The sequence below is a fragment of the Peromyscus leucopus genome, chromosome 19 (genome assembly GCF_004664715.2).
Source record: "Peromyscus leucopus breed LL Stock chromosome 19, UCI_PerLeu_2.1, whole genome shotgun sequence".
NCBI lineage: Eukaryota > Metazoa > Chordata > Mammalia > Rodentia > Cricetidae > Peromyscus > Peromyscus leucopus.
Genome location: NC_051079.1, coordinates 14088900 through 14233078, shown reverse-complemented (window position 1 = coordinate 14233078; position 144179 = coordinate 14088900). Strand labels below are relative to the sequence as shown.

General features: G+C 43.6%; 1 protein-coding gene and 2 pseudogenes across 2 annotated transcripts; all 3 read right to left on the bottom strand.

Annotated features, from left to right (window-relative positions):
- Positions 1 to 26019: 26019 nt before the first annotated feature.
- LOC114687875 lies at positions 26020 to 33270 on the bottom strand (annotated as a pseudogene).
- A 21210-nt stretch (positions 33271 to 54480) lies between these two features.
- On the bottom strand, positions 54481 to 135674 carry Galnt1 (polypeptide N-acetylgalactosaminyltransferase 1). Of its 2 annotated transcripts, none has more exons than XM_028862515.2 (13): positions 135502 to 135674; positions 106254 to 106308; positions 98740 to 98987; positions 96178 to 96352; positions 84336 to 84502; positions 79116 to 79323; positions 75952 to 76122; positions 74102 to 74219; positions 71810 to 71990; positions 70191 to 70330; positions 61228 to 61326; positions 60406 to 60540; positions 54481 to 56642 (listed from the first exon to the last, which is right to left on the bottom strand). In XM_028862515.2, the coding sequence occupies exons 3-13, from the start codon at positions 98876 to 98878 to the stop codon at positions 56496 to 56498; spliced, it is 1680 nt and encodes a 559-aa protein (XP_028718348.1). In that variant the 5' UTR covers positions 98879 to 98987; positions 106254 to 106308; positions 135502 to 135674; the 3' UTR covers positions 54481 to 56495. The 2 variants fall into 2 exon arrangements, with proteins under 2 accessions (XP_028718348.1, XP_028718347.1); XM_028862514.1 differs by lacking the exon at positions 135502 to 135674 and adding an exon at positions 134906 to 134987.
- Positions 114936 to 117229, bottom strand: LOC114687877 (annotated as a pseudogene).
- Positions 135675 to 144179: the final 8505 nt, after the last annotated feature.

Genomic DNA, 144179 nt, shown 5'->3' with positions numbered 1-144179 from the left:
CCTGTAAGAGGAAAGGAGGAAACGGTGGAGGGGTTGGGACTGGGGGACAGCGCAGCAAAGAAAGGAAAGTTCTGAAGTCGGGGGGTGGGGGAGGGGGGGGACTGGAAACAACTCAACCATTGTGCTTGCCACTCTAACACAGAGGCCTGTTGGACCCCCAACACCCTGGTAAAAGCCGGGGTGTGGTGTTAAACTTTGTAATCCCAGAGCTGGGGAGGAGACTGGGGGATTTGTGGGGCTCACTGGACGAAGCAACTCCTGAGGTTAACCTCTGGCCTTCACAAGCACGTGCAACGTATGCACTTCTCATGTGCACCCGCCCTCTCATGAACACCCACCACACACACACACACACACACACACACACACACACACCCCGTATCTCTCAGGGGTCACCAACCAAACCTTCAAAGTAGACACAGCTCTAGCTGAGGGCTGCCAAGGAGGAGAGCTGATGGGCCAGCCCTGGGAGCTGACAGCTTGAGGGGCTCCATGCCAGACTGTGAGCTGAAGTACAAGTGCTATTAGGGTCTGACAGGAAATTTTAGCCTGGAGCTAAGAGCTGGCTGGACACCCACAGTGATCCTCAGCAGTCTCCCGAGGACCAATAATTTCACAGACTCCCTACGTCAGACAAGGCCACTCTGCACCCATGGCAGATGAAGATAAAAATAGGTCCATGGCCGAGGGCCGGCACACACAAGAACACTGTTCAAACCTGAAGTGTAGCCTCGTTCCTGTTACTCAAGTGGCCTGGCTCTTCACAGCGTGCAGATTCTGCCTCGCTTCCGTCTTCACGTCCTCACCGCCGTGTGAGCCCCCATTTCCCAGGCCCCTCTCGGAGAACTCAAGAGCAGTTCTCAACCTTGCCTGGAGAATTCAAGGAAAGTTCTCAGTCTTGCCTGGAGAATTCAAGGACAGTTCTTAACCTTGCCTGACACTCGCTCAGCCACCCACATGTCCCCAGGATGTTGGCCTTCCTCAGTGTCCCCGGTGGCTCTTGACTAACCAACATCAACGGTGTCCATAACAACGCCCCCCCCCACACACACACCACTGCCCCAGTTCAGGTAACCAGAGGTGGGAGGTGTAGCCATGGTTTACATATAGCTCCTCAAAGTTCACATGTGGACAACAAACACAACCCCTAAATTTACATATTGACTGCATTTGGAGTTGGGATTTTGGAGGAGGTAATTAGGGTTAAATAAAGTCATGAGGATGGGCCACATAATGGGGTTACTAATTTTATAAGAGGGTGATAAAAAGCAGCAGGGTTGTAGTTTAGGGGTAGAAGACCTGCCTAGCATGTGAAGGGCCCTGAGTTCAATCCCCAGCACAGAGGGAGAAAAATGAAAATGAATGATCCCACTTTCTTCCTGTGACTCCCACCCACTTCCTCCCCAGTGTCTGTTAATCCCAAAGATTCAAGGAGAAAGACCACCCCACCGACCCAAATCATATGGCCAAACTAATTAAAGCAAGCCATTGATTAAAGCTTTTTTATTCATGTAGTTGGGCTACCTCCTATTAAGGCAGAACTCAAGAGGTCAGCCTTGGATGTGAGAAAGACTAGGTTTTTATAGCTCAGAGGCAGGAGGTTTCCAAACGGGGGATCTGGAGAGCAAAATAGGTGGCGTTACAGAAGCAGGACCTAAGCATAACAAGTTAGTCACAAAGACCTCCTGAAACAGAGACATGATCGCAAGGAAGACATGACATAGGTAGACACAGCAACAGGTGCTCATAACAACCTTTTCAAACAAGGGTCGGGTTGCAAGATGGTGATAAACAACTTTTTGAAACAAAGACATTGTTGACATTTCCTGGAACAGGCAGCACAGACCCATTTGTAGTTAAGGTTACAGGTGGGGCACAGACCAATCCTTAAGAAACAGAGATTTAACCATAAACAGGAATGAACCATTTGTCTTTACTATAAGATGGCTTTTAAGCCTAAGATGAAGGCAGGCTGGTTCATCAGGTCCCACTTCCTCCCCAGGGTCTCACTTCCTCCCCAGGGTCCCACTTCCTCCCCAGGGTCTCACTTCCTCCCTAGGGTCTCACTTCCTTCCCAGGGTCCCACTTCCTCTCCAGCGTCCTACTTTTTCCCCATGGTCTCAGTCCTCCCAGGGCCCTACTTCCTCACTGTAGATTTACTTCTTCCCCAGGTTCTCCCTCCAAACCCCTGAAAGGTCCTGCTTCCTCACTGTGGATCCCACTTCCTCACTGTGGATCCCACTTCCTCACTGTGGATCCCACTTTCTCACTGTGGATCCCACTTCCTCACTGTGGATCCCACTTCCTCACTGTGGATCCCACCTCCTCACTGTGGATCCCATTTCCTCACTGTGGATCCCATTTCCTCACTGTGGATCCCATTTCCTCACTGTGGATCCCATTTCCTCACTGTGGATCCCACTTCCTCACTGTGGATCCCACCTCCTCACTGTGGATCCCACTTCCTCACTGTGGACCCCACCTCCTCACTGTGGATCCCACTTCCTCACTGTGGATCCCACTTCCTCACTGTGGATCCCATGTCCTCACTGTGCACCCCACTTCCTCACTGTGGATCCCACCTCCTCACTGTGGACCCCACTTCCTCACTGTGGATCCCATGTCCTCACTGTGGATATCACTTCCTCACTGCAGCTGCTCTCTGACACAAACAGCATCCACTCTCCAGGTGGAGTGCTCTGGCTTAGGATGTCTCAGTCTCTAGAACTGTGAGAAATAAATTCTCCTCTGTGTGCATGATCCTGTCTTGGGAATTCTTTCAGGACAGTGGTTAACAGACTGAGATAATGTCCCTGACACAGGAGCTGAATGTCCTGAGAAAGAGGTCTGGGGAGCAGAAGCCCTTCTAAGGCAGGGATGCCTTCTCTAAAACAAGGAGATTAAATGGATGAGGACATGACAGGAAGCTCCCAGATCCTTTGGCACTTGGCTTGGAGAAAACACAGAAGCCAGAGATATTTATCATATATCTCTGCAGCACAATTAGCTTCCCAGAAGGATGCTCTGACCTCACACCTTCCTCCCTACAGCACTCCCATGCTCTCCCTCCTCCCCTCCTGTCCTCACCCCCTCTTCCAAGCATCCTCCCTGCCTGACCAGCTGTAGGAAATCCCACCAACCCCAACCTCCCCTACAAAATGCTCATCTCCAAAATGCTCATCTCCAAAATGCTTCTTCGCTGTCATCGAGAGGCAGCCAAGCCGCAGCTGACATTTGAGAGGGCAGAGGCAAAGCCGGATAAAGACAGGATTAACAGAAAAGGCAGAGTCAGTGGCAGAGACAGGAAAGGTCTAAAGTGGAACAATGTTCTCCAACAAGGAAAACGCGGAGTCTGGAAGTGTTCGTATACAGAGCTTGAAGCAATGATGAAGTTGCTCTTCCTGGAGCCTCATTAAACGTGCCATAACGTGTGGCCACGGGCCACAGCCAGGGAAAGGAGGCTACTGAATGCGTACTTGAGCACTCGAGGGAACTGTCAGAACATTTTAGACACACTCACTGCTCCATGGCTGTGTTTGCATGAAAGATCTCCGATGCTTCAGAAACATACAGGTTGTTTACAGATGAAACACTCTAAACTCCAGAATTTGCTTCAAAACAATCTTCTGCAGGGCAGTAGAGATGAGCTGTATTAGCACAGTGTAGCCGTCAAAGCCAGGTGGGGCACAGAGCTTTCTCCTTCTAACTCTTGTAAAAACAACCAAACCAAACCAAGCAAACAAAAACCATTTAAGCAGCATGTGTAAGGCCTGCACAGGTCCAAGCCAGACAGAGCCCCAGCAGAGGAACTGAACACGGGCTCCCACCCCAACCAAGAAGCTGCCTCCAATGGGCATCTGCTTGCAAAGGAAGACTTAGTTTTCTCTAATGGAGCCTCACTGTATAGGGTCTCCCTCTCTCCATCCTGTATTTTGCATTAGGGTGAATAAAAAGGGCAGGACAGACAGACAGTCCACAGAAGAAATAGCTCCACAAAGCAAGCCCTGGAAGGGGCCTTTAAGGGCAGTGGGCTCTCCAGGTATGTGTGTGGGGTGGTGGGGGAGGGTGATGAGTATTTGTCTTTCTGAAAAATTACTAGGAGAAGCCTGGGCCAGCTGAGGAGCAGGCCAGCAAGTATCACTGGCCAGTAAGGGGTGCAGATGTAGAGCTGGGGCTGGCCTTTGACTCAAAGGAAGGAATAGAAACGATGGCAGTAACTGGGGTGCAGGGTTGCTGACTTGAAACGGGGCGGGGGTGGGGAGGATTTCACTCCAAAAGCAAGGGCTGGAGCTCTGAGCAGGTCCCCAGGGATCCAGCTTATAGACGGTGGCTTCTGAAACTTCCTCTGCCATGGTAATTGGGGGGGCAGAAGCCCTTCATCTCAGACTGAGCTGTGAGACCCAGAGGCAGCCTGAAGCAGAGAGCTCTTTTCCTCAAACAGAAAATTTCCAAGCCCACCCCTCCCTTTTGGAGCAGACCCCCCTGCATTTCATGTTTTTATAAAGCTTGCTGCTTTCAGCCTCTTTGAAGTATGGGGGGGGGGATATTTTTCTGTCTCCATCTTAGGAAGCTTATAAACAAGGATCTTCACTGAGCACACAGCCCTAGCGACTCGCTTAGAGACGGCTAGATGGAAGCTTGTGGCTAATGAAGAGCTACCTTCTAAAAACAGACAATTACCAACATTTGCTTCACCGGTTAATGGCTCCATTGGAACAGTACTCAAGGGGGGAAAAGGAGCCATGTCTCCTGATCTCTGTAAAGCAACGACCCCTTCGAGAATCTAGTGAGGAGGGCAGGGAGCCATGCTGGAGAGACAATGGTTCAGCAGTTAGGAATATGTACCTTGCAGGATGGTGGAGGCCTTTAATCCAGCACTTGGGAGGATCCTCTGGGCAGATGGATCTCTGTGAGTTCCAGGCCAGCCTGGTCTACAGAGTGCGTTCCAGGCTAGCCTGGTCTACAGAGTGAGTTCCAGGACAGCCTGGTCTACAGAGCGAGATCCAGGACAGCCAGGGTTACACAGAGAAACCCTGTCTCAGAAGAAAAAGAAAAGGAGAAGAATATGTACCTGAGTTCAGAGCCAAGCACCCACATGGAGCAGCTCAGGGGATCTTTTGCCCTCTCTCTTCTGAGCTCCTCAGGCAACTACAAATCCATGGCGCGCGCGCGCGCGCGCACACACACACACAAGATAACATCTTAAGAAAGTAAGGAATATAATAGGTGTGGGTGAGATGGCTCGCTTCCCATCAAGACTGACGATCCCGAGTTTGATCCCAGAAACTGACCAGAGAGAAAGTTGTCTTCTGATCTCCATGAGAACATGTTTCCACACCCTTCCTCCTTCCCTGGATCCCTCCCTCCCTCCCTCCCTCCCTCCCTCCTCCCTCCCTCTGTCTCTCTGTCTCTGTCTCTGTCTCTGTCTCTGTCTCTCTCTCTGTGTGTGTCTGTCTGTCTGTCTCTCTGTGTGTCTGTCTGTCTGACTGTCTGTCTCTCTCTGTGTGTATGTATTATCTGTCTGTTTCTCTCTCTCTCTCTCTCTCTCTCTCTCTCTCTCTCTCTCTCTCTCTCTCGCTCGCTCGCTATCTCCCTCCCCCTTTGGTCATCATTACATTGCTGAGGGTTCTTTTTATCCCCCTTTCTTTGGCTTCCATCTTCATTCATTTGCTGGAGCCTCAGAGAACTCTCCTGGGTGCTGGAGACGCCATAGGAGCCACACAGACCCACAAGTCCCCCACAGTCAGGATCCAGAATTACCTCTGCTCTGCAACCTGCAGCCTGGCACAGGGAAGGTACAACAAATATTTGTTTAAAAATTTTGTTGTTTTGTGGAGAGCTATGTACAGGGAATGTATTTGAATTGATTAAAACAGTGTCTAGGCTGTAAGGGCTCACAGAAATAGAATTTTGCAAATCAAATAAACACAGCAGAATTCAACAGAAGGCATTTTGGACCCCACAGCAAATCCTACTTAGAGCAGAGAATCCTTTTGTAATGGAAATGATCTGTCACTTCCCCTGCTTGCTGCCCTGAGTTCACAAACCCCTGAAAGTATATGCAGAATGTGTGTAAACCGATTTTCTGTACTTTTTAGAGCATTCATACCATCCATTAGATTCTCTTTTCTTAAACACTGATTTGTATGTATGCATGTATGGATGTGAGCATGTGCTTGCATGTGTGTGGAGGTCAGAGGGTCCAGCTCACGTCATCAGGTTTGGCATGTGCCTTTACCCACTGAACTACTTCATCCTTCCCCACTGGATTCTTTATAAAATAGTTATTTTATTTTTATTTATGTATGTCTGTGAGGGTGTGTGTGTGTGTGTGTGTGTGTGTGTGTGTGTGTGTGTGTGCCATGCATGTATGAATGACATTTAATTTTTAAGCAGTCAAAAAAAAAAAAAAAAACTGGAGGAAAAGACAGCCTTCGTGGGAGTCCTAACAAAAGCAGGCTTTGGAAAAGGTCAGCGTCAAAGTGTCACCACCCGTCAGAGATGGAGATGTTCTAGAGATGCTAGGGTCCTCTTCTCTGGCTATCAGTCTACTCAAGCAATGGACGCCAGGAAACTGGGGTTTTCCCAGGAACCTCATGCCAGAAGGGAAAGCATGAAGCCTGGACCAGTCAGAGGGGAATTTCTCTCCTGGGAAGAGATTGGCTTATCAGTCCACCTTAACGGGAGACGATGATGGGCCAGGGGTGGGCACCACACCTTGTCCTGGACCGCTTAGCTATGCCTGGCCCTGGCACTCTACTAAATCTTAACCTCATGTCAGGACCCTATAGATGAACACAGGAGGCTGTGCTGGATGGTTTTTAGTCAACTGGATGCAAGCTGGAGTCACCTGAGAGAAGGGAGCCTCAATTGAGAAAATGCCTCCAAACACTGAGCTGTAAGCAAGTCTGGAGGACATTTTCTTAATTAGTGATTGATGGCGGAGGACTCAGCCCATTGTGGGTGGTTTCAGCCCCGGACTGGTGGTCCTGGGGGGTTCTATAAGAAAGCAGGCTGAGTACACCATGACGAGCAAGCCAGCACGCAGCGATCCTCCATGGCCTCTGCATCAGCTCCTGCTTCCAGGTTCCTGCCCTGTTCGAGTTCCTGTCTTCCCTTGATGATGAACTGTGATATGGAAGCATAAGCCAAATAAACCCTTTCCTCCCCAACTTTCTTTGGTCATGGCTTTTCATCTACAACAACAGTAACTCTAACTAGGACAGGGTGTCACTGGATCTCTTTGTCTCTCTTCTGAATGAAGCCGCATTGAGTAAATTTTTTTTCCCTGCTGCTTTTCACTGTATTTTGGCTGTTTTGGTTGGTTTATTGAGGACATGCGGCCAAATCTGGCTTGTCACACACAGCCTGGGACCCTAAGTCCAGCTACAACAGCAGGACAAGTAGGGTCCATGAGACACAAGAAAAATGGGAGACCACGGAGTGGAGCAGCTGTGGTACTCGGCATCTGGGCCATTTTGATGACTGTGTTTTGGACAGAAAGGGTGTTCTACCTTTGCAGACTCAGGGTGGGCTCATCTTCCTCCCTCCCTCCCTCCCGCGCCCCCTTCCCTTTCTTTTTTTATAACTAGCTAACATGAGCAAAGATGTTCTCCCCTCTCTATCTAGGAAGCTCATTCTGAGAAGTAAATGACCTGTCAGGTTTAGTGATGGGGCCCTGAGAGCCAGAGGAGGAGTTGACAATCACTGTGGCAGACAGGAGGGACATGGCAAGGCTTCAGAGGGATGGAGAAATGTCACAAGAGCTTTGTGAGGTGAGGATTGGGGGGGGGGGAATAGAGGCAGGGATCAGAGAGAGACTCCCCTGATTTCCTAGAAGCAAAGTAAGAACCTCAGGATGTCCTCAGGATGGAAGGCTCTGCTGAGCGTGAGGTCACCAAGCTCTCTCAGGGGAGGTGGGTAAAGGGCTGGAAGAGAGTATGGGGTAGAGACACTGTTAGTCAGCTTTTGGTCACTATAATGAAATCAACCTATGCGGGGAGGGGGCGGTTGTTTTTGGCTTATGGGTTTGAAACCTCTTGTGGTGATATTTTATTTATGCTGAAATGTGGTGATATTTTATTTGTATGTTAATAAATAAAGTTTGCCTGGAGTTCAGAGAAAATAGCAAGCCATTAACACAAAATTGGTAGCACATGCTCTTAATCCAATCACTTGGCAGGCAGGGACTCTGTGTTCAAGGTCACACTAGGGAACAGTGGAGACAAGGTGGTGACACACGCCTTTAATCCCAGTACCAACCATAGAGACCTGGAGGTCTGTATAGACAGACAATGACAGGGAAGTGAGGTAGCTGGGCTAAGAGCCAATGAGAAGGCAGAAAAGCAAGGCAATAAAGGCGCAGGTTAGACAGGAAGTAGCTCACATTTTGGAAACTACAGAGCTGGTGGGGTAAGTGGTTGGTGGCTCTCACTATTTCCCTGATCTCTAAGGCTTTCACCGCCATTTTTTGGCTCCATGTTCTTTATTTAATAAGACTGCTTAGAAATTCGGCTACAACCTCTAGTCCAAAATCAAGGAGACCCTCTGATGAGGGTGGCTCGTCACCGTGGGAGCACACTGAGAAGCAGACCATTTATGTCATCGTCAGGATGTCCCCACTCCCCTTTAAGGCCACCTCCAACGACCTGAAAACACCCCATGAGATTCCACTTTCTTAAAACCCCTCCACTCCCCAATAGCACCACCCTGGGGATTGAACCTTTAACGCCCAGGTCTTCAGGAAACTTTTGACAACTAAACTATAGCAAGGCCCCTGGAGGAGCTTTCTCAGAGCCAGCGAGAGAGAAGATGCAAAGCAGTAGTGGACCCTCTTAGGGGATTCTTCATCCAGCTGTTCTTGCTTGGCCCTTTGGAGGGACGCTGATAGAAGCTTTGTGAAGTCCTTTGGGACTAGTAACCCATGAGAGTGGAGCAGTCTCCTTGGAGGAGGAGCTTATCCCATACTATCAGAAGGGGTTGAAACATGTCATCTCCAAATATATATGTCACTTTAGCATATCGATTATTTTGAAGTAGAATAAATTTAAAACTAGCCAGTGCAGGAAAGGCTCTTTATTCTCTCCTTAACCTCCTATAGTGAAATAAGAAAATCCCTTTTGGTAAAGAAAATTTCCATTAAAGAAAAAAAAACCCAAAAATTAGAATGCTTCTATAGGACAATTTTTATAACCTGAGAGATTGTTATCTGCATAGTAAGACAATATTGGTTATACGGATCTTCCCATAATTTGTCTGCCTTGTCCTCTAGAAGCCCAGAAGCTCTGTTCTTCTCTATAGCAAAGGATGTTTTATAAGCTTCACTCATCATTCCTTTTCTGAATTTTATAAACACACACACACACACACACACACACACACACACACACACACACGAGAGAGAGAGAGAGAGAGAGAGAGAGAGAGAGAGAGAGAGAGAGAGAGAGAGAGAGAGAGAGAGGTACTACATTTACTTATTTAGTGTGGAGAGTTTGTGTGTATATACCTATGCCCCCACGTGAAATCTCACAATGTAGAGATGCTAGTGCCATGACCTTAGACCTACAGAACTGTGAGTTAAGTAACCCTCTTTTCTTTATAGGCAAACAGACTCAAGTATTTTGATGTAACAACAGAAAACAGACCAGCCAGGGAACCTAGAAAGGTAGACGAAACAGCCTTTGTCCCTTATTCTATCCCATCTGGAGCTGACAGATATTCTACACATGGGACTGTTGGGGGACAGAGAAAGGGGGTACAGAAAGCTGTGGGACAAATGAAGATGTGCTAGGCTTCTTTGTGAAGAAGGACTAGTAGTCACTGTTTTGGCTGTTATTAATGCTGTGTATATGGTGGTAAACAGTGAATAACCAGCTTTTTTAATTAAAAAAAGAGGCTACTATCTATTGGGAATCTCCAGCTTAGGGTCCCATTCAAATCCCTCCCTCAGCGCACCCACCAAGCGGCAGCTCCAGGGAGCTGCCCTCTCCAGACCCCGCCCAAAGAAAGCCCACCAAGCAGGGGCTCCACCCCTGGAGGGCATTTAAGGCCTGGCCCACAGACTTCCCCTCTTCTCCGCTTCTCTTGGGACCACCCGGGAATGTTTTGCTCAGATAGATTCTGGTGTGTTGGCCAGGGTGAGTCAAGTCTTCCTGAGACCATGCTGTGTGGCTGTGGGAAGCCACACTCAACTCCCCTTTCCCCCTCTCCATCACCTCATCTGGTATACCCGACCAGTTTTCTCAGTAAGCCACCCATTTCCAAACCAAAATGCCTATAAGGGATCCAGGATCTCTTCCGAGCCTCTGACCCTCTGGGTCAGAGACTTCCAGAGTGCATCTGCCAAGGTCGTTGGGATGCCAGGTAGCTCCGTCCCATTCTGGAGCAGGGACAGTCCCTACTCCTTGGAATTCTCCTGTCTGGAAGATGTTCCACCCAGGAGACAATTCCACACACCTTTCCTGGCTGCAGGCTTATAGAATCAGACGTGGTTTTTGTAGCCTCAAGCCTCAAGTATAAGACTTGTGAATGTATGCTTCCGGGTCTTAAGTCCGGTAAGAAATGTATCCAAATTAGCTCCCTCATGCAGGTTTATGAGCACTAGATTCCGCCCCCTACCCTGTTCGCTGTTTCTCTGCGTCTCTGCCCCTGCTCCCTGCTCCTGCCTGCTGGCAATCAAATGCTCTCTCTGTTTCTCTGTGTCTCCATCCGCCTTCACCAACTGCTCCCATCGGTCTGCCGTTGTCCTTCAATAAACTCAGCTACACCTTCCTCTCTCCTAAAAAGTCTTTTTTTCCAAATCCTCCTCTTGCTGTCCCAGCTCTCTCCGATCTCAGGCAGTCTGCTGCTACTCTGTTTTTCGGTTTCCCTCCGCAGGGCCTTTTTACCTACGGGCTCCAGTTTCCCGGGAAAGGTTTTGTTTATGTCTCTGTTAAAAAGTCCCGTCTATTCCGTGAGTATGGATGGGAATGAGGCCAGTATGCTTGTTTCTGATTGGTCTTGGATACCTGGGGGTGCATGTACCATGTGTCTTTGGTAACAACTTAGTTGCTTTGCTCAGGATTTGCCCCTGGGCTTTGCAGAATCTGATGTGAAAACAGAAAAAGTTATTTTATGCTGTTCTACCTTACTAAAGAAAAACAGCTAAGAAATTGGGTGTGGTTAAAAATCTGTAACAAAAGTTAACTTAAAACTGGTGACTCCAAATTGGAACTGCTGGAAACACATGGGCAGTCTCCATATTGACTAAGAATAGAGAAGGGGGAGGTCATAGGACTCCACCGCCATCTTAAATCAAGGTGACCACATGGAAATGGGCCCACCAGGGCACATCAGGTCTCTAAATTATTTTGGATTAGGATAGATTTCTGTATGATAATCCCTGTCCTGTCCTAAAAACAAGGTTTATGAAGATAAGGTTTAAAACAGTACTGGTTTGCTGAGGTATTAAATCTGTACCTCCATATATTCATGCACAGGGATGTATCTTGCTGACAGCCAGATTTTATAGTGTAAGAGTATTTCCTTATTATTGATTTTAAAAACACTAAATTTTTTCAGTGCTATGATTATGTCTTAGGATATTCTTTCTAGTCTTCTTGCTTTTACTAACATTGGTAAGCTGTAACTGATCGAGTAAACTGTATGTCCAGATTTAACTTATATATGCTCTCAAAGTTAAGTCTAAATAATATTTGTCTAAGTCAAATATACCTAACAGATAATTATACCCTGATTCTCAAATGCTTCAGAGACCTGAGAATATGGCATTTAATAAAAAAGCTTCTCATGACAGAGACATGCCAGCTCCTGGCAGCATCCTGTACCTCCTCCAAGGTCACAGAAGAACTTCCACCTGGAAGCTTGCTTTAAATGCGCAAAGCCAGCCATATAGCAAGAAACTGCTTTCCTCTTTAAACCACTGCCAAGACCCTACCCAGACTGTGACAACAGGACCCTGGGGAATCCATTGCCCCACTTTGCCAAGATAAGGTAGGTCACTCTCCCCAATTCCTACCCCACAGGAAAGTCTGTCAGATCTTCTGGGTTTGGCAGCCCAAGACTGATACTGCTTTTGGGACTTCTGTCCCCAACAACCGTGAGAGACCTGGGATAGCTGCCCTAGGTAGCTGGAAAGCTGTCTCGCTTCTGTTTATTTATCTTTCTCGGGTCTGATGGCATTTGATGACGAGGGTACTGGTAGTCTTACCAATTTAACAGCTCTTCCCCCAGACTACAGTTTTCAGAAGTTCTTAAATTTCTGTGGATTTTATTCCTCCCAGCTTTTAGGACTGCACAGAGGCTTTTTGCTATGACACCAAGACGTAAATCTGTTCCAGTTGTTTTACAGACACCTGCATGTTCCTGGGGGAAAGAGTTCTGCTAGTGTATCAAGGAATCTGGCCTGGTAGAGGCTAATACCAGACTCTAGAAACTCTCTTTGACCTCACCCATCTTCAAGTCCGTATTTTGCAGGTCCACCCCTCTCCTCATCCAAGGTTAACCTGAAGGGGGGCCCTCCAGATACACCAGCCCCTGAACCAGCTCCAAGGACACCAACTGGGCAGGACAGGTTGACTTCACCCACATGCTCACTCATAAAAGACTCTGTTATCTCTTAACTCTTATTGACACCTGTAAAGTGTAGTCTCTGGGATCTCCAACTCAGGGTCCCAATCCAAACCCTGCTCTCAGTGTGCCAAGCAGCAGCTCCCTGGAGCTGCCCTCTCCAGACCCCGCCCAAAGAAAGCCCGCCAAGCAGGGGCTTCACCCCTGGAGGGTATTTAAGATCGGGCCCACAGACTTCCCCTCATGGTTTTTCCTCTTCCCTTGGGACCACCCGGGGATGTTTTGCTCAGATTAAACCTGGATTTATTAATTTGTCCCCATCTGACTTATTGCATCGGCAGTTACTCACTACCTGGGGGCCGGGGGGGGGGTTACTTACCACTATTATGTAAATTCTACCACTGTGACTTGTTTGAAACCAGCAGCATAAGCTCCCTGAATACCATCGTATAGTCTTTACATCAGAGACGCATTAGTGTGAGTGGGTGTGTATGGTAAAAATAACGACAATAATGAACCTTCATCTGAATGCTTACTCACGGACTCACATCATTTACTCTTGAGGAAGTAGCTGGAAAATGTAATACCCAGCTCTTGAGGGGAGGATGAACCAACTCCGGTGACCCCTGGCTAGGTCCAGGACAGACTCTGACCTGCTGGCAGCCCTGACCCAGAGAGCAATCCCACAAGACAGAGGCCTGTTCCCATGGAGAGATGCTCAGAGGTAGGACAGGACGGGCAGCAGGCCCAGAAGCTGCAGGAGTCTTAACCAGAAAGAACAAAAAAGCTAATTTAAGCCTTGCATTTGCAAATGTCACCTGAACTAGGATGGCCAGACGAAGATAGCGGATCAGCGCCCCAGCCAAAGTAAGAACTGAGCAGTGCCACCCAGCTAGTCAGCACTTCGAAGGCAGTGCTATTGTGAAGTTCAGAAAAAGAGATCAAGAGGCTATTTAAATGCAAATGTGTCATAGAACCCACTGAAAGCGATGCATCTCCAAAATGCTACCCGCCCGCCTCCCGGCAGCCTCTGCTCATAACAATGTTGTTATTTTTTCAGTCTCTGAAAAGCCCTGTGTTACTGGAGTGCAGCTGGAGTGATTTACCTGGGGTAGGAACCGATCTGAGGGAGGTTTCAGGCTCCTGTAGGGCAGAGCTGGCATGAGGGCCCTGTGCTTGCAATTAGCACCCACCAGGCAGTATTTGGGCTGAGGAGCTCCTGGAGGCTTCTCTGCCTCGGGATGTTACTTGCCTGGCCAGGCAGCCGAGGAACACAAACTTCCTCAGGCACTCTCACCAGCAGGAGACTCAGGTTCCCTGACCTCACTGAGCGGGCCATCCACAGCCTCCGAGGCTGACCTGCAGAGTCTTTCATCCACTAAGAACTAAGCCTGCTCCTGGAGGGGATGGGAAACACCCAAGTCCATGCCCTGGATTAAGGAAGCACTGCATTTCAAAGTCCTGAGAACCCACAGAACTCTCAAAGAATCACTAGACTGGTTCAAAGGAGACCAGGTCAGTGGATGAGCAAAGCCACTGAGCACAGGTCACCCACACAGATGGAGTCAAGGGCCCGACAAGCATGGTGGGTTGAGACTTTAGAATTTGTTCCATGGGTGCTCTAGTTTGGATTAAAATGTTCCTCAAAGGACTGCGTGTTAAAGCCTTGGTCCCAGCTTGGCATTGTTGGCTGGGGATGGGGTCATTGTTAGGACAAGAGGCTTATGGGAGATTCAGACCTTTGGGAGCATGTGTCCTTGGAGGGATGGCAGAGACCCCAATTCTGTTCTCTTCCATTTTGTTTTTGCTCCTGGAGTGGGGTGAGCAACTTGCTCCATCATGCGCTCCTTGTGGTGTGTATCGCCTCACCACAGAACCAAGAGCAAAGGGCCAGTGGAGCATGCGTGAGCCATCCTTCAAAGCTGTGAGCCATCCTCCACCTTTTCTCTTTGTGAGCTAGTGATCTCAGAGATTTGTTGCAGCAACAGAGATGTAACAAAGCAGTATGTGATCATACTGTAGCGTTTCCCAAATATTAGAAACTTTAATATCCAATTAGCATTGACATGGTTTCTTTAAAACATTGTATTTATTTGTATTGGGGGGGGGTGTGGTGGTCAGAGGACAACTTACAGACGCTGGCTCTCCCCCTTTACCGAGAATGTTCTGCCATCTTGCTTGCTCTGTGTGGCGCTTTTTTTTTTTAAACCTCTGTTTGGAGTTGTTCAGAGTTAGGTATAAAAATTATTGTACCCATGGTTCCTGGCAGAGATCCTGACTTGGAAGGAAGAGACAAAGAATGATAAAACCTTCAGGGTCCATTCATCTTTTTGTGTTTTAGGGCATGCTATGGAGGGTGGATGCAGCCCAGGCCCGGAATTGCTTTCTGTCTGGAGGGAGGGGCTGGATTAGGACCCAGGGATTGGCTTAGGTTGGTACTCAGGGAAGACCATGAACGGATGGAGATGAGAGCAGCCTCCACTAAGCTCATCTCTTGAAGGCCCAGCTAGTCGTGATGGCAGAGGGCTGACTGCTGAGGACAGACCCTTCTGGAGGACGAGAAGAGGCAGCACCTAGCAAGGATGCCTGCAGCAAGTCGTTGCTAGAGATTCACCACATTAAAACACATGTACTGCCTGAAGACCATTCCGCAAATCTGTGGGCAGCTGACATGACTAGGAATGTAGAAAACACTCATTGGTCTGGAAAGATGATTCTGTGAACAAAGATTCTGCCACACAAGCATGAGGACCTGAATTTTGATTCCTGGCACCCATGTGGTGGTTCCAATAAGAATGCCCCCCCCCATAAGCTCATATATTTGAATGCTTAGTCACTAGGGAGCAGAACTGTTTAAAAGGATTAGAAGGATTAGGAGGTGTGGCCTTGTTGGAGGAGGTATGTCACTGAAGGTGGCCTCTGACATTTTTCAAAAACCCATGCCACACCCAGACTCTGCCTCTCTGCCTGGGATCAGGATGCAAAGCTCTCAGCTACAGCACCTGCCTACATCTGCCATGCTCCCCACCATGATGACAATGGACTAAACCTCTGAAACTGTGAGAGCCTCAATTAAAAACTTTTGTTAATAAGAGTTGCCTTGGCCATAGTGTCTCTTCACAGCAATAGAACAGTGACCAAGATAACCCACAGAGAAGCCAGACATGATGGTGTTCATCTTGAACCTCAGTGATGGGGTGGTGGAGAAAGCTAGTCCCCCAGAGCTCATAGGCTGGCCAGGCTAGACAAATTTGTGAGCTCTGGGTTTAGTTAAAGACCCTGTCTCACAAAATAATAAGGTAGAGCATAGTGAAGGAACACACCCAATGCTGACTTCTGGCTTTTATATGCACACATGTATATAGATGCACACATTCACATAAATATGCCCATATGCACATGTGTGCAAAAAAAAAAAAAAAACAAGAACTCTGGTGATATGATCAAATTATGTTATATTTTTGTGTGAAAATGTCATAATGAAACCCATACAATTAACCTATGCTAATAAAAGTAGAGCAAATGAGAAAAGACTCACTGAACATTATGAAAACTTAAAGTGAGTGCCACAAGGTTATGATACAAGATCAATATGTAAAAATCAACATATGTGTGCCCCTATAGGCCAGCAATCAACAATTCAAACGTAAAAGTAAGAAAACAATCACAATTCTATTGTAAGAGGGAGAAAGCTCTTTGGAAGCTCAATGGTTGATTCTATGAAGTTGTAGTGCCAGGGACTGTGGTACAGACAGACCTGACCATGCTGCTTATTGGAAGAACGCAGACTTTGGGACTTTGGATTAGGAAAGTGGTTGAATGCTGTGAGCGGAGATTAATCCTGGTAGGGGCCATCCTAATAGGTGCATAGAAGACTGTAGTGCTAAGAGCAATGTGGACAATGGATGCCCAGCTCAACAGGTTTCCGAGGGGAATAATATTAGCAACTGGCCTACAGAACATTCTGGTTTATATTTTGGCAAAGAATGTGGCTGTTTATTGCCTTTGTCCTAAGAATCTGCTGGAGGCTAAATTGAAGTGTTTTGGACTGACTTCATTGGCAGAGGAGATTTCAAGAAAGCCAAGTATTGACTGTGTCTCATGGTTATTATAACTCTTGTGCAGGTCTACAGTTTAAAAAGCAAAGGAGGAAAAAAAAATATAAAAAGAGCACCATGAAATTTAATGTTGGAGTGTTGGTTTGTGCTGAAGGAGACAAGGAAAAATGGAAGGAATGGGGTCCCTGGGGTGACACCCACCCTGTTATTCCTACAACTGTCAAGAGCAGGCCTGGGGAATTGCCTATCCCGAAAGAGTAACAACAAAGGAACACTTATGCAAATACAATTCAAGGATGGGGCCAGTTTCCATCCCAAGCAGGCAGAGCTTGGCACTTTGGCCATGTGGCTCCGGAGTTAGAGTCCAGAAGGATGTAGAAATAAAGGGATTGTGGGATTTTCCTCTGCCATTGAGGAGAAAATGTACAAATTAATTATCTGCAAGAGGGACCATGTGAGAGACAAATTAGTTTCCCCAAAGTCCACTGAGACCAAGAAGTCACATAGGCTCTTTATGTGGGAGAATGCGGCAGGATGTAGGTGCCATGGGGGTAGCTTACACAGAGGAAGGCTCATGGCTGTCGGAAGGACAGGTGGTAGTAGAGTGTGGTAAAGTCTGCGTAGATGCGGCTCAAACTACATCCACTGTGCAGTTCATCTTTCCGAGAGATGAGATTCCGAGGAGGAGACTTGTGCCAGCTGTGTTCACTTTGGGAGGCTCTATCTTCAGGCATATGAGGAAACGACAGAGGAAGCGCCTCTCTGCGCTTAGGGGAAATAGAAGGAAGAGGCAGGAAGGTGGGGGACGTCGGGAAGAGCTTGCTGCTGAAGCACAGTACTCACTGTGGCAAAGCGCCAGATATTGGGGCGCTGTTTTCTTAGCTCCCCAACAGCAAGACATGGGAATAAGTTTAACTAAAGAAATACAAGACTTAAGTACTAAAAATCACAAACCTTGTTTGTGGATATCAATGACTAGAAAAGCGAACGGAGCCTGTGATTATGGGATGGAAGACCACACTCTCTCAGGGAGGGGAAAGCCACTATAGACCGATTTTGGATGGCTCTGTCCTACACAGCAGGGAAGGTGGCGGAGTCCTCTCCCAGGCTGACAGATCCACAGCAGACAGTAATCAGAACTAGGGGCTGGGCTAATACCCTTGAAGAGCTGTCTCAGTGACCTACTTCTGATAGCCTGGCCCCAACTCCTGCGGGTTCCACAGCCTCCTAAAATCACCACCTGCTGGGGAATATGTGTTGGCACCAGGAGCCTCTGAGATTCCAGACAGCATTGCCAGACACCAAAGGCTCATGACGGTCTCATAATGCAAAGTGCTTTAGTTCAACTTAAGATTCCTCAGACTTTCAACAGTTCCAACGCTGCTCAGAATCTCCACTCTCCTCTGAGACTGAAGGTCAATTCTTAACTGTGAGCCCCTGTACAATACTAAGGCAAGTCACACATTTCCAACACACAGAGACACCATGGCAAGGAAAGACTGGACCGGAGCACGACCAAAGCCCAGCAGGGAAACATCGTATTATAGCTCCAGATCTGGCATCCAGGGTGTAGGGTGGCATCATTTGAGCCGCAGTGGGCTTGGCGAGGCCCCTCTGCATGTGGCACTCATGGACTCTGTCTTGGGCTGGCTCTACTCAACGCCTGCAGCTTTCCTGTCTTCCATCTTCCAACATCCTGTGGTCTCCACTGCATAGGCTTCACCTTAGCTTTGCAGACAGTTCACTCAGCTGCAGGGAATCTCAGAAGTTTGTCCTGGCTTGACTCTCCCAGTCAAGTCTCTTTGTAGACTTTCTTCTTTCTTTTTTTTCTCTCAAAGACTTGTTTATTTTATTTTATATGTATGAGTGTTTCGCCTGCTTGCACGTATGTGCACTGCATGTGTACCTGATGCCTTCGGAGGTCAGAAGAGGCCATTCAATCTCTTGGACTTGGAGTTATAGGTGGTTGGTTGTATGCCACCATATGGATGCTGGGAATTGAACTCAGGTTCTCTGTACAAGCAGCCAGTGTTCCTAACCACTGAGCCATCTCTGCAACGTGCACCCCCCCCATAGGCCTCTTTAACTCCCCAGTCCCAAGCTGTTGTCTATTCTTATTGTTTTCCCTTTTCTAGAATCACAGAATATTAACTTGGTAATATTTTAATATTAAAGATATTACCAGAACTTCAACATATGATGTGGATGTACAACAGAATGCTGTTTGACAGTAGAAGGAGATAAAGCACATCCTGACACACACGACAACACAGAGGAACATTGCACATGCCATGATTAGTGAAGAAAGGATACAAACTCCACACACATTGTGATTCCATTCATGTTGTGGTTGTTTGAAAGAAAACGGCCCCCATAAGCTCACAGGGAGTCGCACTATTAGGAAGTGTGGCTCTTGTTGGAGTGGGTGTGGTCTTGTTGGAGGAAGTGTGTCACTGTGGAGGTGGGCTTTGAGGTCTCATATATGCTCAAGATGTTGCCCAGTGTCTCAGACCACTTCCTGTTGCCTGCAAGATGTAGGACACTCAGCTACTTCTCCAGCACCATGTCTGCCTGCACATCACCACGCTCCCCACCATGATGAAAATGTACTACTCTGAAACTGTAAACCACCAGTTCAGCTAAGTGTTTTCCTTTATACGAGTTGCCATGGTCATGGTGTCTCTTCACAGCAATAGAAACCCTAACCCATGTGAAATGCCTTAAATAATCAAGTCCAAAGATAAAGAATGTGTTGGCCACATAGGATGGAATTTGAAGAGAAATGGGAAAGTACCAATACTGGATACCAAGTATCTTTTTGGGAATAATGAAACATTCTAAAATTCATCATAAAGACAGTCGTACAACTCTAAATACATGAAAAACTATGAAGCATGTTCACTGGAGAGCTGTGAGTAGCATAGTGTATGAGCTATCCCACAATAACCTTGTTAGACTGCAACACGGTGAATGTATCAGGGTTTGAGGATTTCTAAAATGTGGGTTTAGATCACAAATCCAATGCTTAAAATAATCATAGGACTATCTGAGCCATGACTTTATTAGAGGTGAGCTTTGCTGGTTTGTAGCTTTTGAGGATCTAGTCACATTTATTTACATGGGGATTTTATTACTGTCTTACCGTCTGTGTGGTCTGTTGTTGAATTCCTTTTTTTGGTCCCTCATTTGGCAATTTGTCCCTTTAAAATATGTATCAGTCTACCCAGAGGTACATCAATTTTTATTAATCTGGTGTTTCTACTAACTTTAAACATTTTTCTGTTTTTAATTTCATTGGAGTAACAGCTCTGCTCTTTTTAAAAATCTCTAACTTTGTGTGTGTTTGTGTATGTATGAGGTGCTGTGGGATGGTCTGTGTGTCAAATTGCCGATTGGTCAATAAATAAAACACTGATTGGCCAGTGGCCAGGCAGGAAGTAGGTGGGACAAGGAGAGAGGAGAATTCTGGGAAGCGGAAGGCTGAGGAGACTCTGCAGCCACCGCCAGGACAAGCAGCATGTGAAGATGCTGGTAAGCCACCAGCCACGTGGCAAGGTATAGATTTATAAAAATGGGTTAATTTAAGATATAAGAACAGTTAGCAAGAAGCCTGCCACGGCCATACAGTTTGTATGCAATATAAGTCTCTGTGTTTACTTGGTTGGGTCTGAGCGGCTGTGGGACTGGCGGGTGACAAAGATTTGTCCTGACTGTGGGCAAGGCAGGAAAACTCTAGCTACAATGAGGCAGGAAGTTGACGCCAGCTCTTCCTCAACCACCCTCCACCTTATTTTTTTAGACAGTGTCTTTCGCTGAACCTGGAAATGCCTGATTTGGCTGCGCTGGCCACTGAGCCCATGGGGTCTGCTTGTCTCCACCTCCCCAAGTTGCCAACTTCTACCACCATGGCAATTTCTACCTGGGTGCTGGGGATCGAACCCAGGTCCTCATGCCTGTGCCGCAAGCATTTCCCCTCCGGAGCCACCTTCCCAGAACCCCTTCGAAATCTCTAAGGCAGTATTCTGTTATGTAGTCCCAGCCTGCTTCAAACGTGTGGTCCTCTAGCCTCTGCCTCCCAAGTTCTGCGGTTATAGCTATTAGCCGCTCAGCACACTCAACTTCTAATGTGATTGTTAGTGTGGGTGTGTACATGTATGTATGTGGGTGCACACATCTGTGTAGAGGCCAGAGGGCAATGCCAACTGTCTTCCTCAATCACTATTCATTTTTTTTTTACTGAGACAAGACCTCTTATCGAACCTGAAGTTTATCAATCTGGTTAGGCTGGCTGGCCAATGAGCTGCAGGATCTGCCTGTCTCCTCACCCCAGCCCTGTGGTTATAGGTTCATGCTGCCATGCCTGGCTTTTTTATGTAGGTTTGGGGATCTGAACTTGGGGTCCTCATGCTTATGGGGAGGGCACTTTGCCAACTGAGCCATTTCTCCAGACCTCTTATACACCTTTTAAAAGAAATCATTTATTTTATGTATGTATGCTGTGGGATGTCTTTCTCTGTGCTGTGAATATGTGTTGCTCTGGTTGGCTAATAAATAAGATACTTTGTTCTATGGCAAGGCAGCTCAGAGGCAGGTGGGAAACCCAAGCAGAGATACAGGAAAGAGAAAAGTGGGATGGGAGCCACCACCCTGCTGCTCAAGGAGCAACAAGGTGCCAGCAGACCGATAATGCCACGGCCACATGGCAACATATAGATTAATAGAAATGGGTTAAGTTACAAGAGCTACCTAGCAAGAAGCCTCACAGGCCATACAGTTTTTAATTAATATAAGCCTCTGTGTGTTTACTTGGGACCAAGCGGCTGCAGAACATGGGTGGGAGAGATTGTCCCAACCACCGGGCCAGGCAGGGCCAGATAAAGCTCCAGCTACATATATAGGGTTTTTTGTTTGTTTGTTTGTTTGTTTGTTTGTTTGTTTGTGTTTGTGTGTGTTTATTCTTTATTGATAATAAATAATTTATTTATTCTTTATTTTTATTCAGCTCTCAGTCCCTTCATATCTTTCCCTCATCCCTGCAGCATCTCCCCCCAAAATTAATTAAAAACAACACACACACACAAACACACACACACACACAAACCCTACCCCATTCCTTCATCTTTCCAACACCTCTTTATTTCCTAGTGGCTTTGGGAGCTTTGGTGTGTCACACAATGTACTCCTTTGTCCAATCAGCCTTACACACAAAATGTTCATTATAATGAATCATTGGGTTCTAGGCCTCTGGCACACCATCATCACTGGAACTTCACCAAAAATCCTCTCTGATATCCTGCTGTTGCCCCAAGTCATGGAGATCCTGAGGTTATCATTCCCCAGGACCAGACCCTTCACGAACTCCAGCAAGTCATAGATGTGGTAGATGTTAGGGTGGGCCAATTGAAGGCTCAGGATATGGGCTGGTAGCTGAGTTGGTCAGTCTGGGCCACTGGAATCATGCCCCTCAGGTGAGGGGTGGAGCCTGTTCTCCTAGGCCCATTTCATAGGGGCCAGCTCTTCCGTGCCCTTTGTATGGGGTGGGGACATCTCTCCTGAGTGTGGGAGCCAGCTCTCCCATGGAGGATGAGGCCAGCTCTCCTGCTGCAATGGCCAACAAAGGTCAGGATCAGCCATCCCAGGGACAGTGAGGGGTGAGGCTGGCTTAGCATGGCCCTCAGATTTCAACATGCATGGTTCCTATGATCCCTGTGACAACATGAGCCATGGACATCATCACAGACCCCAGCTGCAGCAAGACCTTGAACCCAGAAATGGCCCTCAGCAGCAACTCAGGCCCAGATGTCACCATGGCCATCGGTGGCAGAGCAGGCCACTCAAGTCGACATCACCCCAGCTGCAGGGTGGCCCTTAGGCCACAACATGGCCCAATGTGGAGGTCCAGATCCCAGCATCCATAAGATCCTGATGGTGACAGGTACCATGGATGTCAACAAAGGCTCTGGTACAGCCATAGACCCACACATGGCCCCTGGCTGCAAATCAAGCCCAGCCAACGCCATGGCCCTGGGCTACAGCCCAGGCCATTAAGAAAGGGAGAATCCCTGCTGTGGTGTAGCCCTTGGGCCCCTACTTGGCCACACCTGGCAGCCCTGACACCAGGACTCCTCACAACTCTTGGTGGTAACAGGGGCCAAAGACATCTACACAACTACCCATGTGGTAGGTCACACCCAGACATGGTCCTTGGCAGCAGCCTAGGACCTGATGACAGCATGTTGCCAGGTGACAAGCAGGCCTCCCAAATCAGTCTGTTCTCCACGGCCTTCAGCTCTTCAGAGGCATCTATTCCCATAGGACTAGAACCTCCCACCATACATTAGCCAGCCAGACCACCCGGCACCGCAAGAGCAAACTGCTCAGAGTGGGCATGTGGGTGTCCATCTCTGGGCCCTCGGTTTTAATCATGTATATAGGTGTTTTGCCTGCATGCATGTCTGTACCCAAGGAGGCCAAAAGAGGGCATTAGGTCCCTTGGGACTGGAATTAGCGATGGCTGTTGTTCAGTTGGGAGCTCCACCTCTGTCCCACTCCCACCTCCGTCCCAGACCTCCCCATTCCAAACCCCGCCCCTCTCAGACAGACTGACAAAAGTCCAGGCTCCTTCCCCAGAGCTCAAGACCATGCCTACAGGGTGTTTAAGCCTGGGTCCCTAGCCCTGCCTTGCGATTTCTCCTCCTCCCCTCCCCTGCCTCACCTCTGGGGGCGCTGGAAAGGTCACCCGAGAGTCCTTGGTTCATTAAACCTGGTCTTTTTAATTTGGCTTGATCTGGCTTGCTGTATCAGTGGAGAAACCTATCATGGAGTACAGAAACTTTATCAGTTGAGTATTGCCATAGGGGTGCTGGGAATCAAACCTGGGTCCTCTGCAAGAGCAGCCATCGATCTTAACTACTGAGCCATCTCTGCAGCCTCTAATATATGCTAACATTTTCTCCTGGTACAGCTGTTAATGCTCTAGGATTGCAGTGTTTGTTCCTGACTTTTTAATGGCCTTTTATTTTCATTAACATTTTAAGTTAGCATGGTGGCTATTCTTGGTTGTCAACTTGACTACATCTGGAATTAACTAAAACCCAAATGACTGGGCAGACCTGTGAGGGATTTTTTTCTTAATTAAATCATTTGAAATGGGAAGACCCAGTTCTAATCCAGAACTTTCAGGTGGGAAGAGAAATGTTTAATCCATATCTTAGGAGGTGAGAAGCTCTACTTTCAATCTGGACCACACCGTCTGCTGGCAGCCTATACAAAGGACATGGGAGAGGGAAGCTGTCTGTCTGTCTGTTGCTCTCACAATTGCTGAAAAGTCCATCCCTGGCATTAGAGCCTACTTCACTGGGATTCTGATTCCTGCATATACTGAAGACCAGCTGAGATATCCAACCTCACTGACTGAACAGCTACAGGATTCTTGGACTTTTAGAGCATAGGCAGCCACTGTTGGATTAGCTGGACCACAGCCTATAAACTACTCTAATAAATCTTCTCCCCACCTATCTATCTATCTATCTATCTATCTATCTATCTATCTATCTATCTATCTATCTATCATCTATCTATCTAAACACACACACACACACACACACACACACACACACACACACACACACATATTGTAGCTAAAATTTTTTTGGTTTTGTTTAGCTCCTGTGGCCCTGTGGCCGGCCACTTGGACCCAAGTAAACACACAGAGACTTATATTACTTATAAACTGTATGGCCGTGGCAGGCTTTTTGTTACCTGCTTTTATATCTTAAATTAACCCATTTTTATTAGTCTATAAGTTGCCACATGGCTTGTGGCTTACCGGCACTTTTACATTTTGTTTCTTCTGTGTCTGGCTGGCCACTCCTGACTCAGCCTTCCTGTTCCCAGAATTTTCTTTTTTGTTTGTCCCGCGTATGCTTTTTGCCTGGCTACTGGCCAATCGGCATTTTATTTATCAATCAAACCAACACATTCACAACATACAAAACATGGCATGGGGAGAGGTTCATTCTATAAGCTCTGTTCCTCTAGAACCCTTAGTTAGCATACCTAATGGGCTTCATCACGGCATCTCTCATTCATTTCCATCACCGCCCTCCTCTGTCACCCCCATGCTCCCCGCCCTCCTCTGTCACCCCCATGCTCCCCGCCCTCCTCTGTCACCCCGTGCTCCCCGCCCTCCTCTGTCACCCCGTGCTCCCCGCCCTCCTCTGTGCTCCCCGCCCTCCTCTGTCACCCCCTGTGCTCCCCTCCCTCCTCTGTCACCCCCGTGCTCCCCACCCTCCTCTGTCACCCCTGTGCTCCCCGCCCTCCTCTGTGCTCCCCGCCCTCCTCTGTCACCCCCTGTGCTCCCCTCCCTCCGTCACCCCTGTGCTCCCCTCCCTCCTCTGTCACCCCCATGCTCCCCGCCCTCCTGTCACCCCCGTGCTCCCCGCCCTCCTCTGTGCTCCCCGCCCTCCTCTGTCACCCCCGCCCTCCTCTGTCACCCTTGTGCTCCCTGCCCTCCTCTGTCACCCCTGTGCTCCCCGCCCTCCTCTCCCGCCCTCCTCCATCACCCCCGTGCTCCCCGCCCTCCTCTGTCACCCCGTGCTCCCCGCCCTCCTCTGTCACCCCCGTGCTCCCCGCCCTCCTCTGTCACCCCCGTGCTCCCCACCCTCCTCTGTCACCCCCGTGCTCCCCGCCCTCCTCTGTCACCCCCGTGCTCCCCGCCCTCCTCTGTCACCCCCGTGCTCCCTCCCTCCTCTGTCACCCCGTGCTCCCCGCCCTCCTCTCCCGCCCTCCTCTGTCATCCCCGTGCTCCCCGCCCTCCTCTGTCACCCCTGTGCTCCCTGCCCTCCTCTGGTTGGTCCTCTTCCTCCTTCTGCTTGTTTTTATTGCTGTTTGTTTGTTTTGTTTGAGAATTTTTCCCTGTGCAGCCCTGCCTGGCCTGGAACTCACTATGTAGACCAGGCTGGCCTCAAACTCATGTAGATCCAGAGATCTACCTTCCTCAGCCTCCAAGGGCTAGGATTAACGGTGTGTGCCCCTTTCTCATCACTTACATTAGAAATTCTCCTGAATGGTGTCATTATTTTTGCCTACAACAGCTATCCATGAAGAAGGAGCAGTCCTACCTACACAGACATTTGCTGTTTCCTAGCATTCCACATTTCCACACCTCTCCAAGCTCCCTGAATAATCCCAAAGGGTCTAGAAGAGACAATATGGAGCCACAGTAAAAGAAAGTCACTTCTAAAGACCTAATGGCTGCTGCGCTTCTCAGAGGCTGTTTCCCGGTGCACTCACGCCACCTGCTGGAAAAAGTTACCAAACACTTTAAAATGTTCAGTTTTAAAGGGAAGGATTCTGTTAACTACCATTTTTTTTCATTGCTGAGAAAACGTTATTATGGCCTTTTGGATAAAATGTATTTGCCAGGCAGGACAATCCCAGCATACTTCAGTGCATGGCCTCCTCTTTGCTGATCCTGCATTTGGCCCCAGGGAAGCTTGTGCTGTGCTTCTTGTCTGTGATGCTGAAACCTTGCCTACCCAATACCTCACAGAAGTCCAGGCTGTAGGTTCCAATTTTGGGGGTCACAGTTTGATGGCCAGATCAATGTGTTCTTGAGTCCCAAAACCAGTTTCCAATATCCGAGAAGTCATTTTACCGTAGCTCATACTCCCCCACCTACGCTCCCGCACCTTCAGGCCTTTCTCCAGATTTCGTCTGCCTTGGCTCCGTGGACTGTGTGGCAAACAACAATCTGTCCATTTCTCCTGATGCCAAAGGACCTGAAAGTGTATCTAGCTTTGGGAAACACAGGTGTCTGGGCTGTGAGCTGTTCCAACATCTTGGCTGCCTGGGTCAGTCTGTCTCCACTCTCCCTCACACAGATACTGAGGCAGAGCTGTCTCCTCAGAGGGCAAAGCATGCCATGGTCTTAACGCCCTGGAGAGCTGTTCTCCCTCAACGAGGTTCCTATTATAGTTAGTGTTCATTAACTCTTTTTTTTTTGAGATTTTCATTTATTTTTATTTTCTATGTGTGGGTGTTTTGCTTTCGTGCATGTCTGTGTACCACACACATGTCTGTGAACCACATGCATGTTTGTGTATCACATGCATGTCTGTGTACCACATGCGTGCAGTGCCCAAGAAAGCCAGAAAAGAGCATTGGATCCCCTGGAACTAGAGTTACGGACAGTTGTGAACAGCCATGGAGGTGCTGGGAACCAAACTCAGGTCCTCTGGGAGAGCAGCCAGTGATGTTGGTCCCTGAGTCATCTCTCCAGCCGCAGGACTTGCTACCTCTTGGCTGTCGCCAGGCCTGGCCATCTACTCACTACCCAGAGGATTATGGACAGTCTCTATGAGACTGACTGATGGCATGTTTACCGTCTCAAAGAAGGCATTCGCCCTGCATACACATGCAAGTTTGGGGTGCATTATGGTTTGAAATGTTCCCAAGAAGATGGTATATTTGGTCCCCAGTGGGTGGCACTGTTCAGAGAAGCTGTGGAACCAGATTGGTCATTTTTTTCCATTGCTGTGATAAGACACTATGACCAAAGCAACTTATGGGAAGAAAAGTTTATTTGGGCCTACAGTTCCAGAGCACTGGAATCCACAAAGGCAGGGACCGTACCACAGCCAGCAGCTGGAGCAGGAGGCTGAAAATTAAGAGCTCACATCCTTTACAATAAGCATGAAGCAGAGAGGAAACTTGTAGTAGGCGAGTCTTTTTATTCCCAAGACCCACCCCTTTCTCCAGGAGGACTGTACCACCTGAACCTCTCCAAATAGCACCTCTAACTGAGGACCAACTATGGGGGACATTTCTCATTCAAAATACCACAGGAGCCTTCAGGAAGAGAGGCCTGGACTGTGGTTCCTACCTCTGGGTTCCTGCCTTGAGTTCCTGCCCCAACTTCCCTCAGATGAACCCTTTCCTCTGAGGTTGCCTTTAGCCACAGTGTTTTTTTAGTGCGGTAACCAAAAAGAAACTGTTAGTGACTAGGGCAGGCCTTTGGTTCTGGCCAGAGATGCCTTTCCAGGCGGTCACCATGGCACATGCTCCTGCCTCCACAGCTCCATCACTGCACTGGAGCACTCAGCACAGCCTGAAAACCTCCCCTCCCTGAAGTCATTTCTGCCAGGCACTTGTCACAGCGACGAGAAAAATGACTGAATCTTGGTGCCTTGAGCCCAAGCAGGAAAATCCCACGAAACAAAAATGGCAAAGTCAGGACTGGGAGATGGCTTTGTACAAGGGCGCTGATGCCCAGCCCGCATGGAAAGCCGGACACAGTAGCGCACGCCTCTGTAGTCTCAGTGTCGCTAGGTCAAGATGGCAAGCGGACACAGGAGAACTCTCCGGCTTGCCACCCAGCTAGCCTGGTGTGCGCAGTGGAGAAGAACAAGGGTCTCACACGAGATGGAGAGTGAAGACTGAGACAGGTCGTCATCTGACCTGCACACACACACACACACACACACACACACACACACACACACACACTCTGTCTCATACACATCATAAACACGCACATAGGAAAACCAAGAGAGCTGGTGAACTATTTACAGTCTTCTTTCCTGATATTCCTGCTGCTCTCTGAGTCCTCGGGGCTTCCCCACCTTGCTGCGCGGGGTCTGACAAGATAGCGGGTGTTTACTCCATGTCACCGGAACAGGAGCTGGAAGAACAGACAGGGCCCGTTGGGAAACGGAGCTGAGAATGGAAACTCCACTCTTCAGCTCCACCCCCTCTTCTGATTTCTGTCTTCTCAGCTTCCCACCACCCAGGAATTTCAGCACAATTAACCAGAGCACTTGTAGTGGAACTGCTCTAAGAAACATCACAAACAGGATTACTAAAATGGCTCATGAGCTGTGGCTCCAGTCCCCCCCCCCCCCCCCCCCCGGCACCCTCTCCCCACCACCTTTTAGATGAATGTTTTCTCCCCATTGACGCTCCCTTCTCCATCTGCATAACACACCTAAAAAGTCTTCCTTTCGAGGGCCAGTGAAATGGTTCAACAGGAAAGGGGCCTTGCTGGCACAAGCCAGACAACCTAGATTCAGTCCCCAGAAACTATGGTGGAAAGATAAAACCTCTCTTGAAAGGTGTCCTCTGACCTCCAATGTGCTCCATAGCACATACATGTGCACCTCCGTTCACACAAATACACATGCAATGAAAAAAAATTTAAAGTTGTCATGGACCAGCAAGATGCCTCAGGCTGCACAAGCCTGTCACCCTGAATCTGATCTCCAGAAGTCGCATCAAGATAGAAGGAGAGCTCCAGTTCCATAAAGTTGTCCTCTGACCTCTACACATGTGCCATGGCATGCATTTTGGCCACCACATATCATGTGCATGCACATATACACACAATATGATGATGATGATGATGATGATGATGATGATGATAAAGGAAATCTAAAAGAGAAAGGTCTACCCTTCAAGGACTGAACTCTATGACCAAGAAAAATAAGTCTACCAGTACATACTTTCCTTGATGCCTAGAGTTGCCCGTGGATTAAGCAGCTTCAAGCTCCGGCATCACATATATAGCTCCTGATGAGGCACTTTGATGAGTCTTCTTTGTCCTTGCTAGTTTTTTTATTGGCAACTCGACATAGACTAGAGTTACCTGGGAAGAAGGAAACTCAATTAAAGAATTGCCTCCATCAGACTGGCCTGTGACCAAGTCTGTAAGAGATTGTCTTGATTGATGATTGACATGGGAAGGCCCAACCCATTATAGATGGTACCATCTCTGGGCTGTGTAAGAAAACTTTCTGGGCTGCAAAAGATAATGCAGTGGTTAAGGGCACTGGCTGCTTTTCTGGAGAGCTAGAGTTCAATTTCCAGCATCTACATGCAGGCTCACAACTGTCTGTAACTCCAGTCTCGGGAGACCTGTTGGCCTTTTCTAGCCTTGCAGGCAGATAGCTCACAGACACACATGGAGGCAAAGCATCCACCCACATAAAATAAAAGTAAACTTAAATTTAAAAAAGGAAAGCTACCTGAACAAGCCGGAGTGTGAGCCAGTAAATAGTGTTCCTCCATGGTTCCCACCTGGAGTTCCTACCTCGACTTCCCTCAGATGAACGCATTCCTCCCAAGTTGCCTTCAGCCGCGGGTTTTATATCACAGTAACCAAAAAGAAATGAGAATACTCCAAACTTGTCCTGGACTCTCTTCAAGCCTATCTTGTCCTGTTCAATCAATAAACTCACTAACTTCACTTTCGCTCATCCTGGAGTTCTTTTCTAGGGCCTGTCTGCCCTGAGTAGCACCCCCTTCTCTATGGAGGCCAAGGGGGTTACCTCAGGAGTTACTTCCTGCTCCCAGTGACAGAAGAATTTCAGGAAACGGACAGGAGAGGTAAAGTCCTGTGCCAGCTACAGCCGCAGGCTAAGCATGGAGCTGGGAACACCAGTCCTGTTAGCCGGGGTCCTGAGAGATGAAAAGCAGCCCAAGAAAATAAATGCTGGCAGATGCTTTGGCCTGAGTACAGGAGAGGCAGGGGAGCAGTGTGGGTCCGCAGGAGCTGTGCCTCCTCTACTGAGAGCATTCTTCTAGTCTTCTTCCTCAGGGAAGCCCCGCTGGTCACCTCACCTGCCCACCCTCAGTCTGCAGCTCCCCAGTGTGAGGTTTTCCTTTCCCGGCCCTTGTTACACAGTAACCGATTCATGACTCATCGCTCTTTGCTACCGTCTCTTTACAATGTTTTTTTCTCCACAGGGTGAAGAAATAGGAGGACAGCCCCTATCAGGGGTGCTCCCAACTCGTCACATCACCATGTGCTGCTGTCGGCTACACTGGCTGAGCTCAAACAGCTGCAGGATGGAGTCACAAACATGCATGCGGAAGCGGTTAAGAAACATCAGGCTCCGTGTCGGGTGACGTTAGAGCTAGCCTGGGGCACATGTCAGAATCTTGTTCACTGCTGAGGGAGCTTGGTTTCAGTCACCTGGTCAACAACCTTGTAAAGACAGCGCGCTTCATGTTCACCACCGTGCTGGGGGGGGTGGGTCCCCAGCTTTCCTCAGACTCAGGTGTGTGAACCCACCTACTGTTGTTTGTGAGAAGTCAGCGCTGCCTGTCCGGGGTCTGGTAATGAGAGAGGGAGGGAGGGAGGGGGAGACAGACAGACAGACAGATTGAGATTGTGGTGGGTGAGGAGGATGGGTAAACAGGAGAACCCCCAAGCAGGTCTCAGCCAGCCTGCAGCTGGAGAGAGACGTGGGGCTGAAGATTCTGGCACACACCCCACTGGGGTCCTTGTTGTATACTGGGGAGCAGGAAGTTCCACCTTGGGACCCTTGAGGCTGTAGTGAGCCAGGCTGTCCAGTACCCTTTTGGGAATCCAGACCCAGCATCGGGGTGGAGGGAGGAAGCGGACTGGACTGACCGCTGAGCGAGTCCAGAACAGGATGGAGCATCGCTGTTTTGGGGGCTCTTAGCCGGGACTTAGCCAGCTCGTGACTGACTCAGGGGATGGGAGCAGGGCGTGTCTGCTCGAAAGTTCTGACTGAGGGGATGTTGTGAGTGGGACCCCTACCTCAGGCAGCTCCTCTATCATCCTCACCCTCCCACGCCTGAATCGGCCCACACGGTGGCCTTGGAGGACATGGCCTAGGATGAATCCACCTTCTGCTGCGGTCCACTAGCCTGCCACGCCTGGGCGGCCTGCGGTAGCCAAGCCTGCCTTGTAGAGGGATTCGATGGGATCCTGGCTCCCCCTAGTGGCTCCTCTTGAGAAAGATCTGTGTCCCCAGTGAGGTCTTCGATTTCCTGGAGAGACCCACAGGCTGGGCAGACAGGCAAGCCTGTGTGTCTCTCTCCCCAGGACCACAGTTCTTAAAGCCTAGCTTAGCCCAATCAAGTCTCTTCACACTCGTCTCGGGGGAATCTCCCTGGGAAGGCGGTCGTTGCTCTAGACTAGGGCTACTTAAACTTTTCCACTGTGACACCTTTCCACTCAGGAAAATATTTAAATTCTACTGGATGTTTTTAAACATTAGAACACTTATTCTCAATTAATTAATTAATTTGTCTGTCTGTCTATTCATTATTTATTTATTTATTTATTTATTTATTTATTTATTTATTTATTTGTTTGTTTGTTTATTAAACAGGGTCTCTCTATGTAGCTCTGACTGTCCAGGAGCTTGCTACATAGACCAGGCTGGCTTTGAACTCACAAAGATCCTCCTGCCCCTGCCTCCTGAATGCTGGGATTAAAGGCATGCACCACCACTGCCCAGCAGAGCACTTATTCTTAATTCAATGTGCTTTATGTGTTTGTCTGTGTACCATGTGCATGCCTTGTGCACCCAGACCAGACATGGATCACCTGGGGCTGGAGTTACAAATGATTCTGATCCACCATGTACCTGTTCAGAACTGAACCTGGGTCCTCTGCATGAGTAGCAAGTGCTCTTAACCACTGAGTCACCCCCCTCATCCCTAATGATTTTTTAAAATACTTATTTTATTTATTTATTTATTTGTGTGTGTGTGTGTGTGTGTGTGTGTGTGTGTGTGTGTGTGTGTGTGTGCAGGTGCCTACAGATGTCAAAAGAGCGTGTCAGATTCCCTGGAGCTGGAGTTTCATGGGTTCTAGGAACCAAACTCTGTCCTCTGCATGAACAATATGGGCTTTGAATCACTGAACCATCTCTCTGTCCCATTAATAATAACATTTTTATTAAATGCAAGTCAGCAACTCAAATGCTCTGTTTCTCAAACAGCACTTTTTAAAACCAAACATCCTGCAGCTGGGCATAGTGGCATACACCTTTAACCTCACACCCAGGAGACAGAGTCAGGCAGATCTCTATGAGTTCAAGGCCATCCTGGTCTACATAGTGAGGTCCAGAACAGCCAGAGCTACATAGTGAGACCCTGTTTTGAAAAATAAATAAATAACACCAAACATTCTAAAACAATAAATCCAAAGATCCACTAATTTATTACTTATACACTAAGGAAGAGGAAGTAGGAAAATGTTAAAAGATTCTGTTTTCTATGGCTAAGCATTTCGATCTTTAACATACAATAGTATATAATTCTAGTCGAGGTTTCAGACGTCAGTCTTTGGTGCTCCATGGCTACAGGGCAAAGCGCATGGGCTGTGTTCTCAGAACCAAGGCAGCAGTCAGGTTCCACAACCAACACTGACAAACCCTGCCAGGTACACCTCGGATTCAGTATGCATTTGATTTAGAATTAGGGTGTGTGTGTGGGGGGGGTGTTGTCTCTATGTCTGTCTGTGAACCATGTGTGTATGCCTGGTGCCTACCGGGGCCAGAAGGAGGTGTTGGATTCCCTGGGACTTATGAGCCACCATGTGGGTGCTGAAAATAGAACCCAGTTCCTTTACAAGAGCATGCAGTGCGATTAACCACTGAGAAATCTCTCCAGTCCCTTGAATTAATTTTAGGTTGTTACCTATTCAGAAACCATTTAGTGTTGCCAAATTTCCTGCTCCCCTTACCCCCACAACACACATTCAGTTACAGGACATGGAATTGCAACCCATTTTAAGGAGGCTGTGGTCTAAAAGCAGACAGGGCACATCCATGGGCATTTCCTCCAGAGGGCGCTCTGCTCACAGACGTCTGACTCCCTCATCTTGCATCGAGGCTTTCATCTTGAATAAACCCAGTTTCTGGATCAGTATCACTAGATAACCATCTGTCACCAACATCTTTTAAGAGTTCATGAGTTCATGGAACCTGGGGACCTCCTGGATGACTTTTTGTTTGTTCCTGCCTATCTTCTCTTCCTTCTTGAGCCCTGTGTGCAGCAGGTCTTAAGGCAGATTGCTTAGCCGATGGAGTTTGCAGGGTTGTGTTGCACTCATGGTCTTCCTCGGCCCCGCCTACAGCACCACCCAGCCCATACTCTGACTGTCATTCCTATGGCTATTGCACCTGTCCTGCTCCTGTGACGGCTTGTGCATGGGGCGGGCAGAAACTAATTTATCTTGGTGACCCCTGGGCTGAAGCACATCCCTCCCAGGTGAGGAGCCCAGAGAAGCACAGGAAGTATTGCCCCTTAAAAAATGCCAAAGCAGGATTCAGTTACTTCATGTTTTCCTTTTGTAACTATTTATTTACCTATTTTAACTCACTAAGTCCAGTTAGTGCAGCTGATGTACACACAGTCCTAGGGTCATTCACTGTGGCATTTTGAGCCAAGTTTCCACTTTGGCCCAGGTTGTCCTGGAACTTACTATGCAGCCCAGGCTAGCCTGGAAGTCATAGTAATCCTTCTTCCTCAGATTCCTGAATGCCTAGATTACAGGCATGGTGCAGAAGATATAATGAAGAAGTGTGTGCTTAAATAAAACTGTAACTCAGTGAAGCCTCTGCTTTGGTGAATACTTATTCACCTGCAGGGTGCAAAGTTGATACACATAAGTAAGACATCATCGAGGGAGGAAAGGAGGGTGGGGTCTCCTTGTAGCACCTGAGTACACTGGAGATAATCCTCCAAGCAACTCTGAGAACAGGAAAAGCCTGGTGGTTTCCTCTCCTCCCCCACTTTTAAGATTGGGGAAACATTCACACGGGCAAGCCTCAGCATCACCTGTGAAAGTGGGCACATTTCTGAACATGCTCAGTTTAACAACTTTACTTGTTTTTTTAAAAAAAAAAACCCTGGATGGGAATACAACAGGGTGGAGAATTTCATCATCATTGCTAAGATGATGCAGCTCCATGCTGTTACACTCAGCATCCTGAGGCTGTTCCCTTAATCTTTTAGGAAACCTCAACTCAGGTTAGATGTAGATTCATAACCTCGCTGTTTGGAAACAGAGTTGGAAATTTTATTAAAGATAGTTTAATATAGACTTTAAATATGAGGGTTAGGAGAAAGAGAGACACACAGAAAGAGGGGAGAGTCACACTTTCAGTATTAGCCACAGAAGACATTTTGGTGATTCTGTTTACGTTGCAAAAAGTTGCTAAGAAACTTGGTTTGTTTGTTTCCTTTGATCTAGATAAATGGTATTATTATAGTGTGGCTCTGGAGAGCCCATGGACGGAATTATAATCTGATAATTTAAGCCAGAAGCCTCTAGGGGTGGGCAAGGAGTTGAGTACTTGCCCCATTCCCTGTAAATAGGGCTCTTGGTGGGATTTCCAGAGAGCTGCGGGGAGTGGCCGGGAAAGAAGAAAGGCCTTGAGCATCTCAGCTGTAGGGAGTCTTCGACCAGAATCCAGGGTGAGGGGCTCTTTCTTCTCATCTTCCCTCAACCTTCCTGGTCTGTCTACCCAGCCTCAGGAGCGAAACCCCGAGTTATTTATCCTGAGGAGTCATCTAGTTTCAGGGTAGCAACAGAAAAAGCTCTTAGCTTTGGATATGACCTTTGCTAGAGAGGTGGTTCTGCTCCATGTGGAAAAGATAGTTGGGGGCTGCTGTGGGATGTCTTTCTGTATGCTGTGAATATGTGTTGCTCTGATTGGTTGATAAATAAAGCTGCATTGGCCTATGGCAAGGCAGCTGAGAGGCAGGTGGGAAATCTAAGCAGATATATGGAGAGAAGAAAGGAGAGGAGAGAAACACCAGCTGCCGCCGAAGGAGCAGCAAGATGCCAGGGTACTGGCAATGCCACAGCCACATGGCAACTTACAGATTAATAGATACGGGTTAAGTTATAAGAGCTAGCTAGCAAGAAGCCTGCCATACGACATACAGTTTGATAGTTAATATTAAGCCTCTGAATGATTATTTTATAAGCAGCTGCAAGGACCATGGGGCCTGGCAGGACTGGAGAAAACTTTTGGCTATAGGGGGCCATTTGGAAATCCATTTCAATCAATATTGCTGGTGCAAAAAGGCATGGTATTGGTGAAATTATTAAGGCCACTCCACGTAGTTAAAAGGATATTTATTTAATGGTGTAACTTACAAATTAAGGGATAGGTAGGTTGCGGGGTCTGGAGAAGGTGTATCACAATCCAGCGGTGTTCTCTGGAACTCTGCTCGGTCCACCTCCACCGTTCAGGGTCCTGGAACTGAGAGAGCGCTGGCCCATCCAGACCTCGGGTCTCCAGGCGCCTCCCCTGGCCCCGCCTCGTAGGCGTGACAGTTGCCAAAGTCTCAATGGGGGTTGGAACTTCCAGATCAAAGCTGGAATGGCTTCCCGCTACAGCCTGGCATTTGATTTCCCTTTCCATTGACTGAAGCATCCTTTGGGCCTGTCTTTCATGAAATGCAAAGTGAAATGCTGAGTAGTGTTCCATTTCCATCCTCACAGCTCACAGTGCTACTTTAACAGTAGAACTTCGGGTTCCCCAGGCTTTCTGACGCCCTAGGTCTGGGGTGGGCCCCTGAGAGTGAGATGTCTAACAAGCCTGTGCCTCACACTCTGAAAAGCCTGAACAGCCTGAGACCGTCTTCGAGTGTTTAGGGAAAATTATCCTGGGTTAATGGAAGGTCCAATCCCCAGGACCCACAGGGCACCTCCCAGATTCCCACAGAGATTCTATTCTTGGTGACTCTGAGTGGCCCAGCTGGGGGAAGCAGAATAGCAGAGCTGTTGAGGCTGGGGACACACCGCCTCAAAATATAACCACAGGAGACCAGAATGTGCCACCTTAAAATACAGTGCTCTGGTGTATTTTGAGTGGGTTATTCTGAGAACTGCAGATACGGAGGAGCTCTGAAAAGCTGTTCTTTCCTCAAAAGACTTCCCCTTGCATGAAGGACAGCTAGTTTAGGAAAGCATGTCGGGAGAGGGCCAGGACCAATCTACATAACAAAGCAATCTTTGTTTCCCAATCCCTTCCACTTCCTCCTCTTTCCCATAATCAGTTAACTAATACCCTCTGCAGGATCCCACATCCCATCCTGTTCTCAGGAAGCCTGGGTTGGTCATCTGGATCCTCTTCTGAATCTCCTTTTTGGGACGCTCATACTTAGGTATCGAATAACACGCCAGGAATTTTTGTTAGTGTGTTTTATGTCAATTTAGTTTTTGGCACAAAGAACCTGAAGGTGGAGTTGAAGCCAGTTTTCCCCTCCCAAGACAACACTCCTTTCTCAACATCTACAGTGTGGAAGTTGACCTGGGCTGTGTGCTTTCAACTCAAACAGCTAGCTACCACATGTACCCTTAAAACTGGGGCTTCCCCTTGGTGATTGACCAGTTAGCGACCTTTAATGATGTAAAAGCCTCAGGTGGGCTGAGAAACGCTGGCCAGGAGAGTTGACTTGACTGATAACACCTGTGGGCTCCTAGGATCCAGGTGCTTCTGATAAGATGGGCATGAACATGAATGTACCAACCTCCCTAGGTATGTACCACTTTGAGACTTTGGGCAAAGACCTGCAGATGGGATCTTCCATCCCAAAAGTTCCCTTTTCTGTCTTATCAGACCACCCCCTGTATCATGGGGGCACATTCTCCACTCCCTCAGAGAGGCTGCAGCCCCTCAACTGTTCTGATTAAAGAATAGTTTTGCTTCTGAAAGAGGTCGGTCCTTCTGTTAGGTTTCTGCCGCCACTCCAGCTGCATGGCCACACATGCGCAGTTCAGCAGCTAAGCAAGGGGTCTTGCGTCTTACGTCATCGGTGCTTGTGGCGTGGTCACGAAATCTTCGCATGCCTGGCATAGCTCCGTAAGCTCACCTGCACATGTTCACGGGAATCAAAATGCCAGACAGAGACTCCTCCCCTCTCTCTGCTCTCTCCTCCCCCACTATCCCTCTCTGCTCTCTGAATGTGCTTCTTCCCCAGGCCTGGTTCTTTTGTGTCCATACCCCCCCCCCAGGCCAATAAATCTCTGACACTGGGTCATGGCACCAATGTTGTTTTTAAAAATTGATAAGTGGCGCTGGTTACCATGTGGAAAGGTCATAAGGCACAACAAAACCCAGTATCAGAGCTTTATTAGGAGGAGGGGGGGACAGAAGAACCAGGCCTGGGGAAGAAGCACGTTCAGAGAGCAGAGAGAGAGAGAGAGAGACAGTGGGCGAGGAGAGAGCAGAACAGAGGAAGGGGAAGGAGTCTGTGTCCGGCGTTTTAAGGACTCCTGTGAACACGCGCAGGTGGGCTTATGGAGCTATGCCATGCATGTGCAGATTGCGTGACCACGCTGTACACACATAATCACCAGTGCACACTGATGACAAAAGATGTAAGACCCCTTGCTTAGCTGCTGAATTGCACATGTGTGGCCATGCAGCTGGAGTGGCGGCAGAATCCCAACACCTTCTTTTATGTTCATGCTGTCTAGATCAATCCTGATCTAATAGTGGTAACCGACAGCTCTCTAGTTGGACAAGACAAATGTGGTGGTACACGCCTTTAATACCAGTACTTGGGAGGCAGAATCAGGTGGATCTCTGTGAGTTCGAGGTCAGCATGGGCTACATAGTTCCAAGACAGCCAGAGCTACATAGTGAGACCCTGTCTCAAAAAACCAAACCAAACAAACAAACAAAGACCCACTCAGCAAGAAAGAAATCAAGCCTGGCACTGAAAACCTAGCTCAGTACCCAGGGCTAGTAAAGTCATGGATCTTGGAGGAGAACCTACCATTACCACTAGACCAGCATAGCATGGTAAATATTTGTCCTTATACCCACAGATACATGTAGGGGAGAGAGAGAGAGAGAGAGAGAGAGAGAGAGAGAGAGAGAGAGAGAGAGAGAGAGAGAGGAGAGAGAGAGAGAGAGAGAGAGAGAGGAAACGTCTCTCTGCAACACACAGAGGCCATTACAGAAAACCACAAACGATCAAAATGCACCCTTGGAGCCCAGTTCCAACGGATACATCTCTAACACAACCACTGCCCCTAAGGCTCAGGGATCATTGTGGGGGGACGGGGCAGAAAGATTGTAAGAGCCAAAGGATCAGGGACCTTGCTGTGAGATTGGGTCTCCTAGAAATATCAGCAGCTACATCCATGAAGTCTCACCAACATGGCTGCCTAAACATGACCTAAACAAGGCTGACACCAACAGATATGCTAACATGGATTTGGGAAAGCTCATGAGGCCTCAGCCCCACGCAAAGAGCTACAGGCAACTAAGGAACGCTGAGCAGGGGAAACGGTCTTCTCCAGAGAAGAGCACCCCAATTGGTTATCCAATACCAAGTGGTCACCCTGAAAACACACGTACAAGTAACATTATAAAGACTGAGCAGGTTATATTTAGGATTACACACACACACACACTGCGGTGGTTTGAAAGAAAATGGCCCCCATAGGGAGTGGCACTATTAGGAGGTGTGGCTTTGTTGGAGTAGGTGTGGCCTTGTTGGAGGAAGTGTGTCACTGTGGGGGTGGGCTTTGAGGTCTCCTATGCTCAGGATACACCCAATGACACTGTCCACTTCCTGTTGCCTGCGGATCAAGATGTAGAACTCTCAGCTCCTTCTCCAGCACCATGTCTGCCTGCATGCCACCATGTCTCACCATGATGATAGTGGACAAAACCTCTGAAACTGTAAGCCAGCCCCAATTAAATGTTTTTCTTTATAAGAGTTGCCATGGTCATGGTGTCTCTTCACAGCAATAGAGCCCCAACTAAGACACACATGTAACAACAAATCAAAGAAGAAGAGGTCATAAATTTAAGAGAACAAAGGGGATACATGTAAAGCCTTGGAGGGAGCAAAGAGAAAGGGGAAATGATGTCGTTTTATTATAATCTCAAAAATTTAAAAAATAAAATAAAAGCACTGGGGCTCCTAAGGCAGACACAAAGATTCAGGAGGGTAAACTGAGGAAGTGCCTTTGGTACCTCCCCTGGACACCCTCCCATGAAGGGACACATCATGCCAGAGACTAGCCATCAAGACTTTCCAGGCCCTGGGATACAGGAGAGTCAGGATGTATCACGGCAGGACCCTCATACCAGCCCACCCCAGCCCGAGACTCAGAGTACGGGCGGTCCCCAAACTTTGCCTGGTGAACTGTCTTGGGCTCAAGGGTCCTCTGGGTCCTCTGGGTTCTCCCCCTCTGCAGCTGAGACAGTGGGCTTCGTGCATCCTGTTTGCTTTTATTTCTGCTGAGGTCTGAGTGAGCCTTGCTGGCCCCCTCGTCCTGGGGTATAGGGTGGGCATTAAGCATTCCTAAAAGCACTCAAACATGTTAACATCATCATTAGTGTGAACAGTAGGTTATTTTAAGGACACCTTTCGATGTGTATTTTCTTGTAAATAAGCAAAAAGGCAATTTGACCTCCTAAATGAGAGCTGTTGGGACTCTCTCCTGCTGTCCTGATGCCTTAAGCAAAAGAATTGCTGGTAAATAGCCCTTGGAACCCTTCCTCAGCTCGAGGACCATTTGGAACACTCTGCAGACACCCTGGAGACTCTCACAATGACCAGAGTGCTTGCTCTGGCTCCCAGCTGTGACTATTTGAAGCATCTGTGATGGACTTCCGGCAGCCTTTTCCACTCAGGCCAGATGAAGAGTACTCCACCTGGTGGCCAGCCAAAGGACTGTTGGGACTTGTAGGTACAAAAGAGTCAGTGCTTGGTGAAACCACAGACCTTCATCTGCGGGAAGGTCTACTGGCATTGTCGCATACACCCCCGGCTGTCTAAGTAGGCTGGGGAGACCCAGCTGGGAGACACTGTCTGTGCTGCTGTGGCTGTTGTGTGAGTGAGTGAGTGAGTGAGTGAGTGAGTGAGTGAGTGCATGCATACGTTTGTGCCTGCGTGCATGCGTGAGTGCGGAGTCACCTGCGTGTGTCGGAGTGGAGGCCAGAAGCCCATATCAGTTGGCCACCTCCATCACTCTTGACCTTATTCTTCGGAATGTGGTCTATCATTGAACCTGGGCTTTGCCGTTTTACCTGAGTTGGCTGACCATTGAGATCCTGGAGTCTGCCTTTCTCCTGCGCTGAGGCCGGGGTAGACTTGCATTATGGCACCTGGCTTTTATGTAAACCATAGAGGTCTGAACTCAACAAGCCATCTCCCCAGACATGAAAACAGTGGTCCTCGACCTGGGGGGTCTCATAAGGGTCTCCTAAGACCATCAAAAAACACAGATGTTTACACTGCAATTCATAACAGTAGCAAAATTACAGTTATGAAGTAGCAATGGAAATAATTTTAAGGTTGGGGGTCACCCCAACATGAGGAACTGTATGATAGGATCGCAGCATTAGGAAGGTTGAGGACCACAGCCATAAAGGCATCTTGATGCTTTTGCCTTGCCTGGTTTTGGTAGCCATTAGAAGAGCAGGCTGAGCTTGTAACAACAGGGAAGAGGTCTCAGCCGTGACAGCGGAGCCCCTGCTGGCCCAGCCACTGAAGAGGCGGGTGCAGGGTGTACAGCTGTACAGCCTGTTAAGCCCTGGAGCTGGGCACATCCTCCTTCTCTAGGGCTGATGAGAGGCAGATGTGTTCTGAAAGCTAAGGAGCCAGACCCAGACACATACGTGAGATATGAGGATCCCTGCCTGTGTGTGGGGATCCAAGGAGTCCATTCTAATCCCCAGACAGAACCTCCAAGTGGACAAAGGCCGTCAAAGAGGAGGAGGAAACCAGGTCAGATGATAAAATGTGAGGCCTGACCTACTGGTCATTGCTAGCTCTGAAGACAGAGGAACAGATAAGGGCACAGGCAACCTCTAGAAGCAGGAAAAGCCAAGGGGTGGTGTCCTGCCCCCAAACACCTGATGGCTAACACCGTACTTTTAGTCCATGTCAGACTTCTAACCCACAGAACTATGGTATAGTATGTTTGTGCCGTGTTAACCTGTTCCATTGGCCATAGAAACAGAAAAGATGGTAAAGGTGAAGGCCCTAAGCACAAACATATGATGTGCCCTGGGTTCTTAACGGAGGCTCTGCATAACATCTAAGGGCCACTCTCAGCTGGGTCCCAACCTTGGGAACAATACCATATTCATAAACATTCAGTGCCAGGGAGGTAGGGCTCCAGGCAAGACGGAACGGGTACACTCCTTCCTACCCGTCCTGCTGACCCTCAGATCTTCTAATAAAACAAACGGGAAGGCACCGAAAGGTGAGGAGGGCCTGGGAACACAAGGAACGATGTGCTGGTGAATGCTGGGGGGGGGGGGGTCTGTTCTGTTGTTTCTGCCTTGTGCATGCAGACTGGGTGCTGAAGTCCGCAAGCCTGAGACACCAGTGAGTACAGCAACATCTCCAAGACAAGTTTAGTGAAGGGACCGAGGGACAGGCAGCTTAAACAAACAAAAGGCAGGTGAAATATCAGTGTGTGGGGGGGGCATGACCCCATTTTACCCGTCTGTAAAGGTCACATGGGGAGCCTAGGCTTTTCTCCCTCCCTCACCTAGGTAGAACAGGCCACACTCCCAACCTTATTCAGGGAGGCGAGAGAAAGCCACATAGCTATCTCCACTGTGATTTGGACCCAGAAGGGATACAGGCCCTCCTCTGGGGTGTCCGTGGAGGCTGAGTAAGGAAACCTCCATATCCACTGGTACAGAGGGAGGGATTCACGTTACACAGCAAGCATAACTAAGATTCGGTCTCTACACAACCCTGTATTTCTCCTGTTACTGTGCTAAGTAAGACTCCCTGCCAAAAGCACCTTAAGGGGGAGGGGGGTTACTGCCTCACGGTCCAGGGACACAGTCCATCATGGAGAGGAAGGCATGGCAACAGGAGCTTGAGGAGGCTGGTCACATGGCATTAGAGTGGCAAAGACCAGTCCCGACACAGCCCCTACCCAGAAGTGACCTGACATGATTTAACAACATCACTCGTAAATTCACTTCAATAAGCAATTATGAACATCCTTAACAAACGAACAAGTAAACGAAGGGCTTAGCAGGTAACAGAAAGCACGTGGAAGAAGCGAGAGCAATGGGGCGGGAGGAAGGGGTGTCTGAACTAGAAGTGACGGGGTGGGGGGTGAGGGGGTGGGGGTGGGGAGAGGGGAGGGGGGGTGGGGGTGGGAGAATGGGGGGATCAAAAGCTCACCGCATGGCTCAGCAGCACAATGGAGAAGACAGGGGGAAATGACTAGTGAGGTGGAACACAGAGCAACAGAAAAGACCCAAACAAGGTAGAGGAACCACAAACACAGCCTCAGGAGCTTCAACTACAACAGAAGAGCAACTCTCCCATCAGGGGACTTATGGGCTGAAAACTGTTCAAAGAAAAAAAAATGGCTGAAAATAACTCCAATTTGGCAAAAGAGAAAATCCTATTGAGTTTAGGAGCTGAGTGAATCTCACTCCAGATAAGCTCATAAAAACAAAACAAAACAAACAAACAAAAACAGAAACCATAAAAGTCCATCAAGTCACATCAAAATAAAACATTTGAAAAACACACAAAGAAAAAAAAATTTTCTTATTGGCCAAAGAAAAATGACATCTTGTCTATAAAGGAAAATGATTCAAAGGATAACGAATTTCTCATATGAAGTCAGAGGCCAGAGGAAATGGCCCGACATTTTTCAAGTGCCGAAAGAAAGAACTGTCAATTCAGAATTCTGTGTCCAATGAAGGTATGCCTTAGGAATGTGGGGTGGATAAAAGTTTGCTCAGACTGAAGGAAAACTAAGGGAATTTGTTGCTCACATAACTACCCTACAAGAATGGCTGTAACAAGTTACTGGCATACAAAGAAAACAATGAAAGAATGAATGTTGACATTCCCCTGCCCCCACACCTGATTTCATATACATAAGTAACTCAAAGCCAGATACAGGGGCATCTGCCTCTTAGTCCCAGCTGTAGGCAGAGGTGAGTGAGGTTGCTTTAGCCCAGGAGTTTAAAGCCAACCAAGGCAACATAGTCAAATCCCATCACAAAAGAAAACTAAAAAATAGCCAAAGATCTGAATTGAAAAACCAAACCCATAAAACCCTCCCAAGAAAGCGCAGAAGTAACTCTGGTTTTGGCAATGGTTTCTGAACTATAAAACCAAGTGCACAACAACAAAACAACCCAAACTTTGTTAAAAGTTAAGACTTTTAAGCCGGGCAGTGGTGGCGCACGCCTTTAATCCCAGCACTCGGGAGGCAGAGGCAGGAGAATCTCTGTGAGTTCGAGGCCAGCCTGGGCTACCAAGTGAGCCAGGAAAGGCGCAAAGCTACACAGAGAAACCCTGTCTCGAAAAACCAAAAAAAAAAAAAAAAAAGTTAAGACCTTTATAGTGATAAGGATGTCCTGAAGAAAGTGAGAACGGCGGCTGGAGAGAAGGCTCAGCCGTGCGCCAGAACTGGCTGCTCCCAGAGGCCAGGCTGGACCCCCAGCACCTACACCGTGGCTCATGACTGTATGTAACTCCAGTTCCAGGGGATCCAATGCCCTCTTCTGGCCTCTGTGGGGCATTCAAATGGTGTGCAGAACCACCCCCACCCCCCCCACACACCCACACACATATGAATATCACACAATGTATGTATGGATTTTGAAGAAGCCCGTCACAGGAAAGAGCACGCTGCAACATTGCGTTGAAATGAACTATGCAGAGCAGCAGCTCTACTGAAGGAGAAATTAATTTAGTGGCTTCCTAGAACAGAAAACACAGATCAGGGTGTGAGAACCAAAGGGATAGAGTTTCTTTTCGCAGTAATGAAATGTCATAAAGTTGAGAGAACAATTCATTGTACATAATGATGTGACTATATGAAGAATTATATTAAAAACATTGTTAAGTTAATGAAAACTCCAGGGTTGGGGAGACCGCTCCGTGGGTAAGAACGTGTGTTGCTCTTGCAGAGGATCCAAATCCAGTTACCAGCACCCACATTGGGTGGTAACTCCCACTTCAGGGGATCTGATGCCCTCTTCCAGTGTTTGTGTACCCCTACACTCACACACACACACACACACACACACACACACATACACATACACCAATCTTTTTAAAATGAAAGATGACCGTCCAATGTTATCACAAATGGAAGCCTAGAACCAGAAGATAAGAAAGAGACAACATTAAAAGTCGAGGAAGGACAGTGGTGGCACATGCCTTTAATCCCAGTACTTGAGAGGCAGAGGCAGGTGGATCTCTGTGAGTTCGAGACCAGCCTGATCTATAGAGCGAGATCCAGGACAGGCACCAAAACCACACAGAGAAACCCTGTCTTGAAAAAAAACAAAACAAAACAACAACAAAAAGGGAATTATTTGGGGCTAGAGAGATGGCTCAGAGGTTAAGAGCACTGGCTGCTCTTCCAGAGGTCCTGAGTTCAATTCCCAGCAACCACATGGTGGCTCACAACCATCTGTAATGAGATCTGGTGCCCTCTTCTGGCCTGCAGGCATACATGCAAGCAGAACACTGTATAATGATGATGATGATGGTGGTGATGATGATGATGATGATGATGATGATAAAGCTGAGGAAACCGCCAAACAAAACTACAGTGCCAGGTTTAAACCAGCAATGATAATAAAATTCACTGTCAAGGACCTAAACACAACAGTGAAAAGACAAAGACTAGCTTATTGAATTTCCAATTACCCTAACTATATGATAGAAGAAATTCACTTCTTTATATGCTGCATCAAGGTTGAGAGTAACAGGATGAGAAATGATATACCATGCAGACATTAACTGAACCAAAGGCTTGACTGTATTAACAAATAGACTTCAGGAACAGCCGTGTATGGTCAGGGAGCTAAGAATGTTGGCACATGACTGTAATCCCAGTATTTGGGAGCCTGAGGCAGGAGGATTTTCTCAAGTTCAAGCCTAGTTTATACTGCACAGTGACTTCCAGACCAGCCTGGGCTATAGTGTGAGAACCTGTGTAAATACAAAGACTTCAGAGCAAAGAAAATTTCCAGAGACGAGCGGGACCATGATGAAAGAGAAAAGTCCCTGGGGCTCATGTGATGTACACAGCCCATGTTCATATACAGCTGTGTTACATATTAATGCACCAAACAACAGATCTGCAGAGTGTAAGAAGCCAAACAGACAGACCTGGACATAGAAACAGACATCCCCATATACACCCAGGAACTTGACATCCTTCCCGTGACAAGTCAAAGAACAAGACTGAAACTGACATCATCAACATCATCCATCAGACTCTACTGACATTTCTACGATACAGCACAATGCAAATTCTTTCTGAAAGCCCGTGGAACATTAGTCAATATCGATCAAACAAACCTCATCAAATTTAAAGGAATTAAAATCACATAGATTTGCTCTGTAACCACAATGTGTTCAAAATAGAAATCAATACAGAAAAAAAGGGGGAAAATCCCCAACTACCTGAAACCGGGTGACACCTTTCTAAATAATGCATGGACCAGAGGAAATAAATGTCAGGGGAACTGAAAAGGCAACAGCATGGCAATGAACCCAACAGGAATGAAAACAACACAACAAAATAGGAGAGGAAGCCAGGCCCCGAAGGGATCTGCAGCAGCAAGAGCTTTGGGAGAGTGAATGGCCATCTCGGAGCAGCAATGTCAGCTCCTACCCAGGGGAACCAGGGCAGAGTAAGCCACCAAAAATCAAACAAATGAAATACCACCAACAAAAAAACAGCAACCCATAGGACTGAAAAACAGAAGAGAGTCAATGAAGAGATCAATGATACAGACACACTTCTAGCAAGCTAACAAAACCCACAATATCAGGAGTGAAGCAGAGACCATTACATGCTCCGTAGAAATAAAAATGATTGCAAGGGAACATGATACAGCCCAAGAGACAAAACTTCAGCAACTTAGGTGAAGTGGACCTCAGAAAGTACAACTACCAAACACACTGAGCGTGAAATAGAAAATTTTAATTTCCCAGGGAAACTGAATCTGTTGTTCAAAAAGACTGTTAAAAAAAAAAAAAAAAAAACTCCAGAGGGAGATCCTGTCGGGGCAGAGGAAGAGAGATAGAGAGTTCCTGGTTCAGAATTCTATAAAATGTCTGAAGAGTTCTAAATTATTTCTGTTCAATCTGAAAATAGAAAAGGAGGAAACAGTTATTTTATGAAGTCAACGTTAACCACAAAACCATAGAACAATAAACCACAGACCAAGATCCCATGTGGGCCACAGAAAAACATCAAGGGCAATCTAAAATAAAAACATCGATCTGAATGACAAAAACAGAACGTGAGCAAACGAGAGAAAACCGAGGCAGTGCTGAGATACTTAACAAAATGTTGGTAATCCCAGCCCACACCACAGAAGATTCTATACCTGGTTTTGACAGGGTTTATTCCAGGGAGACAAGGCTCATCAATATCTAAAAGCCAGTCAGTGCTGTCTCTCATCGTATGAGCTTCATATTGCTGCTATAACAAATACCGCGGAGCAGCAGCATTAAGAGCAAAGAGACAGCTCAGTAGTTCAGAGCCTTCCTGCTCTTCCAGAGGACTTGGGTTTGGTTCCTAGCGCTACTCATGCCAGGAGGCTCACAACAGCCTGTAACTCTAGTTCCAGGGCCCAATAACTTCTTCCTGCCCGTGGGCACCTGAACACACACACACACACACAGTAAATAAGAAAATATCTTTTTAAAAGAAAGGACAGATTGATTATCGTCCACTTGTGAAGATCATAAATCTACAGTGAGCTTCTCTGAGCTCTATCAAGGGATCCACAGGACTGTGTTCCTTCCTAGAGGTTGTGGAGGTTAATTTGTCCTCTCACCTTCTCCTGGCTCTTAGGGCTGCTTGTACACTTTGGCTGGTTTCCTCCTTTCATCTTCAAAGCCATGATGGCCACTTTGAGTCATGTGGTATCGCCTCCTTCCACAGTTCAGGACACAGGACTACACCGGAATGCCTGATCTGAGATAACGTCTCCCTTCTCAATCAGTTTAAATATCACCCTTACTTCAACCTGCAACTCCAATCCATTGGTTCCAGGGACCAGAGCACGGCCATGGGGATGTCATTATTCCACCTGCCATGGTACACCCTTGACTCTCCGTAAGATTCACTGGCTTTTCTCATGCAAGGTTCCCAGTCCAAGATCCCCGCTAAGTCTCAGACCATTAAAGCCCCAAGTCCCAGATCTGATCTACATCTTATCATCTCAAAATCCCCAAATGTCATTGCTCAAACCAGATATGGGTGGGTGTTCCATGTCTAAAATGTTCTGGGGGCAATCACTTACGTACTGATTACCATTTTGGGTTTCCCTTGAGCTGGAGTCTGAAACAGGTGAAGGCATTTCATGTTTTAAGTGTACCCATCACTACAGGATTCTAGTTAAAGTCATTGGTACCCATGCCCCAGGTCAAGAGCTGTAGCACTGTCCTGGGCTCATCTGTCTTTCTCACATCTGCGTTCAGTGGTAACTGAGCCCAGGTACAGGCGCATGTGCATGCTCTACCACTAAGCGACATTCTTAGTCTCACGAGTGCTGCTTTATCTTCAAACTCTGCAACTCCGTGTTCCCGTCCCGTCCCCAGCCCTCTCACTCACTGGAGTGGAAATTCACTCTTCCTACCCTCACGCTGTCAGTGCTCATCCTAATAGGAGATCCTCCACACAACGGCCAGAGTGGCAGACAGCGGTGAGGTCTCCGTGCATCTGCTTCTTACTCTGCAAGCATCCTCCCTAGGGCACTCAGATTCAAGTCAGAGTTCTCACCACCACTGTTCACTTTACACAGTCTGGCTCCTGCCTGATTCTTGGACTTCTCAGATCCTCCCTGACTCCTTACCCTGGTTGCCCAAACAACCTTGCTAGGTTCCTAGCATGCTCATGGTATCTGGGAGCCAGGGCCTTTACCCAACTGCTCCCCATTTGGAACACTGCTCACCCATAGATTGTCCTTTGGGTTTTGGCCAATTCTTCCTCTTCAGGTGGACTGTCCCCTGCTCAAAAATAGTTCCTCCTCTTGTTTAGTGTCTTCATGGCTCAGTCTATTGCTGATTTATTAAAAAGTTCTTTTATTTATATGTATATGTATAGGGGTTATACCTGAATGCAAGTCTGTATACCACATGCATGCTGTGCCCACAGAGGCCAGAAGAGGGCACTGGATCCCTGGAACTGGAGTTACAGTTGTGAGCCCTCATGTGAGTGCCGGGAACTGAACCCACGTCTTCTGGAAGAGCATCAAGTGCTCTTAACTATTGAGCCCTTTGTTTCTTACCTGGTCTCTTCCTGATCAACCCCCAGCAGCTCTGTGGGGACAAGGAGTTCAGCATTCTAGGAGACAGTATTCATGCAGCTAATAAATGACAGCCACCTGCAAACAGCAGGAACAACCCGTTGGTTTGATATTTTTGCCTCTCTGTTCTGTTTCGTGTCCTGCAGGCTGCACTTCCTGAACAGTCATGCCATAATGGAGATCACAGGCATCCTTGCTTTGTTCTTGATTCGAATAGTGAGGTCTCTAGTGGCTGTGCTTAAATATAATGCTGGCTGTGATCTCAAGGAAAACCAACATGGAATAGCTCTGAAAAGGCATGTTAAGCACACGCTTTCCCCATGACTCGTTGGGGCTGTTTTTATCAAATGTTCACTGCACCCATGGCGACTTGACTTCAAGTCCTGTGCTGTCTCCACAAGCCAAACTGACTTCTCTCACACATGAACAATATCAGTTATGAAGAGACTGTGTCCCTTTCCGTCCCTGCAACCCCCTCCCCCAGGAAGCATAATACGGCACTGGGACTCAAAGCTGGGACAGAAGGGGAAAGTTCACTCTTCTCCCCCCCACACACACCCGTCTTTCCTGGAGGCCACAGGGCAACCTGAGCTCTCATCTAGATGCCACTGCCTTGATGTTTGAGACAGTCTCTCGTTGGCCTGGCGCTCACTGGCTATTGGCCATGAGTTCAAGGGATATGTCTCCGGCTCCTCAGCGCTGGGGTTACAAATGCCATGTCATCACATCTGGTATTTTCCATTTTTTAAAACATGACTTCTGGGGATCAAACTCAGGCCCTTGTTCTTGCATGGGAAGCAATTTCTCGATCAAGCCATTTTCTCAGCTTGAAACGGGCAAGTTATTGATGCCAGTGAGGCAAGAGATCAGGCCGAAGGTCGCCTGCAGGAGCGTGGATCCCTGCATCAGAACAGGGTTGGGGTGGGGAAGAGTTCCACTGTCTGCAGCCAGCCTTTCCCTCTACCCCCTTGACATCAAGGAGAGTGGAACTTTACCTGCTGGGGAGGAAGGCTACTGTTCAACTTAGCTGTGGGCTCACTGAGGTTCCAACATATCCTTGTTAATACAGGTTTAAGGCTTTTTTTTTTTTTTTTTTTTTTTTTTTTTTTTTTTTTAGTTAAGCTAGTTTTAGGTCCCCCCACCTCCGGCAACACTTTAAACTTGCATAAAACTAGTATGATCGCTGATGGAAATAAATGGAAGCAGCTAGCTGATAAACACGATTCATAGTTCAACCATGTTAAAATGTGTTTGTGTTGGAGAGATGGCTCAGTGTTTAGGAACACTTGCTGTTTCTTCCAGAGACCCAAGTTTGGTCCCCAGCACCCACACCAGGCAGCTCACAGTCATTCGTACCCCAGCTCCACGTGATATGATGCCTTTGTCTTCTGCATTCATGTGCACAGACCCACATGCTGGTTTCGAACTCACAGGGATCTCGGTCTCCGTGCCAGCAAGTCGCCTACCACTTTCCATGCAATTCCACAACTGGAGAAATCTCTTGGATCTAGCTAGCTTGCTGTCCACATTGTTGCTGTCCTATCTTAACAATCGTTACTAATTCCCAAGTCACCAAGTGTGTTCCCTCTGCATTCCTGAAGGCCATTTATAATTTTAGAATTTAACGTATGCTTGTGATGTAGGATAAAGGCCCTTGAAGACACTGTCCCTTCCCCCACGAGGTCTATGATAAACCTCACAATGAGGTAGAATTCTCATTTTATCTTTATGAATGTTTTGCTTGCATGTATGTCTATGCAACATATGCATGCCTGGTGCCTACAGTACCCAGCAAAGGGTGTCAAGACTCTTTGGGACTGGAGTTACAGTTGTAAGACACCATGTTGGGAACTGAACCTGGGTCTTCTTGAAGATCAGCAAGTGCTCCTAACAGTTGACTCAACTCTCTAGCCCCCACCCCATTTTATTTAAAAAGCTTAGCTATTCTCTTTCCTTTCCACATAAACTGTAGAACAATCGTGTAAGAAATATTTTTAAAAGATTTTTACTTGTATGTGTGTAGATGTCCCATACATGTAGGTGCCCAGAAAGGCCAGAAGGCGGCACTGGAGCCTTGGAACTGGAGTTATTGTAGCTGTGGGCTGCCTGACATGGGTGCCGGCAGCTAACGTTGGGCCCTCTGGACGAACAGCAAGTGCTCTGCTAAGCCAGTCCCTGTATCTACAGGAACGTTTTGAGGCCTACAGAAATCACATTAGACTTTACTGTTGTATTTTCAGTTTATGCACATTTCTGCATTTATTAGCATCTTTTCCATTAGATAGTTGGGTGAGAATGCACTACTCAGAGACCAGAAGAGGGCATTGGATCCAGAGTTACTGACAGTTGTGTGCTGCCATGCAGTCTTCTCAAAGGGCAGCAAGTACTCTTAACCACTGACCCATCTCTCCAGCTCCTACTTTCTACTGGCTACTAATGATGTAAAGTACCTTTAAAAATATTTTTAAAATTTATTTTATGTTAGGGTGTTTTGCCCACATGTATGTCCGTGGATTCCCTGGAATTGGAGTTATGGTGGTTTTAAGCCACTATGTGGGTGCTGGGAATCAAACCTGGGTCCTCTGAAGAGTATTTAGTGTCCTTCACTCCTGCACCGCATCACCAGCCTGGAGTGCCCTCTCACACACTTGACCTGTCATATCGTCTTTGGGAAAAGCCTATTTAAAATTTTTACCCATCCAAAAGCAATGGTCAATCTTGCATTCTAGCTTTTCTTGTACTTGAGATGCACATTAACTTGTGTTTCGCCCCATTCTGAGGAAGTGTGTCCTTCCCCTGTGATACTGGGCACTGACTGACTCCAGGGCCTCTTATACACTAGGACTCTACTTCCAAGATATATATATTCCTGACAGTGTTCTTAGAAGCACAACTTTAAAGTTATTATTATTATTTTTTTTGGTCTTTCGAGACAGGGTTTCTCTGTGTAGCTTTGCGCCTTTCCTGGAACTCGCTTTGTAGACCAGGCTGGCCTCGAACTCACAGAGATCCGCCTGCCTCTGCCTCCCGAGTGCTGGGATGAAAGGCATGCACCACTACCGCCCGGCTTTTAAAGTTTTTATAGAGTTCGATTTATCTTTTCACCAAAACCAAACCAAACCAAACCAAAAAACCCTGCAACTTTTGCTGGTGCTTTAGTTTTATATCAAAGAAACAATTGCCTAATTGTTTTCTTTTAGGAATTTTACAGGGCTCAGTTGGTAGAGTTTTGGCCTTCTATGCATCAAGCTCTGAATTCAATCCCCAGAACTTCATAAGCCTGGCATGATGATGCACATCTGCAATCCCAGCACATAGACGTGGAGACAGGAGGATCAATGTTTAAGGCCACTATCCTCTACCACAGAGCAATGTCATGGCCAGCCTTAGTTTCCTCCGGTCCTGTCTCAAAAGATTTCCATAGATTTAGCTCTTACATTGTGGTTTTATGTTTTGTTTTGTTTTTAAATCATATGATATAGAATTACTTCTTGCTTAGTTGTCTACAAACTAGAAATCATAAAAGTAGGATTCCATTAAATTGTCTTGGTATTTTTGAAAATGAACTGATTACACTACAGGAGGTTTTCTGGACTGTTCTGTTACCTTTATCCTTTTAGTGCGCTGGATCCTATGATTTTCCCTAACAATTTTAGGATTCACCTGTCAACTTCTGAAAAAAGTCACTTGGGATATGTTAATAGGGTCTGCACTGAATCTGTCTGTCAATTTGGGATTTCTATGGTTAAGGTTTCTTATTTGGTCTTACAGTCTGCTAACAGTGACCAGAAACCAAGTCATTGCTGAGAGTCCTGAATGGTGGAAAGTTAGATTCAGGTGTGTGTTAAGCAAGACACAATGAAGAAATGAAGATTCATCACGGCAAAGAAACTAATTACAGATCCCAGGGAGTCTAGAGGCAACAAGAAAGTCAGGTAGAAGGGGTTGGGGATGGAAGAGGCCAGAGCCTGTCAGAGTATGCCTTCCTTAAGGGACAAGAGCAGTACCCTGCATTCCCGCAGGACTAGCAGCTTAAGAACAACACAACACAAATCCTCACTCTAGGAACAGTACATCTTCTACTAAAACCCTTAAGAACCCCTGTGTGAGTTCCAGGCCAGCCAGGGACACATAGTAAGATCCTGTCCCAAAACAAATAAGCGGGGCACACACCTTTAATCCCAGAACCTGGGAGGCAGAAGCAGGTGGATCTCTGTGAATTGGAGGCAGGCCTGGCCTACAGAGCGAGTTCCAGGACAGCCAGGACTACACAAAGAAACTCTGTCTCAAACAAACAAAAAAGTGAAACAGAACCAATGAAAACCAAACAAAGCACCACTTCAGTTCAAACAGGAAACATCTTACTTCCTGAATGAACTGCTTGCAGTTTTTGTTAAAAACTCATCCCACATGTGATGTTTCTATCATCTATGCATTTATCCTATTGCACTACCACACTTGTATACAAAAATTTTTGAGCAAATCTTGATGGAAACTAGAAGGTCTCCAATTTTATTTTTCCCCTTAACAATATTTTGCAATTCTGTATTTACTGCATTTACACACACACACACACACACACACACACACACACTGATTCCTACAAAAAAGCCTTATTAACTTTTACTCTATCAATCTACAAATGAATTTGTGGGAAACTGGCATCTTAGCATTATGAAACCTTTAAATGAGTAAGGTCCATTCACTGTGCTGCTCTCTAGTTTTTCTCAGCATGTTCCTGTAGTTTTCAAGGTAGAGGTACATAACTTTCTTCTTAGACATCTGACCTCATATATATGTAATTATATATTATTTTTATTTTATGTGTATCAATGTTTTTCTAGCATGTATGTGTGTGAGGATGTCAGATCTTGGAGTTACAGTTGTGAGCTGCCATGTGGGTGCTGGGGATTGAACCTGGGTCCTCTGGGCGAGCAATCAGTGCTCTTAACTGCTAAGCCATCTCTCCAGACATCTGACCTCTTTAATGGTATTGTAAGTGCATATCTGAAATTCAGAACTACCTTAATGTACACACATACTGTTAAAGCTTTACATATCAGCCCCATACTCTGAATGAACAATTCTTATAAACATACTGAGCAAAATGCTCTTTAATTCTCAAAAAACCAAGAGAATAGAAGACTTGCAAATGGACTTAATGTCCAAAAGGAGTCAAGTACTTTTCTTCCGTACACCTACTAGGTCAGCACTCTAGAAACACTGCCTTCTAAACGTCTTCCTTGTTTAAACAATGTATTGGCCCTGGAGTTCAACTCACTTTGGTGTACTTCTTGGAAGATGAGGGAAGCACCAGGTCCTTCCAGAGAACAAGGACAGAGAAGACATGGCCTGCATGACATCCTGGATTGGCAGGACAGTGAACAAAACAGTGTTTGTCAAGATAACAATTAGGACCAAGAAACAGACTGTGATTGATGTGAGATTCAAATAATCTTGGCCAGGTTTGGTGGTTAATGCCTTTAATCCCAATAGTTGGATGGAGCCTGAAGCAGGAGGATTGCTGTGAGTCTGAGGCTAGTCTGGGCTACAGAGTGAGGCCCTGTTTAAACAAAACAAAATAGATCTTATTTGTCATACTTCTGAATACTTCACTGGCCCAAATTAAGCCCACTCTCGTTCTTCAATTTCTCTTCATTCCTTTTCTTCTCAGTCAGATTCCAGCAGAGATGAGCAGCTGCCTAATCCACAAACAGCTGTGAGGAAAGGGTCCATTTTACCTTCAAGTAACACCATGTAAGGCACAACTACTCAGGAATGCTTTATATTTTCAAAGTATTTAGGAATTTTTTTAATTAGAAAAATAAAGGCAATGAGATTATCTATCAGGTTCTAAAAGTACCCATGAGTTAAGTCACTTACACCCCACTTAGAAAGTGAGACAAAATTTTAAGTCACAATGCTGTTAAACTTTTACAATAAAGAATAAGACCATGCTATGCTAGGGTACAAAAATCTGTAATTCTGAGCATGAAAATAATTTATTAGACATCTGACTTTTCAAACATTGGGCCCACTGGAGATAGAATTAACACAGCTCACAGAGGAGAAAAACTATTCCAGCCAACACCAGCTTCATTTCAGATTTCCTGGGGGAGGGGAGGTCTCTTCGTCCTGGAGAAGAGCTTTACCCAAAGCATCCATGTCTGATGCTGATTAGATGGATGATGAGAAACTGAGCAAACGTCACTGGTGATGTGACTTCCAGGAACATTCTTAAGCACAAGAAACAGCACTTCCTGCAGCGAGTCTTTGATAATCAAAGCAAAGAATACCATTAAATATAACCTGACAAATAGGAAGCAGATTATATGCATTTTGGCCAGTGGGTTGTTATGGAAAAATGTCACAATGAGATTTCTGTGAGATGGAAAAGTAAACTTTAATTAACATCAACTTTTAATACGTGATTCTGTCACTAAAAACCAGAGTAAAGAAAATCAGTTAACAAAATGGAGACAGGGATGAAATGCAGGACTGTAATGTGGACTCACGGCTGCATTTCTCTGGCTAACTCATTAAAAAGTGCCAATTAAGTATTTTCACTCAATTTTTATTTTTTTTTTTTTAAAAAGCAGCAAATCAACATCACAACTCAAGCCTAATCTAAATGTGCACCTGACAGTGAAGCCCAGCTATGTGTGGAGTGAAAAGGGTTTTCAAAAAAGCCCATCAGATACACGACCTCCAAATCCTCAAACCAACCGCCTCTCTCTGTAGCCTGTGTCAAGTACTCACAGGGACCTGGGAGTTATTGCTGTGAAAACAACCTGGAGGACAGGGGCAGGAGTCTCAGGTACTAAGCATAATCTGTTGAATCAAGTTAAAAAGTTGAAAACGTGGTAAGAAACCGTGTGTGGAAGGGGGACAGGGTAAGAAGGGGAGTTTGTAAGCTAGTTGACCCAAGAGCAACTGAGATAGCTTTAACTTTTCAATTGGGACCAGGCATGTTAAATCCCCCCCCCCTTTTTTTTTTAAAGAAGGCAATTAAAACTTACAATTCCAACAGCCCACAAACCAAATAAAAATATTATAGAAAGAAATCAAAAGTATGTTCAGAGCTCCACCCTCCCCCCAATCTCATTTTCAGCACCCCAAGGAAAATAAAAGCATCCATGATTATCACAGATGAAAACAAAATGAATGTCACTGGAATCAATTTTTCCCCACTGAGGTATAAAATCTATATAGAAATCTGATACTATAACAAATTGTACTTCTCATAATTCTGTTTTAATTTCCTTTAAACCCTGTTTTGATATAATTTTTATTGTTGTAAAAATGTTTTCATGATTCTGAACCTGGTTCCAGTTCTTTTCCACTTACTTTTCTATCAATATTTAATATTCCAGCTACTGGTTCTAATTAGGAGAGCTCTTCTTCACGAGGCACATTCAGCAGAAAGGCTGACGTGCAGGAAAGCTGTGGAAGGAGCATCTATCCAGAGAGCACGTGCTGCGCCTGTTCTGGGATCTGAAGGCTGTTGGCCATTGTTCTCGATGAAGACCCTTCCAGTCTTGTAAACATCAGTGTGCGCAGTTCCACTACTTCGCAGTCTCATGTCCTGGGACAGGAAGGCTGGCTCACAGCAAGTGAAAAGCTAGAGGAGTCTGAGTTTTAATGGCTGATAAACCTTACATCCCACAGAAGAGGAAAACACTTTTCCTTTTTTGCTACTTAAGAATGTGGCAGAAATGTATGCTGAGGTAGCCCAGTCAATCCTTAATTTTTTTCTTTCTTCTTTTCCTTTTTTTCTGTTTTTTGTTGTTTTAATTTGGTCTCAGAATATTTCTGGAAGGGTGACATTTCGAAGAAGCCACTGCTGGGACCGGCTTCCGGTGCAGTCTCTAATGCTGGGCACCTGGCTGTCCTCTTCCGTGGCTTTATCCAGGCACTGGTTACTGTTCACATGCTGCAGGGTTAGTTTCTGAAAGTAGCAGGGGAAACACACACCTTAACTAGAGAGTGGAGGAAAATGTAACACCCCACCTCCCATTGAAGATGGCATTGCACTATGTCAACCAGGCTGGCTTTGAACTTCCAGAGGTCCACCTGCCTCTACCTCCCAGTGCTGGAATTAAAGTTGTGCAGCCTGCCACTGCCACCACTCACTCACAGTACAATCAACCGTAAGCCTCGATATCAAATCCAGAAGTTATCCTTGTGGTGGAAGGAGGTGTTGTGGCACACAAGAGCACAGAAACCTCGAGAGGACTGGGTTTACAGTCTGGACAACTGGGTTTCTTTCGCTTTGAAGATAAATATCACAACACAATACATATTTTGAGAAGGTTCTGTAAGGCAGTAACAGTAGAGTTAAATTATGTGGCTCCTCACATGCAAAGGAGGCTCTAAATAATCAGGGAGGGATACAGCTATCTATCTAGATGCTTATGTTTTAGATTTGATACTTTCATGCTGATTTTTAGGGTAACTTCTAAAAGGTGGGACAAATAAGAGTAAATTCATAGTCATAATGGTCCACAACAAATCTGAGAATGTGTTCCAGACCAACAATCGCCAATGTACTGGTGTGGGGTACATGCTGAGTGATATCCTAACAGGTGATGTAGCTACAATGTTAACAAACACACATTTATCTGATTCTGTACTCATGTCTTGACTTTAATGTGATTCTTTTCTCTGTAAGATTTCCCATAAAAATTTTGTATTTTGCCAGGCGATGGTGGCACATACCTTTAATCCCGGCACTTGGGAGTTTGAGGCCAGCCTGGTCTACAGAAAGAGTTCCAGCACAACACCCTGGGCTACACAGAGAAACCCTGTCTCAAAAAACAAAACTAATTTTTATTTTACTTTATGTGTATGGGTGTTCTGCCTGTGTGCATGTCTGTATATCATGTGGTGCCTCGTGCCTTTGGAGGTCAGAAGAGGGAACTGGATCCTCTAGAACTGGACTTATAGACGGTTGTGAACCTCATGTGGGCGTTGGGTCTTCCGTTAGAGCAGCCAGTGCTCTTAACCACTGAGCCAATGCTCCAGCATCTGAAACATCTCATTTTCACGATGTCTCTTTTAACAGTTCTGTAATTTGAAATCTAACAGAAACAAATGATTGCATCCGTCTACTTTTACTTCTAGTTCTATAGTTCTCTGTGCTGTGACAAAGTGAGACCTGGCAAATAACTGTATATTGTGGATGCTCCATCACCCTGATTTGAACTCTCACAGATAGAAAGTGAGTGCAGCTGTGGGCTGGGATGGCACTGGCTTTCCTCATGCAGGTACTGCGTGCCCTGCGAGTGGAGGACAGGCTCTGCAGTGTGGCACAGTCCAGCAGCCAGAGCCCAGGCTCCACATGCATGCCACTTCAGCCTCCAGTTTCCGTTGAGGCAAATCCAGTGCAGAATTAAGGACTTATCCAACCTTCCACAACCCCTACAAAGGTGGCACCCTGCCTCAGGCATGGTCAATACTACTAAAAGCAGAAGAAACCAAGCACAGCAAAAACTGTGGCTGGGCAGTTTGTTTTTCCACCCTAATTTCTTTGTTCTTTTTTTTGGTTTTTCCAAGACAGGGTTTCTCTGTGTAGCCCTGACTATTCTGGAACTCCCTCGGTAGACCAGGCTGGTCTCAAACTCAGAGATCTGACTGCCTCTGCCTTCCAAGGGCTGGGGATTAAAGGAGTGAGCCATTACTACCTGGCTCCATCGCAATTTCTAAAAACACACATTTCTTTTTCTTTTTTCCTTTCTTTTTTTGAGATAAGGCCTTGCTATGTAGCCCGGGCTAGCCTCAAATTAACTCCCTATCTACCTCCATGACCTCTGAGTGCTGTGATTGTAGGCATGTACCCCATATTCGGTTTTCTAGTCTTCAAATGCTCCATGCTGAGTACTCACGTGCTCAACATCCAGACTGAACTGCTATCCCAGTAGGGAAGCCCCACAGGAGACCTAAGCACTGGTAAAGAACCTTGCTCTAGACAGGCGCTGGCAGCTGACAGAAGATGCAGAGCTGCACTTTCTATCACAGGACTCAGCAGAGGACCTAGGTAATACTGACAGGTCTCCAGAGAGAACATGGCTCAGGCACTGGGCAGGCAAGTGACACACTGTAACTGTGAAGGGAGGACGACAGCTTTCACTACTCACTGCAAGGGCTGCCTCCAATCTCTAAATGGAACGGCTCACAATCGCTACTGGATTTCAGAAGAGACAGCACACCCAGGAAAGGGGAAGGAGTTTACTGTCGTGCTATAAACTTTACAGAGTACATAATATAAACAAGATTTAAACATGCATGAACATGCACATTTAATAAAAAAATAGTAGGCTACTAAACAAAATATCTTGGATTAAGAATTAGGAATCTCGGGTCTGAGATCTAAATTATAGCATCCACCCCTTGTGTGACCAGGAGCAATGAATTTCTACCCATGAAGCAGTGTCCTGGATTTTATTTCAACGGTTCCTTTGCAATCAAGGATCTGACTGGAGGCTTCTACTGTGGGTTTCTGACACCAATGTTCTATTCTCTTTCTTGGTTTTTATGTTTTGATAGATAGATAGGCTGTTCTCCCCCTCCAGAGCTCCCTCTGGAGTTCACTCAGGCTACTGGGCTAGCAAGGTAGCTTGCTCTCCCCTTTCCTTTTCACAGTTATTAATTCAGAAATGCTCCCTAGTAAATACCTCAACAGTTAGCTTTATCCTGGAGTCTGTGTGAAACCAGCCCAGGACATAATTAGTTTAACCTCTGGGAACAACACTGCAAAGTGATTTAAAGTTTTAAAACTTCACATGTACAATCAGTCCTATCTAAATACTTGAAACCATCTCTATTCTCCTACATTTCTAATTGAATGTTTATTTTTCAAATACCCATTGAGGCAGGCTGTAGATGGACTAGCCAACACCATTCCCAACCATCTCATACTGTAAAGACAAGAAAACCAGCTGGGCGGTGGTGGCGCACGCCTTTAATCCCAGCACTCGGGAGGCAGAGCCAGGCGGATCTCTGTGAGTTCGAGGCCAGCCTGGGCTACCAACTGAGTTCCAGGAAAGGCGCAAAGCTACACAGAGAAACCCTGTCTCGAAAAACCAAAAAAAAAAAAAAAAGATAAGAAAACCAAGCCCTTGCTTTCTCTGCCTTTCTTATAGCTGTGGGTTCACTGTGGGACACATCTACAACTCCCAAGAAATAAGTACAGCTTGACAACAGTGTTCTAGGAAAAATGTATTTCTGAACCAAGAGTAACATACCTAACAGTAAAGCAGCCCATGCTCCTTTCTTTCAAAGCTAAGATTGCAGTTGTCTTAGCTATCAGAGTACTCCTAATCCATACCAGAAAGTACATGCCTAGAGACCTGTGTAAAAAAATTGTCATCTACTCAATGAAGCTACTTAAGTACATTCAGTACTGCCCAATTAATATACTGTTATATTCCAACAAACTAAAAATAAGGAGCTTTTCATCTACAAATCTGTGGGTTGTCACAAAGGGCTATGCCACCGGCACTTGCTGTAAGGAAATAAGAGTCCCTCTTCGAGGCAAGGGACAGTCACGCCCTCAACGGCAGTGGCACACATCCAGAAACCAAGAGAACACTGGGAGCACATCTAATGGCTGCAGTGAGTCTATCAGTTACTATTAACCAATTAGCTAGAAAATGTCACTGGGCCAGTGACAGGCTGTAGCTTCTCTTTCTATAGGCAACTAAGTAACTCACCACTGGGTCGTACTCCCAGAGCTGGTTGCCTTTTAGATGGTGGCATTTGAGCATGGTAACTGGTCCATTAAGTTTAGAAACGTCCAAACAAAGGTCATCTGTTCTAATTTCCTTGTTGGCAGTATAAGAGAAAACCTGAAAAGCAAACATGAACCTATGTAAGCTTTAACAACAAAAAGAAATTAGTCAGCATTTCAGATGCCAACATTTCTACATTTTGTAACCATGAGACAATGAAGACACCAGGAATCAGCTTCAACAGACAGAGAATAATGAGCATATAAACACCAAAACTCAGTTAAGTTTTCCCTAGGCTCCTCTGAAATTACCTACAACTATTTCAAAACACAACGATTCTTGCAAATTGTTAAAGTAATGGAGAATGGAAAACTGAGAAAACCTACGCCCGTTTTACACAGAGAAGTAAAAAAACACCACAGTTCTCTGTATTACTAAGGGCAGTCTTTTTTTTTTTTTTTTTTCCCCTAAAAAGGACATAATAAATTTTGTGCTCAGCAGTGTTAATTCAATTGTGACAGGGGCCTTTTAAAAATCTTTTATTAAAAAACTATTAGAAGAGGCAGGCAGATCTCTGAGCTCAAGGCCATTCTAGTTTATATGTTTTAAGCTAGCCAAGGTTACACAGTGAGACCTATCTAAAAAAATAAAATATCAATCATTAGACTGAAAGCACCCTTCACCTAATACTCTTTATTATTTTTCTTTAAAGATATAAAAACGTTTCCTGAATAATGTTACAGGATTAAAAGGGCAAAGTAACCAAATAAAAAGCTGTTTTAAAAGTTTAGTAAAGATACTCACCTGATTACCTCCCATACCATGACAATTGAAAATTCCAACCTTTTCATTCTCTTTTCTAGCCATGTTATCTAGACATTGATTTGTTTCCACATTTCGTATCTGTGGGACAATGAAGACATCAGGAGTTAGGAGCTTAACTAAAGGAGAGGTACATACATATACACTAGAAGTCATCCCTTTATTATTTCTTTTTGTTGTTGGTTTTTCAAGACAGGGTTTCTCTGTGTGACTGCCCTAGCAGGCTGGCCTCAAACTCAGAGATCTGCCTGCCTCTGCCTCCTGCGTGCTGGGATTAAAGTTGTGCATGCCTTTAAATGGTGGCGCACGCCTTTCAACCCAGAACTTGGGAGGCAGAGGCAGACAGATCTCTATGAGTTGGAGGCCAGCCTAGTCTACAAAGTGAGTTCCAGGACAGCCAGTTAGGGCTACTGCAGAGAAACCTTATCTCAAAAAAAGGAAAAAAGAGGTATGCGCCACCACGCCCAGCATCTTTATTATTTCTTTAGTGGCAATTATATCTGGGGTATAATCAACAGCTGTCTAGGTAGACTGAGGCCCCACTCTGGTACAGTAAAGACCTAGTGAAGTCATGGACCCTAAAGGAGAACCTGTGACTGCCATTTTCCGAAACCAGCATAATTTCTAACTGTGTTCTAAATACTTATCTGGGTAGCTCTTGGCCCTCATTAAAGAAGCTTCTTTTTGAAGCAGATGGAAACCATCACAGAAAGCCACAACTGGTCAAAATACTGAGAACAGACTGGGATGCTCAGTCTCAGGTAAGAGAACACAACCTCTACAACAGACTCAGCGAACATCACAGAAGGAGCAGAAAGGCTGTAAGAGCCAGAGGACCCGGATTTCTGCTTCGAGACCGTGTCTTCTATAAACGACAGGGAAGCTGCACCAGTGAAATCTCAACAACATGGTCACCTAAGTATGACCTACACACTACCACCACCGGATGACATGCCAATAAGGACGGGACAACCTCACAAGGCCCCACCTCTAGATGAAGAGCTATAGGCAATGAAAGGCTGTGAAGAGAGGGAGAATCAGTGTTCTCCAGGGACAAGCCCGATAGGTTATCCAATCCCAAACAATCAGTCCTAAACACATGGATATGAGAGCAACACTTGACTCAAGCAGGGTGTGTGTGTGTATATGTGTATGTATGTGACAATAATTAAAGAGGAAGAGGTTTATAATTCGAGAGGGAATTTGGGGGACACAGGAGAACCTGGGGAGAGAGAGGTGGGAATGATGCAAACACAGTACTTATACATCAAGGGTTTTCTAATTTTAAATTAAAACTTTTCTTATTTGTTCTCATTTCTTTCATTCTTTCATTGTTCCTTTAGGATTTATATTTAGTTCAAAATAATTCTATTTTCAGTAATAACTTAAAGCAATTTTATAACTTCTCAAGGACACAAGATGTCCCTTTTGTCAATTTCTCTGATGACTTCTCAGGAGACTGAAGACAGACATTTTTCTGGCCAAAAGAGTTTTGGAAGCTGGCTTGTGTGGAACCAGCCATGGGGTGGTGCAAATTTCACTTTCCCGTTAACCATTAACCCACTCACAAAAGTTGTTTAACTGAGTCATCAGAAAAGGACTATCTGACTATGTGTAAGGCACTCAGACTGCTGCTTATCATAAATAGATGCTAAGTCAATGTCAGAACCTTTAGAACTTCCTGAATCAGCGTCTGCTCTGCCTTAACACTAGCTAACCCCGGAAGGTCAGGGTTCTAGCTCTCTAGGGTTGCTTACAATACTCAATGTGTTAACTACTAATAGCTATTATAAGAAAACATTTATTTTTGTTCCAAATCCTATAGTACAAGCTCTGGAAGACAGACTTGGTTAACAGATATCATTATAACCTTGCCCCAGAAATGACACTTCACCTAGATGTGACCTGGTACAAAAGGACCACAAACTCTGTTTCTGAGGCAATGGCAAGAAGATGATAAAGTCTATGTCACTTGGGAAGCCAGCAGGCAAGAAGGTGGTAAGGGGCCAACTTGCCTTGGCAACTATCTACTATGGGTGGACAAGTATCATCACCTTTTAATTCACCCAAACTCAAGCCCAGCTAACAATGCTTAGGGGTTGTCCAAAATTGGGCCAGTTCAAAGAAAAAGAAACAACCTTTCATTCCCTGGAGGAGTGGCTGCTGTAAATATCTCAAAGGCATGTGACTCAATCTAGATTTTACTCACTGAAAGAGGAGAATGTTCAGGAAAGAGGAGTGGGGATCATGGTTTCACTCACTCACCAGCATCAACTTCCTTCTGTGACCTCTGAACTCACCCACTGCCTAGGTTTCTGTTTGTCCTCTTTCCCCAAGTCTCTATCACCAGCAGCGGCCGCCTTACTCTACGCTAATCTGTATCCACCCGAAGTGATGATGTAAGAGAACGTCTCAAGCATCCACACAGACAGACTACCATTCTCATCTGAGCGGTACTTGACCCCACCTCTCCTTCCTATTCTGTCCCAATGGGTGAACTGCCTTTGTCCTGTCCTTTACATTAAAGCCCTCCGTCTGTGCTGGATCCCATCTCCTATCCCTTTAAATGCACGATGCCTACACTGGGTCTTTCTCTCTTTCATATAACATGAAATTTACCATAGCCAGTTTCAAACAGACAGCTCAGAAGTGTTAAGTTCATTACACTGCTATGTTTCATCTCCAGAACCTTTCCAGTTTACAACCCTGAACCACTTCAGCCACTGAACCACCTTTTGTACCTCCATCAGTCTGTGGTAGCCACTACTTTCTGTTTACAGGTACTTCACAGAAGTGAAATTGTACATTATTTTTGTCACCAGTCTACGTCACTTACATAAAATGTCTTCACAGTTCATTTGAGGTAATGTATGTATGTCACGATGTCTACCCTTTAGAAGGCTGAATAATTCCCACTGTATGGACATGCAACTTTTTGCTTACCATTCATCTGTCTGAGACGGCTGAGTTCCCTTTGCCACCTAGGTTGGGTCCACAGTGCTGCCGTGAGCATGAACCTCTCTAAGATCCCCACACCCCAAGGTCAGGTGCTGCATCACACAATAGTCGTAGTTTACCTTTTGCAGTGCTGCTCACGAGAATGAGTCAGATCCCAGTAACGTAATGCTATAACTTTCTAAGGGACTCCAAATTACTTTCCAGAGAACACGTATCATTTTATAGTCCTACCAACAGTGCACACAGGTCCTGACTCTCCTACATCCTTGCCTATCTACTTGCTGTTTTTTGGGGGAGACAGAAATTATCCTAAGTCAGGGAAGCTGGCCTGGTCAAATTTTCTCTTTTAGGTCATTCTCATTAGCACAGGCTTCTTTCTTTTTAAAGTAGCAAACACATTTAATAAATATCTATTGACTACTGGAATCTAAGTCTGAATCTAATCATGACCACTGACCCTTAGGCAATGAAGACTGTGCTCCTCGATCTTCTGGCGTCCTAAGGAGGGCACTTCAGTGAGGTTCTGAAGAAGCCTGGTGTATTACAAAAGACCTCTTCAGGGGACACAGAGGGTAGCACCCACAGGTGGTGGTGCATGTCGTAAATACAGTTACTGACACCACATTCGAGACAGTCCTTAGACAAGTGTATAGCAAGACTCCACATTTCTACCTATCTTGCTGAAGTTTATAGGTTGGCAGACAATTTCTTCTGACTGGACGTAGGAAGCCAGTTAACGATGGCCACGAGCAGTACAAGACTGGAGCCTCTCCAAGATGTACTTTCATTTTCACAGGTTTGTCTTGAGTGTATGAGTGGTTGCTCACACATATGTCTGTGCACCACATGTGTGCCTGCTATCCATGGAAGTCAGGAGAGGGCACCATATCCCTTGGGACTGGAGTCACAGATGGTTATAAGCCACCTTGTGGGTGCTAGGAATCAAGCCCAGTCCCCCTGCAAGGACTTGTAATCACTGAACCAAACTCTGTCCAAAACTTTTCTTCTGTTAGCATCACTCCTGATTTTATAAATCATTAACATCATCAACCCCATTCTTACACAGATTTCCTTGTAACTGGGTAATATGGTTTCAAAGGAACCCAAACATCCTCTCTCTCTCTCTTTTTTAAAGATTTATTTTATTATATAAACAGTGTTCTTTCTGCAAGTTTGCCTGTATGCCAGATCTCATTATAGATGGTAGAGAGCCACCATGTGGTTGCTGGGAAATTGAACTCACAACTTCTGGAAGAGCAGTCAGTGCTCTTAACCTCTGAGCCATTTCTCCAGCCCAACTCAAACATTCTCAATAAAGCTTTGAGGAATCCTGGCATGATCAAGGCCTCAGACCCCGAAAACTGACTGTGAAAAACTCAGCACACCATTTTATTCATAAAAAGAAATACCCTCCCCTTCCCCATATTCTCCTCTAGCCACCATCCACTCCTCTGCATGACTGTACAGCACCTTGCAAGACTGGCACACGTTCAGGATCTGCACTTCTATGCTCTTGAAGCCACTGGAGCCCCTAATACTCTGCATGGACACTCTCGAACACTGAGGCAGAAGGTACTAACCGACTCTCCCTAACCATCCACACTCATGTCACGTGTTCTCTCCACAGTCCTCAACAGAAACACTTCCTTTCTGAGACAAAACTTTGACTTGAGTCTGAAACATCATTCTCCTGGTTCTCCCTCTACTTTACTGTTTTGTCTTGATTTTTGAAATAAGGTCTCATTATGTAGCTCTGGAACTCACTATGGAGACCAGGCTAGCCTCAAACATGCAGTCGTGCCTCTGCCCTCGTAAGTACTAAGGATTAACAGTGTCTATGATTTCCAGACTGTGCCAGCTGCCTATGGCTGGGTCCTCTATCACTTGCTCCTCTCTATGGTGTGTGTGTGTGTGTGTGTGTGTGTGTGTGTGTGTGTGTGTGTGTGTACACAATGATGTATATACATGTGTGTATGGAGGAGTGAGGGTTCACACCTACCATGGTGACAACTGCAGGTGTCAGAATTCACTTTGAAATAATCTTTCTTTTCTCTTTGCTATCTGTCACTGCATGAACCAGGCTAACTGACCCAGGAACTTTCAGGGATTCTCCTGTCTTGGCCTCCCATCTCACCACAGAAACACACTTGTTCTCAGTTTTGCATGGGTTCTGGGGATTTGAACTCAGCTCATGTTTGTGAGGCAAACGCTTTTCCCATTAAGCCACCTCCCCAGCTCCCCCTCATTATGGTTTTGTTATCTTTTATTACCCATCTACTTGTTTTTTCTGGACAAGTGACCTCCCTACCATTTCTTAGGAACCACTGTACTCCTTCTGTCCTTGCTCTGTACTGTTGATCTCAGCAATGCATGCGATGTACGCGGCTCAGTGAGTTCACTTGGGTGCCTCCTTCACTACCTAGTAAACCACGATCTCCACGCTCACCAGTCGTCCTCGATCTCAGCTGCTCTCGACACTGCTATCTGACACACTGCATATTCTTCATTATTTTTTCCCAAATAGACTATAAGATCAGCACGAGTAGATTTTCACTTTATTTTATGCCATGTTCCATTAGTGGGCACTCAAATAGTTGCTGAATAAATAAAAAACCAGTGAAGAAATCCCAGTCTCCTGCAGAGCTGGGGTTGTGTCCCCCGAGTGTCAGGAGGATGTGGCTGTGGCTTCCTGACAACTGTGCTCACAGCTGGGCTCCCCTTTCCTTGCTGGGCTCCCCTTTCCTTGGCTGTCGTTCGTTTCCTTCGGTGAGTTAGATTTGTGATTAGGGACTAGAAGACCCACTGCTGCCGTGGGGGAACAGTGGGAGAAAGGCAAGACAGGCAGCATAGACATCTCTGGGTATATCAACCCAATGGAAACTCAACTTTTTGGGAGGATGTGATCGTTTGAAAGAAAATGGCCCCAAGGGAGTCGCACTATTAGGAGGTATGGCCTTGTTGGAGAAGTGTGCCACTTCTGAGATTGGCTTTGATGTCTCATATATGGTCAAGATACCACCCAGTGTCTCAGACCACTTCCTGCTGCCTGTGAGTCAAGATGTTAAGAACTCTCAGCTCTGTTGCCACACCATGTCTGCTTGCATGCTGTCATGCTTCCTACCATGACGATAATGGACTAAACCTCTGAACTGTAAGCTGCCACCACAATTATGTGTTTTTCCTTTATAAGAGTTGCTGTGGTGGTAATCTAATTGTACTGAAATGTGATTTTGATTGTATGTTAATAAATAAAGTTGCCCGGGGGTCAGAGCTATTAGAGCCATAGCAAGAGCATGGCGGTGGTGGCACACGCCTTTAATCCCATAGATCTCTGTGTGTTCAGGGATACAGCCAGCATTGGAGACATATGCCTTTAAGACCTAGGGGGCTGTACATTCAGACAGTGACGAGGCAGTCACGTGTTTGGGTTTACAACCAATGAGAAGGCAGAACAAAATACTATAAATAGACGAACAGACAGGAAATAGGTCTCTTTCGGGAAGCTGGGACACCGCAGGCGGAAAGGTGAGATTTTAGCTCTGAGCTCTGACCTCTCGGCTTTCTCTTTTACATTGTTTCTGTGTTTCTTATTTAATAAGACGGTTGGTTACATCAACAAGTTGCCATGGTCATGGTGTCTCTTCATAGCAACAGAAACCCTAACTAAGACAGAGGAAAGAGGGGAAAGGTAAAGCATCTACACTAACAAGTAAAAAGGAGGACGGAAGTAAAACAAGTTAAATTTTACCAACTGAGGAAAATGCTTCAGTAAAGCTCAAACAATCAAAGACTAGCTGGAACAATAGGTGAGGATAAAGAATACCCAGATTGCTCCTAAGTGCATACCCCAGGGGCCGGAGAATAATTACACCCAGTTGTGAGCCACCTGGTCTGAGGGGCAGCTGCTCAGCCCAAGCACCACAGTATAAAAGGGACCCAAGGCAGCAAGGAACCCAGGCAGGGGACCAGGTGAGACCTGCCCTAGAGGCGGAAGTCTGCTGCTGTCCCTGGCAGAGACGTCCATCTGCCTACCTCCTTAAATAACCCTGTCCTCTCTGAAACCTTTCTGTAAACCCAATGACTACAGAATCCCAACAAGGTTAGCAAGCGGGCCTATGCCATGCAAGGGATTTTAACTTCCAAGACTGCCTAAGAAAACTGAGCCAAATTCCATCAAAGAAGTTTTAGGAGGAGGAAGAAGGGAATGACTGACTGCACTGTGACAAGGTAGAAGTCCCGTGTCCCCTGGAAAAGACAGAAAGGTAGGCAATGAAGAAGGGCAATAACCAGAAAACGTCTGATGGTAAGTCCTATAAGCATAATGCTATCATAGCAGGATCTTGAAGACAGCAATTTCAAACTCAAAATTGACAATAAAAACCATCTTTTACGTCACAGTCCAGTAAAAACAAATTCCTTTAACATACTTTGATATATTTATTCCTAGATTATTATTACGAGCAGCTAAACTGATGCTAAATCTATACTAGGCTGCTGAAAATTACTGCCTTGAGTTAACAAATAGGACCGTGGGGAGTTAGAAGATTACTAGGAAAAGATACCCCCAATGTCTGGTTTAATAGGATAGGGCATTCTACTCTAAGGAAGGAGCAATCCAGTGCTTTTGCTTTACAATTTGGGGCAGGGGGTAGTCAAATTACAAGTACTTTTTCAGTGTCGCATACAAGAAATCTCTAGGGTGACCATAGAAACAAAGACATGACAACCACTAAGAAGAAGTCTCTAGATGAGAGTACATTTGAATAAAAAAGAAATGGTTCCTTTAAGGAAAGGGAGTTACTAAAGCAACATGAAGATGGCTGGTTTTCTTCCAAGAGAAGGAATAACTCCGGCTCCACAACTCTGAGAGGTTGAACTTTTAAACAACAATGATGTAAAAAGACCAGTTGTCTAATCTAAAAAAGACATATCTGGTTTTTTTAGGGTGGAATAAAGGTGAGAGGAGACAGGGTCTTTCTATTATGTAGCTCAAACTCACAGAGATCCATCCACCTGTCTCTGCCTCCCAGTGCTCAGATTAAAGGCGCGTGTCACATGCCCAGCTCTGATCTGAATTCTTAAACATAGAATGGAAGTCTGGCTAGGAATCAGAACCGACAGCTAACTGGCATTCCATAACTAGGGTACAAGAAATGGTTTACTGTCAGTCATTATAGCAGAAGGCAAGATCTTCTTCATACTAGATCCTTAGTATAGGCAAGCACTGAGATAAAAAGTACAACTAATTTGCAAATTTGTCTTATTTATAAGCATTAATAAGCCAATTATTTCAAGAAAAATAATGCTGAATTCTAAGAGAAACAATAGAATCACCAGAAACAAATATGCTTTTCAGCGTTTTCCTGGACTTCCCTGTCTAAACTGTGAAAACATAAAATCCCCAAAGGAAAATAAACATGTACCCCCAACTTATGTACAGAACAGTGTTTCAAAACTCCTTGTCAAGGTATCTTCACTCTGGAATTTCTTAAGCTTTGATTTGGACTAATACAAGGATATTAGCTTTAGAAGTACAGGTCAAGTAATGGCTTAGCTCCTTAAAATAAGTTCACTGAAGACACTGCTACATTGTAACAAGAGTCTTCTTGGCAAAATTATTTTTTTAAGATATATTTATTTTAAATCATATATATATGTGTTGTGTTTTACCTCCATGTATGTATGTGTATCATATCTATGGCTGGTATTCTCAGGGACTAGAAGAGGGCATTGGACCCCGTCTAACTGAAGTTACATACAGACGGTTCTGAGTGGGTACTATGACCCAAACCCCAGTCTTCTGCAAGAGCAACAAGTGAGCTAAGCAATCTCTCCAGCGCCAAGCATCTTTATACTCTAAGGACCTTAGAGGTTAGAAGTTTTAACTTCTTAAAGACATAACTATACAGAATACACACACACACACACACACACACACACACACACACACACACACACACACACACATACACACACATTGTTTTTACCTCTCCCAATGAGAAATAGTGACGTGGAATTTGAGAATCAGGGTAAATATTTTCTAGGTACCAAGAGAAAGGTTTGCATTGTAGTTTATGTCTCAGACCAAGTCTTGACGATATATCTCCATAATCTACCTTTGTAACACCTGTTGAAAGAAATAATTGACTGATTTATTAGAGTTCTATTTGTTAACACACATCTACTTATATGTTCATTCTCACAAAGCAGCTGAATAGAAATGGGATTATTAGGTCGTACATGAAACACTAGAGGTGATATGATATGGACCCACCTCCCAAAGTAGCAAACAAGGACAAGGCATTAATGTGTGTTTTGATTTTTTTCAAAGGAAACAAATTCATGTGAGAATGTAATACATACAATATTAAACAACAGTAAGTTACACAGAGATCAGAAAACTTTAGTGTATATTAAGGTTAAAAAATTAATATCTATTTGGTGCAAATATTAAATAGTACAACTATTTCCAATCAGCTTTTCCTCACATAATTCACTGAACTGTGTTCATACCCACTTGAGTTTTGAAGTACTGTAACTGAACAACCAAGGCAGATTAGTTCTAATTTCAGACAGGCTTATAGCTAGGGAAAAACAAAATTCTTGGCGAGAAGTCTCTTGAGGAATGCTATAGCCTCTGCACTGGCTTTGTGACACAAGAGGGTTTCATAACAAGCCTACCAGCAGGACCAAAGGCCTGCTCATCTAGAATGCTCATAATCTGCTTCTGAGGTGGTACTGTTTTATGGGACAGGGTATGTGGCTCAGTTATAAGTGCTTATGTAGCATACATGAAACTCTAGGTTTAGTCCCCCAGCATCACATAAAACATATATGGTCCTAATCACAGAACTTGGGAGATGGAGGCAGAATGATCAGAAGTTCAAGGACATTCTCAGCTACATAGTGAGTTTGAGACTAGCCTGTCCCTACACACATGTATAAATCCATAAATAAATACTAGTATTTTTATGGATTAAAAAAAGCCAAATGTCCAGAGAGAGTTCTTTGTTAGCTAGGAAAATGGCTGAAATTTAACAAGATGAAATCTCACAGGAATAAATGTCAAATGCTTCAGTTAGGCAAAAAGAAAACCGAGTTGCCCCAGCTACCACCACCATACGCACACCCCTGTACAATTCTGAGTCAGCAAAACTGACCAAGATATTTAGTATTACTGCTAATAATATCTCAGGCATACTACCAAGCATTTTTTATACTATGATTTTTACCACTCCTCACAATGACCTTATCAAATCTTTACTTCCAACCCTCTTTACTACTTCTTAGAATCAGGGATAAGAAAGATGCAATCTTGGGCCAGTGAGATGGCTCAGTGGATAAAGATTCTTGCTGCCAAACCCTGAAGACCTGAGTTCAATCCCTGGGACCCTATAGTAGGAAAAGAATCAATACCCACAAGCTGTATTTGGCCTTCACACATGGGCTATGGCACAAGCACCATTTGCCTCAAATTAAAAAAAAAAAAAAATTTTATATATATATATATATATATATAGAGAGAGAGAGAGAGAGAGAGAGAGAGATACACACACACACAAAAAGAAAGGTACACTCTTGTATATATCAGGCAAAATGCACTAACCTGGAGAAATTATATAGAAGAAATTCTTGAATTCATCCATCCATACTTCTGCAAGCCGTCTGTTATTTTTATTGATAATCTGCCCTGTCCCTCCTGGAAACGTGTAAGGTGTAGCTTTCCGAAACACATGACCAACATGGGAACAAGTCACAATTTCCAAAGTTCCTCCACATTGCCAAATCTAAAAACAGCAGGATGAAGCTTAGTAACTGTAACTACCTACCAAAGGTTGCTGTAGTATTTGTGTGGTATTTTTCTTTTCAATTGAACAGGAAGAGTTTGGCTTTTATTTATAACCTTGAATGGAAAATGTGTACTTACTGGTAAATTTTTTCCAAAATGTCTATAAACTACCAAATCTGAACAAAAGAACAAAGTAGAGTGCATTGGACATATAGCTTAAACTTCAGAACCCAAGCCTGGCTATGGTGACCTATGCCTTCAATACCAGCATTCAGGAGGTAGAAGCAATGGACCTCCATGAGTTAAGGCCAGCCTGGTCTACTACATAGTAAGTTCCTGTCTCAAAAATAAACAACAAAGTTCAGGACTCAGAGATCCTGCTCTAATGTACAGCCAATACTTCCCCAGGATCAAGTGTTTTTAAAATTTTTGATGAAAATACAAAATAGATAGGTTGTGAGCTATACATAGAAAAGAGATAGACAGCAGCAATTCTCATAAATTCAAACTGCTGAACCACAATCAGCCCTCATCAACAAGATACACTATTTCAGGAAATGCTCAGTATTGTTTTATTTTTTATATTTAACATGTTTGATGTGGCTTATGATTTAACACTCACCACACACACCTATGATTAGGGAGAATTCAGCCAAATTCGTTTTTATTTCTGTCTCTCCAAACTTGTGCCACTACTAACACATCACACAGAATAGACATCTACCATAATTTTTCAGTAAGACAGAGTCAGCATGTCCTGATTGATTTGTTCAATCAATAAAACACATGGAACAAAAGAAAAATCAAATATAGGTTTATATTCCTAATTCAATGCAATTGTTTCAAAATATAGTTTTGTACCGTAAGGGAAAATCTCGTATTTGCAACTGGAACTCACACTGTGAAAACCTGTGGCTTTGTTAAATAGCTAAAGTGTCCACCTTCAGGTTTTCCCAGGGTTATACTGTGTCAGAGTCGGAGCCAGATGGGATTTCCCAGGTCTACAAGTCAGCAAAGAGAGTTGTCTCTGGGAGCAAAGGAGCTTCCTGCCTCTACTTGGGGCATACTATTTGTCTCTACTAATACGCTACGTGTTGGAAGCTGTTTAGCAGCATACAACCTAACATGTTGATTTAGTAAATACACAATAAAAGGTCAACTAGATTGACTTAACTGAAGAGTAATTTCAGAACTGCCTTGTCGTTTTCTTCCTTTTTGTGGTGTGTATTCGTGCACTGTGTGTAGTGGTCAGTGGTTAACATCAGGTATCTATCTAAATCACTCTCCATCTTATTTTTTTGAGACAGGGTCTTTCACTGAAACCAGAGCTCACTGATTTAGCTATGGCTTCTACTGTCTTTGCGTCCGAGCACCAGGACTGCAGTATGCATTGTCATGCCCAGCCTTAAAATTAAAATTAAAAAAAAAAAAAAAAAAAAAAAAAAAGCACTCAACTGACTTGGTATATGTATGTCGGAGGACAATTTGTGTGTGTCAGTTCTCTACTTCTCCCATGTTGGCCATGGGGATTGACTCAGACTGCAGGCAGTGTCTCTACCCACTGGGCCATCTCAGCAGACCCATGCCCAGCTCTCTTTAGGGGGAGCTAGGAATCAAACTCAGATCTCCGTGCGTGTGTGGCAATCACTTTACCGACGGAGCCATCTCCCTAACTGCTGTCACCTTTTGCTGAAAAGCACAAAGCTGATAAAGTAAGCAGGTTTAATAACAGAACAATTTCAATTAGGGAAGAAGTAAATAACATCATGTGAAATTGTGTTTTTTACAGTCACGTACCAAAGCAGCCTATTTAAATTACAAATTGTTTCTATTTAGTTGTTGAAGCTTGAATTACTTCCTTAAAACAACAGAAATTGAGAACTGAAGAATTACACATAGGTTTAACAGCTAGACTATTAAAGATAACTAGATTACTTGCTGAAATATTTTTAACAAATCTTCCATAGTGTCATCAAACTTTTTATAGGCTGAAGGTTCTGGAGTCCGATTAAACTCACTAAATTTTATTTCTTATATAGACAACAAAAATAATGAACACATATTTGTGGTTAAGTAAAAGATTTTATTTTTTTGTCAAAGGGAACTTACCCTAAAGGAAATTTCTAGGTTTTCTCCTCCCCAAATATCCATTCCAGCATCATATGTTCCAATTTCCTGAAAGTAATCTCTGTCTATTGAAAAAAGGCCTCCAGCCATTGTAGGTGTTCTGAAATTCAATCACAATACTATGCCATTAATTTTAATAATTTAAACTTTATAATCAGTGTTTGTTTTTTAAAAGTCAGCTGTCTATAACTACAGAAAACACTTATTCTTACCTTCTTCAGAATGTTTATACCCTCAGGGTTTGCTGTGGCAGGCAGGGCAGACATGTGCCCTGCTCATGCTCTGTTTATAAAATCCTAAGCATACTTCCTGTCCTTAGCACCTTTCCTAATCCTTGGTACTGACCAACTTTCTATCTCAGACTCCTTAAATTGAATGCATTTCTCATAACCTTCTCTATCTGACTAGGTACTTGATTCCAAAGTCCTAGCAACTATAAAGGTAGTTGAGGATTTTATTCAGCTAGACTCAGATTAGGGTTAAAAAGCCAAGTTCTAAAGGGTGGAAAAACAATGCAAAAATGGCAGATTAAGAAAGGATGAAAACAGAGAGCCTTTCTTAGGTCTACAGAAATCTTAATGGCGGGGATGCAGTACAGAGTAACATCAACATACTACTTCTAAAGGGACCACTGTTCTAACCACCTGTGGTATGTTTTCTGCAAAAGACAAGTCCAGGTGAGCACTGGGTGGGGTGGAGGCAGAAGCATGCCGAATTAAACAGAGAAATGATAATGAAGAGTTTAAATGAATGGGTATCAGTGGTTTCAGTTAACCATTGATTTCCAAGAAGGGTGAGTATAAAGGGGAAAAAACCTGACTCTACCGGGAGAAAAGGATTCAGATCTTGGATCCAAGGATATCATAAGGTTCCTAAGTTCAGAAGTCACTGACATGCGCTCTTCCAGGCAGGCTTCTCTAGGACAGCAGCGTTGTCTCTCCAGGGAAAGCTGTAATTTCCAAAGTTTTCAAATGTCTAAGAGTCCTTGATTTAACACTGAACTGAACTGAACTAAGAGCTTCTTTGAACTGGTAGTATCTCAGGCTGGTCTGGGAAAAGAACCTATTGAGTGAAAAAAATAAAAATCTCTTCAACTTCTCCAGAACTGGATTTGAATTCACAGGAGAATAGATCAGAGAAGCTTCAAATAGGAGCAAATAGAGTTCAATTGCTACAGAAGTTAACGGTGGATACAACTGGGATAAATACTAGGATAAATACTAGGAATAAATACATGATCTAGGTAGCTCAAAGTCTCAGTTTCATGTTCTTACCAACATTTTTATTACTTCCTGAAAAAAGTCACACGTGATCAAGTATAGTAAAGAAGAAAAACAAAGACACATTAATGTAAATCCCTTTATACTCTGTTAATTCTAGTTATTTTAAAAAATTGTGTGAAACAATCTTTTCTAACCTTACAGTCAGTAACTATCATCCAGATGGTACATATTCGTAAAAACATAACAGTGCAAGACACCATTTTGAGATAGTATTGTAACATAATGACACAATCAATTGAGAGTACTTTGATTTCAACACAGACTGAACGTAGAAATCTGTCATGTTTTCATGTAGGAAACAAAGAACATAGGTATGACATCATTTCTCTTGTATACTAGAATTTACAGAATGAAAAAAAAAAAATCTAACTTTATTAACTGGAGGGGAAAATAACCCCTCTTTTAAAAAATAGATATATGTGAAATATGGTTCCTAACTACATCCAAGGTATACAATTGCTATGTGTTTCTCAAAGTACACCTTTAACCCAATTGATGAAACGTCACAACTCTCTGCAACACACTACAAAGGAACGTCTGGCTAATTACCTGACAGGGAGAGTCCGGTCACCTTTCCTTCTGTCCATTTCTCTCTGGGGAACAGGATACCAACGAAAATTGAGCTTCCAGTTGAATCCACCATAGGTCATGTCAGAGCCTGCCATGTACTCGAAAGTATCATCGCTGATCACATCAATGATAGGACACACCACTGTTCTCCTGGTATCATAAAAGTAGATTTAAAACCTTTCAAATGTTCCTTATTCTAATGACTACACAACAAAACAATTGTAAAGTTCTCCTGCTACAACCTATACCAAACCAGTGTCATAGTCACTGAGAGCCTTGTCCTGCATTTCTTCTTTTACACATACTTTGTCCTACTTGCAACATGGAGAATATTATACTAGTGGTTACACATTTCATCATTTTTAGGCTAAATGTTTCTTTATACACAACTCGAACATTTCTCTTCTTCCAGTTTTTGCTAATGAGAAACCGAGTATTCACGTACACACCCTACTGCTTTCAGGGAAACGTCCAGCACTGATGACTGACGTGCAGCCGGCTTCACCACTGTCTTCTAGTCGTGTTATGTAGCTATGTACAGATTTCTCCCTGTAGCTTCACCATAATGCTATCAACTCGGAAGCTGATTTTTTTATTTTTATTAACTCAATCATATTAAATAAATAACAGCTCAGGACTTTTTGAATTTACACACACACACAATTTTGTTTGTTTGGGTTTTGTTTTTGAGACAAGGTCTCTCTGTGTAGTCGTGGCTGTCCAGGAAATTACTATGTAGACTAGGCTGGCCTTGAACTCAGAGATCCTTCTGCCTCTGCCTCCCTAGTGCTGGGACTAATGATGTGTATCACCACAACCAGATGAAATTTTAATTTTTAGGTACTAGAAGGGAATTTTTTTCTTTTAGGCTTGTATTTTTTCATATAGACTGTGTGATCATATATTTACGAACTTTCCAGTTGACCTAAAACACACACACACACACACACACACACACACACACAAAACAAAAAAGAAAACAAAACAAAAAAAAAAACCTAAAAACACCCAAAATGACAAATGTCCCAAATATAGCCCTTGGTAGATATAGTTTATAGGATGTGATATCATATCAATTCTATTGGTGTCTTAAGAAGTCTTTCCCAACCAGGCAGTGGTGGCATAGGCCTTAATAGCAGCACTTAGGAGACATAGGCAGAAGGATCTCTGTGAGTTCAAGGCCAGACTGGTGTAATAGAGGAAGTTCCAGGATAGCCAAGGCTACACAGAGAAACCCTGTCTCAAAAAACAAGAAGAAAAGAAAATCTTTCCCATGGGTGAGTGAGATGGTTCAGAGGGCAAAGGAACTTAATCACCTGAGTTCAATTCCTACCTATGCTCTATATTGTAGAAGGAGAAAACCAACTTCTAAAAGTTGTCCCTGGACCTCTACATGAGCATCATGGCTTTTTTCTCATACTTTTTTTCCCCCTTCTGGGGCCAGCAAGTTGGCTCAGTAGCTAAAGGTGCCCACCTCTAAGTCTAACAACCTGAGTTTGATTACAGGGATTCACATTGTAGAAGGATTTGAAAACTAACCCTGGCAAAGTTGTCCTCTGATCTTAAACACACACACACACACACACACACACACACACACACACAATTTTAAAAAATTTAAATCATAGGTCTTCACTGGGTTTTTTTTTTTAATTGAAATAAATTATTCTAGCCTCATAGAAACAGTTCACTTTCCTACTTTTTCTATATTCTCCTTAAACATCTTGGTGGGAGCACCCTCCCCCTCTTATACACTAAGGATTCCACTGCTATGCATGATCCAGTTCATTCTCACTGGGTCTAGGTTTCAGCATCCCAACTCTACCTTCATAGCAAGCCTCACCATGAGCAGAGCCTCGGCTCTGCTCCTGTCACTCTCAACTTGTCCATTCATCAGCGGATAAATAGTGCCCCAGAATTCAGCACAGACACCACAAACACCAGCTGGCTTCAGTGAATGGACAGCATTTTTGCTCACTTTGTGATTTACTGTTTCTTTTTTAATTTTTTGTGTCAACTCAACAGTGAATTTTTAAAAATTTGGTTTTGTCTAACACTTTAACGTTATTAGCTGGACATTATTCAGGATATATATATTATATATATAATATATATAAATATATATATATATATAAACACACACACACATATATATAAACACAGCCCAAACTCTAAGTTATTTTGGTTGCTGTTTTAGTTAGTTCTCTCCTAGACACCACACACTACCTTCTCTGTATGGGTCCAGGATCATCTTTCTAAAGTTTATGGGTTATCTTTATGCAAGTATCTCCTGAACTAGTCCCCTTTTACTTATAGAAAAGTATTTAGAGAGATATTCTATTCTTTTGATTCTCCAGGGCAATGATCTTTCTTAAACTATTGGTGTCCTTTGGTCCAATGCTGGTTTGTTTTATGTCTCTGAGAACAGATAGGCTGTAGTGCCACCATTTGCTAACAAAGAGAATAAGCGACGTGACCTTACTCTTCCATTCTCCACTGGGTTAGTCAACGTCTACTCTATGCAATCTAAGCCTTAAAGTTGATGTGGACAGCTTGAAGGTCAAACTGCCGGGGCAAGCAGAACTAAATTAGTACAGGTCAAGCAGACTACAGTTACTTCTTTCCTGATACTTTAGAACCAAGAGAAAGTCAGCCAATTATCTGACAGTGTGTGACATGAAAGAAGAAAACACAGACGCACTGCAGCAATGCTTGTTCTGGATCAACAGGATCACAAGACTATTCCATACACAATTAAGTTCCTCAGGATACAATGTGCCTCTCTTCAGCCTTGTACTATGAAGATGTCAACAAAGATGAGATCCTGCCCTGATGGCAGTCTTTGAAAGCAGGAACAAGCAAACTTTCCGTGAGATTGCTGTCTACCTGTTCTGGACCTATTTGGTCAACCTAGAGTACATGCTGTCTAATTCATCCCCATTAGGATAGTCTGCAAATCTGTTAACCACCAGGCTTTAAGAATGTGGTCTTATTTGTATTTTGTTTGGAGCACTCTTGAAGGCATCTTAAAGGCAACTTGAGAGAATGGTACTTTTGTATTTATTTAAAAACAGAATTTTGCAATTTCCCCACAGTTTAAGATAAAAATACTAAGAACGAATTCACAAATTGCAGAAAGTTACCTGTCATGTTTGATCCTGGCCAGGAGAGGCTCCAGCCACCCTGCCGTACACTCACAGTGTGCATCTAAGAAGGTGATCACTTGGCCTTTGGACACAGCAGCTCCTTTTAATCTAGCTCTGATCAGCCCAGAGCGTTGTTCCATTCGGATCACATGAACTGGCACCTTGAGTTTTTTCACATAACTTTCTAGAGGTCTTTTCAAAAAGTCTGAAAATATAACAAAACAGAAGAATGAAATGAAAAGGGCATGCACTAGCATTACCCAAATTTAAAGCAATTTTGATTTTACAGCATTCCTTCAACATATACATACTGACAGAGCACTCTGAGTGAGGCTTCTTGCCCCATTCATGCCACTCCCTGAAGGAAGCCTTCTAATTTCATGGAGCATGAACTAGCTGCCTCTATCTTGCCACAAGAACACCAAGACAGTATCTATGGTTCAAGTATTGCCCAGGACAGGCACGTCATCATGCATTTATCAGGCGTCACGATTTTCTTTCTAATCTCCCTGAAGAATCTGAAATAGAAGCAAAGTAGCCCAGCCAGGTGTGACAGCACACACCTGTAATCTTAACTCTGGATGGCAGAAGCATTTTGAGTCTGAGGCCAGTGTTGGCTACACAGGGAGTTTTGAGATCCTGTCTCAAAAAAACAAAACAATACCACACACAAAACAGAAAAAGCAACTTAAGAATATTAAATTTGGGCCAGGTAATGGCAGTGCATGCCTTTAATCCCAGCACTAGAGCGACAGAGGTAGGCAGATCTAAGTTCAAGGCCATCCTGGCCTACCGAAAGAATTCTAGGACAGCCAGAGCTACACAGAGAAACATTGTCTCGAAAATCAAAACAAACAAATAACAAAAGAATATTAAATGTAGATCATAACAGAGAGAAGAAACAGTATGTCACAGCTATTATAGTTTTAAAGATTGTGAGATTTCTTCCAAGGCAGAAACAAAGTGTTTTACTGATCACATAGTCTCTGACTATACACTCAGTAGGAAGCAGAAAGTGAAAAAACTCCTAAGTGAAATGCTAGACAGGAAGTGAAAGGCAAAGAAGGATCCTTGCCAGACAAGTGTGAAGTACACACTATCTGACAGGGATAAGATCATGTCTTTCTAGGTAAAGATGTGTACAATCTATCTAGGGAAGGGAATACTGAGTTACGGAATTCCTATGACTATCTCTTTCCTCTAAGACTTCAGCAATTCACAGAAATCATGGTGAAAGGTTAAGAGGTTACTTAAATACTGAAAGAAAGAACCCACATGCTTCCATAAGAAAGAATGGGAGGACAAATGGGAGCAGAGTGATTCTGCCTGTTAGATCAGAAAAAGACACTAGGAAAGTCCTTGGAAATCCTAAACCCTCCAAAAAGACAGAGCTATATCAGATTACCAATCTCTTTTCCTGTTAACTTATTTCCAAATATTTGTGCTAAAAATTGTATTTCAAAATAGCACTATGAGTTCATGAACTAAGTCATAAGGTGAAAAGAATATAAGCAGATTCTAAGTATAAAGGTTTGAACAATGCAATCTGAGAAACATTTTTATACTAGCAGTAAGTGGGTTTGTGACAATTCCAAATAATGTTAAATGTGTCTATCTTCACAATGACCTGTAAGGTTGTGTTATTACACATACTTTAGAAATGAGTATCTAAGCTCTCAGAATATTACGTGAATTTATCAATGTGACAGTTTGTTTGGGCCCAGATTTGCCTAACTTCAAGTCCATCATTTTACACTGAACAGAGCACTTTAAGAATATTGGCCAGGCATAGTGGGGATACCTGTAATTCCAGTACTGGGGGATGGAGCAGAGGAACAAGGATCTCAAGTTTGAGGTCCGACTGACCTAGGCTTTGTAGCAAGACCCTGTCTCAAAAACACCAACCCAACAAGCAATCAGAACATAACAGAAGGGCCTCTAGAGTAAACACAGGAGCGTGGAGCACTTATTCTACACAAATATTGATTAGCATTTAGTCTACATGTCTAGAATTGAACAGAATCATCTGTGGTTAAGTATGACATATGCTCTAATATCTTAAAATTGATCAAAGTGGATTACATCATAAACAATGTCTCCCAACAGGTTTTTCCAAAATAATTTAAAATATTTAAAAACCAAAGTAATCTAATCCCTAAGTCCTACATTCCTGAAAACTATTAATACTGTCTTGTCTATCAGCAACAACAACAAAAATTTGTTTTTTGTTTTTTCCCCCCCAAGACAGGGTTTCTCTGTGTAGCCCTAGCTGTCCTGGAACTCACTCTGTAGACTAGGCTGGCCTCGAACTCACAAAGATCTGCCTGTTTCTACCTCCTGAGTGCTGGGATCAATACCCACCTCCCTTTTAATTGGTAACAAAAAGTTATTAATGTATAATTCTGTAGTACTGTAACAAATTTCTTTGGCATTTTTGACATCTTTGTGACTTTTATACAATGGACACTAGAAAATTTGTGTTTTCAGTTCATACATAACTTTCTAAGAATCAAGTCCTGGGAAGGTAAGTGATGATTAGAAACCCCTTCTCCTTAAATATTCTGCTGACTGCTGTCCTATATAGATCCCTAAGCATCACTCTGCCACACAGCATGAGGCTGTCAGAGATTCTGTCACTTGCTGGTACTGCTGAAATTTGATTGTACATTTTGTACATACACTGATATCTTACAGCACTTCATTGATTTCTGACTTCAAAGGTTTTTGAGGAAGGACAGATTTACTTTACATTTTGTGTTCCTACTGGCAATATTCTAAGCACTCACAAAATTTATAGTGCTATAGCTCTTACTGTTTAGTGAGTGCTCTAAGATTCAACTGGAAACACAACATTTCCATTCCTTACAACAAGGCAAAAATTAAGTTATAATAAGGCTCATGTGGCGGCTCAGTTGGGTCAAGTTACTTGTTTGATAACCCGAGTTTGATTCCTGGGACCCATGTGATAGAAAGAGAGAACAGACTCCAAAAGGTTGTCCTCTGACATCTACCTGTATACCTTAGCCTGTAGGCAATGTCTGTCCGTCCGTCCGTCCATCCATCCGTGCGTGCGTGCGTGTGTGTGTGTGTGTGTGTGTGTGTGTGTGTCTCTCTCTCTCTCTCTCTCTCTCTCTCTCTCTCACACACACACACACACACACACACACACACACCCCCATACACACAATAAATTGAAAAAAATAGCCACAATGTCACATTGTCACTTTACTGGATATGAATTCCTTGCCTTACACAGGCAACTTTGGGAAAATGTAACTTGTGTGCTTTTGGGCTCTGAGCTAAACAAACAGGACATTAGTTACATTGTTAGTCTACAGATAACCTACACAGCACTTAGAGCCTTTGATGACTCCTTCCCCTCTTCATTTAGCAACACAGTCCTACTGAGCCAATAAAGAGTGTGGTTTTTCACTCCACAAGTATACAGAAAATTCTCATTTCCATCTGACTTGTTCATACAGATATAGTCTATCAAATACCTCACTTTACCTTATAAGTGTCTTATACAGGCAGAATGCATGCAAGGACATTTCTATCTCAGTTCACTAAAACTTGCAAAATCAATATGCATCATGTATCAAGTAGACTTAAAACAAATCTACATGTTAAAACCAACAAAAACAATCCCCAAACGGAAAAACTATGCTGTTCCTAGCAACATCTGGGAAATATTAGCTAGAACACTATAAAAAACAAACAACAAAAAAATACCAGTATGGCCAGGTCAAGTAAGCTTTGGGTCAGATCATGGTGAGCAGCAGCCCTAATGAAGGGGTTTATCTATTTAATGAAGAGGTCACAGTTGCTACATCTTGAAACTCTGGTGAGTGCTGTGTTCTCAGGTGTGTTTAGTTAGGGGCATACAAATTGTTTATCTGATAGATTAGAGAGGTAAATAAGGGCACCTGAAAACTACCTTATCTGTCACTTCCACTTGTATAAGCTGGCAAATTAGTAAGACTAAACTATTATTAACACAAACTATTCCCAATAACTAATACATGATAGGATTAAAAATAACCACTTCTAAATATACACAGTATGGGCATAGCTAGGAGAGGGTGTAATATTTGACTGTAATCATCTCAGCAAATGCAATAAAAGAACATGCAAAAAAGTTGATTGCATTCAAAGAGGTGAAAATGATGGGCTATGAGCTTAAAGTTCATTAAGAAAGGGATGAGGGGCTCGAGAGATGGTTCAGGGCTTAAGAGCACTTGCTGCTCTTCCAGAAGATCCAAGTTCAGTTTCTAAAATACACACTGGGAGACTCAGAACTGCCTATAACTCCAGCTCCAGAGGGTCTGATGCTTTCGGCCTACATGGACCCCTGTACTCATGTGCACAAGTCAATACACAGACATATAATTAAAAATATTTTTTTAAAAAAAGAAAGGAATGAAGAAAAATAAGAATCTATCTCCCATAGTTCCTTCCAAAATTTCCCCGTGTGAACAGAGAAACACTGGTGCAGCACATGACACTAGTGAGTACTTAGCATAGATGGCTGTGGGAAAAAATAAGGCAACTGGGAAATACTGGATTTCTGATTTTAGCAAGTGCTGTCCTTTCTATAGCATTCTGAATGGAAATCTCCAAGAAGGATTCAGAATAAACAGTGGTGGTTCAAGTTACCTTTATATAGTGTACCTTTTTCCTGAGTGTTTCATGAGACAGATTAGGATATTCTAAATCTGTGAAAAATCCTGATAACCTCAAAAGGGTATCTGAGCAAGAGACATGGCAGACACTTGTGAAAATAGAGTCAGATTACACACCACATTTAATTTATGCACCTAACTACAGATGGAAGCATTCAGAGAACTCCAGTCTAGACCTCATTTTGCTGAAGTTCTTCCTGTCATTCAGAACTAAACTTCTCCATTCATGATCAGAACTGCAGCTTTTCACGGAGAAAATTCTAATAAAATTGTGTGGTTTCTTCGTATTCTACATCAACTTTACATGTTAAAGCATTACTTCTTTTTCTGATAAGATTAAGATACAGCACAATTAAACACTAAAGTAATACTTGTAAGTTTTACAATGGTATACCTGTCACTATGTGAATGAGTTTACATGCCAAGAATTGTTAGATAAATTAGAAGTTTACATACAATTATTAGTTAAAATTATAGTTTGCAAACTGTAAGTGATCAAAGGCCGATACCACTGGTATCAAAATGTAAGATTTACCTCTTTCACTGGCATCATCTACAAGAACAATCTCTTCTATCATGTGTCTTGGTGAGCGATTAATGACACTATGGACTGTTCGAAGAAGTGTGCTCCACGCCTCATTGTGGAAAACAATCACCACGCTTGTTGTAGGAAGGTTATCTGGATACACCTTTGTTTTACACCTAGAGACAAAGCAAATGCCTTTATGAAGGTGACTGTCAGACACTACAGTAAATGAATCTGTACTAGGAAAGTTGACAGAACAATAAGATGTTTGTACTAATGGTGAGACTCTTAGTGGTTTTCAATTTAAGTTTTGACTGATGTTGCATGTATAATAAGTAATACTGATATAAAGTAAGAGATTTAAAAATAAAAATTATTTTAAAGACATTGCCTATATTCTTAAAATAAGCTCCCCTGGTCAGGTTTGGAGGTTGATTCATTTAATTAATTAATTAATTAATCTATTATTTATGTTTTTGGTTTTATTTTATTTTATTTTATTTTGGGGGGGGACTGGGACTCATGATATAGCCCTGGCTGGCCTGGAACCTGATATGCAGACCAAGCGTCACTGAAACTCAAAGAGATCCACCTGCCTTTGCCTCCCAAGTACTGAGATTTAAAGGCGTGCACCAAACCTGGCTGGGTTAATTCAGTTTAGTGGAGGCTACTGAGGTAGACCAGCTCCCTCTTATTCCCCCAGGGTACTCTTGAGTAGGAAGAAATGAAGAATTTGTAGAGATAGATAGATAGATAGATAGATAGATAGATAGATAGATAGATAGAGGACAGCCTCGGGAGGGCCTGGGTCCAAACCCACTTCTTTCACTACTAAAGGGCTTTTTAAAGGAATGCCAAGGGGTGGAGCAAAAGACCTGCCCCCAGCACAGCCAAGTGCCGACCATTCCAGACACCTGGTGACCATGCACATGGTCCAGCCATCCTCTAGTGCAACCCTGCTGTGTAAAGCAAGCTCGGCTCTCACTGGAAACCTTTGTGGGCTCCCACAAGCTATATTATTAATCTCAAACTTTACTTCAAGAACCAATTGGCTTTAGTTTTATTTTATGTATATGGGTGTTTTGCCTGTGTTTATATCTGTGTGCCATGTGTGCACCTAGTACTCACACAGGCCCAAAGAGGGTAATGGATCCCCTGGAATTGGTGTTACTGATGGTTTGTGAGCAGCCATGTGGGTGCTGGGAATCCAAGCCAGGTCCTCTGGAAGAGCAGCCAGTGCTCTCAGCCGCTGAGCCAGCCTTCAAAGCTATTTTTATGGCTGCATACTACCTATCCCATGAACATATGTAGTAATGCATTTTCCAATCCACTTCTGAATCCGCATCACTATGTGCAGTGGTGGGGAGCAGAGAAGGGAAAGCAGGGGTGATTTTACCCATGCTAGGGGACCAGAGGGCCTCTGGCCAGAGACGGGCTTTCCCATGTCTATTTCTGCGGCCACTTCTGTGTTGCTTATGTAAACTGCCTGAAAGCTGTGGGAGTGCAGAAGAGGACAGTGAAAGAACGAGGAAAAGAGCTCCCTTCCAGTCCCGCCTTGTCCTTAGACAAGCACGAGACCACGTTTCCAAGGGTTCTTTTCTTTTCAATGGTTGAAGTTCAATGCTAGCCTAACTCTCAGGGCACTGGTCTGCAAAGGTCTTGCTAATTAACTTTTAATTAGGATCCTGAAATTAGAAGGGTTTTACAGATGAAGAAACTACTATTAGAGAAATGAAGAAGCTTGGTCAAACGGACAGCTAGTAAGTGGTATAACCACATATCAACCCAACATTTACAACAAAGGCTGCCCTCATTATCCATATGTGCCCAACAGTATAGTTATATCACACACACTCCAACCCTCTTCTCCAAACAGTGTAGAGTTATATCACACACACTCCAACCCTCTTCTCCAAACAGTGTAGTTATATCACATACACTCCAACCCTCTTCTCCAAACAGTGTAGTTATATCACACACACTCCAACCCTCTTCTCCAAACAGTGTGGTGTTATATCACACACACTGCAACCCTCTTCTCCAAAGAGTGTGGTGTTATATCACATACACTCCAACCCTCTTCTCCAAACAGTGTAGTTATATCACATACACTCCAACCCTCTTCTCCAAACAGTGTAGTTATATCACACACACTCCAACCCTCTTCTCCAAACAGTGTAGTGTTATATCACACACACTGCAACCCTCTTCTCCAAAGAGTGTGGTGTTATATCACACACACTCCAACCCTCTTCTCCAAACAGTGTAGTTATATCACATACACTCCAACCCTCTTCTCCATGTCTCTTTAAATGAACCGTGCTTTTCATGCATTGTTTATGACCTACTAAATTTGGTCGATCACTAGCTTGTACCAATAATAATGAACACTTCATAAGAAGCCTGGCTATCTAGTAAGCAGTGCTTGGTACTGTTACAAGTCTCTTCTGTATGGACTCAGGGTAGGATTAACTGAGATTAGCCTTACAAGCAGCAGCAGCACAGTCCTGGAGACCAGGAATCTAACTTCACTGGGTCACTTCCTAAGTACACTTGGGACAGACAGGCCACGTGGTCAAGGTCTGATTCTGACAACTATTTAGGTATATGTTTACACAGACTGCTACACTAGCACTCAATAAACGGTAGCATTATTACTTCTTAAACATCAAGAGTGAACTACATAGCATGAATTTGGCCTCTGACTAACTTGGGATTTGTTTTAGGGCTCCTTTCTTAAGATCACACATTATAAAAATTATTCACTGATTCTACTTCTATTTAACCATTCTTAACATTGGGCCAATGCCATTCTTTCTTTCAGTGTCTTTCAGGAAAAAATGATCTTGGCAGCTCATAAGACAGTGAAATTCGAAATTCGCAGGCAGACACAGGATGATCCAGACCAGTTAAGTTATACTCTAGAAACAAGGCGGGGTGGGGTGGGGGGTGGGGGGTGGTTAGGACTTAAAAGTGTGGTGAGCAAGTCACAGGCTAGGGACACGATCTTCCCATTTAGGGAGCTGCTCTCAAAAGCAGATGCTGCTCAGCTCCAGCGTAGGATGAATTAATGCTAGTCTGCATTTCTGACTTGCATTCATTTCACTGTAAATCTTCTTGGAAGTCAGGTTCTCTCAAGAAGCCCCAGTGGACATAGAGCTCACTCTTGGGTCAGAAGGGCCCTCAGGATCCTAGGTGCTGGGAAATATCACAGCACTGGATAAGTCCTCACAAGCACCCTCGTTAACCTCCTTGTTTTACAGACAAGGATTCTGGGATACAGAGAGTCTGAGAATCACAAGTTAGTAAATGGCAGAGCCAGACTGGGACTATGTCACTATCAAGGTATTATACACAAGTTGGTCCAGGAGACCAAACTGGAGTTAATGCTGAAGCAGCCCTATCTGAGAAATGCCCAACACTCAAGTAAAATATGAACACTCAGATCAAAACTATATTACATGGGTATGAACAAGCATGTAAAGAAGTAAAAGCAAATCCACACCTTGAACATTATAGCATGCCAAAATAAAAACAAAATGTACTCTCCAACACAGTAACTTCAAGCTGAAATTTGTATCTGTTCAAACTGTGCCCATTGCAAAACAGGAAAGGAAGGACCAAAATGAAAAAAACACTGAACAGCTGGAGTAAGTCAAATGTAAGGAAAGCTTAGCTCAATCCACCTTGTCTTAGTCATGTATCTGTGCTTGGGTTGTTCTATGTGGCTCACAAACCCCCAGGCTGGACGGTCTCGTTTTAAGTGGACTACAATCCTCAGGTGGGCTCTCCCACACTCCAGCAGCATTACACTTTGCTGACAACTCCTTCAAACTCTCTCACATCTCAGATCTCTAAAGCCACTCTTGCCCTCCTCATCTATAACTTTGTTTCCAAATTCACAAAAGAAATAAAAGCTACCAGAAGTGAACTTTCATAATGCCACCAACACACATACACACCATCCTATAAGTATCAGGACTACAAAACCATGCTTTTCCTCTAGAGGGCCTGACTGATCTGTTCTTGTCTATAAACCTTCTCACCTATTGATGTCCAAAGCCTTTGCTTTTAACACCCCTTGTTAAAAATCTCCATTTCCATCACCGCACAGGTATCACTCTATCCTCTCCTCACTCTATCCTCTCCTCCCCTCCGTTTCCCCTGGCCTCACTAGAGCTGCCTTACCACAGATGCACTGCTGCTATAGAGCGCCTCACCTCCCACTCATTCCCAACGTGATTGCATCACGAAATACAGCAAATACAGAGCACACAAATCTGCTGGGCTCAATTCCCAGAACTGAAAAACAAAACAAAACAAACCCCCAAATGTGAGCTGAACGAGTTAGTAAAGAGCAAACGACCATGTAACTATCACTAAGTGAGAAGAAAACACTGCCACATCCTTACAAACCACCCTATTGCTATTACCATCTCATTTGTCCTTAGAGGAAAAACTGCGGTGGTTCTCAGAGTTTTTCTCGGTCTGTTTTGACTTCCTCACAAACAATATTCTATACATATGAGATTACGTTGGCAAGATTCATCCTTGGAATGACATGTAGCTTTTGTTCATTTCTACTACTACAAAGTATACTATTCTATTCTCACTATGTAGCCTGACTGGCCTGGAACTCAGTATGTAGAAGAGACTGACCTTGAATGAACAGAAATCCTTCTGCCTCTGCTTCTCAAGTGCTGTGAAGAAAGGAAAGCACCACCATGCCAGACCTTCTACTCTACTAATAGAAGTGCAGACATTTTAAATTTTGGAACCAGTACAGACTTACTGCTATAAACATTTTGTCTTTGTCTCCTGTTGCATACATACATACATTTCTAACATAGCCAGGTATGAAACTGCTGGGCCATGAAGGATGTAAATGTCGATTTTAGCATTACCTGTTGTGGATGTTCCTTTACATTGTGTAAAGATGTGTGACTGTGATTGGTTTAATAAAAAGCTAAATGGTCAATAGCCAGGCAGAAGGTATAGGTGGGACTTCTGGACAGAGAGAGCTCTGGGAAGAAGAAAGGCAGAGTCACCAGCCAGACATGGAATAACCAGGATGGACATAATGGAGATGCGGTAATGAGAACATGGAAGAACGTAGATTAAAAATATGGGTTAATTTAGGTTATAAGAGATAGTTAGAAACAAGCCTAAGTTAAGGCCGAGCTTTCATAATTAATAATAAGTCTTCAGGTCATTTTTGGGGAGCTGGGAGCCCAAAAAGAAAAGTCCATCTACAAATGGCCCAACATGGGGGCTCAAAAATATCCAAACATAGGGCCTGAGGAAGCAAAAAAGAGTTCTGGACGAGGAGCTGGATATACCTTCCTAGTCCTGCAATCTCTCCAGCAGGCTGGTGCTGGGCGGCATACAGAGGCATGGCTGCCAGCTCCCGGCTGCCGGCTCCCGGCTTCCTGAGCCGCTGGCAGCTGACATAATCGCTTAGGACTTGTCTCCCATGGTCAGAGACTGCTGCAGATGCTCAGTGAAGACAGATTCAGAAGAAATGACAAAGACAAACCTAAGTAGGTTACAGTGTGTTTAAAATATGTGTGTAGGCTTAAGAGAAGAAAACGGGCCAGGCGGTGGTGGTGCACACCTTTAATCCCAGCACTCGGAAGGCAGAGGCAGGCTCATCTCTGTGAGTTCGAGGCCAGCTTGGTTTACAGAGTGAGTTCCAGGAGAGGCTCTAAACCTACACAGAGAAACCCTGTCTCAAAAAAACAGAGAGAGAGAGAGAGAGAGAGAGAGAGAGAGAGAGAGAGAGAGAGAGAGAGAGAGAGAAAAGAAAATGGGTATAGATAGTCAGAGAAAAAAGTATAAATAATAAGTTAGTCTTTAAAGAGAGAATAAAATAATAAAAAAGGGATAAGCCAAGTAAGGATGGAAAATATGCAGAAGTCCAGATCCGATAAAGCATTGTGTTAATTTTGAATTTTTTGAATGCTAATGAACAGAGAACAGAGACACTGGATTGTGGAAGGGACTACTGAATTAAACCAGCCTGGATACTTCAGGAATGCCTTAACTTTAAAATGGAAGTCAGAAAATATATTGCTTTGGGGAAGAGGCTATGCTTTTGTTTCTATAAAAAAATTAAAGGTTGTGGATTCATTCAAGGTTGTTGACAGAGATCAGACTTGATCAGGGAGTTCCCCTGAAAATACAGGCTACAAAAATAAAGAAATAAAACAAAATAACAACAACAAAAACAAAAACCACAAGAGAAGTGACATATATTTTACCTGCTCAAGCATAAAACAACAACAAAAAATCATCTTTAGCTGACTTGTGCAGACTACATATTTCATATATACATACATATATGTGTGGTACCTTTGAAAGTTTGTGTGTTTCAGAGCAAGGGGACCAGACACCAATGAAAACGGTGGCCCAGCCTCTCAGATGCCTCTGTTGCAGTTTGCTCAGAGTTATGTATCCAGAACAGCTGCAAGGCTGGTGGCTGAGATGGTCCAGCCTCACAGAATACTCCAGCCAGGACTTCAGATAAGCCCTGCACTTTCCCATTGCACAGACTGGACAACAAAAGCTATGGCTAGTTTTGCCAGGACTTCACCATTATCTCAATTTTCTCAGGGGCCCCTAAGATGCTGTTGGCCACAGACAACAGGAAGCACTCTAGAGAACATGATGTCCACATTCCCAAGAGATAGAGTAGGTGGTTTTTGGTCATTCGGTGGATTATGAATGTTCTTCATCATTTGGGGGGTTAGTTACAAGTTGTTATTGGTAATGGTCAGGAAAAAAAACTAAACCAAGAAGATTAGATTCAGGGATCTCATTCTGAAAAGAAAAAGGGAGGATATAGAAATGATAAAAGAGTAGACTACTGACTTACTTACATACTAAAAAAGCAACTACTAGTCTCAAATATTTTACATTGGTATGGATTTTTGTATACTGATACAAAATTAAGGTCATTTTTGTTATACATACTGTATATATGTTTCTACTCTTGTTTCAGGCATTGTACCTATGCAACTCATTTAAAAATGTAATGAAAGGCACTAGTCCTTGATAGCTATTATTACAAACTATTTAAGATAATTAAGTAACACAGGTTAGTAGTCACCTATAATAATCAAACCTGGCATCATGTTATTTATGTTTTCAAGGTTAAACAGATATATTTTAGATATACATGTGGTCCTCAAATACTTCAGAGACCTACAGAATATGGCATTTAAAATGTTTTAATAACATATGGCTTTTCATGACAGTAAGACACATCTGCTCCTGGCAACACCAATCTACTTCAAAAAACGGTGAGAGGCATCAAAGAACCTCCATATGGAGTTTTATTTTATTGTGGCAAAGTTAGCCACTGGGCAAGGAACTGCCTTTGCCTCCACTACTGACAATATGCTGTCCAAACTGGACAAGTACAACCCACAAAAAAGTGAACCCTGAACTTTGCCAAGACAAGGTAGGAGGACAGTCCTTCAAAATTCCTGCTTCACAGAAGTCTGTTAGATATTCTAGGCCGGTAGGCCAAAGATGAATACTCCAATGTTGCATAGGAACCTTGGGTGACTGTCCTGGCAGCCAGCTGTTTGTCATTTCTATAGTTTTGGAAGATGCTTGCTCTGCACTTCCTGTTTACTCAGGTAATTTTATATCCTTCTCAGGTCACTAATGGGGTTGAAGGCAAGACAGTTACAGTTTTCCTTGTTACCAAATTCAGTAAAGAAACTCACATAAGCGATGCAAAGTTTATAAAGGTTGAGAGACATTAAAAACTTGTTTATCTAAGAAAATGTTTTAAGGTCTAAAAGGCTATTTTTAGGATGGTAATACAAGTTACAATAAAAAATGGTACATTTGTTTATCTTCTTCTTGGCAAAAATAGCCATTTGGGCAAGAAACTGTTCTTGCCTGGGCTGCTTGACAAAATGTTGTATCTACTGGACATGCAGGACCCATAGAAAAATGACCACTGAACTTTGCAAGGCAAAATGGTCCTTCAGGTTCCTGCTTCACAGAAGAAACTGTTAGACATTCTACAGGACACAGAGAAAAGTGACAGAGAGACTCTAGGCCTATGGGCTGAAGACAGATGCCCCAACGTTACAGAGGAACTTTGGATGACTGTCCAGGTAGACAGCTGTCTCTGTCATCCTAGATTTTTGAAAGGTGCTTACAATGCTCTTCCTGTTTACTTAGGTAATATTGTATCCTTCTGAGGTCTTTGATGTAAAGACTAGATAGTTACAATTATAATTTTCACTTGGTTATGATAAAACAAATTAGATATGAAACTTTAGACTCACAAATATAGGATAGAATATTTTCTTTAATTTTACAAAATACAAATAGACTAGATATTGTAACTGTAATTCTTGCCTGATAAATATAATTTTACTAGGTTGAAGTTAAAACCTTCCTTTTGTTTAGACAGAAATGGGGAAGTGATGGGGGAATGTCTTTCTGTATGCTATGAATATATGTCATTCTGACTGGTTGATAAATAAAGCCATTTGGCCTATGGTAAGGCAACTTAGAGGCATGTGGGAAATCCAAAGACAGAAAGAGAAAGGAGAGGCAGAGACGACACTGCTAGCCGCTGCCAGGAGAAGCAAGATGTAAAGATACTGGTAAGTCACAAGCCACGTGACAAAGCACAGATTTATAGAAATGGGTTAATTTAAGATATAAGAGCTAGCTAGCAAGAAGTCTGCTATGGCCATAGTTTAAAAATAATATTAGCCTGTGTGTGTTTATTCGGGTCTGAGTGGCTGCGGGACTGGCAGGTGAGAGGGATTTGTCCTGACCATGGGCCAGGCAGGACACAGAAAAACTTTCAACTACACTGCCTGGCTCAAATCTCTCATTTTTCTACTGGGTTATTTTTCTTATTGATATATAGGAACTACAGTTCCGGATTTGAGCACTTTACTAGTTATGAATGTCACAAATAACCTTAGCAATAACTTGATTTAATTTATTTTTCTTCCACTCTCTTACTTAATGAACAGAAAAGTCTTTAAGAAGGTTGACTGTGCAGATCAATAGCAGAGCACCTGGCTTAGCATGAACAAGTCCTTGGTTTGATCCCTATCTTATCTATCAACTCCTCTTCCCCTTTTTGGTGTGTGCATCTCATGATCTAAGAAATCCTTCCCCAGTTTAAGGAGAATTCTATCTAATAATTCATGGCTCTGTCTAATAATTCATGTCTCACACAATGGCATTTGTTGCTTAAAGATCATTCCCTCAGGGCTACTCAGTGGCCTCTTAGTCATCAGTGTTCATATAGGAATGAGATCTCAGAAAAACTCCCTTTTTTGTTCCACTGATCTGTCTTATTTTATATAAGAACATCACAATATCTTAATTACTATAGCTTTTAAAGAAATCTTGATAATTCTACAACAGGTGGCTCTTCCAGCTCTTTGTATTTTCAGAGACACAATCAACAATCAACTAATCAAATTACAAATACCCACACATACGAGATTTCTTTTTTTTTTTTTCCTTTTTTTTTTTTTTGAGACAGGGTTTCTCCATGTAGTTTTGGTCCAGAGTCCTGGATCTCACTCTGTAGACCAGGCTACCCTTGAACTCACAGAGATCTGCCTGGCTCTGCTTCCGAGTGCTGGGATTAAAGGCGTGTGCCACCGCGTGGCCACACACACAAGATTATGATTGTGACTAGAACTACACTAAATTAACAAATGAGAGATCAAAATGAGAGATCAAAATCTCATGAACATAGGGTATTTTCATTTATGTAGGCATTTGATTTTTCTCAATAGTACTTTAGAATTTTCTTCAAAGAGTTGGTGCCCCTCCCACATTTGATATGATCTAATAATTCTAAAAAGATATTCTAAAAATATCTTCTAGCTTTTACCTAAAAATAACTAACATATACTAAAATCTTTTCCTTAGAAATATTGGGCCAGGCATAGTAGCACATGCTTTTAGTCCCAGCACTTGGGAGGCAGAGACAGGTGGATCTATTTGAGTTTAAGGTCAGCCTGGTCTACAAAGTGAGTTCCAAGACAGCCAGGGCTACACAGAGAAACCCTGTCTCAAAAAACTAAAACAAAACAAAAAGAAATACTGACCCACAAACCATCAACCTTATTAAACATTTTTAGATTATAATGTTCTACCTATAATCCATTGGAGGTGGGAGGTTGAGAACAAAGTTTTGACAGGACTTATATATCCCTAGGCTTTCCTCAAACTCACAATCCTCCTGCCTCAGTCTCCTGAGGATATATCACACCTGGCTTAAATAAAATCTTTTAGTATCTTTCAAATCCTTAAAATTCTTCTGTATTGTCTTGCCTGGCCAAGACCTCCAGTACAACACTGAACAGAAGTAGTGACTATGGGCACTGTGCATGTCCTGGGCTTTCAGAAACATTATTCATCATGGGTCTTTGCTTTACGGGGTTTTCCTGTTGCTCTATTTAGATACCCTACAGATCAGATTAAGGAAGTTCCTTTTGAAGCTCCTAAGGCATTATCTTGACAGCAACAAATTTTATCAAATATTTTCTCTGTGTTTAATGAAATAACAGTATCAATATATCTTTTCTGTTACTGTGGTTAACAGTATAAAATTGAACATATAAAATTTACATATTGCTAGATTCAATTAACTTTTCATTTGTAAATCCATATATATGCTATCAGTGAGATTAGGCTAACATTCCTTGTTTATTACACCCTTATCTAACTTCCACACCTCGATCACACTGATTCCGTGATGCACACTGGTATGGTCTTTCTTTTCCTAGTAAAGGACTGCCTTTGTTTCTTCCTTAAATGTACATAAAGTGACAAGGCTGTATGTAAATGGAAGTTTGTTACTTGTTTATGTATGTCTGTGTATAAAGGCCTTATATAATTTATTGATTTAATAATTATACAACTTGCCTTGAACCCAGAAATATGCCTGCCTCTACCTCCCAAGTGCTGGGATTAAAGGCGTTAAAGGCCTTGATCTAAATTTTTAAATATGCTCATAATATTTATTTGTAAAGGTACATGACATCAACATTCTTAAAGATTTTTACTTTAAGACTTATTTTTGTAATTGTAAGGGGTGTGTGTGTGTGTGTGTGTGTGTGTGTGTGTGTGTGTGAAATGTGCATGTGAGTGCAGGTGCCCTAAGAGGCCAGAAGAGGGAGTTAGATCCCCCTCTAGAATTGTAAGTGGTTGTGAGCTGCTTGGAGTCAATTTTGGGTCCTCTGCAGAACAGTCCACGCTCTTAACTCCTGAGCCACATCTCTCCAGCTCCTTTTTAAAGAATTTTTATGCATGCAATTTGGTGCTGTTGTCTACAGGCAGTGTTGTGCAGCACAGGTCTATAATCTCTTGCCTTCCATAATGGAGAAGGTATATGTATCTATGTTTACAAGGGGCAAAACAATAGTTGTCCCTGGAGGTGGAAGAAGTAACTGGAAAGGAAAATAAAGGGAATTTTCAGGGGTTATATCTTGGTTTGGATGATGCTACACAGATGTGTACTTAACACATAAAAATTCAGTAAGCTATACGTGTATGACGATGCACTTCACTGCTTCAAGTTACATACACCTAAAATCTTTTTGTAAAAGGTTGAACATTTTTGTAAATGTTTAGAATCCCTTACTAATCTGTTGAAAGAAATAATCATTTTCCTAGTTCCTGAGTCAGTAGAGCAGTAACATCTTGAAATGTTACTTTATCAGCACTTAACTTAGACTTCAAGTACAGTTAAACAGTAACTGACAGAAAGCAAGCACTAAGGCAAAGCATTTCTTGGGGATGTAGACAAACCTTCCAATGAAGTGTGATCAGGACCACACTATGTACTCACCCCTCTAACCTCACATCCGGTAAAGATCTGTTGAGTGCAATCATCTCACTTGCCATTAAATTGAACTGATTGATTTTAAACATCTCTTTCATCTTCTCTTGATCCTCTTTAGGAATGACGACTGGTTTCCCCATTTCTCCAGGACCTTCATGAGGCTTCTGCACTGGCTCTAGAACTAAGAAGAAAGCCTTAACTGATACCAATTTCATAACAATTACCTTATGCTTTTGTATAACAACATTCAAGTGAAACTGTGCCCTCAACATCAGAGCCTCTTCTGGGCCCTCCCAGTCTATTCATGCCTCCAAGGGGCTGTGCAGTTTTCCCACTGTGAGGACATGACACAGATCACTCAACCTTATTCTACTCATTAGAATGTTCAATGGCTTCAGTGTTCAAAGAGGGTCAGCTTCAACTTTTCTCTCTTCCAAACTTTCAAGAGAAACTCCAACTAGTTCTTGCTATTCCTGTCTCTCTTCTAGTCCATTCTCTTCTAGCCACACAACCACTTACTCATTCAAAAGTCCCAATCTGGTTAGATGACTTAACACCTTGTCTGAAATCCTTTGACGGCATGGCACTGCCTGCAGATGAGCCAAAATCCTCATCATGGCACAGGATCCTCTTTCAGCCTAACAAATACCAAGACTTCAGACACCATGCTCAGCTTTGACAAGTTTCTTAAAGGGAGAAATTCTTTTTAGATGTATTTACTTTATTTTATGTGTATGAGTGCTTTGCATGGACATTATGTATCCAATCCCCTGGAACTGAAGTTACAGATAGCTGTGAGCCACTACATGGGTACAAGGAACTGAATCCAGGTCCTCTGCAAGAACAGCCAGTATGCCCTTAACCATTGAATAACCTCTTCAGCTTTTCTTTTTCTGTTCTTGTCCAGCACCTACCAGAGCTTTAAACACATTCTCCAAGTGAATTTTCATGTGCTCCAGACTCTCTATTCTCTTTTCTTTTAAGCCTCTGCATTCCATACAGAACACCGTAAGGCCCCACTCTAACCGACAATACACTAAAGCAGGGTGAAGGAAAAGGCCAGTCTCTGTCTGGGAAAAGAACACCAGATTTCTTACCAGTGAGAGCTTAACACTTGCCCTTTGATTAAGTGAGCAGGATGTCCTGCTCTACCAATTTAGGAAGGCAGGGTTTTGTCACTTAGCAATGTTATAAAACAGCAGAATCATAAGTATTTCATGAAACTATAAGTAGATTGATGGGACTAACCTAGTTATTACTAACATCCTGTTCTAGCAACTAAGCAGAACTGGTTATAAAAATCCACCTACAAAAACTATGGTTAAGCAGGCACAGTTACTAACACAAATAACTTTAGATCACAAATTCTGGGGGATGGTCTTCCCCCTTATTAAAAATTAAATAGTCAAAAAAAATTTGTACTGCAAGAACAACCACATGTCATTTCCACAAAGAGTAAAACTGCCAAGACATGCATGTTGGTGCACACCTTTAATCCCAGCACTTGGAAGGCAGAAGCAGGTAGAACTGAGTCTGAGGCCAGCCTGGTCTACAGAGAGAGTTCCAGGACAGTTGGGGCTATACAGAGAAAAACCTGTCTCAAAAAACCAAAACCAAAACAAAACACAAAAACAAACAAAAAACAAAAAAAAAACCCAAACCTGAATTTTCCATGTTCCCTGCCAAAATATCAGCATTACCTATCCAGGTCCTTTATGTTTTCTTTGCTTCCCATAATACTGCAATGATTTCACTGTAGGCTATTCTATAGTTTAATCCTTGAAAGTGCTAATTGGAGCTATATCTATAATTTGAGCAAGAAGAACTCCCCAGTCTCAAGTACCTTTAAAGACTTCTTCTCCTAGAGCAGCAGTTCTCAACCTGTGGACCGTAACCCTTTTTTTTGGCGGGGGTGAGGGGTGGGGGAATGACCCTTTCACAGGGGTCATTTAAGATCATCTGAAAACACAGATACTATGATTCATAACAGTAGCAAAAGTACAGTTATGAAGTAGCAAAAAGTAATTTTATGGCTGGGGGTCACTACAACATGAAAACTGTATTAAAGGGTCACAGCCTTAGGAAGGTTGAGAACCACTGCCCTAGAAAATGAGACAGCCAAGCAGGAGACTAGATACCTGATAACAAAGCCTTAATGTTCCACTTTGCATAATGGCATTAGACCAATCTTTAGTACAATTTTGATTATGAGATTCCCTATGTCATTTGGTAATGTAATTTGTAGAAAATTAATAATATCTAATATTAAATAAAACTAAACTGAACAATTCCATGATACTTTAACATTCAACTGTCAGAAGAACTAACCACAACATTGCTAGAAATATAATTAAAACACAGGAACTTAGGAATTAACAATTCACCTTAAAATTTAAATCTATATATAAATTTAAATTCTTATAGAATATAAAATTTAAATGTATACAGATCTAAATATATAGCTATAAATCTTAAATATAAATATAAAACATAGACGAGAATTTGACTTCCCCTATCAATAGAAACAAACAATGTCTGTAAGAAAACAGCTGTGCAGAGGCAACTCACCATCCCCCGCAGGAAGTCCTCTCTCCTTCTTCTCATCACACTTGTTGCACTCGCTGAAGTAAAGCAGCAGGAACATGTCCAAGAGTACCCAAACCAAGGAGGTGGCTAGAACCACCTTGCAATATGCAAATTTTCTCATGGCACTTTAAGTCAAATGTAAAATTTTAAAATATATATATATATATATAAATATACAAATATCATGAAAATTATTTCAATCTGGTTTCATCAGAAATCATGGTCATACCCTATAAAGAGAAAAAGAAAAGAAAAAAAAGACTGTCTTAAATTCAATACCTAGGAAATAGACTATATGATTAATTTAACATTATAAATACTAAGAGATATGGACTTATTTCATTAATAAGAAATTACATTATTATATAAGTAACTCTTACAAAGCAATATCCAATAGAAAAATGAGCAAAGAATATAAACAAGCCTTTATAAAAGAGAAATCTAGCAGGGGGTGGGGTGGCGCACACCTTTAATCCCAGCACTCGGGAGGCAGAGGCAGGCGGATCTCTGTGAGTTCAAGGCCAGCCTGGTCTACAGAGCGAGATCCAGGACAGGCTCCAAAGCTACACAGAGAAACCCTGTCTTGAAAAAAACAAAAACAAACAAACCTAGAGAGATAGAGAGATAGAGATAGATATATAGATACTAGATAGATAGATAGATAGATGATAGATAGATAGATAGAGAAATCTAAATAGCCAATAATTGTGTAAATTTGTGTTTATTTTCCTGTAACTAGATATGTAAATTAAAACAGCTACTATTTCAGTCTCATCAAAACCTGGATCTTACCTCCCTTTCTGTTCACCTGCTCTACTGACTTCCAAGGCAAAAGCCAAACTATTAATTAGCACAAGATCTTCAGCCACCAGGCAGTCTGACTAGCCAGTTCTCGCTATAGTCTGTACTGCAGTTTTTCACGCTAATTCCTGTCCTTCTTTCCCTACCAAATCCTATGTAGAAACCAGTCCCTACTCACCCAGAAAACACTGACAGCACACCCTGCAGGGGAGAGAAGGAATTCTAAGATCTAAGGCCCAATCTTAGCTCTGATGATGCTAAGTTTTTAGTTTCTATTTCCCACTCTTCTACATTCCATAACACTCTTATATCATCATTAGAAAGTGATGGGAAGAACTCATCCACAACTCCAATTAATCATTTGGGATACTTTAATTAAAAGTGTTTCTAACAAGTAAAATGTTTATCTTGAAGAGCTCGGGAGCAGCCTGAGAATCATGTCACTGAGTAGCTAACACAAAGGCTCAAAGGCCTGTGTCACTGCTGACCAAGAGAGAAACAGACCAAATGTATTCCATCAAGTAAACAGAGGAAGCACCTTGTATGTGTGCCCCACGCTAAAAGTCATGTAAGCAGATACCCTGAAGAAGCAGGCTGACAGGCAATGTACCAGCTTCACATAGGGTGGTCAGCAAAAATGGATTATCTGACCAATTCAGGACAGGTGAGATCATCCATGAACTACTTAGAGAAGTTCTTTACAAGGTTGTTAAACAACAGCCAGAAAATCACCTGAAAAGGTACTAAAGGACCCCGGTAGGAATAAGGAATTACTACTTCTGCTCACGTCACCAGGACTCTGATCTCCAACACACGTTCTTTCATCAGAACAGCGTTCTCAGACTGCAAAGGTGAAGTAGACAAGGGCACTGCCGACTCTCCCTGCCTCGAAGTTATGCCTGTTCAGTGAGACCCCCGAGTGTGTTACATGCAGTAACTATGGGAAAACATGGAAGGATTACAGAGCACAATGGCTCTCACCACAAAAGAAGCTAGGCACATGCATTATATTTGGCCATTTTACACGGAAGACTGCTTGGCAAAAAGTCTGACTGCTAATGGAGGGGATTTAAAAACAAACAACAGGATCTCATTAGATCAAAAGGACCTAAAACTCCCAGGCAGCCAAGGATGACCTTAAACTCCTGTTCCTCCTACCTCTACAGTGCTGGGATTAGAGGTGTGCACCACAATAAAAGGTTTACGTGGAGCTAGGAATCAAACACAGGATCCCATGCATTCTAGTGTATCCTAGACAAGCCTTTTATCAGTGAGCTCCGTCCCCAGACCCGTTCTTTAAAATCTAATGACCATTTCCCAAATATATATTTCTGTCACTTCATTTATATCTAAAAAACAAGTCTTTTCACATTCAGATATCTAAGGAGAAAGGAAAACATGTCTATAAGACAACCTGTGTGCAAATTTCTTTTTAGTATCTTTGAGCATCCTTTATACAAAATACTTGGGATAAGAACTGCTCCAGATTTTGGAGTTTTTCAGATTTTGCAATATTTGCATAGACTTAATTTGTTGAGCTCCACAATCCAAAATTCTGAAATGTTCCAAAATCTAAAACATTTTAAGTGTTTTACCTGCATTCAATGTCCCAGATTTGAGAACATTTTAGATTTTTAACTAAGAATGTGCATACAAGTTATACATATATATATAGTACATATAGTGAAAGACCACTCAGTGTTTAAAAATCACTGTTGTGATCACTAAAGTATTTCTCTGAGTTACTGTCCCAAGTTCAGAGGTCAGGAGAACAAACATAACTTGGAATACTGACTGAAACTCTTAACAGAGTTTACTGGCTCATATGTCTATTTGGGGCATGAAATGTTGAGTATCAGTTTCTAAAGGTGGTAAACTGATTTGTCTTCTAACAGTTCTTTAAAATTTATAAAATGATATATGCTAAATATAAAGAATTCTTCAAACATAGAAAAGTAAAATTCTAAGACTGCCATAAACTACTGTCCCAAGTATATTCCACTATTAATGGCTAACTATCATTTTAGTCATTCAGGACAGACACGCCATAATTTAACAACGGTTTCTGTTATTTTGAGCACCATATCACAACACAGGTACGAGAGAATTTATGTAGGGCAGTGATTAGCAAACTTTGGCAAAGGGCTAGATGGCAAGTTTCTGTTTAGCTCGTGTTGTGGGAAGAAAGCTGCCATAAATGAATGCAGCAACGTTTCAACCACTTATTTACGGACATTAAAACTTAATTTTATATTACAAATCCTTTTTACTTTTTTCAGCCACTTAAAAATGTGAAAACTCTTCTTGGCTCCTGAGTACTCCAGAGAATTCCAGATCTCCAATATATAGTCTGGGTGCCCAGTCAGAAGAGATACATTCTTTCATTATGATTAGACATCATCAATCTGGTGTATTTACCATTAGCAACACTGTTGTCAGGAATTTTTATTTTTGACAGTCTTGGTGAGTAGTCACTATCTTTTGCTGACATACATCTGGTTTCTTTGTTGAGATAGAGTACCACCATTTAATCCAGGCTAGCCTCCAAATCCTCCTGCCTCATCTCCCAACTTCCAGGACCTCGGCTATGCACGACTCCACCCAGCTCTGTACTTGGCATTCTACCATCTCTGCCATTACTGGTGGTCATCCTGTTTCTTTTCTCACAGACCTACTGCAATCTGGCCCAATACTCTATTAGGTAGTTTGTTTTGTCTTTTTCTTGCTGTGAAACCCTTTATATAATGTTGTATCGGTTATAAGCTCTACATGTATTTTTGTTTCTAGTTCACTGCTTACCTTTAGTAAATATCTTTTACGGTTCAAATTTCCCAAGTCTTCAGAAACACTTCTGCCTGGAAATCATTATTAACAATGCCTTTATGTCAAACTTAAAAGATTTTGACTTTCCTGTTTAAGTAGGGGGCCAATGTCATTGTCTCCCAAAAGGATAAATTGAGACCTAAACAACAGGTCATCCTTTCCCAAAGGCATGCAATACTCACTGTGTTGTAAATTAAGTTGTGAGCCTCTATGCTTGGCTCCACTGACCTATCTGTTTCTTCATATCTAAAACTGCTATCTACATTATAATAACTAGCTTATTCTTGGTACATAGTAAAACAAATCTTCTCACCTTAACTACTGAAATATATATTACATTTTTATTTTGTGTGTGTATGTGGGGGGATGTATAGAAGTCAGAGGACAACTTACTGGAGTCAGTTCTCTCTTTTTGCCATGTGGAAGGGTTCTAAGTTCAGAAAATAAAGTGAAGTTTGTCTTTGAGGAGCTGGACAAGAGATGGGATTGAACTCAGGTTGTCAGGCTTAGGAGCAAGTGCTTTAATCCACTAAACCATCTTTTTTTTTTTTTTTTTTTTTTTTTGGTTTTTCGAGACAGGGTTTCTCTGTGTAGCTTTGCGCCTTTCCTGGAGCTCACTTGGTAGCCCAGGCTGGCCTCGAACTCACAGAGATCCACCTGGCTCTGCCTCCCGAGTGCTGGGATTAAAGGCGTGCGCCACCACCGCCCGGCCCACTAAACCATCTTGATGGCCACCTTTCACTGTGTGTTTTTGGTTTGGTTTGGTTTTTCAAGACAGGGCTTCTCTCTGTATTACAGCCCCAGCTGTCCTGGAACTTGCTTTGTAGACCAGGCTGGCCTCAAACTCAGAGATCCACTTGCCTCTGCCTTTAACACCAGCATTTTTGAGGCAGAGAAGCAGGTACATCTCTGAGTTTGAGGCCACCTTGATCTACAGAGCGAGTTCCAGAACAGCCAAGACTACACAGAGAAAGGCTGTCTCAAAAACAAAAAAAAAAAAAAAAAAAAAAAAAAAAGAGAGAGAGAGAGAAGGAAAAGAAAAAAAGGAGAACCAAGCACATTTCTATAAACTAATAACAAAATTACATCATTCAGGTAGAAGAAAATATTTTAAAATATCTAAAGGTAACTTGCAACAAAATTATGAGATTTATTGGACTCTGTTAATACAGAGGCCTAAAAACATTGAAAAATGGGACTTTTGTGGATTCAGAGCCATAAAGATAATAGTTCTCTGATTACTCACAGAATTATTGTAATTTAAGTTAAATTGCAGTAGCTTTTGGAATAGAGTTTTAAAAGTCAATCTGAAATTTTTAAGGAAAACCAATGAGAAACAGTAGCCAAGGCACTCCTGAAAAAATAGAGAAAGGGATGGGTATGGATGCATACCTTTACTCTCTTCAGGAGACAGAGGAAGGTGAATCTCAGTGAGTTTGAGGCCGGCTTAGTCTACTGTGGTGGCCCACAGAGGCTTCCTAGAGAATCTGAGCTTGTTTTACCCAGCAAGGCTGCATAATGGGATGATTTGGTCGCAGGTGTGGGCACCAGGTGTTTGGAAGGTCTACACTTAACTGTATGCTGTGTTTTGATCTTGCAAGGGGGAGGTCTTTTGCCTCTCCCTTGTCATATTATAAAAAGCCCTTTTGAATAAAGCTCTAGAGGTGACTGGGTATTGACCCAGGGCTCTTCCGAAGCTATCCTGTGTCTCTGTCTTTCTTATCTTTCTATCTAATATTTTCTCATTCCTCTCTTCCACCCAAGAATTCTTGGGGAGGGGGAAACCACAAACAAGATGGGCGGTGGTAGAGCATGCCTTTAATCCCAGCATCCTACTAGAACTAAGGGCTGTAGTACTTCCATGTGAGCCCCGGGCTAGAGACATGCTGTATCTGCCTCCATCACTCCTTCTTGAGGAAAGCATGATTGTCACAGGAAGAGCACACAGAAGCCTCTGCCTCACTTCTCTAATAAGCATCTTTTGTTTGTTTTTTAAGGGAAGCTGTCACTACCCACAGAGTCACCGTCCTCCTGACCTAATGTTCTAAGCACTGAGATTACAAAAGTAGACACCATAGCACCTGGCAAAAATATCTTTCCCATCCTCCCCACCAGTGCTGAGGAGCAACAGGGCCTTGCACAGGATAAAGAAGCACTCTACCGTTAAGTCACCCCAGGTCTTCTCCTACACACACCTGAGTGCTAAAATTATAAGACTGGGCACCACACCCACAACATCTCCCTACTGTCTGCAGTGCTGTCTTTTGCTATGATAAATCTTAGCCAGGAAGTCATGTGAGTTTCCTAACAAATCAGTAGCAGCCAGGCACCAGCACTAAGGAGGCAGAGGCAGGCATATTTCTGAGTTTAAGGCCAGACTGATCTAAAGAGTGAGTTCCATGATAGCCAGGGCTACACAGAAAAACCCTATCTCAAAATAAACAAACAAACAAATAAATAAATAAAATTAAAAAACAAAAACAAAAAACAAATCAGTAGCAACTGGGACCATTCAAAATGTGGCATTAAAATTTTGGTTTGCCACAGTACCTACTTCTTCAAATGAATAAATCAATGTATAGGGATGAAGTTAATATAGCAGGCCTAAAACTGCTATCCTTAGAAAGGCATGGTATACAAGGCTGGCCCTTAACTCAAATGAGGGAATTTGAAAGCTAAACAGTTCTCCACAGTGATATAAAACTTCCTTTAAATGACAAGAGTGCCCTACTGTGCCATAACTAAACAATCTGGTTTATGTTAAACATCTTCTTTTCCTTGCGTGACTTCGGAATTTTGGTATGTGCTAGACACAAGATACTTTACATGCCAACCCCAGTAAAAAAACATTGGGCATGAGTTTCTGACTTTCCCTGGTGGGCAATACTTCATATGTTGTCCCAAGTGCTGGAGAGACTAAGCACCCCTGCTATTCCCTCAGAAAGAATGGTTCCAAACCCACTCCTGGCTTCCTCCAGACTCTGTGTCCTTTTGCGGCAATGTGTCTCCGCTGTTAGTGTTCCTGTGCTGAAGCCACTGAGTCCTCCAGACCAATCACAAGATCTAGGAGTAGTTTTAGGAACCCCAGTACAACCAACATAAAACAAAAGGGAATGCTTCCTAGGCCAAATGTTTAAATTCAAATTTCTGTTCTAATACTTATTTGTTATGTGGTCTTGGCAAGGCCAATTTATTTTATTTGCAACAAACAAAAAACCCCACATGGCCTCTTTGTTTCTTTAAAAGAAACATACACCCATCTTACAGTTCTACTACAACAACACACACTCAGTAAATAGTAACTGGCATTTCTGAAGGTGCTCTTGGATAAAACCGTCAGTATTCTTTCGCATATACACGACTACCCGAAATACTGCAAAGACAAGTTCAAAGACAAACTTTCCTCCAGCATCTACAACACTGCTACTGTAAATGATTTCCCAGTCACATGAGAAGATGACGGGGAAGTGTAGTGCTAGCTAAAGACTTCTCGTCTGAACCTGGTCTTCATTTAGTCTTCAAATTGACTTGCTAAGGAGAAGTAAATATAAATGTACTAATAAAGTAGTGCAGGGACTACAGTTTATTGCTATGCCTCTCAGATTTTATTAAAATAAGAACTTAGTATAAAACCCTTCTAGAGCTGAGCATGGTGACACACACCTGGGGGTGAGGTAGGAGCAGAAGCAAGCAGATCTCTGTGAGTCTGAGGCTAGCCAGGGCCACAGAGTGAAATTCTGTCTAAACAACACAACAAAACAAAACCCTGTAGTACATGTATATAAGGCATAAAATCCAACGGATAGATATGTTTTAAAATCCATGGAGAAGTACAATCTTGAAGTCACTGATTCCCAATTTTGTCAACTTACCCCAAAGTGGCTTTTCAAATGAATTCATATCACAAATCCACATGTCTCACATCATCTGTTGAAAAATAAATTTCCTAAAATCAGTGTATTTCAGAGTAACTCTTTCCTTCTCCCTCCCCTCCACCATCCTGTCCACCAGACTGCACGGGTCAGTGGTGATTCCACTACTTCTCCAAAGCTAAGCAGAGCACCTGGGACACAGTCAATGTCTATTACAAGACTGAGCGTGGTACTGCGAACTAACGGCAAACTCAGTGAAGACAGAACAAATTATCTTTTCTCCTCTTAGAAAACGACGATGACGATGATGATGATGATGATGACGACGACGACGACGACGATGATGGCAGACACAGGCAGGCAGCATCTGCACGGATACTGTTTACTCCTTATTCACACCCAACATCTTCATGGCATGCCAGTGATAATCCTCTACTAGGCCACCTATTCCTGACTGGACCATGTCAACCACAGCCACTGTATTTATCTCACCAAAGCACAAAATTAAATCATGATCAATGGGACCTGTAGGGAAATCTGTTAGAAAGCATTTGGGAAAAGTTCTCTCTTTGGGGAAAAAAAATGATAAAGGAGAAATGATGTCTTTCTACCTCTAGACACTCTTTGAATCAACACATACTTCATGTCCTGTAGCTGTCTTGAAGTCACAAGGAAAGACTATACTGTGGTGAGGATGGCAAAGTGAAACTGGAAAGCATTAGGGCCTGGATGGTATCAAGAAGCTAGAGCAACCTTGAAACCTCCTTCCTATGTATGAGCCTCCTTGTGAGAAGATAAAGCTCTCAGTAATGAGGTATGGTGCTCCCACATCAAAATCCCCTAACAACACCCTTCAAGGTACAATTATTGATTCAGATAGGAATGTATCCTGTGAAGAAAAAAAATGAAAGTGTAAACAGCAGAGGACATGTCTAACAGCAGAATTTCAACATAAATATAATGACTACAAACTAGAACCTAGTGTGACATGCCCATCTTAGAAATGGCATTATAGTCATGTTTAACAAGGGTGTGTTCTGAGAAGTATGGCATGAGGTAATTTCATTACTGTATGAGCATAAAAGTGTTACTTACATAAACCTAGGAGCAAAGCCTACTATAAATCGAGGTTTTATGGTATATACCATTGTACATTTGGTCCCCCTTTGTGTGAGATCCTATTATGTAGTACATGGCTTCAGCTAATCAACTAAAGATCACATATTCCCAGTATGCTAAACTCTGTCAATTATACAAGACACTATATTAACAAAGAAAAATAAAACGTGGGGAAGTTCAGTCTCTGGTATAGTGTGAATACATTCCTCCCAAAGACTGTATGTTAGAAACAGGGATAAACGAGGCCATAGGAGTGGGGACTCCCATGATGGGATTAGTGTCTTTAAAGAAAGGAGAGAGACCTCAGCATAAATACACATGGACTTGTTTTTTTGTTTTTTGAGATAGGATCTCACTATGTAGCCTTGGCTGGCCTGGAATTCACTATGCAGACCAGGCTGGCCTCAAACTCAGAGATTCACCTGCCTGCCTTGAATACTGGCCTTTTACCATGTAATGCCCCCTCCACCGTGTTATAACACAGCAAGAAAGGCCTCATCAGATGCCGACTCCTTTGATACTAGACTTCTTAGCCACCAAAATTAAGACAATGCATTGCTTTTATTTATGATTAGAATTCTGTAGTAGGAAAACAAAATAAATGAACAGATTCTGCCCTAACAAATCTCACCTTCATACATGGTAGAATAGTGGAGCACATCATAATTTACAAAGTGCTTTTACATCTTTGCAAAAAGCTTCAAAAGTATGAGAAGATACAGATTACAAGGAAGAAACAAAACTGGGTGAGGAGAAATACCAATTTGTTTTATGATAGGAAAAAGGCAAAAGTATATTTGCATAAACAGAGCTAAAAAAGAAGCAGGAAAATGCACAAATGTCTGTCAATAGCAAACAGAATTAGAAACTCATAGTTCAAAGACACACGGCGAACATGAATTCTTGGCTCCATTCTAAGGCATCTGAAAATCAAGACCTAGCCAGAGTAAGTCATTAACTTCTATCTCTTTCATCACTTCAACACAAACGTCTAAACATTAGAAAAGAGTGTATGTCAGGTTTCCCCTAACCAAAACCCTGAGACCCTAGAAAATAGTATCAAACATTATCATTCTGGGGAGATGTGGTGGTATTGTGTTCCCCAAAATATTGTGTACCCTAATAAATTTATCTGGGATCAGAGAACAGACAGCCACTAGATACAAAGGCTAGAAAATGGTGGCACTCACACCTTTAATCCTAGCACTCCAGAGGTAGAAATCCCTCTGGATCTCTGTGAGTTTAAGGCCACACTGGAAATGGCCAGGCATGGTGACACACGCCTTTAATCCCAGAAAGCGAGCCTTTAATCCTAGGGAGTGGTGGTAGAAAGCAGAAAGATATATAAGGCGTGGAGACCAGAAACTAGAAGCATTTGGCTGGTTAAGCTTTCAGGCTTCTAGCAGCAGTTCAGCTGAGATTCATTCTGGATGAGGACTCAGAGGCTTCCAGTCTGAGGAAACAGGACCAGCTGAGGATCTGGCGAGGTGAGGTAGCTGTGGCTTGTTCTGTCTCTCTGACCATCCAGCATTTCACCCCAATAACTGGCCCCGGGTTTGATTGTATTAATAAGACTCTTTAAGATTCATGCTACAGGAAGCAGTTTCTGGAAAGTAAAGAACCCAGCAAGAACTGCCCCAGACCAGGAGCTAAGACTGTTTTCTAGTCACTGAATTCCCAAAGTTTTAAAGGGTTTCCTCTGTATTTTTGCCAAACTACCAATCTTAGCAGAACTCCACAATTATGCCTTATATTTCCCTCCAATTATCATTTCCAGTTCTCTACTCTCTTATGTGTGTGCAAGTGGTCTTTATGCTCGGCTGTGGCTTCAAATCAGTGAAATGGCTTCTTGGTGAAATCACTACTGTAATGTCCTACCAACATCACCAATCTCTTTTTCAGCCACACTGTAGTTGATGTTTCAGCCATCTTTAATTATGTTTAGAATAGTCAGGGTAGAATTTTAAAATGACTTCTCCTGGTTTCCAATCTTTAGTCTTCTTCACTGCACACCCCCGACTCCCGTCTCTGCTGAGGAGACATTCTCAGGGCACTTGACAACATATACCATACCTCTTTGGAAAACTCTTAAGTAGTACAACTTTAGCCACCATATGCTAACTATTCCCATATCTTTATCTTCCTGGGGTTCTGGTTAGAGTACAAGCTTTTTAAGCATGGGAACTGTGTTTTTCACACTTGTACCCTGAAAATGTTTAACACGCCATCCAATGTGTCAAAAGAGCAAACGCTTGTCAAATGACCTTTCCTCCCAAGGGTTACTGCGCATCTTTTCTTTTCTTTTTCTTTCTTTCTTTCTTTTTCTTTTTGGCTTTTTGGTTTTTCCAGACAGGGTTTCTCTGTGTAGTTTTGGTGCCTGTCCTGGATCTTGCTCTGTAGAACAGGCTGGCCTTGAACTCACAGAAATCCGCCTGGCTCTGCCTCCCGAGTGCTGGGATTAAAGGCGTGCGCCACCGCCAGCTGGCTGCATATCTTTTCTAATGCTCTCCTTTCCACTGTAGCACCAACTACCTATTTCTATCATTCAACATATTTACTCAACTTATTTTCATACGAGTTGCATAAATGCAAGGTCTGTATTCTAATACCATTAATACAGCATCTGGAAGTTCTTGGAACAAGAAAGAGGAAGAAGCTCAGTAATTATTACAAGAATGAAAATATGAGAAAACACACGAGGAGGAAGAAGAGTAACTGAAAATAAAGAAAATAAAATTTTAATTTCTCCTTGTTTATATGTAGGGAAGATATTTAATTCATGTTGGGCTTTTATTCAAATATCACGCTGAAAACAAGTAAAAAGAGAGTGTTAAACCATCGAAGTTCCGAGGTAGGGAGAGTATGCATGGACACAGAAGCAATTCCTATACACTCTCTTAATGGTTCGTTCCTGTGTTAACACTTACTGCTCTCAATGCTGTGGGTTTAGAAGTGAAGTGTGGTCCAGAGTTAGTGGGAGTATTCAACAAATAGCTTTACAAACTTAAAAAGAAAAGAAGAAACACAATAAAACAAAACCCAAAGTTGAAAAGGAAAGAAAAAGATCATGAATTAAAAAAAAATTAGAAACAAGATTTAAAAATCACAAAAAACCTGCCAATATAGAAAGCAAAAAATGAAATGGCAGAAATTAAACCAAATGTTATCAAGATTAAGATAATAAAAAGACAAAATGTGGCCATTAAAAGGTAAGGCGTGACATTTAAGGAGGTGGCATGTGACCATCATGAGACAGATCAAAAGCATAGACTCCACGAGGTCCTGTCAGTGAAAGTACAGTAGATGTGTACACACCCAAGAGCAAGTCATGCTAGACTGACCTGCCCACGAGCAGTTACAATCTCCAATGAAACAAGAACAATCACCTACCGCCAACAGGAAGAAACTTCGGAAATGCCAATCTTTGAAAGAGGGAACTGTACTACGTGAACTATGAGGCACAAAAAAGTGAATACTTCCTTCTACATAAAAACTACTTTTTAATTCAACCAAAGACATTATATGCAGTTAAAAGATTAGTCAAAGACTGGGAGAAATTTTCACAAAACATGGACTTTAGTATTAGAATGCATTAAAAGCTTCTCCAAATCAAAGCAAGCAAGAGGAGTGGAAAACTCATCTCTGTGGTAAGCACTCTTCTAGGATGGGCAAGGCCCTGGGCTCAATCCCCAGCACCAAGAGAGGAAGAGGAAGAATGAGAAAGAAAGCTGAGGAGGAAATAATGACAACAACTGAAGAAAGGGATTGGCACTACCTAGTGAAGCTAAGGAAAGCACCGCCACATCTCTTCATAATCCAGCCTCCGGGTTCAGGATCTGAAGAAATGTACACACGAGTCTAAGGACAGGGCTGCAGTACTGTCTTCAATGAAGGTACACCAAGAGGAAAGGGGGGGGGGAGGTGCTGGAGATGGCTCAGCAGTGCTTGCTGCTCTTCCAGAAGACTTGAGTTTGGTTCCAACTCACAACCACCTGCAACTCCAGCTCCAGAGGATCTGGACCTCCTTTTGGTCTCCAAAGATACACACACACACACACACACACACACACACACACACACTTAAAAAAAACTATTTTCTTTAAAAAGGAAAATGACTAAATGACATGTATAACAAAATACCATACAGCATACAGCAGATAAAGTAAATAACAAGTTAGAGCAACACATTGCTTACAGGCCAAAAAGTATATTATAAATATAGAGTGATATACCAAATGCATATTAGTGGCTATTTCCAGGGAGGGAAAGAAGGCTTCAAAATATTGGACTTTGTTTATATAACTGATCTAAATTTTGAAAAACTAGCAGCTGTCCATTATGTACTTGCCTATTCTTTTATTGGAATCAAACTGCTACATAACTAAAAGTGGCACTAATCCCCTGTCCTGCCTTGCAGGATAAGGTGACTGGTAGGACAAAAATCAGCAGTCATTAACTGGGGCTATCAGAGTGTTTAGAAGAGCCTGACTGCACTGGAGGGCAGGACCTGGGACCCTGACCCCTGAAGTGACCCTGTTGCCTGGGACATGAACACAATGGATGGAACAGAGCAACAAGAACTAACTTTCTTTCTTTTTTTTTTTTTTGGTTTTTTCGAGACAGAGTTTCTCTGTGTAGCTTTGCGCCTTTCCTGGAGCTCACTTGGTAGCCCAGGCTGGCCTCGAACTCACAGAGATCCGCCTGCCTCTGCCTCCCGAGTGCTGGGATTAAAGGCGTGTGCCACCACCGCCCGGCTAAAAGTTTTGGTGGTTTTTTTTGTTTGTTTGTTTAGTTTTAATATTTTTCTTCCGGAGCTGAGGACTGAACCCATGGCCTTGGGCTTGCTAGGCAGGCGCTCAACCACTGAGCTAAATCAGAAACCCCTGAACTTTCTTGAGAAGAGAGATACACGCTGAGGAAAGAGAAAAGGAACAGGTTCTTGGCAACACACTACCCTATCTGGAGAATAAGAAAAAACAAACAATGTTCTACACGGTCTAAAGCACCTTTTCTGGAGGAGAAAGGAAAGGTGTACTCTAAATGCAGCCAAACCTAGTGCCAACTGCCACAAAATAGTGTTAACATCTGGAGAGATAGGTGAATTCATCTTTTGCTAACTGGACTTCTCTATAGGTTTTGTATATTTACTAGAAGTAAATACATTTATATCTCAAATTTTAAACAGAGATGCTCAGATTTTACCACAGATCAAGCTAAATTTAGAGGTAACAGACATATATAGTTTCAGGACAGCCAGAGTTACATAGAGGGACCTTGTCTCAAAAGACAAAAACAAAACTGTTCTTTTCACAACTGTACTTTTGGTCCCTAGATAAGAAAGAATGGAGTCGACTGCAGCTTGCTCCCTACTCTCATAGTATCAGAAGGTGCTATGTAAGATGCCAAAGGGGGTAACCATCAATTGTCCTACCCTGTGACACCTACGAACCACAATGACTAGCCCTGAATGATACCTCAGAGTGGCTCTCATGTCTAGGCTGTAACCAACAGCTGTCCAATTGGACTTAAGGCCTGCTCAATGGGAAAGAAACCATGCCTGGAAATATGCCTGGGGCTAGTGAGGTCATAGGTGTTAGAAGAGAACCTTATACTGTTATTTTACAAGACCAGCATAATTCCTAACTGCATTCTAATACTCATCCTATGCCCACAGGTAAGTGTATAGCTCTCACCCCTCATCAACAAAGCTCCTTATTGCAGCAGACAGAGACCACTTCAGAAAGTACAACCTGCCAAAACAGAGAAACAACTGATCATGGGTGCCCAGCACCTATGGCTTAGGGGCATGGCAGAAGAGAGGGACAGAAATATTCTTAGAGTCACAGAGCCACTGTGTGAGACTCTGTCTACCAGAATGAAAGGGAAGCTACACTAACAATATTTCAACAATATGGCTATCTAAATAGGATCTGAACAATGACAGCACCAACAGACATGCTAACATAGAAGGAGAAACTCCCCTGAGGTCCCACTCCTGAGACAACATTGACTGCTAAGTGAGGAGGAGGGCAGAATTAGTCATCCACAGCGATGAGGCCCCCAATTGGTTATACAATATCAAGTGGTCAGCCCTGAAATCACATACATACAAGCAACACTAAACAGACTCTGCAGGTTATATTTATGTATTTGTGTGTGTGCATGTATATAATACACATGTTATGTGTGTGTGTGGATGTGTGTGTGTATGTCGTGTAAATATATGTGTGGAGAGAGAGAGAAGAGAGAGATGGACAGAGAGTGAGCAAGAGAAAAGCAGCCATGGACTTGAGAGGAAATAAGAGGGGAACATGGAAGGAGCTGGAGGGAAGGGAAGAGGGTGTCCTAGTTGAATTTTTGGGGGGATCCAATCTGATACAAGTAAGGATCATCTGAAAAGAGGAGCTTCAGTTGAAAAAAATACCTCCAGGATCCAGATAGCCTGTAGGACATGTTTTTGATTAATGATTGAAGTGGGTGGGCCTGATGCATCACCCTTAGGCAGGGGGTCCTGACTGTGTAAGAAAGCAGGCTGAGCAAGCCAGGAGTACCAAGCCAGTGAGCAGCGTTCTTCTATGGCTTTGCTTCAGTTCCTGCCCAGGTTCCTGCCCAGACTTCCCTCAGTAATGGAATATGACCTTCGAGTTGTTAAATTGAAACAAGTTGAAATAAGCCTTTTGCCTCCAAGTTGCTTTTAGTTATAGTGTCTTATCACAGCAATAAAAACCCCAACTAAGACAGAAGGGAATTATGTAAATTTTAATTAAAATAAGAAATTATTAAGAAAAATAAGGTAGAAATTCTAATATTTTAATCTGAAATCTTCAGTTTTGTCTTTCACAACTGAATCTTTTATGCACATAGAATTTTAACACACACACACACACACACACACACACACACACACACACACAGAGGACATGGTAGCACATGCCTGTATCATCAGTCCAAGGACAATCTTAAATCTTTGCTCTTAAAGTCAGCTTATCTTAGGTATTTATTACAGCATGGAAAAGCTGACTTAACACAATCCTAAAGATACATATTCCCTTTTAAATACTTAATAAGAAAGACGTTGAACTATTCTGAGATATTAACTACATTTTTATTATATGTTGCTATTTATAGTAACAAAACTAATGTTTCTATAGTAATCTTATATAAAACAAGTTAGTAAACTATTATAAATCTAAAGAACTTCTCTGTAGACTCGTGAATTTTCCATGAAAGTATCCATATTGACGCTAAAGAATGATCACTTGGCTAATTCTTTTAGCCTGGTGGCTTCTATTGCCCAGGGTCTTCAGCAGAGATGTCACGCAATGCTAGAGATGAAGGACAGTGATGACTGTTAGCCGCTGCTGACATCTAAGAGAATACTATGGATGGCTTGCTATCAAGTAGGATACTTGCTGTAGGCCTTTTCATAGACGTCTATGGCGGCTGGAATGAAAATGGCTCCCATGAACTCATATATTTGAAAATTGGTCCCATGAACTCATATATTTGAAACTTGGTGGGACTGTTTGGCAAGGATGAGGAGGTGTGGCCTTGTTGGAGGAGATGTGTCATGGGGGCAGGCTTTGAGATTTCAAAAGCCCATGCCATTCCCAGTTAGCTTTCTCTGCCTCTGCCATGCTCCCTCCATGATGGTCACGGATTCACCCTCCGTAACTGTAAGCTCCCAATACACTCTTTCTTCTATAAACTGCCTTGGTCTTGGTGCTTTGTTACAACAGTAGAAAAGTAACTAAGGAAATTACCTTTCATCAGATCCAAAAAATTTCCTTTCTACCCTAAGTTTATAATAGTTTTTTTAACCATAAAAGATTTAATAAATTAATTTTCTGTATCTTAAAGGCAAACTGTTCATGTACCAGGGGACATAGCTGAGTGGCAGAGTACTGCCTAGTATAAGGTAGTATAATGAGCTCAATCTAGGTACCAAAAGCAAGAGAAGCATTTAAACTGCTTGTATGGATAATTACATTAGTAGTAGACTTTTAAAATGTAAAACCAAACTTGCCTACTAAAATCTCTTTTTTTTTTAGTTAAAAATTCCTTAATCTTTTATTCCTGATACCACTACCATAATTTATAGGGCAATATATCTGATGTAATGAAAAGACAAAGCTATAACAGATAAAAGACCTCAGGAATGTACATCTAATTGACACTATATAGCATTAATCAATAGCTGCACTTTTTGCAAACTGTGGCTATGATGGTCCTGAACAAGAAGGATTTCCTGTTTAAGCTGCAGTAACTTTCCTGACCATGGACTATGACAGATTTTTACAGTTCCTCTAATGCATTTAGGACAACTGTCTGAAAGAAACCCACAGCTTTCTGACAACTCCTCACCGTCTCCTTCTAAGAACTGTAGCCCCTTTTCTGCTGTTTTTTAAAACCTTCTGCTACTATATCTACCACTTCTACCAGATCCATAGCCAACACTATAGGGACTGCCTGACCTTCCACCAAAACTGCCCCCCCTTTTATGGGCCCATAATTTGATTGCTGTTGTCCACTATAATTTTCAAAGTCATTAGAGTTCCCACCACCACCACAGTTACCTCCACCAAAATTTCCTCCTTCATTGTAACCATCATATCCTCCTCCATCACCTTGGTTTCCATATTCTGGTCTACCTACTACCGTCACCCCACCATAACTGCCATCATCACCTCCAAATCCATTATGACCACCATCACCACCTCCATAACTACCTCTGCTGCAAACACCTCCACCACCACAGCCTCCTCTTCCACCAAAATTACCTCCACCACCTCCTAAGTTTCCTTCACGACCCATAAAGTTGTCAGCTCCACCTCCACGACCTCTTTGTGATCCAGCAAGACTGCATCTCTTGTTTAGAAAGGGCCTTTTTCACTTCACAACTATGCCCACGAATAGTGTGGTATTTCTGAACAACATTTTTTTATCAACTGTGTCATGATCATTGAACGTTACAAAAGCAAATCCTCTCTTTTTTCCACTTCCGCAACGTCTACGGTTTCAATCTTGTCATACTTTTCAAAGTAATCTCTCAGATTATATTCTTCTGTATCTTCTTTAATACCAACAAAAATTTTCTGTACTGTTAAAGGGGTACCAGACTTTACAGAATCCTCTCTAGAAACAGCTCTCTTTGGTTCTACCACATGCCCATCAACCTTGTGTAACTGAGTACACATTGTAGCATCCACCTCTTCAACACAAGAGTAGATCACAAAACCAAAGCCCCTGTAACGTTTTGTTTGGGGATCTTTCATTACCACACAGTCTGTAAGTGTGCCCCATTTCTCCAAATGTCCTCTTAAGCTATCATCTGTGACAGCTTAAGAGAACCAATAAATCAAAGCTCAGGCCACCAATAAACAGCTTCCTCAACTGTTCTGGTTCCCTTGGATCATGACCTTCCATTTTGAGACTGGACTTGCCTCTACCAATTTGAGTTCAATATGGGACCCTAAAATCTTTTCCAATATAAGTATTTCCCTACAACTTACTGAATGCAGTTTATCTAACTAATTTTAACAGCCTGATGTTATGGAGGCATTTTCTTGATTGAGGTTCCCTCATCTCTGATGACTATACTTTGTGTTAAGTTGACATAAAACTAGCCAGCACAATGACCAAGACAACTTATAAAAGGAAGCATTTAACTAGGGGCTCACTCAGTTTCAGAGGGCTAGTCTATAATCATGGCGGGAAAGACAGCAGCAGTCAAACAGGCATGGTGCTGGTGCATTAGCTGAGAGCTCACTTTTGTATCTGCAAGCAGGAGACAGAAGGAAGAGCAGAGAACACTTCACTAGTGACACACCTCCTCCAACAAGACCACACCTCCTAATCCTTCCAAAACAGTTCTAACTAGAAATCAAACATTCAAACATATGAGCCTATGAGGGCCATTTTTATTCAAAACACCACACGCATACATAAATAAGTCTTTTTAAAAATATGTATTTATGGGCCATAGCAGCATACACCTTTAATCCCAGCACCCCAGAGGTAGAGGCAGGTGGGTCTGGTCTACACAGAGAAACCCTGTCTCAGACAAAAAACAAACATTTTAAAAAATGTATTGTATGTGCTATATCTGACACAGCATATCTATAACTTTGGAGTACTTGATTATAGTTTTCATTGCTCTGCTGATTAAATCACTGACTTCAAGTTTTTTCTTACTTTTTAGACTGTGAGATCATGTTTGTACTTTCTAAGTCTATACCTAAGTCTATATTCCTACATTCTTGAAGAAAGGGTCTGGCTTGAACAGGCCTGTTATCCTAGTAGCGTAGGTAGAGACAACAGGATCAAGTGTTGAACGTCAGCCTTGGCTACAAGGGAGCTAAAGGCCAGACTGAGGCACATGTGATACTGTTGAAGAAACAGGAAAGGAGGAAAAGGGAAGTGTTAGGAAAACAGAAAGAGGAAATGAGAGAGGGGAAATAAAAGGCAACAGGGAATGATCAAGGAGTTTGGCTTGGTTAGTCCTAATAACCTGAGACCACTTTTCACTAAATTCTTGGTTTGGAATTTTTTGTACCATTCACATACATAGTTCTATGACCTCTAACTCCAAATCCAGTTGGAGTAGACCTGTAACAATAATTTCTCAAGGAAAACTATTTCACGCTCCCAGTGAACACTAGATAAGACAAATTGCTATGGTTTGAGTCTCCTCCACTAGCTCCTGTGTTTGAACAATAGCTCTCCAGCTTTAGAGGAGAGTGGAACCCGGGATCTGTGGCCTAGCTGGCAGAAGTGAGACGCTAGGGCAGGTCTTGAAAGTTGTATCTCCTTCTTGTAGCACAAATCTTAACAGGTCTTATTAATAAAATCAAACCTAAAGCCAGTTATTGAGGTGAATGCTGGAAGATCAGAGAAGCAGAACATGCCACAGCCACCTCACCTCGCCAATTCCTCAGCTGATCCTGTTTCCTCAGACTGGAAGCCTCTGAGTTCTCATCCAAATGGATCTCAGCTGAACTGCTGCTAAAAGCCAAAAAGTTTAACCAGCCAGTTTCTGGTCCTCACGCCTTATATACCTTTCTGCTTTCTGCCATCACTTCCTGGGATTAAAGGCTCACTTCACAGGGATTAAAGGCATGAGTCACCATGCCTCGCTGTGTCCAGTGTGGTTTTAAACTCAAAGAGATCCGGATGGATCTCTGCCTCCCAAGTGAAGGATTAAAGGCGTGTGCTACCACTGCCTAACCTCTATGTTTAATATTGTGGCTGTTCTGTTCTCTGACCCCAGACAAGTTTATTAGAGTGCACAATACTTTGGGGGACACAATACCACCACATCTTCTAGTGCCTGTCCAAGTACTCTGCTTTCTGGTCAACCATCATTAAAGAACTAAGTCACATGATCCCTCTCCCATAACTGCCATGCCTTCCCCACTGTAACAGATGAAACTGTGAGTCAAGTAATCTTCCCTCAAGTTCCTTCAGTCAGTCATGTTGTCACAGGAACAAGAAAGGAAGAGACACTCCTTCCCCACCCTTCTCTGCTAACCCCTGAACCTTAGGCTTGCTATCTTTCCTTAGTTTATTCACTGATCCTTAAAGGAATTCCAGCTTTACACCCAAGTCCCTGCATCTTCTCATCTTGCTCAATCCTTGGACTGTCCAGCCCTCCGTGTGTTTCTCTGTAAAGGTTTCTCTAGCCCTACAGCACATCAGCAGAGGAGCAAGGTAGACTGCCAGGCTTACTTCTCCGGAGGTGTGGTTTCTTCCCGAACACTCGGAACAGTCTCTGCCTGTCAGCTCAACAATGACCTTTAAAAAAATATTTCAAGCTGGGCGGTGGTGGCCCACGCCTTTAATCCCAGCACTCGGGAGGCAGAGCCAGGCGGATCTCTGTGAGTTCGAGGCCAGCCTGGGCTACCAAGTGAGTTCCAGGAAAGGCGCAAAGCTACACAGAGAAACCCTGTCTTGAAAAACCAAAAAAATAAAAAAATAAAATTTTCAAATGCTCACCCCCAATAATTTTTTAAATTTAAATTTGGATTTATTTATTTTTATGTGTATGGGTATTTTGGCTGCATGTATGTGTGGCAGCATACCATGTGTGTCCAAGAAGGCTAACAAAGGCTTTCAGATCCCCTGAGACTAGAGTTATACAAAGTTGTAAGCTGCCATGTAGGTGCTGGGAATGAAGCCCAGGTCCTCTGGGAGGGCAACCCCTGAGCCATCTCTCGAGCCCAGTATCTTTTAATGTTTTATAATGTATGTCTTCTTCCAATTCTTTTTTAATTCTTTTTTGCCACACTGCCAAAACCAAAACATCTATAAGCTCTGAACAGTTAGCTCACTAAGTATCCCCAAAAGAAATTACCAACACTCCTTAAAGCCAAAGGAAACTGGTTCATTTAACAAGTATGTGCCAAATACACTTCTAGCAACTTAGCACACATCAGTAAACTAAACAAAAATGAACACATTCAAAGTGCTGACACTGGGTAAAAGCAGACAGACCATCAACCAATAAGCACAGTGAGAGTGGATCACACTATAGAAGGTAGTAAGAACAACAGGAAGAAAGGAGAAACCAAGGGGTCAAACAAGAAAAGGATCTCAAGTACTTGTGTTGAGGCTATAGTTTCAATGGCAGAAAGACTGAATACTAACTATGTGTAAGTCTCTGGGTTCAGTTCTCAGGAGCACACACACACATACACAACTGATACTGTGGAGACTATGATCCTAAACACAGCAGCTACTATTAAAATACTTTCCTCGAACATACTACTAATTTTTCTAATTAAACATAAAGTTGAAAGAACTACATGTAATCTCTTGGTGTGAGGTAGGAGAGAGGTGGCCCACAGAGATGTTAATACTGCTTGATTCCATCCACTTCAAAGAAACCAGGGCACACCTAAATATGAATACTTGGGGATGCTGCTAAGAAAGTTAAGATGCTCCCTATTCAAAATTGTAAAGTAAATTTAAAATAATGATAAAATATATAATAGGATTAAAGTATTTAATATTTATTGAAATAATGGTTAAATGAACAGAAATATGGTTCATATTTCTAAAGGTAATTAGATTTTAATTAGGTCACTATTAGTCAGTTCCTTTGAAGGGTAATCCTCATCTTGGAAGGTAACTTGCCCAATTTTCTCATTATACCTTTTATGAGGATGTGCTTATTAACTCTTTAAAAATCAGGCTTCTTTTTCTCTCTGTATAGCAATAGAGCATAAATCTATTAAATTAAACCTTAAAAAGGGGGGAGGGGGAACTCTAGGAATTAGATAGAGCTCAGCAATTTAAGAGCACTGGTTGCTTTTCTCCTAAGAACTTTGATTTGATTCCCAGCACCTACATGGTAGCTCACAACCATCTGTAACTCTAGTTCCAGGGAATTCAATGCCTTCTTCTGGCCTCTGCAGGAACTAAGCATGCATATGGTGCACATACATGTAGACAAAACACCCATACACATAAAAAAAATTTAAAAGAAAACAAAAATGGTGGAGAGCAATTGAGGAAGATGCTCAATGTAGACGCAGAAAAAAAAGAAGGCAACAACAACAACCTCCTCTGCTTATTCTAATTCATTCAGCTATCATGCTAGAGTGGCTGACATGCTGCTGGCACTCACCCCACCATCTGACTCTCCATAACAGTTTCAGTTTCATTTCATTAATGCCAACATGCAGTAGTTAGTATATGTCAAGTTTACTCATTTGACTGAATTCTTGGAAGTCATTTTTGAATTTGCAATGCAGACCACAGTGCCTGGTTTAAAGCAATAAGTGCTTAATCACTATCAGCCAAATGACTAAGGCGAAATAATAAAACTTTTCTTACCTCTAATATTTGACAGGTTAGACTCAGTCTTATTCATCTATTCATCTGTCTACCACCAGTGAGTCTAACACTGAGCTTACACATTACCTATATTCCATAAATGGTTGTCAGACTACCTAAGTAGTTTTCATTTGTAAACTACTTTGTACTTCTTCAAAGCCACCTAGTAAACAGCAGTATAACCAAGAACACTCCAGTTCTGTGTCTACGTTAGCAGGAAGTGACAGGTATGCCCATCAAGAGTCTCAGTTCCTCAGGTTGGTATTTAAAGGAAGGAGAATCTTCTTATTTGACAGCCCAAACCTTAAAGTGGTATTTAGCATCCCAGTGGGCAACTGCACACAGTAAGTACAGTGGTTAAAGGGAACCAAATTCCTTTCCAGCTGGCTCTTATTTCCAACACAGTGCACTATCTCCATGTACAGAACCTGACAGAAGCGGCTCCCCTTACACTCTTCTTTACCCCATTTTTACTTGTTAACAATTGTTTACTCATACCACTGTGACAAAGGCCTTTTGCTTCTCTTCATTCTGCCAATCTCAGTGAACTAAACAGACAGCCCCCAAACACTCATGGCCAATAAGTTCTGACCTCTCAGAACTTACGAAGAAGTAAGAAACAAAACAGCACATTTATCAGTATGGCAGACAGTAACTATGGGGAAAATTGTTTATTTAGACGTTAGATACTGGAGTTAGATACTCTTTCTCTAGTACTGAACTATACCCTAACCCCCATGACAAAAACAAACAACATCAAAAATTTCTTAGAGAATTGGGAGATATCTTAGTATAAATTTCTTTAGAATTACTTACTTGCCATTATTTTACTCGTACTTTTCTAGACATTTTTTTTAGTTGTTTATCTAACATATTCACCTGAGCCTATAATGTTGGAAGACAAGGTAGAATTTGCAATATACTGTCTATAATTAGCACGACTAATAAAACAAAATTGAGTATGCCAAAGTAACTATTAAGAAGGTCAACATTCACATTTTAAAGTGATTAAACTATGAATAATACTCAATCATCTAGCTGCTTCAGTAGGCACAACTAGTTTTACCTAAGTTTAACGTGGTTTAGCAAAAGAAAAAACTAATTACTGCTAAAATTAGCTTAACTCAAAATATAGAAAACCCCCTATTAACAGGAATGTGTGCAGCAGGTGTTCAACAGCAGACATGCTAGCTGGCTCTTCTTCCTTGTGTGCTACAGACAGCAGGGGATGTGTCACACACATCGACACCATCCTCAGCTGTCAATGAGAGACACCATCACCACTGTTACAAAGGCCTTTTGCTTCTCTTCATTCTGCCAATCTCAGTGAACTAAACAGACAGCCCCCAAACACGCATGGCCAATAAGTTCTGACCTCTCAGAACTTACAAAGAAGTAAGAAACACACCAGCACATTTATCAGCATGGCAGACAGTAACTATGGGGAAAATTGTTTGTTTATTTAGACGTTAGATACTGGACTCCAAGTCTTTCTCTACTACTGAACTATACCCTAACCCCCATGACAAAAACAAACAACATCAAAAATTTCTTACAGAATTGGGCAATATCTTAGTATAAATTTCTTTAGAATTACCTTTTCACCTACTTGTCATTTTTATGCTCACCATAGGAAAGTAATAGTAATTACAGGGGATCCCAGAAAACTGGCTGGCTAGACTAGTCTTAACAGTGAGCTCTGGGTTCAACTGAGAGACACTGCCTCACTGAAGACGTAAAACTCCATATTCTCAGGCACACATATGCACTCACATACATGCAAACACTCACACTCAGGTGCAAGCACAACACACAGCTGCAAGTAATTATACTCTCAGTATGCCTACAGACTTAAAGGTGGTAAAACATCTAAAGGTGTATTTTAATGTTTAAGTCCCACTGTACAGTAATAATTATCAACATCTAATATAATATTATATATATTATACATCTAATATAATACTACACATCCTCTTCTATAAAAGGAGGTTCCGGTACTAAATGAATTCTAAAATTTTCTTTCGGGACTGACTTTATGGACCCATAAAATATACAGTCACACAGGGCTCCACCTTAGAAGAAATTTTGCATTTGGTTTAACAATCTATTGTTATTGTCTTGAAGTTTTTAATAGGTTTCTTTTAAATCAAGGGACTCATTTTTCATGTCATTCTAAACTCACAAATTATACAGCTAGTCCTTTTCATTGTCATTCAAATACTGTGACTCCTAAATGTATGGTTCTAGGCACAATAGCAATTTTAAAAACCAACAAAACTAAAGAGACCTGGTTTCCATTAGTTTCAGAATAATGACTTTCAAGAACACAGTTAAATTCCTTTACCTTCCTAGATCCACAAATTACTCTGTCCCTCACACTAACCAACTGACCACACCAAGTCCTTTTCTTGGGGCAACTTTCGGACTGCTAATCTGTGCAGAACTATACATTCCCTCCCTCTCACCCCAAGATTTGTGATTAAACTATAAATATTGAAAACTTAGAGCATCACACTTGGAAAACAAAAAATGACTTCTGAACCAGGTATGGTAGTACAAGTCTGTAATCCCTGAACTTGTAGGCTGAGGCAGGAGGATCACAAATTCAAGGCCCGTCTGTACTACAAAGCAAGACTTTGACTCAGTTTTTTTTTTTTTTTTTTTTTTTTTTTTTTTTTTTTTTTTTTTCCTTTCTGGCTTCTCTAGCAAAACAAATCCTCTACTACTCTGAGTAAGCAGAGTCAAGCTCATTCTTTATATTCAGACGGTCAACAACTCTGAGCATAAGGTACTGCAGAGCTGGCCATAACCTTTTCCCACTTACCCCATTCTCTTGCCCAGAGCCCTTCAGCTACATTCATCTTCTCATTCCATACACAGACCATGCCCTCTCCTGCTACATGGCCTCTGCACACACTATTCCTTATTGAGAATCCACTTACTACTACTCTTTACATTAAAATCTTTTGACTTTTGGGTCTCCACTGAGATGCCATTTATCTATTACTTACTTGCTTCTAATTCTGTGTGTTTCATTGGATTATATGACCCACAAAGACAGAAAACATGTTTTGTTCACTCTGTATTCATAGTACTTGGCCCACAGGAGAAAACAAAAATGTGTTCAATCTTTTCATTCTTGTGGGCCCCAACTACAAGTATTCCCTTAGATTTATGCCTTAGCCCTCTCAATCTCTCCCTATTTTCATCTCTAGGCTGAAGATTCTAACTTGAAACTCCAGACTTAACCTCTCCCAACAAGGTCCAGTCCTACAACCATGACACCTGCAGTTAGATACACCTGGAGTCCCTCTCTGGCACTCACAACTGGACATGTCTCAAGATACTCCCTGAGAGATGGGGTAATAATTCAATGACACAGTGCTTGCCTAGGAAGCACTCTGGGTTCCATTCTCAGCACTGAAAGAAAAAAAGAAAACTCGAACACATTCATTGCTCCAGTTATATCGCTCTTATTTTTTTCCCATGTTGTTAATGATGGTATCCCTTCAGAGATCAAGCGTCAAAACATTCTTTCATGCATAGATAACACCGGATTCCTTCTCTAAAAAAAACGCACCTGAATGTTCCTGAAGTCATGTGGGGCCTCACTTCTTCTCTATGGTCTTTTGAAATAATGATTACATATTTATCTCCATGTACACTCAAGATGAATTCCAACTATATCAGTAAATGTCCTCATCAATCTCTTCAGCATTCCTTCATGCTTTCCAACACCCATCCACTTCTACTTTGTATTTCAAAGGCCTTCTCAAACCCAGTGTAGCAGCATATAACTACCATCCCAGCACTTGGGAGGTAGAGACAGGAAGACTGGGAGTTCAAAGTTAGATGTGTATATAGCGAGAACATGGCCAGCCTGGACCACTTAAGTCCCTGTCTGAACCTCTCCCTGGCCTTCCCTTCAAAATCCCTCTTAATCTTGCCCAGGCTACCTTAGCAAGGCAATCTAGGTTGATGGTCAAACCCATAAACTCAGAGCAAGACTGACATGTTAAAAGATGACAAGGGGGCTGGAGATCTGGCTTAGCAGTTAAGAGTACTGACTGTTCTTCTATAGGACCTGGGTTTAATTCCCAGCACTCGCATGGTGGTTTATAACCACCTGTAACTCCAGTTCCAGGGAGTGATACTGTCTTCAGGCCTTAGCAGGTACCAGGCATACAAATGGTACACAGACATACATGCAGACAAAACACCCAAACACATTAAATAAAGTCTAAAAAAAGTGAGAAGGAAAAGTAGGAAAATCAGTCCCACCACTTAACCTATCCACATCTTTTCATCTTATAAAGACCAGACAAGTTAATGTAAGTAGATGGCTTAAAACAACGCTTGGCACAGAACCACTACTCTCTGCAGTGTTTTACAGCCACATTTTCCATTATTAATAACGTGCACTCTGTCTGTGACGGACTGTTGCACCAAACCCTTCAGCCCTTCCCTTCTGACTCCACCGTTCACCACAGGTAAGAGCAGCGGATAAGCTGCAGTTCTGCAACCCTGCCCTCACTTTCAGTCAAAGGCTTCTTTTGTTTCTTTCCAACAGTGTTTATACATCTCATGCCCTGAAATGTCCCCAAGTTTACTCCTCAAAGATCCTCTGTCTACAACTGGTCTGCTCTTTCCTCCACTTTCTCATTCCCAAGGTCCAGACCAGAGAACAGCTTGCCACCATCTTCACTGCCAGTGGCAATGCTGTTTCAGGTTTTTGTGTTTCAGGCAATGCGTGTTTTGGGTTTTTGTGTTTGATTGGTTAGTTTTGGTTTTGGTTTTGGATTCTTGAGACAGGGTCTGTGTAGCCCTGGTTGTCCTGGAACTCACTCTATAGACCAGGCTGGCCTAGAACACACAGAGATCAACCTGCCTCTTCCTCCCTAGTGCTGGGATTAAAGGCGTGTGCCACCACCACCTTTCTGTTTTTGTTTTCTTATGCTTCAATCTAAGTAGAAATGACTACTCTCCCTCTAACAGTCTAATTTCAAATTGTATTCTCTTTGCACGAAAACATTTAAAATAATTAAAAGTTCTTCCCCTCTAATACAAACAAAATATGGACTTTAATCTCTAAAGTAGTCAGGCCTCCCTATTATGATTGCTGCCTTTCTACCCTCTTAGGGCATCTGCTGTACAAAGGCATAGGTAACACTAGTGAAGTATTTACTGATGACTCATGATTTCCTAGGAACTGTAAAGTGAGAGCTTCAATATTCCCAAAAATTGCCAGGTGTAGTGGTGACCATCTTTAATCCGGTACCTGTGAGCCAGAGGCAGGCAGATCTCTGTGAGTTCAAGACTAGCCTGGTCTACATAGCAAGTTCTAAGACAGCTAAAGCTACATAGTGTCTCAAAAACACAAAAAAACAAAAGTCAAACAATTCCCAGAAATGCTTGCCCACTCAACTTGGACAATAAATTATCAAGTGCACTATATAATTCCAAAAACAATTAGTAACTTAAGTGTGTACGTGGCTCTACCAATCAGTGCAATCCATTCCTTTCTATAAATGAAAGTGGGAAATACAAAAACAAAACAAAACCAGAAAAGAAATGGTAACTGCTAAAGACACAAAAGTCTAGCAAGTGGGCCATCAACCTAAAGAATAGTCTTCAAATCATTTCTCAGATCCCCAGAAAGGTCTTATGCAGTGTCTGATAGTGTTTGGACCCAAGGACAGAAATGACTTAGGGGAAAAGGTTTGTTTCAGATATAGGTTCAGAAGGTAGCAATCCAGAACACCGGGGTCAGCAGAGTTCAAGGAAGCGGAAGCACATGCAGCAGAGAGCTCAACCAGTGCCAGAAGCAGGTCTGAGTTCCAAAGCCTCTTCTACTGATCTGCTTCCACCAGCTTTAAGAGACACTCTAGAGCCTTCAAAATAGCACGTGCTGAGAGCCCAGCAGTCCAAGCATGAGCGTGTAGAGGACACTTCAGACTCGACCCATACACTATGCCTAGAGCACTTTACAGACCCCAAAATAGTTGTGTACTCAAGAAGTCAAAAATGACAATGATTACAAAGGATTCTTATAAAAATGTAATTATTGTGTAATTTTTAAAAGGTTACTCTACTGACGTATTTCTTTAAGGAGGGGTATTGCCATGGTATATGTGTGAAGGTCGATGACAAATTGTGGTAGTCAGGTCTCTCTTTCCACCATGGGAGTCTTAGGGATCAAACTCAGGACACCAAGATTGTAGGCAAGTGCCTTAACACTGTGACCCATCTCCCAGAGCCAATTATTTTGTAATTTCTAAGAAAAGAATTAAAAAAGAAAAAAGAAAAAACAGATCACCTTAAATCAGAGCTGTCTTCTCAACTCTCATTACTGTTATTCTATATACCTTGAAAATATTACATATGTTCCTATAAAATACAAGAAAAACATCAGTAGAAAAGTTAAACTGGATGTCTAATCACCAGCTTAATATTTTAAAAAGAAGTGGGCCAGTAAGAGAGCTCAGTAGGTAAAGGCATCTACCTCCAAGCCTGATGGCCCGAGTTCAATGCAATTATCCCAAGGACCCACATGATAGAAGGAAACCAACTCCTGAAAGGTGTCCTCAGACCTCCACATGTGCACTGTGGCATGTATGCAAACACACATGCACAAAATAGAATTTTAAAAGCAATTAAATTTTGTTTTGAAAAGAAGCAGCTAATACCAGGCAATTGTAGTCAAAATATATAGTCCCTAGACAACAACCTGGTGTCTAGTTCATCAGAAGACTTGGAGTAAGCATCAGAAACAGATAGACAAGTCAAATAACGTTTAAGATAGGAATTATATATGGCAGCTTTCTTGTTCTTGCAATTCATATTTTATATGCACTAAAAAAATTACTCCATGTGAAGTGGGAATGTCTAATACTAACTCTTCAGGGATATATTTTTCTGACAGTAAAATAGATAAATTGGGGTATTACACATAAACATGTTGTTATCTGTTCATCTAGAAAGGCTGGGGAAGATCACTTTTAAAGAATTAGAAAGAGGTGGTAGGCAGGCTGTGAGCTTCAGTACAAGATGAGCAGGAACACAAAGAAGTGATTTGTTTTGTCTCATATACCCCAGATCTGAAGCAGATGATGCCAACAACCTGGAAATAAGTCATAAGCAAAGCCTGAATCAGGCCTGCCTGGGTCATCCAGAGGACTAGGAAGGAGACATCCCAGCAACAGTGTTTTAAAGAAGAAATTACACCAAACACCTAGAAGAACTGAGGTGAGAAGGCTAGACTTTACACTCTCACATGCGGTAACCAGACACTAAGCCCTTGTCACCAGGGCAACACTCCAGAACTCAGGGTTAGCAGCTGTGAGAAAATATCCTAACAAAACTACTTAAGAGAGAAGGGGTCTACTCTGTCTTATCGTCCCAAAGGGATACAGTCTAGTGTGGGGAGAACACATGGCAGGCATGGTGTCGAGAAGCAGAAGGCTGGCTGGTCACAACGCACCCACACTCAAGATGCAGCGTATGAACAGGAAGTAGAACTAGGCTATAAAGCCTCAAGGCCCACCCCCAGTGACCCACTCTCTCCACTGAGACTCCACTTCCCAAAAGTTCCACAACTTTCCCAAACTGTCGCTAGCTAGGGACCAAAAGTTCAAGCATATGAACCTACGGGGGGCATTTCCTACTCAAACCATAGAGCCAAGCTTCCGTCCACATCAGCTGTACCATCCCTTCTACACCACCCACCTGCCCAACTACGGGATCAGCTCAGCTCGAGGGAGGTCCAATGGTGAGCCTGGCCTTCTGATTCCAGTTTGTTTTGGTCTTTGAGACATGGTTTCTTTATGTAACAGTCCTGGCTGTCCTGGAACTCATTTTGCAGACCAGGCTGGCCTTGAACTCACAGAGATCTGCCAGTCTCTGCCTCCTGAGTGCTGGGGTTAAAGGCCTGCGCCACCATGCTAGGCCTTCTGATTCCTCTTAGTGATAACAAGGTAGCAAGCAACCAATGTGCCCCTCATCTCATTTCCTCTGTTGAAGTGATACCCCTCCAAACTCCAGGGAAAACAGAAAGCTTAAAAAAGAACTAGAATATCAGTGAATATGAAAAATCCAGGTTTTATCACACACACACACACACACACACACACACACACACACACACACACACACAAGAGATGTAGAGTTCAAACTGAAAGAACACCAATTGTGCTAAAATTATCATTTTACAACAGCATTGACAGAAATGCTTCAACAATTACAAGAACTCCCTAAACAAGTTAAAAACAAACAAACAAACAAACAAAAAACCCTAAGCAAATCAGTAGCAGATGAAGACCCAAACAGAAATTTAAAAAGCTGAAAAATATCAAAAATCTAGGTGGCCACCTTCAGGGACAGAGGAAACGCACAGGAAGCCCGAGTAGCACAAAGTATCCAAGCAGAACAGCACAAAGACTGAAGAACAACTGGCAAATGGCAGACACTCTTGAACTGTGACCAAGAGCTACTGCTGAAGGTGCCAGCCTTACAAGGGAGGGCAACAGAAAAATCAGGCTAAAAATGCACTCAAATGGTGAAAACTTCCTCAAGTTGGCAATAAACATAAAACTTCAGGATAAAACATAAAGATTCAGGATTCAAAGTGAACCCCAAACAGAATAAACCCAAGGAAACCCATACCAAAAGGTACAAGCATGAGAAAATATAAAAACAAAAGAGTTCTAAGGATGAGAAAAGCAGCCATAACTACAGAGGAAAAGTGCCTTGAATGAGCAAATTTCTTACCTGAAACCATAAGGCCCAGAAGGGAAGTAAGTGTTTTTCAAGGGCTGGAAGAAAAGTTATTAGTATAAAAAGCCTCTATCCAGAGAAGCTGAAAAAGAATCGATATTCTCATACAAAAGAAAAGGAAAGGAATTGTTCACAGACCTACCTTAAAACAATGACAAAAGTTTTGAGCCAAGGAGGGTGGTGCTCACCAATAACCCAGCACCCTGGACACAGAGGCAAGAGGATAGTCAAAGTCAGCTTGGTCTTTACAGCGACTTCTAGGCCAGTCTGAGCTAGAGTGAGACTCGGTCTCCTTGCTCCTACCCTATCCCACTCTCCCCCTGAAAAGTTCTTAAAATCAAAAGAAAGAAAAGTAAAGAAGTATACCCCAAAACAGTATAGATCAAGGAGAGAAAAAATTTAAATGTTCAAGTAATCCACAAGTCTGTAAAAAAAAAAAAAACCAGGAAGCAAAAGTCAAGTGGCAGGTGTATGCCCTAATATAGCAATAATTATATTACATATAAACGGTCTAAATACATCAATGAAAAGGGAACGTGGCTGAAAAGATTTTAAAACAGGATCTAACTATATACTGTTTATAGGAAACTCACTTCAAATGTCCAAAGTGACTAAGACAAGCATATTAGAAACAGTAACACAAGTTGGGTATGATAATATATGCCTGTAATCCAAACTGGTGGAGGCAGAAGGATCAGGAATTCAAGGCTATCCTTCACTACTGGAGACCAGCCTGGGCTACAAGATGTCACCAGTGGGAATAATTGGATAAAGGATACAAGGGATCTTCCTGAACTGTTCCTTAGAACTACATGTGGAGCTACAGGAATCACACAATAAAAGTTCAATTTAACGGGAGTAGTGGCACACGCCTTTAATCCTAGTACTCAGGAGGAAGAGGCACGAAGAGTTCTGTGAGTGCAAGGTCAACCTGGTCTACAGATTTAGTTCCAGGACAACCAGGCACAAAGAGAAAAATCTGTCTTACAAAGAAATGGAGAAAAAAAGTTTAATTTAGGGGGCTGGAGAGATGGCTTTTCAATTAACAACACTGGCTACTCCTCCAGAGGACTTAGGTTTGATTCCTAGCACCCATATGGTATCTCACAACCATTTGTAACTCCAGGCCCAGGGAATCCATGCCTTCTGGCCTCTGTGAGCACCAGGTGCCCAAGCAGAGCAAAAGACTTACATGCAGGCAAAACATCCATACACATAAAGTAATAAACTAAACTTTAAAAGTTTGATTAAAAAGTCACTCATTGTTCTAATGTGAACACTTCAGAGCTCAGTTAGCCCTTTATCAATCCTTCATCCTGGGCACAGAATACACACAGACACAAATATCATATGCTTTGCCTATCTTCAAACACACTCAAGTAGAACTCATGCATAAATGAACAATGGATGACTTCCTAAAGGGCAAGTAATGTGAGCCAATCTCTGAGCAAGCAGCAGTACTTTCACAAGCAGGGATGGAAAGACAGTAATCTTGGAAGAAAGGAAATCATATATAAAGGTACAAAGTCAGAAATAAGCCCGATGCCTTTGGAGAAAGGCACATGTGGATATTGTCAGATAATAACAAAGATGGATAAGTCAGTCTGGGAGGAATTGGGGAGGATCCCCAGAAGTCAAAGACAATTCAACCGCCACTCAGAGAAGCCTTCCCTAACAACCTAGAAAACCAAAAGCAGCAAGTCCCTCCTGCTACTCATCCCTTATTCCACTCAGTCTCTACACCATCCTCTACAGCAGTAGCTGCAAGCAAGCTGTGGTCATTAAGTCTAGACTCATCTGTATGGTTTAATGCTGCCCTGTTCTCTAGTTACCTTAAGTCTACTTTGGGGTCTGTCATCCATTAATCACTCAGTAAATGTCAACTGAATAAATGAGCATGCAGTAAGAATCCACTCTTAGTCTTATTCCACAAAGCTGCTGCCTTCCTTTCCTCCATTTTCCCCAACTAGGAGGAGTGTGTGTAGCACAAAGTGTAGAAACAATGTTACTACCTCTGCTGTGGTGTTATTTTCCATAAAATGAGAGCCTACTCCCAAGACTGGATGATTGGCTCTAGTCTGTGAAGTTATCCATAAACAAACAAACAACAAAAGCCGGGCAGAAGCGCTCCATGCCTCTAGTCCCAGCACTCCTAGACCGAGGCAAGAGGATTACTTGAGTCCAAGAGATAGGAACTGCCCAAGCAACAAACCTGTCTCAAGAAAATAAAACACAGGAAAAAAGAAAAAGCCAGCATTCCTCCAGGCCAAACTTATGAAAAACAAGGCAGGTTTCACAAAAATGTCACATACCGAAGACTAGAAGTCATGCTGCTTAAATATAATGCGGTATCTTGGATTAGATTCTGGAGCAAAGGAGGATATCAATGGAAAATTAAAGCTAAACCCAAATTTAGGTTTTTTTTAAAAACTCCTTATGAGGGATTAGAGAGATGGCTCAGCAGTTAGAAGTACTGACTTCTCTTTCCGAGGACTTGGGTTCAATTTCCAGCACCAAACAGTAACTCCAGTCCCAGGGGATCCAATGCCTTCTTCTGGCCTTTACTGGCACTGCATGCACTAGGTGCAGACATACATACAAGCAAAACACCCATACACATAAATACAAATAAATCTTTAAAACGTACATACACATTAGGCACTAACATATGATTGAAATTTGAATTTATTAATATAACTTCATGTTACCAAACAGAGATAGACAGACCTACTGCCTCTATAAAACCTGCACTTGGAAGTATCACGAAGTTGGAGGTCAATCAGATACATTGTATCAACAAGGGGGCTACATAGTGAGAACTTGTAGCAAAGCACACAGACACTCCCTCACCAGGCCTGTTGTTGGCTCATGTTTATAATCCCTTCCTTGGGAAGGGTAAGGCTGGAAGACTTCTGTGAGCTCAGGCCAGCCCCCTGTCTCAACACAAAAACAAAACAGAGAAGGGAGGGAAAGTCAGTAAGTCATGCCAGGAGCAAAACTCCATCCAGGTAGCAGGATTCCCAGAAAACAAACAAACAAACTATAAATCCTTTCATTACAACTCTGCCTCATGATCTCACCAGATGCCACTCAGCGCTTGACTGACAAGCACTGTCACCTATTCAAGAGGCCCATTCATTCACTCAATGCACAGCTACTATCATGGACTATGAAGTCTACAGGAACACATGGCTAGGGGAGAGAGCTATGATAATGTCTGCTTTCATTAAGTTTATAAACTCCACTGAGGAAGTCACTTAAATGTTTGCACAAATGATTAACACTGCCAGAAGTTATACAGTCTGCTGCTAAAAACAAATGGGGCTGGAGAGAGGACTCGGTGGTGAAGAGCACTGACTGCTCTTCTGGACAACACAGGCTTGATTTCCAGCACCCACACGGCAGCTCACAATTACCTGTAACGCCAATTCCAAGGGATCTGAACCCCTCTTCAGACACCTACATGGTGCACAGACATAAGTGCAGGCAAAATACTCATATACATTTAAAAAATAACAATAAAATAAAACAGGTACCAAACAAACCAAGAAACATTCTCTAAACCCAGTTATCATTGGCTTTTGAATAAAGGCCTCTCAGGTTTCAAACCACACACAACCTGGAATCCTGTTAAAACAGATACTAATTCAGTCGATGTGGATGGGAGTCTGGAATATTTCTTTGAGACTCCCCGAGTAACGAAGATATTTCTAGTTCATGGAGCACATTTGAAAGAAATATCAAGGCTCTGAGGTACCATGGAAAGACCTTCAAACTATTTTGCAAAATGCAAGTTCCATAAAGGCAAGTACACTTTGTCTCTTTTATTCACTACAGTATTCTCAACACTTAACAGACGGCGCTCAATAAATATTTACCAGATAAATAAATGGATGTATGGTCAAGACTAGCACTATCAATTGTTGCACACTTGGCTCTTGGATCCTTGAAATGTGGCTACTGAGTGAGGAGCTGAACTTTTTAAATTTAAGTAACCACATGTGGTCAATGGCTACCACGAAGAACGATCCTGGTCCAGACACAGATCCCAAGGAAAAAGCACTTAGCATAAAGTCTAGGTCTGACTCTGAACTCTGCAGCTTTCAACTGAGTTAACTTTTAACTTCTGGGGGCCTCATCTTCATCTACGAAAATTAGGGCAAGACCTTCTGCTTTCTGGAGTTCTTGGTAGGACCATAAAGAAACGTACTACTTACTATTAAACACAAAGTGTGGCTTGGGTGACATTATCTGTCCTCCAGAAACAATTCAAGATCACAAAGACTACTCTGCCTTTTGCCCGAGCGTACCAGAACTGCCAAGCGAGTTTGGTTTGGGTGGCTTTGAAATAAGGCCAAGGTCATAAACGTGGTGGTGGGGGTCGGAGGGGGTCCTCGCGGCAAGGCTGACTAGTGAGAGGCAGTGACGATGCAAGTCATCCCGATTCCTGGTCACTCTCTCACGGCATTGTGCTGCGGGTGAGTGGCCTCGCGTTCATTCATTCCCACTGCCCCGAAGCCCGCTACTTCCCAGGCACAGACCTCGGCCCCGGCCTGTGCGCGCCCTCTCCCCCGTCGCCCCGGACCGGCCTGGGTCAGCCCGGTACCGCGGCAGCGAGTCCCGCACGGCCGAAGCCAGGAGCCATGTTTAGCCCTACCTCTGTCAATAAAACAAAACTTCCGTCTTCGGAAGAAAAAACGGTTCCTAACTCAATGTCAAACTAGGACGCCCAACTCGCCGCGGTGCGCGGCCGCCCGGCAGAGGGAGACGCCGCGCGCCGGGCGGCCCCGGGGAGTCCCCCGCCGCCGGACCCCCGCGCCCCGGCCGGCCGCGCGACCACAAAAGGGCCGAGGACGCGGGCGCGCCGGGGCCTCCGCCTCGCCCCGCTCCCGCGCCGGCGGCCGGCCCGCCCGCCGCGCACTCACCTCGGCCCGCGCGGCGGCAGGCGCTCCTCAGGCCGGCGCGGGCGGTGGCGGCGCGCTCCCGCGGGCCGCAGCGCGGGCGCTCCTCTCGGGCCGCCGTCCGCCGCGCCGCCTCCTCGGCCTCTGCCGGCGGCTTCCCCCGCGGGCGGACGGGCGGGCCCGGCACGAGCTCCGCCTCCGCCGCGCCCGCCCCCCAACAACACTCCCGCCCCCGCCCCCCCCAGCCTCGGCGCCGGGCCTCGCGGGCTCGGGCTCGGCGCGCTAGTTCCCGCCGCCGCCGAGCCTCATGCAGCCGCGGCCGGCGCTCGCCCGGCGTCTCCGTCCGCGCGGGGCGCGCGCGCCAGGCCGCCCGGGCGCAGTCCTCCCAGGCCGGTGCGGCTGCACGGGGGAAGGGGGGGGGGCGAGCCGCGCTCACCGGATGCCCGGCCCCCTCCCCCGCGGCGGGCGCCCCTCGGCCGCCGCCGGCTGAGCCCCTGGCCCCGGCCGCGGTTGGTTCCGGCGTGCCGCCGCAGCCGTCGCTTCCTGTCCCGCCCGCCCGCCCCGAGGCGCGGAATCGGGGGGTATGGAGGCTGGGGCCTCGGGCAGGAGAGGTTGCCCACCTGTGTCCGGACAAAGACGGCGACGGCGGCAAGTAGAGCCTGGGGGAGCCCGGCCCGGGCGGCAGACATCGAAGGCGCCGTCGCTGCGTTCAGGCCCCGGGCGCCGCACAAGGCCACGCCTGATGCGGAGCCACCTGTGGCGGGATGAGTGGTTCGGTCGATCCCGGCGCCGGCGACTGGAGGATGCACGAGCGAGGGTGGGCGGTGAGGGGAGGCCACCGGCCTGCACCGCCGGAAGAGGCCGCCGGACCTCGGGGGACCAGGAAAAAAAAAATACTGCCGCCGCCACCCCCGCCCCCGCTGCTGCAGAATTGGGGCTGCTTGCTGATGCCTCTCACCCCTTCCCCTGGCCAAGCAGACCTCACTACTCATTCTCAGAAACGAGCTTGGCCTCCCTGCCCGGTGCGAGACAGAGCTCTGGGCCTCAGTCATCATCCAGGTGCAAGCAGCCAACCACCCGCCTTTGCATTTTTCTCAATAGCTCATTGAGAGGCTTGCATCTTAACTGCTTGCCAACCGCGAGCAGGAACCACGCGATAAGATCTCTTATAGATAGATGTTAGTGGCCCCGTTTTAATCCTTTAAATCTATATTGTCAATAGAATGGGAGTGTTACCTGGTGCGGAGTCTCAGAAATGACGTTAAAATTATCTACAGTTTTACTATCTTGTTTTTACTTAATCTACATATTCCAAGTACTGTACTTGAAAGCAAGTCCACCTCTCAAGTGCTGAGATTACAGATGGGCAACAGGGCCTGCATGGCCTAAGAGGTGCCATTTTAAAAAGTACAAATGTAATATTTTGAAACCAAGTCAATCATTAGCCTGTTAATGGTCCACAAGGGAACTATATTATGAATAAAATGTGATCTTTAAAAGAAAAATATATCAAAAAAAGAGAAAGATATACTTAGCTTGGAAGAAAATATTTGCAGATCATATATCTGATAGAGGATTTCGTATTCAGATTATGTTAAAGAACTCGAACTCAATAAAGAAGGCTAATAATCCATTTACAAGTGGATGAAAGAACACACATTTTATCAAAGAAAATATTTAGATGATTACAGGTAATGTTCAGCATCATTAGTCACTTAGGGAAATGCAAATTAAAACCACAATAGGAAAGCTCTTCACACCCACTACAATAGCTGCAATTAAAAAAGTACTAACCCAGACAAGAATGGTTGGTGAGGAGGAGGACAAATTACAACCTTCGTGTATTATGGAACTGTAAAACTGTAGCCACTGTGTGCTGGGTTCTTAGGGAGTTAACACGGGACCCTACAATCCCACTAATAGATATTACCCTCAGAAAATTGAAGAGGTCCTTCTAACTTGTTCATAAATATTCATGTCATTATTTATAATGGCCAAAAGAGAGAACATTCCAGATGTCCCAAGAATTTCTGAAGGGGTCAACAAAATATATAGGCAAAGGAGCAAAGTACTCATAAAAAAAATCCTACATTGAGGTACTTCAAAAACAGTAAGCCATTGGACATAATGGTTCATTTCTGTAACATCAGCACTAGGGTGTACAGAGCAGGAGGGTCAAGAGTTTAGACCAGCCAGGTTACATGAGATCAACGTGGACCAAAGAAGCCCGTGTCAGAATGACAGTAATAAGCTAAGTGGAAGAGACCAGTGCAAAAGCACACACGATTCCACTAAAATATCTACAAAGATCACACATAATGATTGGCAGTAGCTTAAGGCTGGGGGTAGGAATGTGGGGACTGACAACAAACTGCAGGAGATCTTTTTGGAGTATTAGAAATTTTCTAAAACAGTAAGATAATCTCTGTAGGTGAACCAAAAGTAACTGAATGTACATTTGGAAAAATGTTGGTATGTCAAATTGCCTCAATAAAACAAGCTTTAAAGACTTCTTGTGTTCCTCTAAGAAGCCTAAAAATAACAATGCCTTTTGTATCTCGTTCAAAAGTAATTTCCAATTAAGAAAGTACCTAAAACCAAATAGAAAACTGAGTACTGTTTGCATTGTATGATGTAATAAAATGCGCTTTCCTCCATAGCTTGTCTAACCAAGTACATTTACCCCCTCATCACCTCAGTGTCTGCCTACTACTAGTCATTCAGAAATGTGTCTTGACTTTATCCATTAAACAGGGTAGACAAGGGGTATGTTTCAGGGCAGGAAGGAACTAGAGTCAAGATTTGTCAAAAAGGAGTAGGTGAAAGGGTTATTTGAAATAACAAATGAGGGAACCCAAAGTGAGGAATAATCCACATCTATTTTCTGATGTTTTTCTTTGATGTTACTTCCCATTCACACTGTGCCCAGTCACACCAGTGTGAGTCTCAGGAGCAATTTTTTAGGCTGGATAGTACAGGTCAGGTTTTTTGTTTTTCAATTTGATGAATTTTTAAATGAATTTGTTTTTATTTCCTCCATTGTAAATAAGTCTTAGTCATTTGTTCGCAGTTAGCTTAAAAAAAAAAAAAAACCTAGAAAATGGTTCCTGTAACGTGCCTGTTTAAGGGAGAAATGTGGGAGTGGGGTGATTAATCTTGACAGGTTCAGTACCACCTAGAAGACCGATAGATACCCCTCTGGGTGTGTCTGTGGGAGTGTTTTCAGGGAGGACTGACTAAGATGAGATGCTCTACCTTGACTGCGGGCAGCCCCATTCCATGTGCTGAGGTCCCGGACTGAATAAAGAGGAGTGGAGCATCAACCTTCATCTCTGCTTTCTGACTGTGGATGCAGTGTGACCAGCTGCCTCACCCTCCTGCAATCAACCATGCCTTCTCCACCAGGACAGATGTGCTGTCAAACTGTAGACCAGAATAAATCCACCCTCCCTCAGCAAACCACCTTCCCTTAAGGTACCTTTACCAGCGTTTTAGCAGATAAACTAGAAAACTTAGAAGGCTGCTCCCTGTTGGGTAGTAAACTGCCCAAGAGCAGTTAACCAGAGCGAGGAGAGGAAAAGGGAGGTGTCGTTACACAAAATTGAGTGTCAAGCACCCATCGGTGGGAGGATGACAGAGGTAGTGAGTGAAGGGACCGGCAAGCTGGTCATGTTGCCGCAGGCCTTCAAACCCAGCTACTCCAGGCTGAAGTAGGGGGGTGGCAAGTTCAAGGCCAGCCTAGCGAATTATCAAGACCCAGTCTGAAAAACAGAAGGGCTAAAGGTATAGCTAAAGGGAAATGATAAGACTCACTGGGAAAGCCAAATGCCCTAAGTATATCAAATTGAACAAAACATTCATGCACTATCATTTGATGATGTTGTTTTAATTCACTGTTTTTGCCTTGGCCCGTCAAAGGCCTGGTAACCCTAACTCCTATAAGATGAGAGCTGGAGTTGTACTCTGCCCTTGCCTAGCCTCGTTACATCTGGTGTAGCTATTGTATAATAGCAGAACCAGCAGGCTGATAAAGGATGCACGTGTGTCTGTCTGTGTCTGTCTGTGAGTGCTGTGCATGCGCACACAACCGGATATGGATTCCTGTGACTACTCCCAGAATAAGACACAGAATTATTCAATCACCACAAAGGTCTCCCCCGAGCTAGCCCTTTATTGGCACCCACTCCGTATCTCCAAGCCCTGCCAACCCCTCCTCTGTTTCTCCAGCTCTCTAACTCCGGCATTCCAAGAGTACGGAAATGGAAGCGGACAACATGTAACCTTTGGAGAGGATCTTTTGTATTCAAACAGTGCCCTTGTAAATGGTTGGGGCATGTTTGTGTGCCATCCACTCTGTCCTGACCCCGGATGTAAAATCCGGGCTCCCCAGTTAGTCTCTGCTGACACCACCCCAGCAGGAGGGTGCCTAGTAAAGGTGTGGGAGTCTGGTCTCTCAGTTCAGCCTCTGCTGACAGGGGTAGAAGTGAGGCCACGTTTTCTTTTGCTTTTCTTGCAGTGTTTGGCTGGAATAGGCAGTTATTGTCCAAAAGAAATTTTATGTGTGGCTACCTTGCCCTTTTCCTGGCCCTCTGGCTGGAGAAAGCAAGCATTTCTTAGATTTTAAAAAGCAATCTGCCGCCGGAAAGCAATCTGCCGCCGGGCGGTGGTGGCACATGCTGGGCGGTGGTGGCGCACGCCTTTAATCCCAGCACTCGGGAGGCAGAGGCAGGCGAATCTCTGTGAGTTCGAGGCCAGCCTGGGCTACCAAGTGAGTCCCAGGAAAGGCGCAAAGCTACACAGAGAAACCCTGTCTTGAAAAACCAAAAAAAAAAAAAAAAAAAAAAAGCAATCTGCCTGCTTCACCTGTACTGATTGAGGATATATGAGGCAAGAAGAAACTTTCAGGCAATTGGTTGTTCCTAAGTCCCAAGATCCCCAGTCAATTGCCTTCTTCTCTCCCTTTCTGAGTCTTCTGTTTATTTTATATGTAAAATCCAGGGCTTTGGGCTATTCTTTTATATGTAGAAAATAATTAAGTTTATTTGGGTAATATAAACTGTACACTGCTCATTTTGTACAATACACACACACACACACACACACACACACACACACACACACACTTGTTATTGTTATAGGAAACATGCCCCATCCATCGTTCTAGTAGGAAGGGAAGGTATTTGACTAGGGACCACAGGCCTGAAGCAATGGGAAAATTGGCAGAGCTCGTGAGAATAAAAAGCTGGAGACTCCACAGGGGAATCCGGGCTTGTACTGATAAGGCTAGCACATCTTATCTGGACACATGGTCAACGAAGGTGAAACAGGTCACTGACAAAAATGAACGCTAGACACTGAGACTTCGGGTGACATTGCTCAGGGGACTAAGTTCTCACCACCAACCTGACATGTGAGTTCAGTCCTGGGGATCCATGTGGTAGAAAGAGAGAATCAGCTCCTGCAAGTTGTCCTCTGACCTCCACATGCACAGCATGCACACATGTACACACAAAATAAAAAGCGGTGTAAAGTCAGACAAGCCATCAATACGATTTCCTTTAAAGAAAGTCATCATCGAGGAAGAAGGGAAGTCACACGAAAACTATCAAGAACCTTGAAGTGAGTCCAGCAGGAAGATTTTTCTCTCTCTCTGTCCTATATTGGGATTTAACTGGGGGCCTGGCACAGGAACCATTTGCCTGGAGAGTCCAGTCAGCTTGTAGCACCCACCTAACCCAAAGAACAGCAGTGTCTCTTTGCCACACTGAAGAAGGAGAAGGAGACAAAAAAGATTCGCACATTGGCTCTTTGGGAAAAGACAGGGTCCTAAGTTTCATCCAGAACTCCTCAGTTCTCTTGTGGCATTTATGAATAGTTGAACATAGATGGAGTCGAGGACTTGTTAGAATTTTCAGGAAGGTTTGTGGTGGTGTTTCCCTTTCTCTTTTCAGTGAACACGTTTGCATGTCAGACCTGGTGCGCCTGGCACTCTGGTGTGTTTTGTAAGACCATTGTTACAGAAGATATATTGCTGGCTCTGTAGAGTTTAGCCTTTTCCTTGTTAAAAGGAATCTTGAATGGATCTCAGAACTTCATTCAAAGAGAAGAAGGGCTTTGGATATAAACACCCAAGACCACATTAAGTGAATACTTTCAATGGTCTGTATTCAAAATAAATTTAATTTTTTCCCTCTGACTTCAACAATTCCAAAGGGAAATAATGAGCATGCCTGCGGTCAGACATTTTCAGATTAAGCTGTACTAATAAGAATGTTGACATGTGGGAAACGGAATTTTAAAATTCTAGACTTGGATGGGCTTAGCTGTGTGCCTTCTCATTTTGGGACTTAGGTTAAAGGAACGGCCATTGCTCAGAGCAGTGTTCCCATGACAGAAAGCCACGGTCCCAGGAAAGTGAACGTGGGATATTTTCATGAGCCTCTGTTCAGGTCTGGCCACTGTCCCTTCCCCCCATATTCTATTGTTCAATGTAATACGCATGGTCAAATCTAAAGTCGGAAGGTAGGGATGGCACTGTGGGTGCCAGGAGGCAAAAGCCACACAACAAAATCCTTAGACGTGATATATATTTCAGAAAGGGAGCAGTGAACCGTGAACCACAGGAACAATGGCCTACTCTATAGTACACCGACGTCTCTCAAAGCCCACTTATCAAAGGTAAGGAATTGATCTCACTTGCACCACCCTCCACATGCCGCCTCAAACTGCTGGAGTTGTATGGTTCATATTTCTTATGCGGGCTTACTTGACAACTTGAAATCACTTAGTGTTTCAATAGTATTTCATGTTGTCGTTATTAAAAGTGAGGATCAACCCAGGTGGTGGTGGTGGCGGCCTTTAATCCCAGCACTGGGGAGCCAGAGGCAGGTGGGTCTCTGTGAGTTTGAGACCAGCCTGGTCTACAGAGCTAGTTCCAGGACAGCCAGAGCTACACAGTGAAACCCTGTCTTGGGGGTGGGGGAGAACATGCTGGGCATGATGACACACAACTTTAATCTCAGCACTTGGGGGGCATAGGCAGGTGGGTCTCCATGAATTTGAAGTCAATCTACTCTACATAATGAGGTCCAGGCCATCCAGGGCTACGTAGAAAGACCTTCTTTTTTTTTTTTTTAAAAAAAAAAAAAGTGATGCTTTATGGCCTGGTGGTGTACCTCAGTTGGTAGAGTGGCTAGCATGTGTAGAGACACTGACTTTAATCCCCAATATTGCATAAAAACGTGTAGTGATCACACCTGGATATTACTGGATCACACTTGCAGTCTCAGTACTGAGGAGGTAGAGACTATGTAAGGTCCAAAGGAAACTCCAATTCCCCAAACTCTAAAAGGCAGTCCAAATATCCAGAAATGAGCTCAAACTGGTCTACAGGAAGATTTCTGGCAGTTAGCTAAAAGCCAACATTCCTCAGAAACTTGTGAAGCTGGTTCTAGCTACCAAAAGGATTTGTTTCCCTTACCTCCTGCAAAAGGGACCTAAGGCTCTCTGATTAGCATATAACCGTGTATCTAGCAGCACACTAAGGTCCATGCTAGCAGCTCCAGGCTCCCTCAGCCCCTGCTCACAATTCCTTTTTCTCTAAAGAAATTTGTTATTCATTTTGCATACCAACCACAGATCCCCCTCTCTACCCTACTCCCACCAGACCCCCAGCCTTCCCTCCTCCACCCACCCCCCATTGCCTCTGAAAAGGTAAAGACCTCCCATGGGGAGTCAGCAAAGCCGGGTACAGTTGAGGTAGGTCCAAGCCCCTGCCCCTGCATCAAGGCTGTGTGAGTTGTCCCTATAGGTAATGGGCTCCAAAAAGCCAGCGCATGCACCAGGGATGGAACCTGATCTTTCTGCCAGGGGGCCCCTTAAACAGACCAAGCTATACCAATTGTCTCGCTTATGCAGAAGGCCTACCTAGTCCAGTCCCATGGAGGCTCCACAGCTGTTGGTCTAAATTTCATGAGTTCCCATTTGCTTGGTTCGGTTGTCTCTGTGGGTTTCCCCATCATGATCTTGATGCCTCTTGCTCATAGAATTTCTCTTCCCTCTCTTCGACTGGATTCCTGGAGCTCAGCCTGGTACTTGTCTGTGGATCTCTACATCTGCTTCCATCAGTTACTGGAGCAAAGCTCTATGATGACAGTTAGGGTATTCACTGATCTGATTATTGGGGAAAGCCAATTCAGGCACCTTCTCCACTATTGCTAGTAGTCTAAGCTGGAATCATCCTTGTGAATTCCTGGGAACTTCCCTAGCACCCGGTTTCTCCCTATCCCCATGATGTCTCCCTCTATCGTGGTATCTCTTTCATCGCTCTCCCACTCCGTCCTGTTCCAGCTCAACCATCCTGTTCCCTTATGTTCTCATCCCCATCCCTTACCCTTCATTGCTCAGCCCTCATCCCCAGTTTACTCATGGAGATCTCATCTATTTCTCCTTCCCAGGGTGATCCATGCGTCCCTCTTAGGGTCCTCCTTGTTACCTAGCTTCTCTGGAGCTGTGTCTGGTTATCCTTTGCTTTACATCTAGTATCCACTTACAAGTGAGTGCATACATGCTTTTCTTTCTAGGTCTGGGTTACCTCACTCGGGATGGTATTTTCTAGCTCCATCCATTTGCCTGCAAATTTCATGGCACAAAGTCAAAGCCCCACACCAGTCTCTTGGCCCTTTCCTCCCCGCAGCTTCTCACCCCCTTCTTTTAACCCTGCTATCCTCACGATGCTCTTCTCTTCTCTGCTCCCTGCTAGTCTCCCCTCTCTTGCAGATAGGCCTGGTCATGTCCGGTCTGCTGGCCATGCTCAGTCTACTTCTTTCTCTCTCTGCTCTGGACTCTTCCAAATGACTCTGCCTATTCTCCCGCTCATCTCTGCAGTAAAGCCTTCCCATATCACAGAACAGTCACGTCTTGAGTTTATAAAGATGGAGGACCAGACGTTCACACTGAGTTGTGTTCTTTCCTTTCCTTCTCCTAAGTCCTACATCATGAAAAGGCCCCATACCAGGCCAAGAGCTGTCTCGCAAAGGGAGAATAGTTTGTCTGAAGACGACGACAGCAGAGACTTGCTCCATAGCCCCAAAGGTCTTTTCTGTGATTCACCTATAGGAGCCTGCCAAAGGCTCCAAACGGCGTCCCTGTCTGCCACTCCACTGCCACTTCAATTCTGTTGGATCGTGTGGCCCCCATGGTAGAGCAGCCTGCACAGCAGCCTGGGCCTGTTGAAGAGCCTCCTCCTGTTCCAGACCTCACACAAAGCTAGCAGCTTCCAGAGTAGCATGGTATATGG

Bases quoted from the DNA above. Each gene is read 5' to 3' on its own strand.
- Galnt1 (XM_028862515.2), bottom strand. From the start codon at position 98,878: ATGAGAAAATTTGCATATTGCAAGGTGGTTCTAGCCACCTCCTTGGTT. The intron at 96,353-98,739 runs GTGAGTTGCCTC...CTTTCTTCTTAG, and splicing joins AGGACTTCCTGCGGGGGATG to TTCTAGAGCCAGTGCAGAAG. The intron at 84,503-96,177 runs GTGAGTACATAG...CTTTGTCTCTAG, and splicing joins CCGGATGTGAGGTTAGAGGG to GTGTAAAACAAAGGTGTATC.